The sequence below is a fragment of the Ptychodera flava genome, chromosome 16 (assembly GCF_041260155.1).
Source record: "Ptychodera flava strain L36383 chromosome 16, AS_Pfla_20210202, whole genome shotgun sequence".
Classification (NCBI taxonomy): domain Eukaryota; kingdom Metazoa; phylum Hemichordata; class Enteropneusta; family Ptychoderidae; genus Ptychodera; species Ptychodera flava.
The window spans coordinates 35,260,137-35,404,315 of record NC_091943.1 but is presented as its reverse complement, the minus strand read 5'-3'; the positions used below and the strand labels follow the sequence as shown (position 1 = coordinate 35,404,315).

The window sequence follows — 144,179 nt, the reverse complement described above, 5'->3', positions numbered from 1 at the left end:
ATTAAGTCATTGTTAGGGACCGTCTCAGATTGTCGCAGAAGTTCAAAAAGTGAAATTCATTCGTTTAGGGGGAGGGGGTTTGACCTCCATTCAATTAGTAAACTTCAATTTCGCACTTTTATTTTGTGATCACAAGTTTTCGTGTGTTTATTTTAAATTAAAGAAAAACTGCACACTCTTGCCAACAAATTTGTAACTGTTTCCATCTCGTTCGTGCCCCAAACACAATTTACCGATAGTAACATTGTATCCTAAATCTGCGTCTGCTCTAACCACTATCCCTAGATGTCTTTATTCTCACTTGTTATGCACATGGTCATAGTTGTTTTAATATGATTGAACATGCCGGGCCCCCTGGTCGAAGTTTCTCTCCGGAGTGACTCTACCAATATGTCTACCTGGTGGGGAAAAACCATCGTGTAAACAGGCTGGTTTAAACGAAGCTCAAATTCGCTGTGAGGAAGCAAGTGTCTTCGACAACGCGATCTAAACAGTCAATGCATACTGGAACGACCAGAACTGGAAAGGGTTTCCTGTAACAAGTAAGGGATATCCGTGTATCAGTAATCGCTTGAACCATATGACGATTACTCAATGTTACTGCATTTGCAAGTGCTGGCATTAGGACATTGCGGACCGAGCCTCGGTTTGAATAACGACTCGAGTATGTTAAAGGGCAGTGGTCGTCGCGCTGCGCATGCTCCTGAGGGGGTCCCCCCTTGTTGACAACATATCCGAGAATGCCGCATGAGGTTACGGGTTGATTGTTATGTTTGCGAAATTGCCGCTGTTATGGCGGCTGATTTGTCACAAGCATACCAACTTACCAAATCTACACGCAATAAAAGGTCAATTAATCTAAGTTAAATATCTGCAGAATATTGAACAGTAATTATACACGCTGGATTGAGATCACATTCGATCATGACTTTCTTGAATCAGTTGAATGAGGCTCGCTCGAGCCATGGAGCTAAACACTTACCCGTACGCATGTATATGCCGATAGACTATCAATGACCGGGCTCTGGTCTACGACATCGCTAGCAAGGACGAGAACTTTCATTTCAAGAGACCCAACAGGAGTAAAATTGACAAAAACGCAAGCTACAGAAATCTACGGCTCGCAGAGCAATGTCCTCGGCATTTTCTGCATGATGCAAGGTGTTTTCATTTTTCTTGTTCTAAATCTTTGCAAATTTCTGTCGCTCCTTCCTTGTTCCGGAATTTTGTTTTGCGTTCTCCTATTCAATGGAGAATTTTCAAGCAACTCGCATCTCGCTTTCTATCATGGACAAAATTGTGCTTGTTTAGATTTCATTGGTATCTTTCCTCATGATGCTGTGAGAGAGCTACTGTTTGCCTTTTTCACAAGTTTTCTCCGTCTCGTCTCGACTTCAGTGTCATGGCCTTTTTGAAGTTTTGTTGTTCTTTATAGTGTCCAACATTGCTTAGTTTTTGTCAGTAATTAATCATCATTTGTTATAACCTTTTTGTCGGATTTCAATTTTGCTTATTGTCTCAAAAATTGAAATGATTTGATTTTTTTTATTTTAGTAATAAAAGTTCATTTGAAAAATCATCTTACTCTTCTTCTCCTCTTCTAATTCTTCTTCTTCTTCAACTTCCTCTTCTTCTTCCGTACATTCTTTGCAAAGCTAGATCTCCAAAACCGTTGCGCACAGGCTTTTAAACCTGGCAGTGCTTAAGCATATACTAAGAACTGTTGCACTTGACCATTAACATTTCGATAGGTTACTTGACCTGGCCGCCATCTTGTATCAACATTTTGTATTCCACCTTATTCGCATAAAACTTGACTAAGAAAACTTTTAAAAACATGTTACGTAGCCGCGTCTTACCAAATTTCAAGGTCATTGATCATGTCGTTTTTGAAAAGATTTTTAAGTGATTAAATTGATATTTTTGCATTCCTCATTAATTATGCAAAATCAATATGTCTCAGCTACTATGAGGGCTGCAGGTCTCGTTTTGCTTTGATATTGGAGATATTGGAAAGTACGGGACCCAAATATTTGGGTGACCTCGATGACCTTTGGCCTCATATGTACTTATACGCCTATAAATTGGCAACCTTACTGGCTATACCCTACATGTTTTGTATGATAGTAAACCTGTTAGTGCCACATTATGTGCCTAATTAATTATGTGCATATCTAATTCTGGGCTAGCAAATAGAGCTAGAAATCAATTTTTTGGTACATAGGGATAACCATTTTAGCACATTTTTATGACAAAATGTAACGTGACCTCGATGACCTTTGACCTCAAATATACTTATTCGCCTATAACTTGGTAACAGAAGGGCTATACCCTTCATATTTGGTAGGATGGAAGACCATAGGCCTATAGTGCCACATCCTGTGCCTCATTAATTATGTGCAAATCTGAATCTCGGCTAGCCAAAGGAGCTGAAGGTCTGCTTTTTCGTACATAGGGATAGGCACGAAAGCAAAATTTTTGACAAAATATCACGTTACCAGGATGACCTTTGACCTCTATTTCACAAAATTTGACTATAAATAAGTAGACAGAGGTGCTAAATCTTTCAACTTTTAAGGATTGGGGAATTTATGGTTCCTAATTATGTACCTCATCCACATATCTACATATCAGTCACTGCTAGAAATATTCGACGATGTAAACGTACTTTATATCGACATCACTTTAAGTTCACTCTCTGCTTTAATTCAGAATATATTTATCAATATATCTTGTCGGAGAAGAAAGATAAGATAGAATTATTAAGTGGAAATTTTGCTTTCTTTGCCGACAGCAAAATGTATTCCTTGTCTTGCGCAGCCCTTACAAATCCGCTAATTAACTCATTCTTGCTTGTCTTGAAAGGGTCAAAAGTTCAAGTTTTCCAAGCATATAATTGTCGCTAAAGTATACTGATCAGCAAGAATCCGATGTAGAAGTTTTGACAATTTGTCGTATTAGACGTCCATCATTGACATGTAAAATATCTCAACTCTCATACTAAACTAGTTTTATTCACACATACCTCGCAATCCCAAAGTGTGACTCCGTTTTCATAGAGTGAAGTTTCACATCGAACACAATGATCCAACAGTTCATCTCCAGGCCCATCACCCTAGATAAAATGCAGAAGTCTGGTTAGTGACGCGTACCTTCATTATTATAACGGAACTGATTCGAGCTTTACCTTTGATAATAAACCCACCATTCTTCAACATTCTCTTATCGATATCTGATCTTCTGGTGGAATCAAATCATTAGCTTGTTTCTGGACCATTAATTTTATTGAACTCTGCCCATCGGGTCAAAATATAAGAAATGAATGTTCTGCCCTTAGGTCGATGGTTCTGCTGATGGACAGCATTTTCCCAAAGGCTATTTGAAGCCCATTTGCACCATTGTTTGTACACTGACTTTTCTACATACCATGGCTAATCCCTTGCCCAAACTGACTTCCGGTATAACAATCCAAGTAAAGTTTTCTTCGGTGTTTTTGCCAGCAACGTAAGTTGGCAATTCAGTGTTAACATCTACAAGACCATCTAGGATGCTCTGAACCATTTCGAGTAAATCTGATGGACATGATGACGTCAACGTACAGTTGTTTTCGTATTTCCTTCCGTCTACATCAAAACTAGCTATGCCTACTTCACAAATCGGATCATCGTCGCCACGAACGTGTGCCAATAGTATGATGATGATGGAGCTAATTGCGTATCGGCAGAACGAAACCTAGTAAAGCACAAAAATATATTTTGCTGTAATATTATTAACGTACACTTTAATCATTAGGGTGAAGATGCATTACGAAATCAAAAGACTCACATGGGGAGGTGTAGGTACTTGGCATTCGAAGAAGAAACTGAATTACGATTACGTTTTCAGTTGAAAAGACAAAATTGTCCACGATGTAGGCCTTCATCGATTCCGTGCACACTATCAACAATTTTCGGCGATAAAAGTCGACAAACCTTCAGTATGTTTTACGTTCGTCATATTCAAATATTTACCATGTTTAATTATAAAAGGGAGTCGAAAGATGTAGTTTGACTCGTCAAATCGTTATCTGAAGAAATTGAGAGTTTCGTCCTGACTATCCGAAGCTCTGAACGGAATATACCTAATAATTTACAGAAAATACCATTTAACGCATGATAATTACAATTATTATATACCCATGCCCACATCGCTCCATCCTGACGTTTACCATAAAATATCAGCCGTGATATGTTACGGTAAACGTCGAGATATGCACGATAAACGTCACCAACTTCGGCAAAGACCCTTCTATTGGGTCTTTGGTTTTCGAGTGTTCCCGAACTCCACTATCAATTGGATAGTAAACAAATAAAAACAAAACAAAATGGCTGCCGCTCTCAGCCTAGATGCGATGTTGCCGACATGAAAATTTGACGGGCTTTTAGAAACAAGGATATTGCCGCCCAGGGTAGCTGAAAACGGAAATAATATATTTCAACTTGTTAATAATATGTTATCTCGTGATTATTCCATTAAAATGTGTTATAACGTCAAGCTCTAGCTAGCATTCTACCATTACACACGGCACGGGCTACCTCCAAGCCGAACAGGTAGTAAGCGTGTGTCGTGACAGCGATGTTGCGCGCAAGACACCTGTCGACATGGTAACTCTCAAGTAAACAAACAACATGACCACCTCTCCCCGACGTATGACGATCGAGCATAATCGAAATCGACAGGGATTAAAAAAATTTGAAATGTTTTGATTGGTAACGATTGTTACAACATTTTGCCCCATGAAAAGTTTTTCCCAGCGACTATTTTTGAATCCAGTTAAGTTATTTCTTCTTATGGTGTTTTTATGACTTATGTGAAGGCTAAACGTCGTATAATTTATGAATACAATTTGTTTACACAAATGGTTCTATATTAATGCACAAGTTGAAATAAAGGCAAAGCCTCGAAAATTAAGATTTTTCCCATCACTTATAAAATTATGGGTATGAGTATGCGATAAATCGGGTATTATCCGATGTCGGGGTAATGTTTGCTTTTCGAGAGCATTCGTGTCATTTTTGCTGCGTCAGACACTGGACTTGGTCTCGTGTCTGACGCAGCAAAATTGATTCACACTGATATGACAGGCATAGGCGATATTTAGCAATAACGTCTAATTGTTTCTATTCATTATGTATGTATTATAACACCATGAAAACAATTCGGAGCATTGTGTCGTATTATTAATAGTCATGCCCGCGACTTACTGACTACGCATGCGCAGGTTCATAATATACTATGCGAATAACGGGAAGTGTATCCGACTAAAATCCAAAATTCTTGGGCGCCGCAATGCTTTTTTGAGTGCTCGTAAATAAACAAATACAAAACTTGAAAAGTATTATTTTAAAACCTGGTTCGGACTTTCTTTCATCCGAACACTTTATGTATGCCAGCAGTAAAGTTTCAACTTTGCTCAGTATGTGCTTTACGGCCATGATTGTTCATGTAGTTTGCCCCGAAAGACTTTCGAACACTATTCTAGTTCCTATCACCAAAGATAAAAATGGTGACATAACTGACAAGAACAACTATCGTCCTATTGCTCTTTGTACTGTTGCTTCTAAATTCTCGAGTTAGTAATATTGCGTCATATTGAAACATATCAAGGGACGACAGATTACCAGTTTGGTTTCAAATCAGGTCACTCCACCGATATGTGTGTATTTATTTTGAAGGAAATAATTTATGATTACAGAAGCTATTGCAGCAATGTATTTATTACCTTTATGGATGCCTCTAAGGCTTTTGACAGAGTTAACCATTGGACTCTTTTCAAAAAAATAATTCAACGTAATATTCCTGTTTTCATTGTTAGATTCTTTGTTTGTTGGTATAGAACTCAAGTCATTGCTATTCGTTGGGGTGCTCGCACATCGAATAGTTTTACTGTGACAAATGGTGTCAAGCAAGGTGGTATACTGTCACCTAAGCTTTTTTAATATTTATATGGACGGCTTGAGTGTACTCTTAACAAGTTCGAATGCAGGCTTCAATATCGATGGTGTTTTTGTAAATCACTTACTGTATGCAGATGATATCTGCTTAATTATTTCTTCTGCAAAAGGTACACAGAAATTGATAGATGTTTGCACTTGCTATGGTGGTATACATGACATCATTTTCAATAGCAAAAAGACTAACTGCATGTGTATTTTTCCTAATCACAGTAGGATGTGTAAAATTCCTTCTGTGTATCTCAACGGTGTTAAATTAGAAGTTGTTTATAAGACAAAATACCTTGGTTTTGTCTTATCTGATCGCTTTAGAGATGATGACATCGAGCGACAGACGAGATATCTTTACATTTCAGCAAATATGTTGATGAGAAATTTCTGTAAGTGTACGTTTGATGTTAAATGTGTTCTATTTAAAGCCAATTGTTACCAGCTATATGGAGGACCACTCTGGAGTAATTACTCTGTGGCTGTTATACGTAAATTGAAAGTTGCACACAACAATGCTGCACGACTCTTATTGGGTTATTAAAACCGGAGTAGTGCGAGTTCAATGTTTGTATCCAATAGTATTAATAACTTTGACGCTCAAATGCGTAAGCAGATTTATGGTTTGAGAAAGCGACTTTTGAACAGTAGTAATACAATTGTACGTATATGTGTCTTACTTTACTTTAAATATGATATAGTTAAGGTTTGGAATAAGCTTTTTTTTGTTTGACTGATTGTCTCTCTTTTCAACCAATATGCAAGAGAACAATTAATTCTTCAAACTGTCTGTAATAACCTTTCACATCATTTATATGGACTTTTAAGTCCAAAACTAAGTTTATAATAATAAAAAAAAAACATGCCGTCTATAAAATACATCTCTTTTATAAGCCAGTAAGTATTATTATCCACCTTTTCACTGATACAAAATATCATTACTATCACGCCTAAAATTAGAAAAAGAGAGAAAACTGTCTTGAATATGAACGAGGGCAAAGAATGCATGCTGGGATTGAATTTTAGACTGAACGCTTTAGTTTTTAGCTTGCAAGTTGAAGTTAGCCAGTGTAGTTGCTATTTCAACGATAACGATGGCACGATACATCCTTTGTTATACACAATAGGTTGTTATCATGGTAAATTGCCATTTTATGCCCAACATTGTTCACACATTAAGCAGAAAATCTATATTTGCAGGGTCTGACGCCGTGTGCGTGTGAACTTTTTTCATTAGATGGTAACTGGACATAGTGATCGTACAAACGTATAAAGCAAGAAACAGTATTAATTCTCTTTTATCCTTTACTATTACTATTCATGAATCAATATACTACGGTTTTCGATTGAGTGTAACATTTCGAGGAGACAGGAACAACGTCCTTTGGTGTCTATTTCATCGCGATAGCATAAACGTTAGATTGAAGTGCCACTAAAGTAATTAACTGGACGCTATCAGTGTCTGTTGAACGAGAAGGGGATCATTTATTACACCATCATTTCATCATTTCTAGGAGTAAACATTCAACCGTGGACAATACAGTACATTCCAATAGGACATTTTAGTTCAAGCAACAGAAATAACGCAACGTTGAAAGTGAATAAAAATCCACAAATATCATGGACATATTTTATGTTGATCAATAAAGTTGTAAAACAGCGAACAATATAGACAATATGTTGACACAAATGTACATGACATAATCCAGACAAAATGTGTTGATAACCTGGACATGCTGTAATTTCGACTTATTTAGTTATTGTTTAGAATAAAAAACAGGACAAGGGCACCAGTCTGCAAAGACTGTCACTGAAACAGTGAAAGTTGTATCACTAAAATTTGCTATAAAGACATGGCTGAGACTCTGATCTTGGCAGAGACAAAACACCAACACCAAAACACAGTAGGTGTCTGTTAATAATCCTTTACAAGCATTTACAGGCATTTGACCACTCACGCCGTAAACACTGCGGATTTGCATTTAAACACATTAATACTAAATTTACTAGCCCATATCACAAATAGTCAGAACATGAGAATTTTACTTTCATTTTTAATATTTGAAAATAAAATATCTTACAGGAGTTGACTGTGTTTTTCACCTATAAAAGATTGGCATATGGTCTCCCCTTCTAGCGTGGTTGAACTTAGGGGGTAAAATACAACCCATTCTACTTCTACAGACACTGATGGCGCTTTTTAATCACTTCAGTGGCTTCGCAATCCAATGTTTTATGTCATCAAGATCAAATTTACACCAAATGACGTTTTTGCTATCTTCCCAAAATGTTACCCTCGATCGAAATATGTAGTAAATAAAATTTCTATCTTAATCCCTGGCGCGACACCAAAGGCTGAACCCTATGTGATTATATCTTACAATTAGTCAAACAGAATCGGATCTACTGACACATTATTAGGGTCCTATGTCTCCTATAACATAATTAAGCAAAGAGTGAACTCCTCCATGTTCGTATTACCCAACCTTGACTCAAGCCCTGAACTTGTTATTGTTTCTTGGCAACGTTCTGTGAATAAAGGAAGTTCCAAATGTCCCAGATATCGAATTAAATCAAATGTTTTCAATTAAAGCCCATTTTCTGACGGAAAGATTTAGTTGTGGACGGATGCTCGCCATCTTCGATCCCAAAAATGAATTAAGGTGCAGTGTTGAAGTTCCGTTCCCCAAACAAATGTACTTCGAACCAATAATATCGTACAGTTTAGTTAATTGTCTACGTGTTATAATAATAATAATAATAACAAGGCAGTATTGCTGAAGGCAATGAGTACTTGGGCCGAGATAGAGTAATTTTGAGGACAATATATACTACTATTCAAATATGGTCTTGTATTTCCTCCTGTCAATTAGGCATTTGATTAACTGGTTATTAAACGAAGCAATCGCATGACAACGGCAAAATATGTCTAGCAACATTTGTGGAGTTTGAGGCAGGGGTTCTTTATTTATAGTGAAATTGCTTAAACTCTTTAAATATTCAAATTACAGCAAATTTCTTTTGTTCTCGATGGTAGATGTCTAATATTTAGATGGGCATATTTAGATTTCTACCCTATAGTTATCCCTATATACCAAAAATCGGACATCTAGCTCTATTGGCTTGCTCAGAATTAGATATGCAAATAATTAATGAGGTACAATATGTGGTGTCATAAGGTGTCCCATCATACCAAATATGAAGGGTGTAGCACTTGTGGTTACTGAGTTGTGGACAAATATATATATTTGAGGTCAAAGGTCATTGAGGTCACATGACATTTTGTCAAAATAATTGTATTGCTAAGTTATTCCTATATACCAAAAATCAGACCTCTAGCTCTATTGGCTCGCTCAAAATAAGATATGCGCATAATTAATGAGGTACAATATATGGTGTCATAAGGTGTCCTATCATACCAAATATGAAGGATGTAGCACTTGTGGTTACTGAGTTGTGGACAAATATGTATATTTGAGGTCAAAGGTCATTGAGGTCATGTGACGTTTTGTCAAACAAATTATATTGTTAACTTATCCCTATATACCCAAAATCAGACCTCTAGCTCTATTGGCTCGCTCAAAATTAGATATGTGCATAATTAATGAGGTACAATATATGGCGTCATAAGGTGTCCCATCATACCAAATATGAAAGGTTTAGCACTTGTGGTTACTGAGTTATGGACAATAATGTATATTTGAGGTCAAAGGTCACCAAGGTCACATGATATTTTGTCAAAATGTCTAAGATATCTGCGTGAACCGATGGACTCACTGATGGACTCACGGACGGATATGACCCAATCTATAAGCCCCCTGGACTTTATCCGTGGGGAAAAAAAACTTGTGTCACTGCATCCTTTAGGCAATATGAATACGATGAGAAACTAAATTTTTATTTTTCTTGGCCTTATACATGAAAGTCTATGGAGAACTGCCTTATACATGGGAGTCTATGGAGGTGTAAACTAAAAAGTCCTCTAACACGGCCAAAATTCGATCGCATTGTGAAACAAATCGACGTGCATCTGTATGGGGTTGGGTACTATTCTTGTGCAAAGTTTGAAAGAAATTGACCAGGGCATGTCTGAGATATCTGCGTGAACGGACGGACGGACTGACATGACCAAACCTATAACTCCCCCAGGACTTCGTCCGTGGGCACTAAAAAACAACGCAACAGTTATTACAGCTACACCGGCGGTAGGTTCATATCCAGAGCCCCGTACGGTCTGCCGCCGTCGCTTGAAAACAATCTCATAAACCTGGCCATATGGGCAACTGTGTATGGGCAGCTGGATGCTTGACTTCCAGGAGAAGGCGAGCTGTCACGTTCAAGCTCAGGATTATTTGTCGATCAAATTTCAGTAAATTTACCTTACCTAGATGAAATTTTGTCTATAGGCTGAAATTTCGCCGAAGTTTGACAAAATTGCATCGATTTTTCAGGTTCATATCCGACATTTTTGAGTTTGAGTGCAGACAGAAATAAGTTTTGAGGCAACATGGCTGCGACCCCATGTTGACCCCTAGCCCTGCGTACGATGCTATGTGCTACAGCTAACACACAGCATCGTACGCAGGGCTAGCGAGAGAGTTGCCGACATCGACGGTTATTTACGAGAAGTGAATAAAAACTGTCATTTTGGAAGCGATCGAGTAGCTGATGTAGGCTGGGATACGACTTGGGCCAAGAACGCTGAATTTCGGCAGTAATTTGGCTTTTTACGTCAAGTCCCAAAATGGATTTGAAGTCACCGACCCTACGTACGCGTACGGGTCTTTGCAGGGCTGTGGTGAGCGGGGCGATTAGCTGTAGCGGAACACACAGCATCGTACGCAGAGCTAGTTGACCCCAAGTGAAAATGTGTTCGCGATCAAATCTTCCTATATTTTTTTCAGAATTTTCGACAAAATCATTGCTTCCTACATATTTTGTAAAATATAAAATATTAAAATAAAAATGCGATGTGCCATGTCTCCAGATTTCTAAAATATCGTTCATTGACCGTTCGACGGAATACTCATTCCCAAACTTGTGACGCAGTTGAAATTCAATACTGACCGCCAAATAATCTTATTGAGACAAGATCATTCTAGACATCCTCCAAATTATCCAACCATTCGCGTTAGAGTTCAGCTCGCTTAGAGGATCATAACATTCTTCGGCCTTCGTTTAGATCGACCCTAATCTCTCCCATTTAGGAAATAAATACACAAGCTACCTTGACAAAACTTCGTGCACCATCCAGGACCAAACACACTACAAATCTGTCTTGACGTCATCATCTCCTTACATGGTAATCGGCATACCGTATTTTTTAGCAAAGGAGACACAGAATACGTCGGAGTATTCAGTTTCAAAACGTATTACATTGTGTGATGTTGTCAAAAAAAGGTAATGTTACTGCAGTGGTATAAATTACAAAACACAAAAGTTCAAATCAGTTTATTTTGGACTGGCTTTACCCAACATTTCATATTGTTTCTTATGCCAGATTTGACCACGTGCTTACTGGCGACCCCTTTGCATGCAAATTTTGTGTCAAATGGTGTGTTCTCCTGGAAAAACAAACGTACGATTTCTATATGAAGGAGGCGAAATTTGCCCTCAAAACTCGAAACCACCCCTTTATGGGTGTACCTAGCTATTTGAACGAGCTTCTCGAATCTGCAGCTCTATTTCGAAATGATGGTCTGGTTTCTCAGCTCAAGGATAAGTGTTCTCCATCGCTGTGGGCATTACTATTCTCAACTGGGGGTACAGTTTCCAGTCGTAATGTTTTTCATTGTGTCCGGGATATAAAACCTTTCTTTTCACAATTTTACTTCGATTAACACTAGTCCACATCTTGTCAGCGATTAAACATGTTTCAAGTTTAAATGTTAAATTTTGGTCTCGAGCCCTCTTGTTCGACCAAACTGAAATTACCCCTCCCACTTTGGCTCGTCCAGTGGGTGTAGCAAGGGTCGTGCCATCGCCTAGGAAACGGAGGGTGCATTAATTGTTGCATTTCGATGCACATTTTGATTATATTCAGAAGATTTTGTGGCAAAAACTCAGATAGAGAAGCATTAATATTCACATCTCACTTATTCAAGACTGGCTGAGAGCAGCACTTCCATTCAGTTAACATCATTACGCCATTTATTATGCCAAGAAAGATGAAGCCAAGACATTTTGCCCTCCCTGGTCTCAGCCAGGAATGGTTATACCTTACAGAGTTTTTTCCCACGGAATGAAAACAAATGTACTTGGGCTGAGGCCCAAGTACAATAATAATAATAATAATATTTATTACTTTAAAAAAAGCGCTTTACATGTAAAAACATTTTAAAGCGCAGTACAAAATGTTCTAAAAAGATCTAAAAATACTGTTTAAAAAGACGTGTTTTAAGATTAGCTTTAAAACAGCTAAAAGAGCAACATGAACAAAATAAAAATGGCAGCCTATTCCACAAACGTGGAGCACAAACGGAAAAAGCCCTGTCACCGTAAAAAGCTGTATTAGAAATGGGTTGATAGAGCATATATGTACCATGAACGGAAGAACGTAAGGAACGATTAGAAGAGCAAATGTTTAATAGTTCTGAAGATATACAGGGGCCATGTTATTTAAAATCTTGTATACAATACAGAGAATCTTAAATTCAATACGTTTCTGTAGGGTAACCAATGTAATCTACTCAACACAGGGTAATGTGATTGATTTCTTTGTTCTAGAAACTACACGTGCTGCCGAGTTCTGGATTAACTGAATCTTATTGAGTAGATTGCAAGGCAGACCATAAATAAGACTATTACAATAGTCAAGCCAAGATGTTACAAAGGCATGGACTAATTTTTCTGTCGAGTCTTGATCTAAAAGGTGACGGGTTTTACTTATTTTCCACAAAGCAAATGACGCTGATTTACATAAATTGGAAATGTGTGGTTTCATAGACATACATGAATCTAGTAAGACTCGAAATCCGTGTCCATGACAAGTTTGGCATTTGCAATTTGTTCAATAATCTTGAACACCAACGCGTTTGCATAGGCTCTCATCAATCATTTTTCTCAACTTCGCTTTAAGGGGCCGTTGATAATTAACACATGTACACAGTAAACGCAACTAATTGCGTTTGGCCTCAACCCACCTCCTATACGTAACTTTGGAAGTGCGAAAATCCAACGAAGCCTCATCATGTATCAGCATAGTACCTACAATCGGTAATTACATTGCTATAATATTGCAACAAGTTGTAACTGCGGTAAAACATTGAATCTTTGTAATCTGACGAATACAATCATACCTAGTCAACCATTAGAATGAAATGAATTGAAGCAGTGTATCCGAAATTGTTGTTACCTGGTACGTTATTTTGCTCTGAACCACATGAATGCTGGTGTAGCGCCGGTGCCGCACTGGCCTAGTACACGCCAACAATATAGCGCGATATTTTTTTCAATAAAAGCGTGTGGCGAGATGTTGCGATATAAAAATATGCAGAGCAATTTTTTGCACATGGTACTGGGAATCAACCAAATCCGCTCCTCCTACACGCAGGAATTGCGTTTACCGTGGACTTTTTTTAATATTCCACGGCCCCTAGGCAAGAGCATATGTTGATCATTTGCAAAATGATGTGCATGATTGTTTTCGCTCAAATATAACATCCTTTCCTCAAATTTCTCTGTTAGTCTGTAAGGGCTGTAAAACACTGTATAGAGCTTGATAAAACTGCACTTCATTTCTTTCAAATAAAATCACACAGACACGTGTTTGTCATTTAACCCGACTGTTGTTTGAAATAATCATTACATCTGTCACATAAGCTCTCCTCTGCCGCTTCGAAAACTAGAATCTTTGCAAACATTGAATAACAGAGACCATTGTCCGAACACAAGATCGCGTTCCACTACTATACTTGATATTGAGTAGAGTACTTACCATGGCGAAATCGTCAATGTTAGAACAGACCGCTAAGTACTTGTCTGTGTATGAAGACTTCCGATGTTTCTAGAGTTTATGTTTATTGGGATATATGTGACACATATTGTTGTAAATCATCATGCCATATATAACAGAGAAAATAACACGAAGATGACACAAAACCTGTATAGCAACAGGAATTGTGTCACCTACTGCAACAGAAAAAACTAAACTAACCAGATACGTTTTAATTCAAAAGAAATAAATTAAAAAACTGTATAGTAGTAATAGTAGTAGTAATTTATTATAGTGACTAGTGATAAACAAATAAAGTTAAAATAAAGTTAAATACATGTGAGGAAACCTGTTCCTAGAAAATCTAAATACAATCAGTTACATTTTCACAGTACAAATCAGGTAAGTCATTTGAAAACCAAGATCAACGGCTGAAAATTAATGCTTTATATATGTTAGCGATTGTTGTCTTTGTAAGCTTTACAAATAAATTTGATTGTACGCCCACTGGCGTTATTAATTAAAAAATGGAATTTCTGAACATCTGAGTAATCTTCAAAGTTTCTACAAATATTATAAACAGCATCAAATAAAGTTGTCCGGTAATCATTGTACAAAGAACAATGTAATAAAAATGCATTTCATCCTTAAGGGCGTTGTCGTTACAATAAATACATTTTCTATCTTGTACAATTTCTCCTCTATATCTGCCAGTTTCCACACGAAGTGGTAATATCCCAAATCTAAACTGAGCATAAAGTGAGCGGGTACTTCTCTCTAAATTATATAATATATAGTTTTCCCTTTGATAGGCCCTTTTAAAAATCTTATAGGTACGTAGTTTGGGTTGGTTGTTTACTTTGTCAGACCATTGAATTACTCTGTCTGCTTCAACTTTTTCTTTAACTTTTACCAGCTCACAACAACCTCCACTTTCCAAAACACCAATATCTAAAGATATGTATAAGAATTATAATACTTAACTAAGCATGGCCTAGAAACTCAAATCCACAATCGGAACGTGTTGAAACAGGGGCAAGAGAGACATTGAACATAATACATGGAAGCAACATCAGTCCCTCTCTTGGTTATAGTTATTGAATCTGTATTTTATACATGCATAAAAATGTTGATAAAAGTCTTCATCAAAATTATATCTTATGAAAAAATCCTCAGTACTGTCCCGAATGATACTTTTCATCACAAGTTTGTAGAAAATCAAGCATGATGGCCCAATCGTTTTTCTTTAATATTTGATTTTTCTAATATGTCAGAATTCGAAATTCTCTGAGCCATGGATGTCATACGACCCAAACTCTTCTTCAACTACACCAGAGTCAGAGCTATTTCTGTCACTGCCGGTATGCGGTGACAGTGACAGTGCCTATAGCCAGTAGCAGGGCAGTAGCTGTATTAACTTTCATAATTTTGACAGTATTTATGCCCAGTATCTACAACTGCGTTCTTGTTCTACTCCCTTCAGCATGTTGAACTGTCCAGTATTTAACTTGCCAGCACAGACTGTGAATGAGTACTGTGCATTTGTATTGTTGACGAACGACTTTCAGTCTGGACTCTGATTCAATTATCGCCAAAAGTGTTTGTTTAATTTACAGGCTTAGTCGACAGACTTAATATTTTGTGTTTCAGCATATTGTAGGAAGATAGCAAGAATCTGTATTTGATACATTGCATAACAATGTTGAAAAAGTCTTGAACATAATTATATCTTATAAAAAATCATCAGTACTCTATCGAATGATGCAGAACTATTAACACATTGTGTGACATTTGTACCACACCATAAGCGTTCATGGTTTGGTACATACTGCAGAACTGAGTGCCTACACATACAGCCAAGATTGGGTTTACTTTTATATACACATATAATATTTAGGCTGGGCAGAAAATATAGAATTCACTTTATTACAAATTGGCTCAGGTGATAGCACATGTAGGGCTACTGCTATATTAGTTGTTTAATTTTACATATCGGTGATATATATGCATAGAAGTGGTTACAAATAGCGCTTTGAAAACTAAAATCTTTGCAACAACGTTGAATAACAGAGACATATGTTCGAACTTGTAAATCATCACACAAAATCACGTTACATTGCTGATATTCACATCGTTTTGAATTCACCTGAACTTGAGTGGAATAATAGCATTAGAATTCAAGTCATGACATCAAACTCTACGTTCCACTGCTGCTGCGATAGAAAGTTGCCAGTAACCAAATGCACTGTCACTGATTCTGGGGATGACACCGTGTACTTCAATGGCAACATGTACAAGTTTGTGCAAAATGTGAAAGACCAATACCAGTCTTTGTTGAGATGGTCGACTCAAATGCTGACGAAAAATGATACAACATACCAATTTTCTACACGTGGCAAGAACGTAAATGCTCTACTTGCAGAGAGCCTGTACGCAAGTATCAAGAGAGTCTGAAAAATGTTTCCGCCAGTTTGCTATAAATGCTGGCGATAGACATATTGACGAGATAAATATTGAAAACAGTAGGATCAAGAGAAGTGTGACTGGTCCTCACTGGTCACTTTCTGTGTTGGGAAAAGTTTGAATGTAAAAAACTGAAATCATAAAATGTGACCTCATACATAGTGCAAGAAAACAATAGACGAATAAGTGGATGCGTTAGTGAATGAAATATATTTCACTGCGGGATAATTTAGAACACGGATGAAGACTACTACTTGAATGTTCTATTTGACTATCTTGAAACCAACGACTCATTAATAACCATTTCGTAAGATACATGTAACTAAAATTGTTCATCGACAAAACAAGCTAAGAGAGTGTACAAGAGATTTTGTCTTGAAAGCATTGTATCTTATGAAAATTCTTCAGTTCTCTATCGAAAGATGCAATATGATTAGTATACTGTATGCCATATGTCCCATACCACAAGCATTCATATTTTGGTATGAACTGCAGAGTTCAGTGCCCATATGTATTACATATATTTATTATATTATTGGGTGAAATTTTGCGTATACGATATTTATGCAAAGTATGAAATATAGTGTTCATTTTATCATAAACTGGGTTTAATGATTACACATGTAGGGAAGTAGTTGTATTTTTGTTTTATTTTACATATCGGGTGATATGTGGTTACAAATAGGTCGACTGACAACAAAAGAGATTATTTTCAAACAGTGCAGCAAAATGGAACATTTTGAGTAGATACATGTGCATAGTATGAAGAGGTACCTCCATCACGAAAACCACGACGTTCCACGAGTTCTTGATATTTCAAAGGCTTGCATGTTTAAGGAGTGACATTATTAAACAAATGCACAACGTTCAAACAAACAAATAAATAACAAAACAGAGTCAACAATTAAACAGCTTTGGTGCACCAATGCACCAAATTTGTTCAAACTGTCTTGAACCAGTAAAACGCCCGGGCATGATGGTATCTCGGCCGAGTTTCACAAAACCTGCTGAGTAAATGCTATATTAGTGAAAAATTGTCCCCCTCGCAACGAAGAGCCACTTTCAGACTTATAGAGAGGTTTGTAATTGGAGACCTACTAAGCCTTGTCCATACTGATCATACAATCCTAGCTGCAGCTTTATCCACAAGGTTTCAAACTGTACTCCCATATTTTAATTGGTTTTGACCAAACTGCTCACATCAAAAGGAGATACACTGCGCAAAATATTCGTCTTGTTCAAGACATTATCGACTTCATTGATGATGAAAATGTTGAAGACGCCATTCATTTTTAGGTTTTTCAAAAGCTTTTGTCACACTTCAGTTTTGTGTTTGCATTCCTCGAGAATTTAACTTCGGAATCTTTGTATTAACACAATTAAAACGATGTATAGTTACTGCGACAGCTGCGTGATTGAAAATGGCTGGTCTTCCTCTTATTTTGTGCTTAATTGAAGAATTCCACATGGTTGCCTTCCTTGGCCCTGCTTTTCCTACTTGTCCTTGACATCCACTGTACTGAAGTCAATATTAATTCATCACGTTCTCCCAATTTCACAGAAATGAATATATCTGAAATTGCTAGCGATATCTAACTGTTTCGACGCTGTTTCAATTTATAATGCCACTGACGTGTTTCAGACTTATGGATGGGTGTCCATCCTTCAAAAGAATGTGAGTAAACCAGAAGGACCGTGGCTGGGTATTTGAAAAATAGACGTGACACACCAGCTGGTTTGAAATGGAATCATCGTCCAACAAAATCATTAGGGGTTAACTTTGGTTACGACCGTTTAAAGTGTTTGCTACTAAACTTGGGAAAAATTAAAAGGCTTTATACCGTTTTGAATCTTTGATCATTGCGAAAGTTAGTCTTTATGGCAAAATCGCAATCATCAAACAATCAATTCTTCCAAAACTGTTTTACACACTTTAAATCTTTAAGCCGTCCATCAGGCAATTTTTAAGGTTTTATGGAAAAATGGGCCTGACAGAATGAAAGGACTCACACTCATTGGTCCCTATGTATGTGTAGGTATAAAGATGCTCGACATCTTTATTTGCCATTTATGATCATCCCGCCTTTCATGGATTCGCACATTGTGTGATTCAACGACCACTTGCTGGAAAGTTTTGCCGTTGCGATGGATCAGCCTTTACCGAGCTAATGATCTAATTTTCCCTTTCAACTTCAGAAACTCTTCCATTTTTCATATTTAGATAGAATTCCGCGTTTTTAATTAACAATTTACGCTTGGAACGAAGCAGGTGTTGTTTTCATATGCCAAAACCTAATCATCTAGTAATCAAATAATTTGGGACAATATCGACATTTCTAAAAAGTCTTGGGCAAATTATCTTTTATCCACACTGGATTACTTTGAATGTTATTTCTATTAATGAGATATCGATGACCATGGCGACTTTCTTTCTTTCTTTCTTTCTTTCTTTCTTTCTTTCTTTCTTTCTTTCTTTCTTTCGCCAACAGTGTTGTTAGAAAAACTAAATACTAAGAGTAATTGGATTGTGGAAAAAACTTTTAAATCTCACCCCGAAACTGTTCAAGTGGAAAGGTAATATGAAAGACATCCGTCTTTATCAGAGGCGTAGACAAAAAGAATTTGTATTATGTACATGGAAAATGTTTTGCTCTTTGGCAAGGACTGACTGTAACGCCTAATGTTTTGTATTACATTTTTGTTGCCACACGTTTCATGGACACCTATTGTGAAGACGTGTGGAATCGTCATTTTAAGACGTACACTCCGATTTAAAGGAAAGCTATTTAAGTAAATCTCTCTCTCTCTCTCTCTCTCTCTCTCTCTCTCTCTCTCTCTCTCTCTCTCTCTCTCTCTCTAGTTTCTGAATTGTCTAAAAATTGGAAATTGTTGGGACCGTCTCAAAATTCTATTTGGTGTTTTCGATATTAGCTCATTGGCCTTCTTAATTTACCCATATTTCGATTTACAAACTTAATTAACACAATAACACAATAGTGTTTTCTCTCTATTGGCAAACTTCAAAAATGATCCAAATATCCCTTGATCAATGATGTGCTTCAGTTTATTCTATAAGTATTTACTCTTCACTTATCATATTAAGAGAATTAAAAAAGACGGAATTAAAGCGAAAAAGCGGAATTAATTAGAAACGTCCAAATGTAATAAGTGGTTTAAAAATCCAGCCCAATACGGTACCAGGACTTATGTCTAACTATCAATTCAAAACGGTCGGTCAACTTCAACACTGCTTTCCTGGCACAGAGATTTGTAGGCAACTAACTTTACTAAACTTACAGACGCAGGCTGTTTCTAAAATCTTGCGGATAGGAAGTAACGGACGCGCACTTTAATGAAAACGTGACGGAAAACTCCTTTTCTTCACACAAACGTGATATAAAACTTCGCTTTTGAAATGGCAGTATATGACACATTCTGTCAAGTAGCCTTCTTTCTGTACGTCTCCGTGGCTTTGAGCTGGGAAGATATTGACTGTCAGCTAAACATATGCAATCCTTCAAAGCAGAGTGAATATTTTACACCTTCACTCAATTATTCCAGGCGTCGAGTGCGTTCGGTCCTTTGCTTAAATATCACCTGTATATGATATGCCAGCCAATGTTTTCTATTGTGCTAAAAGCAAAGTGTTCCACTTTGCATGAAATGAAAACGTTACGCGCAATTCACACTTACTAAATCAATTCATCAACAGAAGTAGACTTTTTAGATGAAAAGAGAGAACCTATTTCTCAAGTGAAACATACGTAACGCATTTATCGGATATGGAAATTTATTAAACTATCACATGTACACTACATAAGCATACTATAAGTAAGTTTTGGCGATCTGAAATGGTAAAATCCACAAGTAAAGAGACTACTATTATGACAGGTAATATACCATGGTAAAGAAACTCTTCGATATTAAAATCTACAAGCTAAATTCAAACGATGGTAACAATTAACCATATTTATGATAAGAATATTTTGGAAAACACTCACAAAACGAAAATGATCACATATCTTTGAAATTACTAAATGTTATTTTTGTCTTCACTAGATAGAATATATAACTCAGATAACAGAGACGTTTATGATATCACGATAACATACAGTTTCTCTACTAACAATGAACACTTAAATTTAAAAACACTCTGGGTACTCATAAGGAGGGAATCTAACAACGCTAAACATGCCGTCATAAGTGAATACTAAAATGATTTATGCACGCAATGCAACTAGGTGCGGCTCGAACATTTTAAAAGCATCATCTACATACATGCAAGAGGCACACAAACTATACAAACCATATCTACAACATTATCATCTAAGAATATTAAAATGTTCTTGATAGGTACACATAGTCAAAGAATGTTGCAAGGTCAAAGATTGAGTTAAGGTAAAACACAAGGTAGTCAAAACATTTCGCTATAGGTACACATAGTCAAAGAATGTTGAAAGGTAAAAGATTGAGTTAAGGTAAAACACAAGGTAGTAAATACATTTCGCTAAGACATAAAACTTAGTCTGACTTCGAATGTTTTTCTATGAAAAACTTTCATAAAGTCCTGAAAGATAGATGTTAAGTTAAGACATAAAACTGATAGGGTGCTTTTAGTAAACTGTATAGATTACAGGACATGGTCGTTTAATCGTGGTCAACGTAACAAAATACAGGTCGTTTATCCGTTTCTCGCGCCCATTCCATGTGCAAACTGGTCATTTATATAATTCCTCTTTTGATTGAAGCAGCAAACAGTGTCATTTTTATCCTTAACTGTGCTTTGTTTGTTACTTGACTACCGTAGCCACTCCAAGGACAATCCACCAATCCTAGCCTGATAAGAGGTCTTCCTAACGACCTTCAATACAGACTGTCATAACCCTAGCCAAGCCAAGCCATGGTAAAAGCCAAGCTTTACCATCCTGCTGATTCCTTCCGTTATGCCATCGTCCAAGAAGAAATCGCCACCGCCATCACAACCTTCGGCCCATCGATACACTCCGCAAGAATAAGATACAATGGACATCAGCCACACAGTCCAGCTCATCAGCACTTCCCCATGCTCCACGTCCATTGCGCATTCAGTTACCGGCATCCTGTTGGTCGTGATGCCGCAAATCATGGAGGCAATAGAGGACCTCTCCATGACAGCAGAGAATGTTTTCCGCTTCACATTGGTAAAATGGTCTGCCATCCGATACCCCTGTTGCCACGTCAAAAATTAACGTGTCTACACTTCTAGATCAAGAGGTCACCATTTCGATGGCAGTGCCTTGTGGTGCTGCCCAACCATTGATACACATATTCCAGCAGCAAAGATGGCAGCTGCAGTGGCCGCGTGACGATCAGAGCAACCAAAACAACAACCAATCTGCTCAGTGCCTATGACACTGGGTGCAGGCATGCTCAAAATGGAGGAGAATCCCTTCCATAATCATTCAGTTTGATGATATCTTGGCACGAAAGTGCCTCTTCATGGGATTCCTATTGTCATAAATTATGACCTACACTTGCCTTAGAGACACGGTTCTCACATATCATTACTCCTCGATCGAACAACTTCATATTGCCTAGCCGTAGCCATCCCACTTCTAATTGTCCCGCCGATACACAACGAGCACTGTGTACTGTCAGTTAAGGGCATGCATATCGATTAATAATTGCAAGCCTCATCACTTAGCACTTCTTGCTTTCCCTGCACATATCCCAATCAGTCGATTTCACAACATGTCTCTGCCCAGGTAATTTAAAGGAGACACATTTGTTACACTCATTTGCATAACTTTGTGCAATTCATCATGGCCTGTTTAATCTACAATTAAGGATAATACAATCATGCTGCAGCATCACGCACTTAAGCGCTCAATATCTTAATTTAGGGAACTCTTCACACGAGCTTTGAGTCCTTGAAGAATGACACACATTGACCCTTACACTGCATCATCCACATGAACTAAAACAGCTATATGCGCAGTTTTCATCTGCGGTCTCAGCTGTGGCCGTCGATCGTCCCATGTGCAGTTGAGACGACACTTTCAGTGGTCAAAGCATTGGGAAATCACACCTCGCTTCCTTTAAAGCTGGGTTGGATGTCTGGCTCAACGCATTTGCTGCTTTGGGCTGTAGGAACACTTCACCCATTTACATTTTGAAAAGCAACGGTCAACCAAGAATAAGTACCTAGGCAACATGGCACTAGAACACTCAGCATTCATCTCATTTGGAATGATCAATATGGATCAACATGCTGTTCCGTGTCTAGCCTTGTCGCTTTCCCTATTGGGCACCATTTTTATGTCATACGATCGGATGAGATCTTACCTCGAACGCTCTGCCTCACGCAGAACATTACTCCTTAGCCAATCAGCTGGACATACTTCGGCCGTTCCGATCTTAACTCACATGTCTCCATAACAGAATCGTGCCCCGCCCCTGGTCAGCCCCCTGGGCTTGCATGTATATTCCAGCCATTCAGTTTCATAGTGCAAAAAAACACAAAGGCTCAGGGTTGCTATTGTGGCTTAGGGCACTGGCCCTTGATATCTTCTGTCCGCCCGATGCCAGTGGGCTTTTTGGGGTACGCCGCAATAGCTGTCTTCACCTGTACCTCCATGCAATCCGTTAGCAGGACTGCAGTTCGTATGTGTGCCATGTTATAGTGGCGGAGCTCATCCTTCATTCTCTTTTTGTCCTAGAAACCTGTGTCTCTGTCGTGTCGTGTCTCGGCGTTAACCTATAAAATGTAGAATGGTTACTGAACAACGAATCTAGTTAAATATGTGACAAAAGACAAGGACAAAACAATATATCAGAACCAATGTTTGAGCCTTTTTGAAGCCCGAAGCAAAAAGATTAAAAATTGGCAATCTTTGATAAAATTTTATGTATCCAAGAAATGCAATCACAAATTCAAGTGCCGGTGAGTTCAACTCTAATACTAGGCTCATCTACTTTTCTTTTCTGTCTAGTAGGTTCCCAAGGTATATGTAAACTGAAAATCGCTTGATATTCAAGAATGGTGTCGATTGATTTATGTAAAAATACAAAATCAAAATACATGCAGCTTTACTGAAAGATCATCATGAAAATAATCATACATCTTATTTTTAGGACATAGCAAAAATTTGTAATTACGCTGAACAGCTTTGGCTTATCAAAATAAACACTTTCCATAGTTTTTCAAACAACAGAGGCATACTGTGGTTCAGTTCTGACCGAAACCTCTTAAATCATGGGCAAGGCATTCTCAATATTTTTTCCAAACTCTTCTCGGTCACTCAAATGATTAGCGACAGCATTCCCGGCTTTGATTTGGTACAGTGAGTCATATACTTTATCACTTTATAAATTTAAACAATTTTGGGACCAATCCTAATGGGTGTAGCATGCTAGCAGGGTACGCTTACCCCTTACGGACACCTGGTACCACTACTGTCAGTGGTTCATGGTCCTACATAACATTGTAAATCAAAAACATCCCATGGACCTGGTAATGAAGTACCTTGAATGAAAATGATTATTGGACCAGTTTAATGTCTTATTTCCAACATCTTCTAAACATACAACGATTTTTAAACTTCGGTAATAATAGAAGAAAAATGGGTTGTAAAAATTAACTTAGTGTCCAGTGTCAATAAATCATTAGAACTGTGAAGTGTCTTTAATTTGCGTGCAGTGATATTGTAAAACTGCCACTCGGTGAAACCTTCAAAGAAGAACGAAGAAGTACACACTCAGTAATTTTTTCAGGCCATTATGATATTTGATATACACCATCTTATACAGTTGAACACTTATCAATAACCAATAATGATTGTTGAAGTCAGTGGTAGCATAAGCATTATATTCCTATTGGTTTAAGCAATCACGCTCAAAAGTATATAATCTAGATACTTTCACAGGGAGAGACGATATCAAATATAAGCTAAATACATAACAATCTCGGGTTCGTATTTTATGAAAATAACTATCTACATGAACAGTATACTATAAACATTCATGTAGCTAATAAATCGACAAGCTGTGAATCAACTTTTACTGCATAGTCCTACGCATATATGTAAACAAGACGATACCGGATAGGAAGGATTCAAATTAAAAAGCATTAAGCTCATTCGTATATGTGTTATGATCAGAAAAATGTTGATTTTGTTTAAATTGTTAAATAAAAAAGTCTTCACCACTATCCGTATTCGAGAGTAATATGAGTGAATGAGGAAATGGGGTAGCTAGTTGCAATGTTAATCATTTTAATATATTTGTGCATTTGCGACCATATGTGTCCTAAGCATTATATGGTCGAATGTAAAGTATATTTCCCTTTCCAATTAGCAATCGTGTTAAATTTGAAGAGTTTGCTAGCTTTGTCTTGGAAATGATATAATTGCGATGTCTAAACATTAGCATCACCAAGTCACGCAGATGAAATATTAATTACCGAATAACCTATGATTTGTTATTCAATGAAACTATGCATAAAAAAATTGTGATGTGAAGACAAGAATGGTCACTACGTTGACTTTAGAAATCTCAAAATGATCAAAATTGCAGCAGTTATTATATATTATCATATACCCATGCCCATATTGCTACATCCTAGTGACCTTCAACGTAAAATATCAGCCGTGATATTTCACGGTAAACGTCGAGTTATGCACGATGAACGTCATCAGTTTTAGAGTTTTCCCGAACTACATTAGCAGTTTGTTGGTAAACAACGTAAACAACAAAATGGCTGCCGCTCCCCGCCTGCGAAGCGATGTCGCCGACGTAAAAACTTGAAGGGCTTCGAGATACACGGGTATTTCTGGTTGCAAAATACGGAAATATCACGTTGAGTCTTGAAATGTTTTCCCATGGTATTTTTTTGGTCAAGTTCTAGCAAACATTCTGCCGTTCGCACGGCACTGTGCACGGTCTCCACCGAACAGGTAGTGAGCGCGTGGCGTGACAGCGATGTCGCGCGCGCGACGACTGTTGACATGGCAACTCTAAAGGTAAACTAACAAAATGACGTCCCCTCTCCGCGCGAGCTCCGTGCTGTACGACGATCGAAATCAGGATAGATTTAAAGCTGAGCAGCTTTTGATCGGTTACAGTTGTAATAGCATATTGCACCTTAAATGTTCCTTCTGTATGACGATTTTTGTATCCCGGTGTCTTTCTTCTTGGGTTTCATTGAGATATGGACGACTTGCAGCGATGTCGCGCGTGATATTGACATTTTCGTCGTATGATTTATGAATGGAGCCTGTTCACATAAACATTCTGATATTTATGCACAAGGCGTAATAAAGTAAAGCCTCAAACTTAAAGCTTTTTCGTTCTATTAGTAAAAATTCCCTAAGATTATGGGCATGGGTATATGATGAATCGGTTATTACCCAATATCGCCTGTTCCTTGTGTCGTATCAGCATTCGTGTCATTTGTGCTGCGTCAGACACTCGACTTCGTCTCGTGTCTGACGCAGCACAAATGACGCTCATGCTGATACGACACAGGAACAGGCGATATTGGGTAATAACCTCTAAGTGTTGTATAAAAATAATCGCAATCATACCAATGCATAATCCAATAACACTAGGTCAAAATTTGTAAGACAATAGTTGTAAACATAGACACAAAACAGCACAGAACAGACAGTAAATAGACGGTACACAAACAAATTCAAATTCATGAAAGAAAGATATATGGACCTCTGGCCAAAAGACCAAGAAGTGATGTCAGGTGTTTCGAAAATAGTAAGCGCATCCTGCCCCACATGTGGCACCCGCCATATATCAATCTGTAAGTCAGATAGGTAGTGGTCATGTACATTGTATATGTGAGACAACAAATCTATCTCTCGTGTTGCGACACTAATTTTAGCCGTCACAAGGGACTACAAAGTTAAAATAGTCACTTTAACATTAGCAACCTCTATCTGTTTGACTACTACATACTACACTATTTGAATGTTTGCAAACATGAATGTATGTTTTTGTATATCAAGTAAGAGTCGCTTGCGGCTTTATGATGTACATATTTGTAATGCATGCATTCACGCATATATGTATACGTCAATAATTGGGACGACATTAAAGCTTTACAACAAGCAAGGCAAATGTTATGGATCAAAGGTATGGTTTTATATATTTTCTACCCTGGGTTAATAGCTCTGTTGGTGGAAAGATTTGTCCCCGAGGCTGTCTTTGGCTCAGTTTAAGCGATGTCCTCATTGCTACGATAAAGTTTGCGCGCGATGTGTGATAGTGAGTGTACGAGCGTGAGTGCTTTAGAATTCTACAACGTGTGGAGCGGTCACAGTCAGAAAAGTGTAATAACCTAGCCCGGTTATTGAGCACTCGTTTTGAGAGTGGGGATTTGGCCGGGCGGTTCTGTCTGTTGCCTCTCCGCTATGCGACTTAAAGCAGTTTGTTGTGAGAGTTCGGACCCAATTGAAGACTAGCCGTATTTTAAAGTACCTAATTTAGAATTCTATCTATCTATCTATCTATCTATCTATCTTTCTATCTATCTATCTATCTATCTATCTATCTATCTATCTATCTAGTACCTCATTTAGAATTTTATATACCTATCTATCTATCTATCTATACATACATACATACATACATACATACATACATACATACATACATACATACATACATACATACATACATACATACAGATGTCGTAAGTATGTATGTATGTATGTATGTATGTATGTATGTATGTATGTATGTATGTATGTATGTATGTATGTATGTATGTATGTAATGTATGTATGTATGTATGTATGTATGTATGTATGTATGTATGTGCACGTAACGACAAATAATGGCTTTTTATGTAGCATGTTCTCGTGCTGGTTAATATGCTAGTGAATATTAAAGAGGGACGAGAAGACAAGCGACATATATCAATGGCAACAGGCAAATAATTGCTGAAAATTAAACATATACCAGTGTGGGTAAAGTTATTGAATATTTTGTCAGAAGACTTATGAATAAAAATGATGATTGTAGAGACACTATTTTGACTCCCATGTGTATCATCATCTGAAGTGAACGCATTTTTGTAACAATGTCCTAAATTTAGTTCAGATTTTAACATCTGTGCATGTATCGAGTGCCCAGCATATTTTTGGCAGTCATTATCATTTAAAATACATGGTTGAAAATCTCGAGACTGATAAATAATACATTCATCTCTCAAGAGAGCACGAATAGCACGAAGAGCTAGTGGTACTCTACGTTTTCTGACGAAATTTAGTGCCACTTTGTGACATTTGGTTGCAGTGGGACACGTAAATATCTGTAATGATATGATACGATTTCTGTACACCTCCTTAATGAGGAAATCGTGGTCCGGGTAAGTTGAATGACATTTTTCAAACCCAAGGTACCTTAAGATAAACAATAACTCATATTGTTGCCGAAATCGTGCCTCCACATTTGCAATGTTTTTAAAAGCATTAATATTACGCGTTCTGATGATAGCTTTAGCATTTCCAGGGACAGGCCGAGAAATGATGACTTGTTGGGACATAGTGTAACAGCAGAACCATATCATGCTAAATCCGATGTATCGACGATCACTTTGAGAAACATCACGTCGTCCTTCACGTAGGCATGCTGACCGCTGTCGATCTGGCATATGGGCATGAATAAAGGGCAGCCAGAGGCGATATTCATGTCTGAGGTTGGCCGCTTGAATGAACTTGATGTAGGGTCAGGTCGAAATGCATCGATAATGTGTTCACGGTTGTTCTGATCAAGAAGCATGAAAGTCACCTGATGAGATTAAGGAAAAGACAAACAATCACCGGAGAGATCAAAACTATAGATCTATATGCCGAAGACCTTATTGTTGAGCCGATGTGTAATTGAACATCTTTGAGGATCGCAATCAAATGCGGGCTTTGAATTCCAGAACTTTAAATAGTACCGTTGTCACCTAAACTTTACAAGGTGAGTTTCTTTGTAGAGTTTTGGTCGATTGAAAGTGCCTTTGCAATGCTTATGCCATGATCTACATAGTAGAATGCCTTTCCAAAGAAAAATATTTGTTTTCCATATAAAATGTTTGCACATTAAGGCCCTACCAAAATAAGGATAATCTTAAACTTGAACTCTTTTCTAATCCTAACTGCCAAACATTTTCAAATTCAAGAGATAGGTCGAAGTTGGTTTTGTTAGAACTCTTCAAATGTAATATTTCATGTCGGTTTGGCTTCAGTGTAAAGTGCAGGTAATGTGTTTTATTGATTTCATTACCAGATAAGGAAAGTATGTAAATCCTTTGGATATTTGTGTGTTCTATGGGTCAATGCGTGAATTATAATAGACAGCATTCGAGCCTTTTGATAGATAGATAAACAAATAAATAGATAGATAAATAAATAAATAAATAAATAAATTGTACCTGAGATCCTGAATATTGATCAAAATTAATGGCTTAGGGTTTTACCTTCAGAGTTCAATGATAATTCGCATGAGCTAGAGTACATTCTGCTGCATATCTTAAACATCTAATAGTACTAGAATCTGAGACAAACAAGAGTCTGGTTTTAACTAGTTGGACAAAGGGAAACCTACTATCTCTAACAGATATGGTAACCCAAACTCAGGTGCGGAACAATAAAATTAGGTACGTGTCAATTACGTACAATGTAGACACAAAACGCATAAGAGATGGGAGAAATGATATTTAGATGCATGATCAGAGATTGTCAGCCTTATACTCGAATATCGGTTTAGTTCAGTTTATCAATGAGTGGAACCTCGGTGTCTAGACTGGTATGTTTACCATTTAGGACGAATAACAGCATCTCAAACCAGATTATGATATCGGTCATGGGATTTATTTATCAGTGGAAAAGCAGCCGCCCCTATACTGTATTACTCGAGCCAAGATATGCTTTATGACAACATGCCCCTACATGCACGAAGTGTCTGCAGCTACTGAAATGTAAAATGATATCGCTGACATGGTAACAAAGTTGCTAATTACCGATGGGTGGCAATACAGCTGGGTAATTTGCTGATTGGTTGTCCAATTACAAGTCATTACTGCTGTAATAGTAAATAAAGACGTCTATCCGTGTCAATTAAATAATTTTTAACTTGCATATTAAATGAATTTTCCTAATTAGAGTGATATGTCAAAATATAATACATCAAATTTGATGAAACGTCTTACAGTGTTGATCTCATAGTACAGTAGTACTTTGTGAATACATTAAGAAGGATCATGTCAATGATTGCTAATTTGCATATTTAATGGACTTTCATAATTAGGCTGATATTTCAAGAAAGGGTTCATCAAATTTTATGAGACTTGGTACAGATGTTGAGCTTACATTGCTATAACAGTGAATCAAGACGTTTATTAGTGTAATGTAAGTAAATTATAATTTGCATATTGAATGAACTTTCTTGTTTAAATTAAATTTACTGCTAATTTGCATACATAATTGATTTTTGTTTTTAGGGTTAGTGTCCAGAAGCACTGCATCAAATTTATGAAATGTTGTACAGGTGATAATCTGTCTGTGTTATAATTGAATGAAAAATGTTTGGCAACATCCTGTTGGTTAATTACTACTTCAGTTATTTAATGACGTTTTGCAATCAGGATGGCAGCCCAGATTGGCTTAAGTTGAAACTCATTCTCTGCATAAAGCCCCATCTGTATAGCAGTATTTTAATAGCAGACCAATTAATGTACAGGACTCTATCGTCGCTCTCCGAGGACTTGTAATCAAAGTACCAATTAACGAGTGGGGACTGTCTTAACGATGATTTTTCCTTGACTGGAATGCAATGAACAAGTCATCGTTGATGACACAGTCCCCACTTGTTAATGGGTACTTTGTAATTACAAGTCCTCAGAGAGGATAGCGTCCTCTTCATTAATTAGGTCTGTGATAAAAATACTTTGATACAGATGGCGCTCAATGGCCAAGAATGAGTTCCATGGTGATGAAAACAAAACCAATGTAGGCCACCATCCTAATTACAAAAGGTCATTATATGAGTCAACTAGGAATTAATTGACAGGATGTTGCCAAACATTTTTGCATACTATCCTAACACTAACAGATCATCACCGGTACCATATTTCATAAAGTTTGATGCAGTATTTACAACACTATGAGATCAATATCTGTATCAAGTTTCATCAAATTTGACTCAGTTTTGTGGATATATCACTCTAATTAGGAAAGTTCATAACATATGCAATTACAATTAATTAAAATGACACTAATAAATGTCTTTTTCACCGTTCAAGCAATGTGAACTTAACATCTGTACCAAGTTTCATGAAATTTTATGCAGTATTCTTGACATATCAGCCTAATTACGAAAATTCAGTGATTGACATGATACTGCTACATGCCGTGAAACAAATTGACGTGCATATGTATGAAATAGTTCAATGTCCTTGTACCAACTTTGAATGATACCAGTGGAAATTATCTAAGTTATGGCTCTGTACATGAAAAAATCGTAACAAAATCGCCGCCACGCAGCCATATTTGATCTTACTGTCTAAAAAATCAAATGCATATGTATGACATAAATCAATGTCCATGTACCAACTTTGAATAAAATCGGTTGAGATTTGCCGGAGTTATGGATCTCGACATGAAAACACAACATAACAAAATGGCCACCATGTGGCCATATTGGATTATATCGTTGAAAAAATCGATGTACATATGTATGAAATAAGTCAATGTCCTTGTACCAACTTTGAATAAATTTGCTTGATACATGTCTGAGTTGTGGTTCCGGACATGAAAAAATCGTAAGAAAATGGTCACCATGCAGCCATATTCAATCTTATCGTAAAACAAATCAACGTGCATATGCATGATATAGGTCAATGTCCTTGTAACAACTTTGAATAAATTGGTTGAGACGTGCCTGAGTTATGGCTAGGACATGAAAAAATTGTAACAAAATGGCCACCATGCGGCCATATTGGATCGTATCACAAAACAAATCAATGTGCATATGTATGACAAAGGTCAATGTCCTTGTACCAAGTTTGAATAAAATCGGTCGAGACGTGCCTGAGTTTTGGCTAAGTATATGAAACAATCGTAATAAAATGGCCGCATGGCGGCCATATTGGATCGTATCACAAAACAAATCAATGTGTATATGTGTGACATAGGTCAATGTCCTTGTACCAATTTTGAATACAATCTGTGGAAACATGTCTGAGTTACGGCTCTGTACATGAATATCGTAATAAAATGGCCGCATATTGGATTGTATCACAAATAAAATCAATGTGCATATGTATGACATAGGTCAATGTCCTTGTACCAAGTCTGAATAAAATCGGTCGAGACCTGCCTGAGTTTTGGCTAAATGGCCGCACGGCAGCCATATTGGATCGTATCACAAAACAAATTGACATGAATATCTATTACATAGGTCAATGTCCTTCTACCAATTTTGAATAAAATCGGTTGAAGCATGTCTGAGTTATGGCTCTGTACATGAAAAAATCGTAATTAAATGACCGCATGGCGGCCAATTTTGGATCATATCACAGAAAAAAAATCAATGTGCATATGTATGACATAGGTCAATGTCCTTGTACCAACTTTGAATAAAATCGGTAGAGACATGCCTGAGGTTTGGCTAAGGACATGAAAAAGGTGGAACAAAATGGCTGCCATGCGGGCATATTGGATAATATGATGAAACAATTTGACATCCATATGTATGACATAGATTAATGTCTTTGTATCAACGTTGATTAAATTGGCCTCAGTTATGGCACCATACATGAAATAATCGTAACAAAATGGCCGCACAGCAGCCATTATGGATCGTATCACAAAACAAATTGACGTGCATATGTATGACATAGGTCAATGTCCTTGTACCAGTTTTGAATAAAATAGGTTGAAACATGTCTAAGTTATGGCTCTGTTAATGAAAAAATCGTAATAAAATGGCCGCATGGCGGCTATATTGGATCGTATCACAAAACAAATCAACGTGCATATGTATGATGTATGATGTAATCCTTGTATTAAGTTTGAATGAAATCGCTCCAGGCAACTTTGAGATACCTGAGTGAACCGATGGATGGACGCACGCACGCACGCACGGACACACGGACAGACGCACTGACATGACCAAACCAATAAGCCCCCCCGGACGGTGTTCGTGGAGACTAAAACCATCTGCGCAAAGTTTCATCAAATTTGGCACAGTCGTACCAGAAACAGCAGTCTAAAACCGAATTATGCAAATTAGCACTAATTATGCATGCCACACCAATATAAACGGACTTGCATATGTATGCCATAGTATTGTATCCTTGTACCAAGTTTAAAAAGAATTATCATAGGCATAGCTCAGATCTCAGCATTCATGAGCCCCTATGCATGGACATAGCATTAATATTAATAACCATCCTGGAACCCCTGTGGATCATTCCTGGCACCCCTGTGGATGAATATCAAATACAGGAAAGAAAACGGCCGTCACACAGCCATTTTTGATCAAATCATTACAAAAATCGGCATGCATATATATGATATTGGGATTAATAAATGTACCAACTTTCAATGCCATCGCGCCCGGCAACGCTGAGAAATGTTCGGGAACGAACACAGCCATTTTAGAGACTCAAACCATTTTAGACCGGATCAAAACAAAAATCAATGTGCATATATATAGTAAATAGATTAATCTATGTACAAAGTTTGAATGGAATCGCTCCTAGCATCACTGAGACATTTGCGTGAACATACGCACCGACATCAAATACAGGAAACAAAATGGCCGCCACTCGGCTATATTGAATCGGATCACAAAACAAATCGACGTGCATATGTATGGCATAAGTAATAATCATTGTACCAAGTTTGAATGAAATCGCTTCAAGCGTCTCTGAGATATCTGCGTGAACGGACGCACGGACGGACGCACGGACGCACGGACATGACCAAACCTATAAGTCCCCCGGACGGTGTCCGTGGTGACTAAAAACAATGGGCGGTTCAGCAGTTAAGAAATACATATCCTCCAAGTTAAAATTGAATTTCATATCATTACAATACAAATTATTTACCAATGCAGCACTTCTTTAGATGTCTCGAAATTGTCTGGATGGCTGTATGTGTCTTTGATTCCACTTTCTAATGGTTAATATGCTCAGAACCCCGTAAAGTATACATTTTCTAAAAGCCTAGATATAGGGAAACATTTCGGTGACCATAGTGTCCCTATTGTTTATATAACTATCACATGACAGGTAATTTGGATAACCTTTCAAAAATCTGTTTTCCATATGTTTTGTCTCAATACTCCAAAATTTCTGACTCAAACTTGTTGGAATGCAAGCTGTCACAACGCTTTTCCAATGTGTGTCTCAGATTCTTTATATCTTACTTAGTTTTTTTGGAGCACAATTTTAACGAAATCAACTACGGTTAAATTCACCACTCTGGAAGTTTTTGCTGTCATAAAAATTGTTTAAGAGGATAAAAAAAATTCTGGGACACAATTTGGAAAATCCTTAGGACAACTTGCACTCACACAAATTTCAACCTTATATCTCAAAGCAATGAAACAAAACATAGGGAAAACCGATTTTTGAAAGGTTATGCAAATTACCTGCTACGTGATAGTTATATAAATAATGCTAATACTATGGTAATCAAAATGTTTCCCTATATCTAGGCTTTCCGAAAAAATATAATTTACGGGGGTTCTGAGCTTATAAAACTCTAAAGAATTGTTAGTTTAAAAAGTCAAATTTCTTGTCTTGTAACCTTAATTATTTACAAAAAAACACGGATAAGCCGACAACAATTATTAGTCGCGCCAGCGGCTTACTGACTAGGCTTGCGCAGATATACTATGCGAGTAGCCTGAAGTGTACCCGACTTAATTCAAGGCGCTGACATGTTTTTTTGAGTGCTCCTAAATAAACAAATACGAAGCGTGCGAACTATTATTTTAACCTGCCATTAATAAAATATATCTCTTTTATTAGCCAGTAAGTATTATTATCCACCTTGTCACTAATACAAAATATCGTTACTATCACGCCCAAAATAGGAAAAGAGAGAAAACTGTCTTGCATATGAACGAGGGCATACGCAAAGAATGCTGGGATTAAATTTTAGTAAAGCGTCCTCTGTGTCAATAACTAGATGCAAAAATTGCCAGTTTTTAGACGGAACGCTTTAATTTTCAGTTTGCAAGTTGAATTTTGGCAGTGCAGTTTACTATTGCAATGATAATGATGGCTCAATACGTCCCTTGTAAACACACAATCGGTTGTTATCATGGTAAAAATTGCAAATTTTTGTCCAACATTTTTACACATTAAAGAAAATCTATATCTGCAGGGTCTGACATCTTGTAGGCCTACAGGAACTGTTTTAATCAGAGGGTAAACTGGGCATAGTTGTCGTACAAAAGTATATAGAAAGTAACAATCAATTCTATTTTATAATGAATCAATAAAAATAAAATTTCTAATCTTAACACCTAGCGCGACATCAAGGGATGACCCAGATAATATTATATAGTTCTATTATAGTATCATATTTTATATAAATATATATATATATATATTATAGTATCATATTTTTTATATATATATATATATATATATATATATATATATATATATATTTATATTTATATTATAATATCATATATTATAGTTGCAATAGCTTTGATTTATAACGGGGTTGAAATCGGCAACAGACCGAATCGACAGCTGTAGCTGCCGATCTCATCCCGGCAAAGTGCGTGCAGGGATGAGATTAGTCTAGAAAATCTAAACAGAGTATTTTTGCCTTCGGGGGTTTTAGGCCTTTGTCCATAAGCAAGTCTATGTGATTTGGATGTTGGTCAGGAACCAGTGACATTAAAGGTTAGGATATTACATCGGTCAATTTAGGACAGATTATCGAAGATGAAAGTCATTGTTCGAGAAAGAATTAGTAAATATCGATTCATAGACGAGTGAATCGAGACTGTTTATGAGTTTGTCTATTTGGAACAAAATATTTCGATTGACTGACACAACTAGAAAGAACATTTTAATCAATAAAATGATTCATCGCCTTTCCTCGATATACCCGTTTCGTTTAAAAATAGCGTCCGAAATCAGTATGGACAACCGGGTTTGCCTCGGCCGAACTGGCTAACACATGGTTATTTTTTCAGCTTTTATTCACAGTTTCACTAAACATATCGCCAACTGTTCCTTTTATTGCACGGGGCAGGTCTATGTTTGTAAACAACCAGTAACATGTGGTTTAGCATTTCTAGGGACAGGCCGAGAAATGATGACTTGTTGTGACATAGGGTAACAGCAGAACCATATCATGCTAAATCCGATGTATCGACGATCACTTTGATAAACATCACGTCGTCCTTCACGTAGGCATGCTGACCGCTGTCGATCTGGCATATGGGCATGAATAAAGGGTAGCCAAAGGCGATATTCATGTCTGAGGTTGGCCGCTTGAATGAACTTGATGTAGGGTCAGGTCGAAATGCATCGATAATGTGTTCACGGTTGTTCTGATCAAGAAGCATGAAAGTCACCTGATGAGATTAAGGAAAAGACAAACAATCATCGGAGAGATCAAAACTATAGATCTATATGCCGAAGACCTTATTGTTGAGCCGATGTGTAATTGGACATCTTTGAGGATCGCAATCATATGCGGGCTTTGAATTCCAGAACTTTAAATAGTACCGTTGTCACCTAAACTTTACAAGGTGAGTTTCTTTGTAGAGTTTTGGTCGATTGAAAGTGCCTTTGCAATGCTTATGCCATGATCTACATAGTAGAATGCCTTTCCAAAGAAAAATATTTGTTTTCCATATAAAATGTTTGCAAATTAAGGCCCTACCAAAATAAGGATAATCTTAAACTTGAACTCTTTTCTAATCCTAACTGCCAAACATTTTCAAACTCAAGAGATAGGTCGAAGTTGGTTTGTTAGAACTCTTCAAATGTAATATTTAATGTCGGTTTGGCTTCAGTGTAAAGTGCATGTAATGTGTTTTATTGATTTCATTACCAGATAAGGAAAGTATGTAAATCCTTTGGATATTTGTGTGTTCTATGGGTCAATGCGTGAATTATAATAGACAGCATTCGAGCCTTTTGATAGATAGATAAATAAATAAATAAATAAATAAATAAATAAATAAATAAATAAATAAATAAATAAATAGATGTACCTGAGATCCTGAATATTGATCAAAATTAATGGCTTAGGGTTTTACCTTCAGAGTTCAATGATAATTCGCATGAGCTAGAGTACATTCTGCTGCATATCTTAAACATCTAATAGTACTAGAATCTGAGACAAACAAGAGTCTGGTTTTAACTAGTTGGACAAAGGGAAACCTACTATCTCTAACAGATATGGTAACCCAAACTCAGGTGCGGAACAATAAAATTAGGTACGTGTCAATTACGTACAATGTAGACACAAAACGCATAAGAGATGGGAGAAATGATATTTAGATGCATGATCAGAGATTGTCAGCCTTATACTCGAATATCGGTTTAGTTCAGTTTATCAATGAGTGGAACCTCGGTGTCTAGACTGGTATGTTTACCATTTAGGACGAATAACAGCATCTCAAACCAGATTATGATATCGGTCATGGGATTTATTTATCAGTGGAAAAAGTAGCCGCCCCTATACTGTATTACTCGAGCCAAGATATGCTTTATGACAACATGCCCCTACATGCACGAAGTGTCTGCAGCTACTGAAATGTAAAATGATATCGCTGACATGGTAACAAAGTTGCTAATTACCAATGGGTGGCAATAAAGCTGGGTAATTTGCTGATTGGTTGTCCAATTACAAGTCATTACCGCTGTAATAGTAAATAAAGACGTCTATCCGTGTCAGTTAAATAATTTTTTAACTTGCATATTAAATGAATTTTCCTAATTAGAGTGATATGTCGAAATATAATACATCAAATTTGATGAAACGTCTTACAGGTGTTGATCTCATAGTACAGTAGTACTTTGTGAATACATTAAGAAGGATCATGTCAATTAATTGCTAATTTGCATATTTAATGGACTTTCATAATTAGGCTGATATTTCAAGAAAGCGCTCATCAAATTTTATGAGACTTGGTACAGATGTTGAGCTTACATTGCTATAACAGTGAATAAAGACGTTTATTAGTGTAATGTAAGTAAATTATAATTTGCATATTGAATGAACTTTCTTGTTTAAATTAAATTTACTGCTAATTTGCATACATAATTGATTTTTGTTTTTAGGGTTAGTGTCCAGAAGCACTGCATCAAATTTTATGAAATGTTGTACAGGTGATAATCTGTCTGTGTTATAATTGAATGAAAAATGTTTGGCAACATCCTGTTGGTTAATTACTACTTCAGTTATTTAATGACGTTTTGCAATCAGGATGGCAGCCCAGATTGGCTTAAGTTGAAACTCATTCTCTGCAATAAAGCCCCATCTGTATAGCAGTATTTTTAATAGCAGACCCAATTAATGTACAGGACTCTATCGTCGCTCTCCGAGGATTTGTAATCAAAGTACCAATTAACGAGTGGGGACTGTGTCTTAACGATGATTTTTCCTTGACTGGAATGCAATGAACAAGTCATCGTTGATGACACAGTCCCCACTTGTTAATGGGTACTTTGTAATTACAAGTCCTCAGAGAGGATAGAGTCCTCTTCATTAATTAGGTCTGTGATAAAAATACTTTGATACAGATGGCGCTCAATGGCCAAGAATGAGTTCCATGGTGATGAAAACATAAAACCAATGTAGGCCACCATCCTAATTACAAAAGGTCATTATATGAGTCAACTAGGAATTAATTGACAGGATGTTGCCAAACATTTTTTCATACTATCCTAACACTAACAGATCATCACCGGTACCATATTTCATAAAGTTTGATGCAGTATTTACAACACTATGAGATCAATATCTGTATCAAGTTTCATCAAATTTGACGCAGTATTTGTGGATATATCACTCTAATTAGGAAAGTTCATTACATATGCAATTACAAATTAATTAAAATGACACTGATAAATGTCTTTTTCACCGTTCAAGCAATGTGAACTTAACATCTGTACCAAGTTTCATGAAATTTGATGCAGTATTTCTTGACATATCAGCCTAATTACGAAAATTCAGTGATTGACATGATACTGCTACATGCCGTGAAACAAATTGACGTGCATATGTATGAAATAGGTCAATGTCCTTGTACCAACTTTGAATGATACCGGTGGAAATTATCTAAGTTATGGCTCTGTACATGAAAAAATCGTAACAAAATCGCCGCCACGCAGCCATATTTGATCTTACTGTCTAAAAAATCAAATGCATATGTATGACATAAATCAATGTCCATGTACCAACTTTGAATAAAATCGGTTGAGACTTGCAAGAGTTATGGCTCTCGACATGAAAAAAAAACATAACAAAATGGCCACCATGTGGCCATATTGGATCATATCGTGAAAAAAATCGACGTACATATGTATAACATAAGTCAATGTCCTTGTACCAACTTTGAATAAATTTGCTTGATACATGTCTGACTTGTGGCTCCGGACATGAAAAAATCGTAAGAAAATGGTCACCATGCAGCCATATTCAATCTTATCGTAAAACAAATCAATGTGCATATGCATGATATAGGTCAATGTCCTTGTAACAACTTTGAATAAATTGGTTGAGACGTGCCTGAGTTATGGCTAGGACATGAAAAAATTGTAACAAAATGGCCACCATGCGGCCATATTGGATCGTATCACAAAACAAATCAATGTACATATGTATGACAAAGTTCAATGTCCTTGTACCAAGTTTGAATAAAATCGGTCGAGACTTGCCTGAGATTTGGCTAAGGATATGAAAAAATCGTAACAAAATGGCCGCATGGCAGCCATATTGGATCGTATCACAAAACAAATTGACGTGCATATATATGACATAGGTCAATGTCCTTGTACCAATTTTGAATACAATCTGTTGAAACATGTCTGATTTATGGCTCTGTACATAGAAAAATCGTAATAAAATGGCCACATATTGGATTGTATCACAAAAAAATCAATGTGCATATGTATGACATACTTCAATATCCTTGTACCAAGTTTGAATAAAATTGGTCGAGACATGCCTGAGTTTTGGCTAAATGGCCGCACGGCAGCCATATTGGATCGTATCACAAAACAAATTGACATGAATATCTATTACATAGGTCAATGTCCTTCTACCAATTTTGAATAAAATCGGTTGAAGCATGTCTGAGTTATGGCTCTGTACATGAAAAAATCGTAATTAAATGACCGCATGGCGGCCAATTTTGGATCATATCACAGAAAAAAAATCAATGTGCATATGTATGACATAGGTCAATGTCCTTGTACCAACTTTGAATAAAATCGGTAGAGACATGCCTGAGGTTTGGCTAAGGACATGAAAAAGGTGGAACAAAATGGCTGCCATGCGGGCATATTGGATAATATGATGAAACAATTTGACATCCATATGTATGACATAGATTAATGTCTTTGTATCAACGTTGATTAAATTGGCCTCAGTTATGGCACCATACATGAAATAATCGTAACAAAATGGCCGCACAGCAGCCATTATGGATCGTATCACAAAACAAATTGACGTGCATATGTATGACATAGGTCAATGTCCTTGTACCAGTTTTGAATAAAATTGGTTGAAACATGTCTAAGTTATGGCTCTGTAAATGAAAAATCGTAATAAAATGGCCGCATGGCGGCTATATTGGATCGTATCACAAAACAAATCAATGTGCATATGTATGATGTATGATGTAATCCTTGTACCAAGTTGAATGAAATCGCTCCAGGCAACTTTTAGATACCTGAGTGAACGGATGGACGCACGCACGCACGCACGGACACACAGACAGACGCACTGACAGGACAAAACAATAAGTCCCCCGGACGGTGTTCGTGGAGACTAAAAACATCTGCGCAAAGTTTCATCAAATTTGGCACAGTCGTACCAGAAACAGCAGTCTAAAACCGAATTATGCAAATTAGCACTAATTATGCATGCCACACCAATATAAACGGACTTGCATATGTATGCCATAGTATTGTATCCTTGTACCAAGTTTAAAAAGAATTATCATAGGCATAGCTCAGATCTCAGCATTCATGAGCCCCTATGCATGGACATAGCATTAATATTAATAACCATCCTGGAACCCCTGTGGATCATTCCTGGCACCCCTGTGGATGAATATCAAATACAGGAAAGAAAACGGCCGTCACACAGCCATTTTTGATCAAATCATTACAAAAATCGGCATGCATATATATGATATTGGGATTAATAAATGTACCAACTTTCAATGCCATCGCGCCCGGCAACGCTGAGAGATTTTCGGGAACGAACACAGCCATTTTAGAGACTCAACCATTTTAGACCGGATCAAAACAAAAATCAATGTGCATATATATAGTAAATAGATTAATCTATGTACAAAGTTTGAATGGAATCGCTCCTAGCATCAGTGAGACATTTGCGTGAACATACGCACCGACATCAAATACAGGAAACAAAATGGCCGCCACTCGACTATATTGAATCGGATCACAAAACAAATCGACGTGCATATGTATGGCATAAGTAATAATCATTGTACCAAGTTTGAATGAAATCGCTTTAAGCGTCTCTGAGATATCTGCGTGATAGGACGCACGGACGGACGCACGGACGCACGGACATGACCAAACCTATAAGTCCCCCCGGACGGTGTCCGTGGTGACTAAAAACCGATGAGCGGTTCAGCAGTTAAGAAATACATATCCTCCAAGTTAAAATTTAATTTCATATCATTACAATACAAATTATTTACCAATACAGCACTTCTTTAGATGTCTCGAAATTGTCTGGATGGCTGTATGTCTTTGATTCCACTTTTATGCTCAGACCCCCCGTAAAGTATACATTTTCTAAAAGCCTAGATATAGGGAAACATTTCGGTGACCATAGTGTCCCTATTGTTTATATAACTATCACATGACAGGTAATTTGGATAACCTTTCAAAAATCTGTTTTCCATATGTTTTGTCTCAATACTCCAAAATTTCTGACTCAAACTTGTTGGAATGCAAGCTGTCACAACGCTTTTCCAATGTGTGTCTCAGATTCTTTATATCTTACTTAGTTTTTTTGGAGCACAATTTTAACGAAATCAACTACGGTTAAATTCACCACTCTGGAAGTTTTTGCTGTCATAAAAATTGTTTAAGAGGATAAAACAAATTCTGGGACACAATTTGGAAAATCCTTAGGACAACTTGCACTCTTACAAATTTCAACCTTATATCTCAAAGCAATAAAACAAAACATAGGGAAAACCGATTTTGAAAGGTATGCAAATTACCTGCTACGTGATAGTTATATAAATAATGCTAATACTATGGTAATCAAAATGTTTCCCTATATCTAGGCTTTCCGAAAAAATATAATTTACGGGGGTTCTGAGCTTATAAAACTCTAAAGAATTGTTAGTTTAAAAAGTCAAATTTCTTGTCTTGTAACCTTAATTATTTACAAAAAAACACGGATAAGCCGACAACAATTATTAGTCGCGCCAGCGGCTTACTGACTAGGCTTGCGCAGATATACTATGCGAGTAGCCTGAAGTGTACCCGACTTAATTCAAGGGCGCTGCCATGTTTATTTGAGTGCTCCTAAATAAACAAATACGAAGCGTGCGAACTATTATTTTAACCTGCCATTAATAAAATATATCTCTTTTATTAGCCAGTAAGTATTATTATCCACCTTGTCACTAATACAAAATATCGTTACTATCACGCCCAAAATAGGAAAAGAGAGAAAACTGTCTTGCATATGAACGAGGGCATACGCAAAGAATGCTGGGATTAAATTTTAGTAAAGCGTCCTCTGTGTCAATAACTAGATGCAAAAATTGCCAGTTTTTAGACGGAACGCTTTAATTTTCAGCTTGCAAGTTGAATTTTGGCAGTGCATGTTTACTATTGCAATGATAATGATGGCACAATACGTCCCTTGTTAAACACACAATCGGTTGTTATCAGGGTAAAAATTGCAAATTTTTGTCCAACATTTTTACACATTAAAGAAAATCTATATCTGCAGGGTCTGACATCTTGTAGGCCTACAGGAACTGTTTTCATCAGAGGGTAAACTGGGCATAGTTGTCGTACAAAAGTATATAGAAAGTAACAATCAATTCTATTTTATAATGAATCAATAAAAATAAAATTTCTAATCTTAACACCTAGCGCGACATCAAGGGATGAGACCCAGATAATATTATATAGTTCTAGATCGTCACGCCGTCTCATCCGAATTGTACTATCCGAATCATGATCCTTTGCATGCAGATTTAATTCGCGTCGTCTTTTTCCTTTCAATTAAGCTCAGATCGGCTATAGCTGCTTCGAACAACTACTTGAGCGCAAGCAAGCAGCCTGGAACTTCGGCAATCTAACTCTAAGAGGACAGTTTTACAAGATCAGAGACCATAATGAATGTATACACTCAACTGCTACGTGCTTACACAGCTTACGCTGATTGTGTTTTTCCAAGTTTGAAAACGACGTTATAAGTTTAAAAATGAAAGGTATTGGGCATTTCTAAACCATACATATCCGATGAGTCCATAGTTACTCCCTTTCAAATATGTATAACTGCTTCAACCCTCAAAAGGTGGCATTTTTAGGTAAACAAATTCGTCATTCAGTAGCTCTAAGCAATACGTTATAAATAAAAATTCTCAAACAAACCGGACTTGGTTGTTATGTAAAAATCAAAGTGGCCGCGATTACAGGCGGAGCTATCTGTGACTCTTCGCCACCGTGCACCGGCCACTTGATGGGCAACGCGTAAGTTGACATCGTGCACGTGGCCTGCCCTTGGACATATACATGAACTCTGTGGCAGGCCGATAAGATAGTCCAAAGGTATTTTGGTGCATGAATCTGTGTTTACATAAATAATAAATAATGACATCAATCATACGAAACGTGGTACAAAGAACATATTGTTTTGAAAAGAAGATTATGGGTACCATTTCTTAAAGTATAGTCTAACTAATTAAACTTGCGAAAGCAGCATTTGAAGAGAAACTTAATCAATTTTGGTTTCGTTTTACTCTTGCTATAGGGTTAGTCAAATTTCGGGAAAGTATCTGTACATTTCTTTCGATATATGTGCAGTGCCAATGTGCAAAGCGACGCCATATCCAAGCAAGTTATTATCACCATCGAATGTCTGAAAACGGTTTGCTTCCGAACGGAAATAGGAATGCACTGGCAACATCCGGCGTAAAATTTTAAATGGCAATTATATTAAATTTACTGTTGAGAAAGTCTGTGACTTTTACACTGGGCGTACAACAAACAATAAATACGGCGGAACAATGATACCAATTTTTTTTTGAGATTCCGGGTAATTTTTTCATCGCGACCACCGGTGAGACTGAGTCGTCAAACTTTTACGCCTGGACAATTGGCTTTGAATTTGCAATTGCCCCCTGTGCTATTAGTAAAGACTAAAAACAAGTTTAAGTATCCCCGTACATCAAGAAGCTGTTATAACTAAAGATTATGACTAAAGATTCGAATATCTGAATCTTAACTTGAAAGCAGCTAACGTAACTCATGCTTCCTTGGGCCGCTGACTTTTGCCGTCTCATCTCAACATAACTTACCTTACAATCACAAGAAAGTTAAGTCACGTGTGTCCTCAAATTGATACATAATTCCATCAATCATCAACCAAAGAACTCATCAAAGACAATGGTCGAGACAACGGGTTCAAGAACGTTCACTAGGAGACAAGAGTGTCGCAGAATTGCTTTTATCTCTAGATAGTTTGAATTGACAGTCATGTCCCAATGCATGACCAGATTTTCACCCGTTTTACACCTTTTACCACTTCTCAAATTCAATATTATATATATATATATATATATATATATATATATATATATATATATATATAATAGTATCATATTTTATATATATATATATATATATATATATTTATATATTTATATTATAATATCATATATTATAGTTTCAATAGCTTTGATTTTATAACGGGGTTGAAATCGGCAACAGAACCGAATCGACAGCTGTAGCTGCCGATCTCATCCCGGCAAAGTGCGTGCAGGGATGAGATTAGTCTAGAAAATCTAAACAGAGTATTTTTGCCTTCGGGGGTTTTAGGCCTTTGTCCATAAGCAAGTCTATGTGATTTGGATGTTGGTCAGGAACCAGTGACATTAAAGGTTAGGATATTACATCGGTCAATTTAGGACAGATTATCGAAGATGAAAGTCATTGTTCGAGAAAGAATTAGTAAATATCGATTCATAGACGAGTGAATCGAGACTGTTTATGAGTTTGTCTATTTGGAACAAAATATTTCGATTGACTGACACAACTAGAAAGAACATTTTAATCAATAAAATGATTCATCGCCTTTCCTCGATATACCCGTTTTCGTTTAAAAATAGCGTCCGAAATCAGTATGGACAACCGGGTTTGCCTCTGCCGAACTGGCTAACACATGGTTATTTTTTCAGCTTTTATTCACAGTTTCACTAAACATATCGCCAACTGTTCCTTTTATTGCACGGGGCAGGTCTATGTTTGTAAACAACCAGTAGCATGTGGTTTAGGACATGATACTGGTCAAATTAGGAAGGAATATTGATGATGAAAATTAAATTCACACAGAGAAAGAGTCAGTATAGCTCAAGCGTGATGAGGGGATGGAAAGAATTCAGTTGATTTACACGATGAGAAAAAAAGTAGGTAATTTATTCAAGAAAAATACTAATTTCAAAGCCAGAGACTAAAGGGTTGTTAAATTGAATAGCTGTACTTCACGCTTGGACTTTACGCTAGGACTTCACGCATAGTTCTAAGGTGGAGACTAATATCTACATGGCAAAAAATTAGTAAGATCGTTTCCCATTCGGCAAAACTGTTTATGACCAAATGAAGACTAATCTGAAAGCTATGCTTTTCGCGGTTCCACCTTTCTGCATTTTTTGTCCTGACTGACTATGGTTCGACGTAATGGTAACGATGTTGCTTTTTTCGATGCCTTGAAATATTGTTCATTTACCGACTGAAGGGGTTTTTTTAAGGCTAGGTCAAAAAGAGATAAAATCCCAGTTTCCGTCGGTGGTCGAATTTATACAGATAAAATTACGTTTAGAGAAAAATTAGGGTAGTCGAAAGAATTGTCAACTTGATAGGGTTTTTAAGCTGCAAATATTGTAGCCCTCGGGTCGTGCACCACCATTTTCTGTCTAGTACTGGCCGGTCGTTACACATCTAACAAAGGGCGTCGCACGTCCCGTGGGCTACAATTATTGCAGCTGGGGAATAACGAAGTGGTTTATTTGGTGTCATTTTGCTAAAGGACATTGCAGTGATAAGTTCCTTCGGCTGCCGTTCTTGTACGAGTATTGCAGTAGGTTCACAGCGTTTAGCCGTCAACAGTATAAGCTGCCCCGCTGCATACGCGCGTTACCTACAGAGTGTAATTGATCCCGTTTTCATCGCAAATGTTTGAGCAGTTACATCACCGCACGTCCCGGAATGATCGACAGCTGTTTGAAACAGGCAACAACCGTTTCCAGTGTACGCTAACAGTGGTCTACCGACGATTTTCCAGTAAAATATTTTCTTTCAAAACCTGTGTACTATTATAAGGATATCCATGTGGCCGACATTTTTACAAAAACAGACGTGTTCGTTTAGACCTTTCTTGGCTTGGCTGAAGCTCGTTTAGGGCGACTTTAAAGGCATTCTTCAGGCGTCAGATTGTCTTGCCAGGAAATTTACTTATTATTAATTTCAATGGAAAACAAAATGATATGACACATTCATAATCCTCTTACAGACTAGGACAAACTCGATCCCTGCGAGCGAATCCCTTACCTTTAACGGAGCACCAGGCTGAGCTGTTAGCAGTTGCCAACCACTGTTTATGAATCTCTAATAAGTTAGGCGGCTTGTAAAACCGCGCAGAGGCCTTTAATTATGTATGCTGTCTTTTTTAGCCTCGGGTTTTCAGGTTTCAACATTTTGCTACAACTTTAGGATATTTTAACAAAGTAGGACAAGACAGACTTTCAGAAGAAATATTGATTACAACATATGCCCTGATTCAAGGAAAGGTAGTCGACACTACCGAAGATTTAAAGACCACTTTATTTCACCAAATGACGGAAATAATGAGTAACAAACGTAATCATTATGTTTGAATGGTGCCGGACGACAAAATATGATTGGCATAGATAGTAAATCTCAAAAATGCAGACTCGTAATATTTGTTGACACAATATTGTTCATTAAATATACATCCAATACATATGTCTGATCGTGGTCAACTGTTATTGCTATTAGGTTTTGAACATACCGATGACAATTCAAGTAATGGATCAAAAAACTGTTATGAAACATTATGCCATCACACTACAACACAAGAAATTGTGATTTTTTTTGCAAATTGAAAGCAAAATCTCAGGATATTCATATGGCAATAGTAAAGCAAATCATACAAAAGAAAATCAGCTTTTGAGCTTGCCAGTAGAAAAACTTTACCCATACTACGACCAAGAGAAGACTTGCATTGCTTCATTTTTCAGTGATTTCCTGGTAGACTGAGCTTGTCAATTCTCTTGACATGTAAATACCTGTGAATGGAAAATACATGGTTCTGTTTGACAACATTTCGGCCATTTTGTTATTTAATTTTACTATCTTTAGTCTCATATATGCAGATGTTTCCAATGTTTACAAAATGCTACTACAGGCAATACAAAACCTCAAATCGTCCTTTGAATGATACCGTTGAAAAAGGTTTCATCGGGATTAGTGCACTGTATAAGTGCGGTTAGGGGGTCTGCTTGAAAACTGAAACTAGCAACTCCAAGCAAATTGAAAGCTGAAATACTCCTTGAAACTTTCTAATATTGTGCATCAGTTGGATATCTTGGTGGTGCGAAATCGTCCTTTTTATCACCCAAAAATTGCTTTTTATGGAAAATGCCTTACCTCAAGACGAATTCCTACGTGTATGCATCCACGCTGGCCACTTAACCGTCCGAACAACACTGGTCAAAGCGTACGATGGAAGTGGGCGGAGCTAGATTTCTCTTGAGATTTAAATCTACATTTGAGCGACGCAGTAGCCTTGATTGTACAGATGTTGCCGCTTATTAATTGATCCCTAGCAATAGATGATCATGATACTATTTCCCCGAAATATGAGGAGAAAGTTCAATATTCATACTAAATCAACGTGGCAACCTGCATTATTTACAGATGTGACGTGTTCTGTGAATGTACAACATCAAAAGACATGGTGTATCGGATAAGATGTTTGCATACGTTTTTTAAACTTATAAGTTGGACCCAAAATAGGGAATAAACAGATGGACCAATCACAAACAGTCCCGCGAGAGCATTGCTGATAAGCTTCGATATGTTGGAAAAATATGTAAAACATGTCCTGGGACTTATATTAGTTCTAGTGAGCGTAGATGGGAATGCCTTCTCAATGGTAGACCGGTAATTTTCATCCTAAAAAACTTCATATGGATGCATAACCGACAACAAAACATAGTGTCATACGCATATGCAAGGGCGAGAAGTCGGCCTCGGGATAAGACTGGGATCTTGTCACAGAACGCTCAAACATACGCGGAATGGCCTATAAGGCAGACTGTCAAAGATTCAGTAATTTTTTATCCGATTGATACTCGCAATCTACGACACCTTCAAAATCAGTAAAGAAGTCAACAATACTTTAGGACCCATTGGAACAACCGATGGTTTCCAAGAAAAATAATTAAGGAAAGAGAAGAAAGTGATGATTATTACACCTTTTGTCTGAATGGCCACCTGAGTAGTGCATCATAAGGTCCTTTCATGACCACAAAGAATAAAGAGACGTGGTTTCCTCTACCCATTCCATCACCATTCAGATAGATCCTGACACACATCTTGTAACCATGACGACTTGTGAAAAAGGATGGGGAATAGATAGACGTTGTTCGCCCGGACAAAGCATCCTGCTGTTTCTTTGTGAAGTCAGTGATCTTCCAGACCAGGATTCCATCATATGAAGTCTGCTCTAGTGCTTTGATACGCAGATCCTGTTCAGCCAGGGCTACATCTTTCAGAGCAATGATGCGGTCTTGAGCTCTGATTTTCCTCTCAAGTGATTCAATCAGCTCTTTGTCCTGCCTTCTCTGCCTCTCCACTGTTTTCACCGATTGCGAATCTCTCTCTATTTGACCATTAAGAACTGCAACGATACCTTCATAAGTAGAAATCTTAGTTTCGATGACTACCGTTTTGTTCTTCTGGTCCTCCATGGTCTTCGACAGTCTGTTCAAAGTTGGTTCGTACTCTTTTCCAATTACCGTTGCTTCTTCAATTTCTTGTACCTTCCTTTTGACGTTCTCGATCTTGATGCCATGTTCTGCCACTTGTCTCGTTACTTCGGTGACGTCCATGTCCCTTTGCAAGGCCTCGGCATACTCAGACGTTTTTATTGTTTCATCGTAAAGCAGGTCAAGATGACGAATAGAGGCATCTCTGAGATGCACTTCCATCTTTTCCAACTCAACCTTGATGTAAACAAGAATGAAGTGCACCATGTCATGTTTAAGGGACACATACCATTAACGGCGTTTGGTCTTGCTAATGTTTGCAAGCTTTAAAGCGCGCTCTCTTGCTCATGGCATTTTGATAAGGTTTTGTAACCGTCTTCGTACTGTGAAGTTCTTAGTTATTTTCTGTTATGTATGTGAACTATGTCAATTTTATTTTTTCTGAGTGTTCAATACTGCGCCATAAGAAATACTTGCAAGCAAGGTTTTTTTAAACAGCTCCATTATTGTAAGGAACATCGAAAGCCAGTAGCCTTGTCCCTGTTCTTTATTATATTCTCCTATGAAAAACCCTATAATACTTACTGTATTAACATGGATTATTGCCTGCATTTTAGCTGTAGAGTGCATATACAGATGAATACAGTCAAGAATCCATTCTTTGTATTCAGCAAGCCTGTATTCATGTGGATTCATGTGAATTCACGTATATTATATTATAATACAGGCAACTCATTAACGTGAATTTATTTGAATTATCGGGTTTTCATGCAGTGTAAACAATTGTGAGGTCAAAAGTCGAACAGTTAAAATCAACACGGGAAGCCATACAGATACACACATCAGTGCAGGGTTAGGCTGCATTTCAAAACGCTGGGTGAGAAAGTCTGCTGCTTTTCAAGTTTTTTTCTGCAGCCAGATTAAGATGTAGATTTCTTTTTAACGCCTGGGATTGAGCTGTTTTTGTTGTGGAGAAATTGGATGCTCACAGAGGGTCACATTGATTAGGGTTTTTGCCTATTGAAATAACTTCTTTATAAGTTTCCTGCCGAAAATCTGAAAAGTCAGGCAAGTAATATTGTTCCTTTAGGAGGCAAAGTGAGAGATATATTGGATTTTAAAAAATCAATTAAATGTTTAATCTGTCAATAAGTTTACAATGATGCTAGGTAAATATAATTGTCTACAGAAACATTGAAAAGGGAAGAGGCTCCTAATTGCAGGTATTTAATTGTGCGTGTTAAATTTGTATTTTCACGTTCCGGGTCTGTGTAGAAAATCGTCAATGTTGTGGATTTGTACATAGTTTGATGGGGCACCTATGGTGAGACGTAACAGACTTTATTATAATATAACAAGTGTTCATGTTATCCTTGTTTGTCAGTGAGCAGAAAAGAATATACCAAACTTCTAATCAATGGATATGTGCAAAAGTGATGATACTTAGTTCTCTGTTGTTTGTAGACTCGATTTAAAATGTACATTTATATTTGCGTAAAAACCAAGAGCTACCTGTCAGCGTGCATAAACACAGTTGCACTGTAATAATACAAATCATTAAGTAGTTAGACTAGCCATTGAATTTAGCTTAGTTTTACATTTGAAGCGGTATCAATATGTCTAACAAAAATAGCTATCACTGTCACGAATGATAATATTGAAGAATATTGGATATTGAAGATCTAGCTTGTAAGAGACTATTTATGCACAATACTACACTGACCTACCTAAAGTGAAAAGTCACTTTGGAATCACCAAAGTAGAAAAAGCGAACTTGAACTCAGCTCCATGCCTACATTGAGGTGTGCATCTGTATGAAACCCTGTATGGTTCTTACCCTTGACCTTTTTATTTATTTAATATTGAGAATGAAACTGAAATGGAAGCATGATATTTCAAAACACGTGTTGAATTTGATATGCTAAAATCTTCGATCAGCTATATCTAACATTCTCTAACTGTTCAAATCATCAGCATCGCTTTAGCTTTGAATCAGTGTTGATATGGGAATTTTGCGCTTTAAATGTAATAATTATCGAGTACCTGTGATGGATATGATATAAGTAAATATTTGACAGGGACATATTTAGATTATCCTCACCATTTGTGCACATCCAATCATGCTGTACTTGCAAGGACCAATGTTCTTTGTACAGTCACCATTTACCGAATCAATGTGAATATGGTACTGTAATTTTAGAAGAAGAAAGCTGAGTAATATTGTAATAAAACTATGGGAACAAACTGATCGCAGATGAAGAATAAAGTTATCTGAACAAAGCCTAATTACTTTGATGAACCACAACGTTAGCATAAAGGAATATCAGCAAATTTGGAATTATGTGAAATTCATATTTCTCGTGATGTACACTTTTATTCAAAACTTACCCTGTCGTCAGTGCGCGTGTGCAGTGCCGCGCTGTGAAATCCAAAGTATTTCGAAAGTTGACTCAGTCGACACTCACAACAGAACAGAGTTTCCGTCAAATAAAAAAATTAGGATGTATCTACGGGAGAGATATGTGTCACTGCAAACATCAAAGTCCGTAATACGAAAACATTGACGACCGAGATCGGGATTTACGAGTTGACACCGACGGAGACCGGTGACGGCAGCGTTTGGGGCACAAAAATGCAATGACTGAGGTATATCCTGTGTCATCGAACGGATTCTTTCGCGCTCGCCAAGGTCGTAAACTTGTGTGATATTTCAAAAGCCATGGCATCTCTAAGAATAAGAATTACTGTTTTGATCGTGTCATTGCATTTACTTCATAAATATATTTGTAAATATTCTAAATAACTCCAAATATGACGGCTATTCGTCGCTAGCGCGGTGAAAGCTGTGTCCGCAGATGACCTACTTGCCTTGGCATCGGTACAGCGCGAGACACTGATTGACACTTTCACTTGACCGAAGCCGTATGTCTGATTGGAGGAGATACAATTCGATGTATCAGAATTTCAACTTGATGGGATTTATGAATGAAAGTATCTGCTAGGTGACGGACCGCTTCACTCATTAAATGGAAGTTATCCGCGTAAATAAAACACAGATCACGACGAAATTTATGCAATTTGTTACAATCATTTTGATCCATCTACGTCAAAAACAATAAGAAGACTGTTCATGTTATAAATATATAATCCTGTGGTATTTTTCTCTGTTTGACGTCATCGTATACGAGTGTTTATCGCGAGCCGTGCAACTTCGAGTCGAAGGCTCGAAGTTATATTATATATATATATATATATATATATATATATATATATATATATATATAATATATATATATATATATATATATATATAATATATATATGATAGTAGTCGCGCCAGCGGCTTACTGACTACGCATGCGCTTATTCATAATATACTATGCGAGTAACCGGAAGTGTACCCTTCTTTCTCATGATGGGCGCCGCCATGTTTTTTTTTTTTGAGTACTCGTAAATAAACAATACGAAACAAATTACTATGAATAAACATGCCTTTTATAAAATATACCTCTTTTATTAGCCAGTAAATGTTATTATACACCTTGTCGCTGATACAAAGTATCGTTGATATAGATAAACGGAGAAAACTGTCGCGCATATGAACGGGGGCATACGCAAAGAATGCTGGGATTGAATTATAGAAGAGCGCCCCCTGTGTCAATAATTAGATTCAAAAATTGCCAGTTTTTAGACGGAACGCTATAGTTTTTCAGCTTGCAAGTGGAAGGTGGGCAGTGCGGTTACCATTGCAATGATAATTATTGCATAATACGTCCCTTGTTTAACGCCTCAGGCTGTTATCATTGTAAAAATTGCCAATTTTTGTCCAAAATTTTTACACGCTGCAGAATCTATACCTGCCCTGCTGCAGGGTTTGACGTCGTGTAAGTACGTGAACTGCTTTCATCAGAGGGAAACTGGGCATAGTTTTCATATAAACGTTTATGAAGTAACAATTACAGTTTATCATGAATCAATACAAATAACATTGCCAATCTAACCCCTGGCGCGACACCAAGGGCTGAGCCCTATATAATATATATATATATATATGATAGTATAAATACCTAAACCATTATTCTATATTGTGTACCGATAATTTCAAATGAATCTCTGTTGTAGCACAGTTCCTTTCCCTTCGAAAAATCAATATGTAGATTGAACTGAGGTTGAAGACACTCACACCAAAACTGTATTGATTTATCTACTGTTACTAGCTGAGTATAACTGTCAATAAACGAATCTCCCGCAATATTACGGTCACGAACAGACGCTGGTAAGATATTAGTTCACTTAATCGTCCATGGCGACAGACAATATCTGTGTATCGCATGTACACTGGCACACAACAGCCGTTTTATTGTTTCTCGTCCAAGCCATGCTTCAGTTTTACCTCAGAACAGATGTTATTGAGCTGTTAATATAACAATCGTTCGATAAAATCGAAGCTTTTGCCGACAAAGGGTATGTTCCGTCAAGTGAAAACTTACGCATAAATATTTGCCCTATAAAATTGTTGTCACTTTCAAACTTCTCCCTTGTGTCCACACTTCCCATTACGTATTCAAAATGATGGTTCATGAAACGTTGTCACCCTGTTTATAAGGGGTGTCAGCCGTGATTTTGTAACTTGAAAAGTCAGTTCAAGAGACCTACACCAATACCTTTTCTGTAGACAATACACCATTTGGAAAAACAAATTTTGTCGCTGTCTTTTCAGTTAAAAGGGGTCATCTCTATGATAAACCTGGTTACGTTTCACATAAAGACGACTATACAGTAGACGGTATGATTAGTGTGAATACAGTGTAGTAGCCGTAATCTTGCATTAAAGGCACAATAGCTGTATCTTTTAGCATTATATTTGTGATTTTACTTCCAAACTAAAACAAGTTAGTGGGAATGTACTCATTCAGGGGTGTTTATACAGGCTTATGATGAACAACGAAATAGATGTTTTACGAAATCGCGAATAACGAAATGACAACATTTCCACAACTTCCAAATTTTTTCTTCAATGAAATCTAATATTTAAATAATGTCCGTGACTACAGCAGTTGGTTTACTGGGTTTAATGAACGGATTAGGTACGTAATGGAATATTTTGAAGTGACTTCAATCACGTCGAACTACAAAGTGATACATGGCGAAATCATGGGCCGCCATGAAAATATCAGTATGAAACGTACTCCCACAGTCACTACAGTACCTGTTTAGTCAGGGCAGTTGTGAAGCTCACAAATTTCTCTCGAAATAAAGCCATAACATTCTGGAATTGAGGTTTTTTATCCTCAAACACTAGCTGTCGAAACGCAGCAATCTGTTGGCGGGTAGCTTGCGTAGCTATGCAGTGGCAGGTTTGACCTTTGATCCGCAAAGCTTTGCCTGCATGGCAGAGCACAGGCGACCCAATAAGTATTACTGAGTTTTTCACACTGTTTTCTCTATCATTTTCTCTTCTTTCTTCATGCTCTGAATGTTCGGAATAAATAAAATAAATGGTTTATATAACCTACCCTAGCGTCTGTGACTCTTTATTTATTTTACACTCCATTACAAGGACGATATCTCTCATACACACATGCTGTAATTAATTAGTCAACACAACTAATTATGCTAATCCGTGGACTTATAAGGGATTTTACGGGTTGGTCAACATCGCGAAGATAGGAATGGAATACTAAAACCTATCTTTCCGATGTTGACCAACGTCTGATAAGTCCACGGATTAGCATAATTAGTTGTGTTGACTAATTAATTACAGCATGTGTGTATGAGAGATATACGTCCTTGTAATGAAGTGTAAAGTAAATAGTCACAGAGGCTAGGTTAGGTTATGTGAACCATTTATTTTATTTATTCCGATCATTCAGAGCATGAAGAAAGAAGAGAAAATGATAGAGAAAACAGTGTGAAAAACTCAGTAATACTTATTGGGTCGCCTGTGCCCTGCCATGCATGCAGAGCTTTGCGGATCAAAGGTCAAACCTGCCACCGCATAGCCACGCACGCTACCGCCAACAGACAGCTGCGTTTCGACAGCTAGTGTTTGAAGATTAAAAACCTCAATTCCAGAATGTTATGGCTTTATTTCGAGAGAGATTTGTGAAGCTTCACAACTGCCCTGACTAAACAGGTACTGTACTGACTGTGGGAGTACGTGTTCATACTGATATTTTCATGGCGGTCCATGATTTCGCCATGTATCACTTTGTAGTTCGACCTTAATTGAAGTCACTTCAAAATATTCTATTACGTACCTAATCCGTTCATTAAACCCAGTAAACCAACTGCTGTGGTCACGGACATTATTTAAATATTAGATTTCATTGAAGAAAAAATTTGGAGGTTGTGGAAATGTTGTCATTTCGTTATTTCGCGATTTCGTAAAACATCTATTTCGTTGTTCATCATAAGCCGTTTATACAAGTATAATAAACTGTCCACTGGGACTACATGTGCAATTCTGAGCAAGATAAATAATAAACGTTTGCCCAAACATATAATGGTGCCCTCATGCAAATAAAGCAAAAACACTGTACGTCGTGCATATGTGCATTGTAATCTTCACAGAAACAACAAAGAAGTCTAATATAATGCATAGTGTAGAATGTTTTCCACTGGGACATCGTATGTTTTGTTTTCTTTGTAATATTACCATTTTTTAAAAATTGCGGGAAATCAAAATAACGGTTAAAATTTAAATTTACGTGTCCAATCTTTCAGAGGTAATAGAGTATATCTTATAAATTTGAAGAACTTAAAGAAACCCAGAGAAAATTGAAAGCCTTTTTCAGGTCAAGAGTTACAGCTACATGGGCTTTCATCTGTTAAATGTCAGTGTGTCAATGAGTGTTAGCGATGTCTTGCTAAGGACTGAAATAATTTCAAATGGTACAGTGAATTGCTTTGAAGCGTTGGCATTAGAAAAACTAGACATATTGTCTCTAAAATCGAGGTGTTGCCAACACTGTCAGGTGTAATTATCAGCTAAGCAGTAATTCCAGTCGACCACAGAGAAATCAATTCTGCCAAAGTTGAAACATTGTCTTGCAGCAGGTCAGATGTAGTCAAAACAAGTACACCTGAAAGCAAGTGATAAGACTTGGACAGTGCTTGGACACATGTGGTGGTGTTGTTTAGACTATGTCTGACCGTCTGCTAGACAATGTTTCAACTTTTGATTGCTTTATGATCGACTCATGTTACCGCTTAGCTGTTAATTGCATTCGACAGTGTTGGCAACACCTCGATTTAGACAATGTGCCTGGTTCATCTAATGCCAATGCTTCAAAGCAAACCATTGTATTTTACAAGTTCAACTTACCAACTCTCTCAGTATATTTTCCTTTCCACAGAAGTCACATTTTATTGGAAATTTTGGACACTCTTTATGGTGTATCTGTGGATTTAAGCATGCGTGCGTGATTGATTCGATAAAAGTAAAGATGCTACACGCTAGCCCTGCAATATGTATTCATGTTTCACATCATTGGTTTGTGCAGTTTGCCTCTATTATATCAGTCAACTACTATACCTTCTCGAGACAGTATTATGAGGGAACACTCTCTATACGCTCTATTACAATAATGTTTACACGACATCTACAATAATTTAGTTATCATTTTCAAAAACCAAAGATCTTCCTTGCTTACCTTGCATCGTTATATTGATATTGTTTGATGAAAAGTTCAGATTACACACTGTTACAGTAATGATTTAATAAATGTCACGAAAATTGCTTGCGTTTTTGAAATGTAGTATGTTGTACTGAAATGAAGACCGTATTTGCATTTTGGTGTAACCGTTATCAAAATGTTGTTTTAACGTTCAACATCATTGTTGCTACAAGTGTCGATGAAAAATAGACTGTCAGTCAAATGTTGTCTGGTTTCCTAAATGAGTAATACAGCATCAAGTTCATCGCGGTCTGTATCTTCATTTCTTCTCATGAAATTTCTTTTTTTGTGGTACTCATCAATCCTTTTAGATTATATCCATATCATATTCGCTATCCGAATGCATACGCAGTATTGGAAATTTGCGGTCATTACCGTTGTGTAATCAACTCTGAAGAAAAGCTACAGCGTCAAGTTCTTGGAGGCCTTTACCTTAAGCTCTTTCCAAGTTATTGCGTCTGCGCAGTAGTCACAGATGACAATCCTCATATCACATTCGCTTTCCAGATGTTTGGTAAGATGTCCTCTTCGAAACCGTTTACCGCAACCTGCCTTGATGCATATTATAATTTCAAATATGCATTCTTGATTATGCACCTTTGAGGTTAACACACAAAACAACGCAATTAAATAGAGACATGGAAATTCCATCGTCTAATCGAGAACACTTTTTCCACCAGGGATATTAATTGGTAGTCGATCACGGGCATTTTTTTACGATTAGTGATTGGCGGCTCGATGTCGACGTCGCCATACAAATACGCAATTGACAAGTCTTCATTTATTTTACAAATCGGCGGTCACGTGAGTGACGGACTTCTTCTCGAATGTTTGATAATCACTCGGCCTGTGCATCACTCACGCGATGTTGCACACGATCTCAAAAGATAGAATAGGCCCAAAATCTACCTCTCACAAAGATATGGTGTTTTTCAAATCACCAAAATTGTTTGAACCTCATTAATACATCACGTACACTGTAAGCTGCCGCATCGACACTCATTGCAAAGCGCTTACAATCCATTGTAACGCGACTAACTGTAAGGGAGTTGTAACCTAACATTATTCACATATTTCATTGAGAAATACGAGGATTATATCATCGTTTTTTATTGCTTGCATTATTTTGTTATTCGTACTTCATGAAATTGTTGCTTCAACGACTTCGGTGGCAAGTGACTGTGGTGAGGCCCTGTAGTAATACTGTACTTTATCAATCTTCGGGAGATATTGTACAAGACATGTACATTTGAAGATGCTGATAGAAACCTCCACATTGACGACAAAACTTGAACACAAGGTCTTTGCTTATTTTTGCTTCCTAAAGTAAGTGAACTAGTTTCGTAGAAAGGTACGATAAGAACGGAATCTTGAAAATACCATAATTATACAGCAAATGCGTATATTTTAAAGGAAAGCTATGCTGACCTCGTAATCTTTGAATACTCCAACCCAAAGGCAGTCTGTATTCAGACATTTAACTTTGATGAGCAGCAGTTCACGTTTAATAGCATTGTCCGGGAAGATCTGTAACAATAATGTGTAAATAGGCTTTGATCATCTCGACACTATAGTGATGACAATTTACTTTAAGGAAAAAAGCATGCTAACTATTCCACATAAAAATAATATGACAAGCGACCTAACAGCCGATATAGCTCCGCTGTGTTTATGTAGAGAATAACTATTTTTGACACATGTTGAAGAAGAAGGTGGAAACCTTGCATAGCTCATTTCAGTGGCCAGAAAAAAGTGGCTAAAATAGCTGCAAAAATACACAATTGAAGATTTCATCATAATTTGAATATATCACATTGGATCATCCCTAAGAACATGTCAACCAAAGCTATATGACGAGTAGATTTTTGAGAATGAAATTTTCTGAACAGAAGTGGCAAAAATTGCCCCCAAAATAAAAAATGCAGATTTCACCATAATTTCAATATATCATATATCAAATAATCCCTCGGAACCTGTATACCAATTATCAAAGCTATTTTTCAAGTTTTTGAGAAACAAATTTTGTGACAAAAATGGCAAAAATTGCCCCAAAATACAAAATTGAAGATTTCATCAGAAATTCAATATATATTACTTAGTTAATCTGTAGAAACCTGTATACCAAATGTCAAAGCTATCAGACCTGTACTTTTTGAGAAAGACTCTTTTTGACCAAAAAATGGCAAAAATTGCCAAACAAATTCAAAACTGCAGATTTCATCATAATTTCAATAAATATCATTTAGTTTCTCCATATGAACCTGTATACAAAATTTCAAAGCTATCATATGGGTAGTTTTGGAAATACACATTTTTGAGCAAAAATGGCTAAAATTGCCCGAAAAATACAAAAATGCAGATTTCATCATAATTTCCATACATATCATTTAGTTCATCTGTAGAAATCTGTATATTAAATTTCAAAGCCACCAGATGAGTAATTTCGGAAATACACATTTTTTACCAAAAATGGCAAAAATTGCCCCAAAATACAGAATTACAGATTTCATCAAAAATTTAATATATATTACTTAGTTCATCTATAGAAACCTGCAAACAAAATCTCAAAGCTATCAGACCAGAATTTTTTTAGAAACACTTTTTTTAAGCAAAATTGGCAAAAATTGCCTTTTAAATACAAATTTGCATATTTCTGCACAATTTGAACAAATCTGAAATATATCATCCCTATAGACCTATGTACCAAATGTCAAAGCTTTTTGACCGGTAGTTTTGAAGAAGAAGATTTTTTAAGATTTTATTACCAAAAACGACAAAAATTGCCTTAAAAATACAAATATGCAAATTTCACCATGATTTGAACGAATCTAACTGAAGTCACCCTAAGTAAACTGCATATCAAATTTCAAAGCAATCAGACAAGCGGTTTTAGAGATTTTTTTTACCAAAAACAGCAAAAAATGCCCCAAAAATACAAATATGCAAATTTCACCACGATTTGAACAAACTTAAGTGAGGTCACCCCAAGTGAACTGCATATAAAATTTCAAAGCAATCAGACTTGCGGTTTCAGAGGAGAAGGTACTGTTGACGGACGATGGACAACGGACGACGGATGATGATGGACGACAGTGGAAAATCAATATATTTGATAAGCTCTGCGTCGCTGAAAAGGAGCTAAAAACTGAATGCAAAAAAGTCTATTGGTGCATGTTAAAGATCATCAGAAATATAATACGGAAGTAAAATGAATAATTTACAAGCAGATTTTGGCAAAGCTAGCCCTGCTGCCATTATGTTTAGTAAAAATGGTATTGACTGGTTTTCCTGAAACAAATGTCCTTCACTATATCCTCAGTACAGAATGTTTGCCATATCCTAGATTATACATGCACATGTGTACAGAAGCCAAAAGAGCAAAACCAACCATAAGACAATTGCAAAGTCCATTGTGAAGCATGATACCGAATGCGTATTAGTATATCAGTGCTTATGATAAAAAAACTTGAACGCCACATAATTTTACCTTGTTTACAGTTATCTCACTGTCTGGGTCATCTTTGTTGTCACTTCCACACCTCAGACAGAAATGACGTCCAGCGTTACTGTCATGGAATAAAATACAAAGTGTTCAGAAACCGATTGAAAGTAGATGCGAGGGGTATGGGGATAAAACGCTATTTTCACATTTCTCGCAAACTCCTTGAACACCTGTCTGATATTAAGCTGTTGACAAAAAATGAAGACCCTTCTTGCAAAAAGAAAAAAATTCTGTGACACTTTGCTCACATTTGTTTAGATGTGGCAGGCTCGTGTGAGAGTATGTGTGACATTTAATAGCTTTCATATAGCACATATTTTGAAGCATGGTCCATCAAATACCTGGGCGAAGTATGTAAAATTTGACAAATTTTGCAATATACACAGATATATACAATACAGTGCAACCTGGTACATCAAAATCAGTGGTACAATCTACCATACGGAATTAAGGAGAGGTGTCCTCTTGTTATATTGTGGAATTAATTTAACAATATTTGGTAATTCATCAAGCAGTAATATTTAAGAAACTAACTTCCAATAGGCTTGAAGGTCTTTGGTTGTTTTTCTGTACATATCATCACCAACCTGTAAAATTCTGACTTGCAGTTATGGAAATTTCCACCAAGTTTACACTTTTGCTGCTCATTAGAATAAATTTGGTAAATGATATCTTCACCAGAACAAATTCTCATTCACAGCTGAACATGCATCTACACATAGAAGACAAACCGTGCAACGGTGCAGTAGCTCTCAATCGGGGAATTCAAGAATAAGATATTGGCATTTTGTTTCGGACTAAAACCAGCAACAATCGTCCAAAAATAAAAAATTGCAGGTTTTGTCAGAATTTGAACAAAACTGATGAAGATCATCCCTAAGAACATCCACATCATATTTCGAAGCAATCGGTTAAGCGATTTCAGAGACTGTGATTTTGGACAAAATATGGTGAAAATTGCCCCGAAAATACCAATATGAAAATTACACCAGAATTTGAAGACGCTCAACTAAGATTGCCCCTGAAAACACGCATATCAATTTTAAAATCAATCGCACAAGTGGTTTTAGAGGATACGATTTTGGGCCTAAAATAGGAATAGTTGCCTAAAATCCAAATATATAAGTTCACTTCAATTTGAAGATTCTCAACTTAGATTGTCCCTAGGAACATTCATACTAAGTTTCAAAGCAATCAGACAATATGATTCAGAGAAGATGACAACAAATTTTAATAATTGCCTCTAAAATACAAATATGAAATTGTCACCACAATTTGAAGACGTTTGACTAATATTGCCCAGGGTTCAATGCAATCAGACAACAGGTTTAAGAGAATCGAAGATGATTTTTCGAAAACAAAATGCCCTAAATAAAAATATGAAAATATCGCCACATAAAATAACATAATTACATTTTATAGCGCCTAATTTCCATCATGGATACTCACTTGCGCTGAACAATCTAAATCACAAAAAGCTATCTGAAAGATATATGCTTTTAGTTTAGACTTGAAGCTTTCCAACGTTTGAGCAGAGCAAATCTCGTTGGGTAGTTGGTTCCATAGGATTGGGGCAGAGTATGCGAGTGGCTGGTCTCCGTATTATGTGAGCTTTGTCCTTGGGATTTTCAATTTGAGTTTATAACTGGAGCGAGGCGATCTGCTTGGCTTATATTGTCTAATGTAAGGCGAAGCTAACCCGTTGATGGCTTTATATGTCAAATCAAATTTCTTGAAGCGGGTAACCAGAATAGGGCTTTGTAAAAGTCTGAGTTGTGCATTTGGTACGAACAGAAAAGCATTGCAGTAGGCCAACTTTGCCGATAAAACAGCGTATATGTCCAGTTTTTTTTGTTCTGCATGAATATACTCTGACAAGTGAATATTGATATTATTTGTTGTTTAAACTGAAATGTGTTGTCAAATATGGCTCCGATGTTTTGGAATACTTCTGATTTGACTCGGAGGAGAATAATCAGGTCTAGGCTGTATCACTAGTACTTATGTCGTTCCGTCATTCAATTGCAACTGTTTTTTGTCATCCACGCCTTAGAGACAATCAATCAATTTTCAATTGGAGATATTGCATTTAAGGTTTCACTCAGGGTAAAAAGCAATATTAATAAAACTGTTGCCTGTGTTGACATCTTAATTGACCGAGCGGTGCTATATATAACGAAAACAGTAGTGGCCCAAGAACAGATCCTTCGGGTACCCTGAAGTGCATCATCTTGTTTGTTGACATTTTCCCATCGACGATAACTGATTTGAATCGGTTGGGGAGCTAAGAACGAAACCACTGCAAGGCTACGTCCAATATGTCTTTAACGCCAAGATCAGCTAGCATTTCCAGAATATTATGATCAATATTGCCGAACGTAGCAGACAAGTCGAGTAAAACAAGTATGAAATGTTGGTGTGAATCAGGTGACATCAGAATATCGTCGTGAACTTTGAGGAGTGCAGTTTCTATACTGTGGTACTTGGTGTATGTTGACTGAAGGGGCTCAAATAATTAAATGCTGTTGAGATACTCATTGAGTCGATTTACAGCAATTTGTTTCTGTCACTTTGGATATGAATGGTAAATTAGAGATTGGTCTGTGGTTCTTGAGTATATCAGATTCAAGTGAAAGTTTTTTAGAAGTGGTGTTTTTATTCAGCCGATTTTAATGAGTCCAGTTCTATGAAGCGCTGTGAAAATTCCGCCACAATTTTAAGACGCTCAGCTAAACTTGCCGTCGGACCACGCTTACCGACTTTCAAAGCAATCAAACGAGCGATTTAAGAGAAGATATTTTTTGACAAAAAATTTGCAAAGTTACCCAAAGAATATAAATATGAGTATTTCACCACACTCAGAAAACCCTCAAATAAGATATCCCCTTGGAACAAGCATACCAAGTTTCAAAACAGTAAGACAATGGGTTTAAGAGAAGATGATTTTTCGATCAACAATTGGTAAGTGCCCAAAAATAGAACTATGAAATTTCATCACAATTTGAAGACGCTCAACTAAGATTTCTCCTAGAAACGCACATATCAAGTTTCGTAGTAATAAGACAAGCGGTTTAAAGAAGATGATTTTTGACCACAAAATAGAATAATTGGCTCAAAAACACAAATACAATTTGTAGATTCTCAACTAAGGTTATCTCAAGGAACACGGAAGTTTCAAAGCAATCAGGCAGTGGTTTCAGAGAAGACGTTTTGACAAAAAACTGAGAAAAATTGCCCCGAAAATGCATGTATGAAAACTTCAGGACAATTTTAACAAAGCTGACAGAGGTCAACTTTGGGATAATGCGTATCAAGTTTCAAAGCAATCCAACCATAATCATGAAAACCAAGTTTAACAAAATGGAAGAGGCGGTTTCAGGAAAATGATTTTTGATCTAAGACGGCAAAACTACCCAAAAATACGAATATGAAATTTCAATACAATTTGGACAAATCTAACTAAGGTCACCTTAGGAACCTGCATACAGTGTTTCACACAAACGTGGCTTGTGGTTACAGAACTTAAGCAATTTGTATATTTTGGACACTTATATGGTCATTTAAACAAATTCGCACTGGTGCACCTGTACATAATACTACTATGGTAGCTGCCATAGACTTTGAGTTTTATTGTTGTGTACACACATACGTAAGTACATATGTACGTACTTACGTCTATACATACATACATACATACATACATACATACATACATACATACTTACATACATACATACATACATACATACATACATACATACATACTGATGGACAGACGGGCGGACGGGTTGACAGAGAGACAGACAAATAGGTATAGGTAGGTATGTAGGTAGGTAGGTAGGTGGGTGGCTAGCTAGCGATAGATAGATAGATAGATAGATAGATAGATAGATAGATAGATAGATAGATAGATAGATAGATAGATAGATAGATGTGAAAGAAATTGGATTTTGAAATTTCACCGAAATGTTGATTCATTTTACATGTGAGAGAACTATGAACATTTTTTTTTCTAATATAAAACACAAAACTAACAATATCTGTGTATTTATAAACGCTGATGTCTTATATGTTTTACTCTCTTGTCTTTCGTCAGTTTTAACTGCTCAGTGTATCATACAACTGCATCTTTTTTGCTTGTGGAGCTTGTCAATAATGTGTAAGTAATTAAAAGAATCATTGTATTTCGTCAGTTATTTCCTATTCAGGAAATATCACATGGACAATCAAAGTTCGGCAGTAAAATAAGGTTCTGTTAAAGTGACCCTCCTACCCCCAAGATAGGGTTATAAAAAACTGACTCTCCCTTAGACAGTTTTCTAAAATTGACTCTCCCCGAAATTCCTCCAGCCCACCCATCCCCTGTAATTACTTAGGGCCACCTTATACAAAGGAACGTGAACGTGATATAGTGTGACGTCTCGTTTCAAACATGGTGTCACTTGTACTTGTAGTGAGAAACCAGCTCTTGGCACTCAAAAAGACCGACAAATAAAGAAAAGTAATTTGAACACGATTGGAACTAATTTGGGATAATTGGATGGTTAAGTAAGTCGATTTTATCTACAAATGTAATCTCAACTGCTTTTCTTTGTACATTACGTACTTGTTTTATGAGTAATTTGCAATATTGCGACATTCAGCTATAAGGCAGCTAACAATTGTGAGAAATTTGAAAAATATGAAAATCCAGTTATCCCAAATTAGTTCAAATCGTATTTTTGGCTAAATAGCAAAACATCAGGTAGATGCCAAATGGGTAAACCGGCAAGGAAATTCAAAGGAAGGTTAGATTCACCGAATAACCTTCTCAGACGCCCGAACGGAATCCCGTTCGGCCACCATGTGCATGTTCTGTACGGCTTATCTGTAGCTCTGGTTTTGCTCTTCCACCCAATTACCGGGGCAAACCTCGAGCTACAGTACTGCAGTACGTGTAAGTCTCGGGCTACTCTCATTCGACGCAATTTTGGCAAATTCACCGGGTCATTGCAGATATAAGGTGACTCCCTAGTTTGATACAAAAAGGTAGCTTAATTCAAGGCTGCGATTCATCATGTCGGCATTCTGCATGGCATAATGGCATGTCCGCATGTTGTATCGCGCGTCTTCATTGCGCATGATCAAATGTAATTTCGCATTTGATATTCTATGGTCAAATTCTCGCATTCTTCATGTTCGAATGTAAAGTCTTCATATCCAATTAATCACACTTTGCACCTCATCATGTCATGTCGCGTACGAATGTCAAGTCTTCATGTCCAAATGATCGCATTTTGCATCCCATCATGTCATATTGTGATTGCGAAAGGCATGTTGTAATTAAATGGCATAGCTTAATTTTGGCAGGGATTCAACGCCATGGTGTTTCCCCATTGTGGTGAAGAATCACGCAGTGAACGGAACATGTACACAGCTCCACACAGCATCGTACCTAGCTATGGCGTACCAGATACGTTGACAATAGCCCAAGATTTAAATACTGGAAAACACCGAGAGTAGCTTAACCTGACCTTTCCTTCATAAACGCTTTATTTTTCAGAAGTACAGGGCAATGTTGCTTTGTACTACCATACCGTAGGGGTGATCAAGAGGGCCAGAAGCCAATTTGACCAATGAGTTTCAATAAACTTGGGAAAGGTGCTAAAAGCGTGAGATAGATATATGGACGAGATTAACATTGAGAACTGTGTGACAGGTCCAACCTGTTCAGGTTCCAATCGTGTTCATAGAACACTATGGTATGTTACATCCTGACCTACATATTCGTCGTCGATGAACAAAAATGCACGAGACGTTTGTGGGGTATTGCAAACTTGTGTAATTCTTGTATAACAAACCGTTGTACAACGAAAAATCAGTATGCTTTTGTTCACGGTTGTTTTGAGTGTTATAAGGTGTTTGATACAGCCACAGAAATTTAATATTGGATATTCGGGAAAAGATCCACCGTCATGTTGACTATTTGTACTGAGTATGGACCGGTCAGAATCTACGGGCAGTGTTTGTCATGCATATACCACTCCTCTTATGATGCCCATGCCAATTTGACAACTTTATCTAGACTTCGAATGTAACTCAAAAATGCTTTGGAGGTTTCCATACTGGAGCCAAGGTCACACATTTGAAATCCAGTGATTTTAAACGCTTATGAGATAAATGTATATACTGAAACAATAAATGCCTTTACTGCGGAGTATACAGTACACTTCGCTACAAAGATTGCAAGAGAAAGCAATTACAAAAATATCTGAGACGCTTGTCTAATCTTTAGATTCTTAGTTGATTAAGGTTGTAAATTATGAAATTCAGCGTCCAGTTTATCAAGTTCAACTTTAGTTTATTGCGTTTCAAGGCCTCCGGTCAAAATGCATACAGTGAAATGCGACAAACTAGTACAAAAGTGGTTCAGAGAATAAAGAACAATAATACATACCTTGGGAACAGAAACAAAGAAACATGTACGTGCACAAATTAAGTAATTGTGCAATTTCAGTTGTTATGTGCTTTAAAGCTTTGTATACGATAATGGGCTGAACACGAACTAGAATTTGTGGCAGGTGATAGCTTTGGTTGAATGTTAGCTTTACAGAATGCAACAAACAGCTGATCGGAAAATGATCAGATTCGATCCTTCGAGGACGTCGAAATAATTTACAGGTCCGAATAGCTCTGAAGGCAAAATTATGAAGTCATCAACACTGCTTCCATTTGAGGAAACGCAAGTGATATTTGCGAATCTCTCATTGACCGTTCGACCATTGACAATAAGTGAAAACGAAATTTCAACAGATGTTCATCAGAGATTTGTCCGGTTGATTCAAAATCTGATCTTTGGTCATTATTGACATGTTACACTGTGCTGATTTACACAAAGACTTGTCTCAGTGGCGGGCTGTCTATCGAATCACCCAAATAGAATCATACTGGGAAACCGTCTCAGTGTTAAAATCACCATCAAGGACAAAATAATGATCAGAATTTTCACTAGCAAAACTGACAACTTCTATTTTCTATAGCTTCGATGTTATGTTTCTGGAATAGAATATCGTCGCAGGCAGTAATCAACGAATAACATTTTATCTTATTGATGAAAATACATTTATTTACGCTGAATTCGACTCTTTGCACTTTGCCAGCTATGTTTTTCTCACAATGCTCTGTTGTGCAGTAGCGTCGGGAGGCAGGAAAAGTGAAAACAAGGTGATTTTTAGAAGTGTATACAGTATGAGGCAGTAAAGCAGTTTTACTTAAACCTACAATATCTTTTTGAACAACAAGAAACAAAATCATAATTATTTATGTTGGTTTACAAAACCCCTGCCATGTTACGATCAAAGATACAACATCATAGTTCAGAACATAGTTTCCAAAATCAAAACATAATTTATTTTTAGATCTTGTATGTTCCATATTATGAATGTTACTGTGTCTATGTTTGGGCCGCTTGCGTCTGGTCTGTAGTCTTGTTTTTGGACCTTGCATTTTACTGTTGTAGTAGCCATACTTGTCTTGCTTTCTGAAGTCTGCCAAAATGTTTCGTTGTCGCTCCATTAGCTTCTTTCCTATGCCAACTCCAACATCTATCAGTTTCTGCCTTGCTCTCAGTGTCATTACCTTCTTGACAAAATACTGGAACTTCACGATCCTTTGTTACATAATGTATGAAATCATGAACTTCCTTCAAGTATACTAGTTGATAGTTTCTTGAGTTGTTTCTTCCACGGTGACATTGAAATCAATTTTATAGATTTGATTCTCGACAACTGTTTTTTTTTCCTTTTGCTCTAATTATACCTTTAAAATGAGTGTCATCAACAATAATTTATTCGGAAGAAAGGAAGCAGATTAGTTTGTCTAATATCTGAGATTACTGGCTTAATCAACTAAAATAAAAAACGTTACTCGAAGAAGTCAGTGATTCAAGTTTTCTTTTAAGCGTAACCATGTTTACCTTAATCTCGGTTGACTTTAAGAGGAATTGCAGTGTGCAACGTAGGTGCAATTTGAGCGAGAAGATGTGACACGTGATTTATTTGCAAGGGATGAATATTGTAAACGTCTGCGCTTCTGTTATATGAAGATTATGTCTGCCCTAAGACAGAGGAAGGCTCGTGTTTTAGGTACAATGATGTCCAAGTACATTGGGTAATTTAAAGAGTAATCGTCACTGGAAATTCCTGCAATGATGTCTTACAATTCTTGAATCCTGCTTTTCATAATTTACATTATTGACAGCTTGACGTCACAGAAATATGAGTAAATTCGTCTGACTTCGGAAGATAACACTCTTTCCATACCAATGATCCCTCGATCACTTCTACTGCGAGACACAACAGCTTGAGATCATTGTTACTGTCTTCATCTTGTAACCGGCAGAATATACGTGATCTCTTTCCGAGCTACAATAAAGGATGTCAGGTGAGTAGTTCCTAAAAGAAAAGCTGTTGCTATCATAGCATGCCCTGAACAGAGCTGTTCTAAATTGCGTAAAATGGGATTTTGAATTTCAAGAGTCGAAAAAACTATAACACAATATGTTAAAACAAGGATTCGTATTAGGAACTGGTCAGTTTCTTCGGCCTGGGGGCGGTGGATTATTTTTTGCTGACGTCAAAAAGTGGCTGACCACCCAATTCCAACTTTCGAAAACAGGGTGACCCCTATTCCAACTTTCGAAAACAGGGTGACCCTCCCCCTGCGTTTAGCGCTTGGAGGGGGTTCTGAAAAATATATCTTGTTATTATTTTAAGTTACGCGCCCCAAGGGCGCGCAGGAAAATGCAACTGAATGATGAAATTTGTGGCTGGCACGATGCATTTTAGGCAAGTATGAGCCCTTGTCGAAATTTAAGAACACGCTGACCCCCCCCCCCCTTTGGTATTCCAAAAACATGGTGACTCCCCTATCACCAAAGTCAAAACCAGGGTGACCCCATGAATCCAGTGGTCCCCCAGGCTAAAGAAACTGACCAGTCCCTTAAGTTGCCTTTCGCTTTCCTTTTAAATGAAGATTTATGGTGAAAGTTAAAAGTTTCACTACATGTCACTTCTAGGAAGACAAAGTTTATAGACAAATCAAATGATATAGTAATGAATTGTTATTGACTTCAATTGTCACTGTTTTTCAGTTTTAACTTTGATATATATGTGTGTTTATAATGCAAAATTATCAATTTTTTCTTAGCATTTTACCAAAATGATTTCTTTTAGTTTTATTACTCTGCTTTATCATAACATAATTGATGCAAAGGCACCATTGATATCTTATATTGAGATTCAGCGTGACTAGATATTGCTATTTAGGGGTTATTACCAAATATCGCCTGCTTCAGTGTCGTATCAACACGAGTGCCATTGGTTCTGTGTCGTCTAACGCAGCAACTATGATACGGGAGCTGATACGACAACAGGAACTGGCGATATTCGGTACTAACCAAGTTATCATATACTCATGTCCAAATGGTAGGAAAAACCTTACATTGGCTACATAGGCTTTACTTTTATGTCGCCTTGCCAATAAACATAGAAATATTTGTGTAAACAAGCTTCATCAATGAACACCATAGGAAAAGATATCACAACTCAACACTAGTCGCATGGAAAGAACGTGTTATGGTGATATATATTATTGCAATCGTTATCGACCAAAATCTTCATGCATCACCCTTTTAAAAATCTCTCCCGATTTCGAACGCCCCAGATCGTCGTATGGCGCGGGGAGGGGCGATCATTTGTTTGTTTACACCTGGAGTTGCCATGTCAAAAGGTGTCGCACGCGCCACATCGCTATCAGGTCAGGTGCTCTTTATCTGTTCACGTTCGGAGGTAGGCCGTGCGATCGGCAGAATGTTTGCTTGACCTAGTCTACAAAATTACAAAAAGTAGAATAACACAGCATATCATCATACGATTCAGATTCATTTTCCTTTATTGGCTATTCTTGTTCCTCACAGCCCTTCTATTTTATATCGGCCACATCGCACAGTTGGTGGAGAGTGGCAGTCATTTTATAGGTTTACTTTGTTAACCATAAAATTGCAAACGAAGTTCGACGCAAACTTCAAACTGAGGACGTTTATCGTTCATATCTCGACGTTTACCGTAAACTATGGTAAAAGTCACCAGAACGGAGCCATATAGGCATGGGCGTATGATGTAAGTAAAAAATCTGAGAAATAATTTTCGCTGGCATTTTTATCGTTCTGCAAGTCAAATGAGTTATCTCGTTTTGAATTAAAACCCTGCTCTTCTCTATTTGGCAGTTATTAGTTTTGAACACCCGTTTAAAGACATGCTATCTATATTGTGATATCGCCATCAATGGTGAATTAATTCATAATAGAACATAAAAATGAAAGCAAATAAATGTTTATTTCGGAAGGCTTTTTAAATAGAATACGTATATTCATCTCACATCCGCAATCATTGCCTTACTAGACCGCTCAGTTACTTTGCTTAGGGGAGGTAAATTAAATCATCGTTAATGGCGTAGTTCTCACCTGTTATGTAGGTGATTTGATTATTGTATTGAAATTAAGTCAAAATAATATAGCACTTAGAATATGTAACTTGTAAGCATAGGTCTATATTGTCACAGCTGTATGACAGCACCTAGCGTTCGTGCGAAGGTTAAAGGAAATGGTCCTTGGCTTTTTGAGTAATGGCTCCATCCTGACATTAGTTAAGAGAAATGGTTGCTAGAAGGCCATATCGGATTATGTCACAGAAACTTATTAATGTACATCAGTACTTCTTGATACTTTTGTCCTTGTGCCAAATTTGTTGCCAATGAGCTAATAATCAGAATTGAATATCCAATTTATTTGTACTTAAACATCACGAAAACAAAATAAACTAGAAAGCATTTGCAAGCAAAAGCGAAGTTCCAGAGACCAGAGCAGCGGAAGAAACAAGAGAATGTGTGACAAAGATAGGTGCAGAATGAAAGAGTGCTTTGGATTTTAATATTCAGGGCTGATAGCAGTAAACACCATAATACAACTAAAAGCAAGGCAGTCCGGGGAATTACAGTACACAGATTACAAATGCCTACATGTACGGTAAAAACGCAACAGATACATACGGGGGCGACAACGCACGGAAATGTTTATCAGACGACATTCTCGCGAGCCAGAGCTGCAATAATTTTCGCTCCGCTGACCTACGCAAAAATCAATCGCTTGACGGGTAGCGCTGAGTTGTTGCCGTAAAGAGGCGTGTCATTTACGACGATGATCAGACGAGAGGAAACATCGGACCAAGGCCGTTGAAATTGAGCCACATGCATTTTCATTTGATTAAAAGCACAGACTAAAACAATTTTCATTGCTATGTCGCTGTTTTCACAAGATACTGACCATTTGATCTTGGAAAGTTGAGTTGCTTTTACGTGCAGCCAACGCATGCCGGTGCATGACAGACAGTACGTTCACTATGAATGCCTAGCTCTGCATGGCAGGGCTGTGTGGCCTCCCACCACAGCCCCGCAGACTGATATAGGAAAAACCGCTGATGGCTCCTCAGAAATACGGCGGGCAGTTTCTCCGCCAAAACAGCCGATTTTGAGTCCAAATTTTGCATTGATCACCGTTTTCGAGCACACCCACCTCGCCTAGGTACACGATGTGCCCAGCCGCGCTTGTAAACTTAGGGAAAGGCTACTTTTCTCTCTGTGTGCGAGCGAGGCGATCGATACGCCGCCATGTTGTCTCATGAGCATTCGGGCGAAACAGTATAGCGCCACGTACGGCGAGTATTTAGAGAAAAATAAAATCAAAAAGCAACAAAAAACAAAGCGAAAGAAAGCTAGAATTATTAATAACTGAACGCAATATGATAGTTGAGCAATGCCAAATAAAAATAAATAAATAAACAAACAAGAAATGCCCGTAAAACCCGTCCGAGCTAAGCGATGACGTCATAAGCGTGTCGCAATGCATTCTGGGTAATGAAGGTAAAATTTGTGTATAGCATGTTCTATGGTAGTAATACCGGAAATAGAGAAAGAAAGAAAGAAAGAAAGAAAGAAAGAAGAAAGAAAGAAAGTGAGCAAAAACTAACAGTTCCAGAGCTGGTCTCTGGAACTAATAATCATTGACAAAGACGCGAGAAGACCATCATACATACTCAAGAAGTGGAATGGTTTCGATTTATGCCTATCTCGGTTGTATTTTTGATGATAAACTAAAATGGAATTCCAACATTTATGCCATAGTGAAAAAGGGTCAGCAGCGCTTATACTTTCTGAGAAAACTTGATTCATTTGAAGTTGATGGAATTTTTTTATCTCTCTTCAATAAAACATTCATTGAAAGTGTTTTAACGTTTTCTTTTCTCTAGCGGATGCAAAAATTTGTCCGTTAAATACAAACGCTCAGTAAACAAGATCATTAAAACTTTCGATATGCCCCGACATAATCTGTACCCCTGAAAGAAATACGTCACCAACAGGTGCTCCAAAATGCTCACTCTATTGTATCATGTACAACCCATGTTCTATCCTCAGAGTTTGTTTTACTTCCTTCCGGTCGGCATTTTCAGTCCCCGACTTGCTTATCAAATCGGCGCAAACTTTCTCTTATTCAAATCACAGTGCGGCTTTAAATGAAAAGAAATTATGTCAGGCTTTTATCCAGTGTCGTTTATTTGTTGTTTGTTTGTTTGTTTTTTGTTTTTTTGTTTGTTTGTTTGTTTGGGCATTCTCTTTCTTCAGTCATCGTTTAAATGTCCTGTGTTTTGGACGAATAAAGTAAGTTGATTGATTGATTGATTGGTTTATTGATTGATTGATTGATTGATTGATTGATTGATTGATTGATTGATTGATTGATATTTCCCTCAAACTTACCGCATGGGTAGACCTAAATATAATCAATGAATAGCAGGTATTAAGTCTTAAAATTAATGCGCTCATTGTTAATATTTACCCAAATTGATCCAATATGAAAGTGAGCAAATAATGAAAATGTCATATTCATCAAAGTTACAGTATAGCCGGACCTAACGTATGTTATCAATATATAGCAGAACATTTGTCAAAGTCAATGCCCTCAGTATTAAACACCTATTGCCTGGTCATGACGGCTATAGCGCCCGTCTATTACCCCGAGGGGCCGTGTGTTACCAGAAACACATCGCTATTCCCCAAGGCCGTAGACCGAGGGGTATAGCGATGTGTTTCTGGTTACACACGGCCACGAGGGGTAATAGACGAGCGCTGTAGACCGAATGAAGACCAGGCTATAGGTGTTTATAACACACCGCATGCTCATGTTGTATTGTTATATATTTTTGTAATGTGTTTTGATATTTTGCACCGCAACAATATCCATTGTGACAAGTTTACTGAGCGATGTACAGCGGTTTCAGTTGTACGTGGTACTACTTCTTTCAAAAAATATTCGAAGCATACCTAGCGACATCCTCAATTGCACTTTAATTTTTTTCGTCGATGAGCTGTTCAAGTTCCTACGCTGTTGGAATGTTGGAAAATGTTGGAAAATGTGTTTTAGAGAATGTGTCGTCACCTATCCGGACGCACCCGCCAGTCACCCGCCATTGTTGTAAAGCTGCAGACGACACTCCGCCCGTGACGGTCACGTGACCGGGCACTTTTCCAAATTTGGTCAGAACTATTTCCCTAGGGAAATAGCTTTTCAAAAATACCCTCTGACGTCACTTTTTTCGATCCGGTGGGGACTAGACGTATCTATTTTCTCATCACGTGACGTATTCTGGCGAATCGCGACGGAATGAGCATGTGGCGTGTTATAAATATTGCTATATGACCAAGTTACAGAAATCAATTAACCATACAAATTTCGTGATCATAAATCTCACAACATAACTATACCTAATTATGATAAGTAAATAGCGGAGGTTTGGCTGAAAGGCCAATACCTTTTGCGCTGTTACCTTTTGTTTATTATTACAAGAGTGGACAGGCTGGCGCCCTCTTTACCAAAAAACCTGCTTACCCACCTCGTTACGCTGTTGGCTCGTTTTTATGTTTACAAGAGCAGACAGCCCGGCACTCCTTTGCCCGTATTACAAAAGTACAGAAGCGAAAAATGTAACATTACCGACTTATCCATTATTTCATGATCAAAGTATCCAAACCGATACCCCCTCGGCCAACCAACGCTCACGAGTGTATACACGCTTAAGGATGACGTCTAGGGGATGTCACATTTTAAATATTCTTGGGACAAGTTACAGAGTAACAAAATTATATCATTTTTTCTTATCACCTTTTCAAATTCAAGATATGCCAGATTTACTTCCCACTGATTAGGAACACATTTCTTTTGCCAGCTGAGATTGTGTTCATTTTCTTTCCAACGACCAAACATGAATTATTTTCAGGATACTGAGGGATGTCATCAAATGCCTGTCATATAGTATTAGTATGTAGCTATTTTTTTAATATTACTTATTGGTGAATAGTAAATACTATTACTGTATATTGCTTATGTCACTGTTATAACAACGTAGAAATTGTCATAAGTATTGATACTGTAAAGATTTTATGCAACAACTGTAAAATGTTATATAGCCTGGATGAAATTGGTCATTCTTAAATTGCAAATAGAATTAAAACCGTAGATGTTGATACTTTGATTATCAAATAATAGCAAAGTGAGTACATTACACTACTGTTCTTTTTTATCGGAGGATAGAGGGCGCTCGCCAATGTACACTTGTGATCTTTCAAACTCACAAAGCTAAAGGGTTAAAGGTATTTTTGGCTGATGGTTTTTGTATAGCAGATAGTTTGGATGCAAGTTGTCATCGATATATTAATCTTTATTATAATCTTTATTTATTACCCTCGATAACTCCTCTTTTCATGGAGGATAGTTGAGACACATAAAACAACATTTCCACATGGAAAAAAAACTAGTAAACAAAATATAACAAGAAAAAAAACAATGAAGCGTTTTGGGAAAATAGTAAGGACAGAGACAAAGGCAAAAAACTTTAAAAAGCAAACTAGAATTACAAAGATCTGTCTTCTAGAAACTGAGTAAACAAATAATTATGACAGGCTTTTTGAATACTTTCTACACTATCTAGTTCTCTTAAATGAAGAGGTAAATTGTTAAAATCTCAGTTAGCACCTGTGACTTGGAATGACTTTCTAAAAAATTCAGTTCTCGCTCTCAGAATCTGTAAAAGATACTGGCTAGCAGATCGTAAGCTTCTCGTGGGGTAATACTCATTACAAAGTGAATAAGTGTAGTCTTGTGCGAGCTTTTTTGTGGCTTCCAAAATAAAGGATAAACCATTCAATTTCAATTTAAAGCTTAACTGTAACCATTGTAATCAGGAATAAAGATCCTTGATTGGCAGATTAGAATCAGTTCCCAAAATTAAACGGATGGCAAGTTTTTGAATACGCTTTGGAACCTCTGTATTGGCAGCCGATGTAGAACCCCAAATATTAGAATAATAATAAAGATACAGTAATATGAAACAACTGGAAAATATTTTTCTAGAACGTGGAGTCTCGATAGTAGGTACAGCTTGGGCTTAACTTTAGATTCAATATAACATATGTGATCAGACCAATCCAGATTATGATGTATCATGACAACGAGTAGTTTTTCAATCTTAACACAATCAAAGTCAATGTTATTCAGAGAGACAGCAAGTGACTGCATACTGAGGTGGCACCGCTTTGTGAAGATGTAATTAACATTGATTTTGATTTGTCTCCATTGATACACAATCTGTTTTCGTCACCAATTACTAATGATCGTAAGATCTTTGTTCGATGCAGTCGCGATTTCAGGAACATCATTACCAGAAGTATCGAGTGTGGTATCATCAGCAAATATTGTGGATTGCGAACGATTCAAATGAAGTGGTAAATCACTGACATACGTAATAAATAATAGCGGGCCGAGAACAGATCCCTACGGGACTGCGGTCTAGACATTTGTTATATTAGAACAATGGTCTTGATATAAGATAAATTGTTTTCTAGAACTCAGATAAGACTTTACAAATGTCACTGTATGATATGCACAACCGTACACCTTAAGCTTGATAGAAGGACAATATGGTTTACAAGGTCAAATGCTTTACTCAAATCTAAGAGAACAGCGCTAATTATATTAATAAGAATATGCTAATAATAATATTACCCTTATCAATCTCTCGTGTCCAGTCATTTATAAGAGCAGTCAGAACTGTTTCACGGGAGTGACCTGCTCGGAAATCTGATTAATTACAAAGAAATAAATTATTGTACTCTATACATGAGGTGAAATTATTATGAACATGACGTTCAAAATTTCGGATAAAACTGGCAGAATACTTATGGGTCTGTAGTTACTCAATAGCTCCTTTGACCCCTTCTTATAAACTAGTGTAACTCTGGCTACTTTCCATGCTGAAGGGAACTGTGCTTTTCAAATACAGTGATTGAGAACACTGGTGAAAGAAGGTGCAATAACATATGCTTATTAACGCAGAAACTTTAAAGGAATACAATCAGTACCTGTCGATTTTTAGTGCTCAGCGATAATAAGTATGACGTGACGAAATCAGTTGTCAACGGTGGAATATCAAAAAATGAAACGAGGCTTTTGCGTAATTCGACAAATTCATTGTCTACCAGTTATCAACGGTATTAGAGTTCCCATAACTGTTTTTCTGTAACACACCATTTACAAAAGATTTGAAAAAATCATTAAATGAATTAGCAATAACAGCAGGAACCTTTATGTAGTTCTCATCATAAGAATTGATCTGAGCAGACAGTTCTTTTTGGACTGAGCAATACCCCTAAAACACTCCAAACTTTATGAATTTCCTTCTGATCGTCAGAAAGAAGGTTATTGTAATGATAAAGCTTTGCACGGACAATCAGCTTTTTCACTTTAGAACGCCCAAATTTGAAGCGTTTAGCACAATAACTGTAGGTTTCGTTATTTATTTGAATAGTTATACCAAGAACTTAAAATATATAAACAAGCTAGTTTGTCATTACATTTACAAGATATACATTGACCTATGCTTTAAACAAACATAGAAAATCGATGTGGCACAGCCAAATCAGTAATACTGGTTTTGTCATAAATCAAGACAAAAAAAACATTTTTCTGTCCCCATATTATTTTTCATTAAAGCGGTGACCCCTACCAAATGCATGCATAACCATACTTGAACAGAAAGTGCTCCCGTGTTTCAGTAAATATTGCAGTTGTCTGTGAATTAAACCTTTTGCCACAAGTTTGATACTGATTGAAATTGAAATTATGATCAAATCATGACTCGCTGTAGATTAATTATCAAAAATTTAGAAAACAAATATGTTATCAGCTGAAATGAAAAAAGTAAATCAGTTTGACTGCTGTATGGCCACTTTACGGATAACACTGGGCAAAGCGCTTGGTATACAACAATATATACGCATAAAGTGATTCTGTACATGTGTCAAATGCGTTAAGTATACACGTACGTACACTTATAAAATGTACAGTGTACACTTGGTGTGCAAAGATCTGCATTAGGTCCTTCAGGCTTTATATGGCAAACTGTAAAAGCTCATTAAATATGCAAATTGTAAGTGAGCTGAGACAAAAATGCAAAATGTCTTTCACTACTATAAATATATATAGCATTTTTTATGAACTTTGGTCAAATAGACGTCAATATGATTTTAAAATACCTGCCTTATAGCTGCCTTAACAGAAAATAAATGGCATTAGCTCGTAATACATGACAATAACCTACCTGTGAACTGCAAACAGGACAGCTATTAATACGACGCGTCATCTGGAAGTACTGTAGTAACATATTTCGCACGCGTCGTATTTTTCAACACTGGACTTCCCCAGCCAGCTTACCGCCAAAAGTAACATTCCATTTAGTCCAACGAGAATGAATTTCATTTAGCGAGCATGACAACAGAATAACATACAACTCATTTGTACAGCGTGGAAACAGACTCGCGACTGTTCAAAATGCACCAGCCGATATATTTTCGTAGAGAACGCACGTGAGCATGCAGTGTATATTTTATAACATGATTGCAAAGATGTTAACACATTCTCTGTTGCACAGATAGAGATTTAGTTCGCTCGATCATTTGCTAACAGGAATTTAACATTTCTATTATTGACCGCTCATCCAGAGGGTCCAAGGAGAACATGATCATTGTATACTAATGCATGTCAATTGCCTTGCAATGCTCCAATATGGCCGTTTAAAATTCTCTTTTTTATTTTATTTTTACAAGGTTGCTTAAAGCAACGTTTGTGTTTTCCTATTGTGGTTATAATAACGACAAACGTCTTCGGTTTACGTAAATGTTCAAAGGGATTATATACTATCAGTGGCAACATGTGTTGTGTATTGTATTGACTCAAGGATCATATCTCATTACATGTGTGCACTCCAACGATCACCTAAATTACTTATTGAAATTTTTCTAGTGAAAAGCCGTATACTAATAAGCGCACAATAACGTTTAGGTATCGTGTAAAGCTCAATGTATTTTGTCATCAGAGTAAATCGTTGAATATGACCTTGCAAGCCCAGATGACCTTTATTATAATCTGTATAGTGGAGATGTGGTATACCTGAGCATTATAACAGATCACAATCTTGATCTGTGATGAGTGACCATGGTGTAATTAACTAGTTTGTACTTTGAAGATTACAAATGTATGTGAGCACGGTATCTATGCAGGTTCATCAACAACATGTAAATATTTAATACATGTTCACCTTCCACATTACAGAGAAAGAACATTTCTCTCACTCGCACACATTAACAACTATAGATTCACAATAACGTCGTACTTTCAATCTATGACCACGCCTTGACCGATTCACTTTAAACAAAGTAGCATATTATATCCGTAATCCACCTAACCACATTATCTTATCAACCATGAGAAAGAAACGAAAACGACTCACAATTATTCAAATAGCTGACAGACCTGAAATAGGCAATTTCCGGGATTTGACGAAATAACATTTCATAATCATATCGGGTATGATTCAGCTACACGTTTGGTATAGCTAACCAAAGCAAGAAGACGTTACATCAGTGATTTCTCCTCGTTTGGGAGCAAAGATCTCCCAACTGAAGGGATAACGCCAACATTGTTCAATGCATTGACAATCGAGTGGCAGATGTCGCGAAGGGTAGCCACACTAATCAGTCTGAGAAAGCACAAGCCTAGAGCTCTACATTCTATGCCAAATGTAGGGTGTATTTTGTCAATGGTGGGTTTGTTGACATGTATTGTACGAGGACATTTCTCATCATAGATGGAATGTTCTGTATGCATACCATTAAACCGCCGTTACCATATGATTGCCACAAAGCCAGTCGGCGTAGGGTATAAAGAGGTGAGCATTGCCTCCAGGATAATAAAGGATAATTGCAATGCATGTTTGAGAAGGGAATAAGTGGACTGGAACGTGATGGTTGTGTCGGTCATACAAGGTCAGAAAAGATTGCTTTTTATATGGTTCTTCATTCGCCTGTCTTTTTATTTGTTTGTTTGGTTGGTTGGTTGGTTGGTTGGTTGGTTGGTTCCTTGAAATATAACAGATGGAATACTCTGTGAGCATATCAATAAACTGCAGTCACCACATGGTCCTCTTATAGCAAGTCGACGTTGGATAAAAAAGTCAGCAGTGCCTCCGGGATAGTTGCAGTTGATTTAAGTATCTTTTGAATAGACAATGGGTGTGCCACGGTATTGTGAGTCATTCGAGATCAGCAAACATCGCTTTGGATATGGTTCATCCTTTGCGTAATGTATTTGTTTGAGAGCGAAACAAAGTGGGTGCAATGTATGTGGTAGACATGGCTTCATCCTTCAATACTCGACCATTCACTATGAGTTTAAATCAAAAGTGCTTTACTCAAGGTATATCTCTTTCGCGACCATGAGATAGAACGAACTTTGCACCTCTTCTCATTTCCAGGTTTTCCACGAATCTTTCATCATCGTTCTGGCTACAAATACTTGTTTTTAATGTCTTTCGTATATATCACTTGGTTGGTGACAGTTTCGGAGCGTTGAGGCACCTGGTTGTACCATTTGAAGTTGTTTGCGCAAACCATTGGCGTCATTTTTACTTGCAAGAATGTGTCAACTAAATCCCTATCATGGAAATGCAGTAATCTTCCAACAGTAGATTTCATCGCAATTTACGATTTTACAGGGGGCAGCAGCGGAATATGAAATGTCTGCAGGTGAAGAGTTAACAATGATTACGCATAATACTGGATTTGAACATTAGTAGCGAGCTTATTTCCTGAAGACGTTGCCCTCCGCCGCCACTTGTTGACACCTTATGTGTTTTTTTTACATATTTGAACGATAGGATTAAGCGGCAGCGAATGCCTTCAAGCGATGGAATTCTCCTTGTGATGTGTTCCAACTTCTCTCTATATAAACTGGCTGGACTAATAAAGATTAAGTTTTGTGAGAAACGAAATAATTGAAATTTATCTGGACAGAAGAAAACTATAGTTCAGACCGAGAGGGAAAGATTACATAATCAACATGCTTACATGGTTAACTGTTTTTCTTGAATATAGAACTTTAACGTTAAAACAGACGCTAAAATATAACAAAATAAGAAATCGTTTAATTAAGCGATATGACGTTAGACTAAATCAATAAATTGAGGGTTCCACGCTTTGGAGCATAATCTTACGGAAGATAAATGTAGACATGCGGTGGAATACTATTTGCTAGATAACATGTGGTAATGAAAAGGTATGTGGTTAGGATGCTGCACACGGAAGATTCAAGCAGTTTTTTCTTCTAGAGGCTTTGTCTTTCCTACAACAAAAATGCTTATAATTATTACTAAAGGAAGCAAACCAGTAGTCTTCAAAATATGTTACGACACTAAGCAGATGAAAAGTACCTGTTAGAAATAAAACGAATTCAAATTAGGATGTTTTGTCGACATTGTCACTGAAATATTTTTTGCAATATTGGCAAATATTAATTAAATTGTGTTCAACCTGCAAAGAGAAGTAAATAATGAGTTACGAGGTACATAGTTTTAGATTTCGTACTATAATTTTTGTCCAAATGGAAAAAAATCAAGAGGCAAAAAAATGCATGGCATAAACATATGTCATGCACACGTGCATGTAAACATAAATAAATACGTAGCTAGTTTCTTAATACATTAATAGATACACAGATAAATTCAATGCAAACGTTATTAACGCATAGATAGATAGATAGATAGATAGATAGATAGATAGATAGATAGATAGATAGATAGATAGATAGATAGATAGATAGATAGACAGACAGACAGACAGACAGAAAGACAGATAGATAGACAGACAGACAGACAGATAGATAGATAGATAGATGGATAGATACAGAGAGAGAGAGATAGATAGATAGATAGATAGATAGATAGATAGATAGATAGATAGATAGATAGATAGAGAGAGAGAGAGATAGAGAGAGAGAGAGAGAGAGAGAGATAGATAGATAGATAGATAGATAGATAGATAGATAGATAGATAGATAGATTGTTACGGTAGAAATTACCACACATAGGCAGTGAATACGAGAAGCGCACTATGGAGTCTAATAGTAACCAAAATTATTTAATAGAAACTAAAATACTCACAAATTATTAAAAGTTATGCAAAAATTACCCTGCTTGGTCGAGAGCTTTAAGTGATAACCAGTCCTTTCCACAAAAAGTCCGCGGAGTGTGTTTCAATCAAACCGTCCGGTCTTTAGTATGACGTGGCATTCAGTACACAGTCCACAACTTAGATAGATAGATAGATAGATAGATAGATAGATAGATAGATAGATAGATAGATAGATAGATAGATAGATAGATAGATAGATAGATAGATAGATAGATAGATAGATAGGTAGACAGACAGGCAGACAGACAGACAGACAGACAGACAGACAGACAGACAGACAGATAGATAGATAGATAGATAGATAGATAGATAGAAGATGGATGGATGGATGGATGGATGGATGGATGGATGGATGGACGGACGGACGGATAGGTAGGTAGGTAGGTGGGTGGGTGGATGGGTGGGTGGGTGGGTTGATGGATGGATGGATGGATAGATAGATAGATAGATAGATAGATACACAGACAGACAACGTTGTATACACAAATATTTATGACATAGTATACCTCATCCAATATGACATTTTCCGTTCAAAATCTAAGAGAAACGTTCCATTTGAGATCGTTCATAATAGTTGAACAGATTCCGGCAAAGAACACATGTCTATAAAAGAATGAAAAATAGACATACATGTCGACCTTGTAGCTTAGACTTATCATCGAAATTTTATTATGTAATAATTTAATGATCCAATGTCACATATGAAACAGCATCTGGTACATATCTTGATTGGTGTAACTATAGAAAAATAGAAGGGAGACATTTATCTCATGTAATTGTTGATACCATTCTTAATGTTATATGGTCGCCACTACATTACATACTTCAAGATTCACGGTACTCTTCAAATTCATTGGATTGAAATGTATGGCAAAATTTAATCTAGTATATTTATGAAAGACTGAGCCATACCCTTTACTATCCATCAAATTCGTATCGCCGATGACTTCGCCAGGACAAAATACATTATTTCGATAACTGCATCGGTTTGACGAAATAAATCGATGAATTATGCTTCGAAAACTTCTCCACCCGCAGCTCTTGTCCACGATGTTCGTCTTTACAGAGGAATCTGTAAGATTCATGTAGAAAATAAGTCGTGTACGTCTGAAGTGAGCATAATTGTAAAAAATTCGAATGGCGTGGCAACCTAACTTTCAAATGTTTCTGTTTTAGTAGATTACGAGAAATAATAATCAAACACAAACGATCATAGGTCATACTAAAATACGTGAAACATTTTGGTATCTGCAGAAGTTGAATAGAATGCTCAAAATGTCCTCAGGATGGTGTCTTACCTGCCTGGTAAAAAAGTAAAATGGTGAACCATTATCAAGTGTATGTACATACCTTTCTCTATTTTACACAGAAAATAATTGTGTTCTGTAGAACGTTGCAGCTTGAAAAGGTAAACAGTATCTGGCGCATTGTTAGGGTTCGTGTTACAAAAATGATCTTCAATGTCAGGTTTTAAACTAACGGCAATAGTCTTGTAAATATATTGCAAAGATAAAGATACAATAAAATTTGAACGAATCCGATGAAGTTAACCAGCGTCTTTGCACAGTACTAAAAAGATCACCTATCAACATCTGGCACAGTAACTGAGTGGCTAGGCAAGTGGCTACAGCAGTGGACGCACGATCATAGGATGGTTAGTTCGAGTCCAGGCATGGCTATGGTGTTGTGTCCTTGAGCAAGGCACTTTATTCTTCATTGCTTCTCCCCACCCAGGAGCGAAGGGTACCTGATAGGACAGTGGTTGTAATATGTGCGTTAAGCTCTGCTGCGCTGATTGGTTGCACGTGTTAGCTGTTGTTTGCTCCCAAGGGAGTTGAGTGGTATCATATTATGTCAGTCGCCAGGGGTAATAATAAATATAAAGCACCTTGATCACATGTTCTTCTGGACATGTGCGCTGTATAAGAACTTATTATTATTATTATTATTATTATTATTATAATTATTATTATTCACTGTTAAAGTAACGTAAACCAAACATTTGTACCACAATTCATGAAATTTGATCAATTGGTTCTTGACATAGCCTGATTATGAACATTCATTAAGTATGTAAATCGGCAGTTGATTTACATGATACTGCCACATATCCTTGCAAGCCATTAAATTAATTGAAATTCAATATCTGTACCACGTTTCATAAAATTTTACACATCATTTTTAGACATATCACACTAATTGTGAAAGTTAATCAAATATGCAAATTAGCAATAGATTGACATAATACTTCATAATGTCTTCAAATAGTATTACAGTACCGACAGATCAACATCTGCGCCAAGTTTCGTAAAATGTAATAGCCCACTAATAGGAAAATTCATTAAATATGCAAATTAGCAATTAATTAACGTGATACTGCTAAGTATCTTTATTCTATAGTAGAACTGTATGCTGAAGATTTGTACAGTGTTTCATTAAACTTGTTGCAGTATTTCGACACATATCACCCTAATTACAAATTCATCAAAATCTGCAAATTAGCAATTAATTGACACCATACAGACACATGTCATTGTGTGCTATTAGAACTTTTGTGACCAACATCTTTACAAAGCTTCATGAAATGTGGCGCAGACGCACCACAAACAGAGCTCTAATCACTAATTATACAATTAGCACTTATTATGTATGCAAAACCAAATTAAATGGAAGTGCATATATGCTATAGTGTACTTTCATTGTACCAAGTATGAAAAGAATAGCCTCAGACATGTCTGCGATATCTGTATGAATTGACCAGGAGCCCCTAGGGATGGACATCAAATGCAGGAAACAAAACTGCCATCACGCGGCCATTTTGTATCCGATCACAAAACAGAATGACGTTCATAAGTATGACATAGGGAGTAATCCATGTGCCACGTTTAAATGTAATCGCTCCCAGCATTGCTAAGAATTTGCATGAACAGACGCACTGACACCAACTGCATGAAACAAAACGGCCGTTAGCCAGCCCTTTTGGATCCGATCACAGAACAAATCGACGTGCGTATGATGACATAGAGAGTAATCCTTGTACCAAGTTTGGATGAAATCGCCGCGGCAACTCTGAGATATCTACGTGAGCGGACCGCCGCACGCTCACAACACAGAAGCGCGGACATGACCAAACCTATAAGTTCCCCGTTCGGTGTCCGTGGGCACTAATAATAAATCATGGAAACTAACAAAAGCACATTTCACACAACTGTTTACAATATGTCTTAACAAAGAATTTTTTTACCTGTTATGAGGACAGTAAGCAAATTTCAGTTTCGGATTTAGACTAATTTCGTTGCAAACTTCAAGTCATGACTTCATTCTTGCAGTCAACTTTCATTCGATACAACTATATCAATATGCACACGATCACGCATTTACTTACCACATTTAACCTGGTAAAAATGAGAAGATCTGTCATATTGCAGCTATTTTTTTATTCATTAAAACGCCATTAAAAACACGGCTGTCCGGCAGCCATATTGGATCATATTGCATATTACAATACGTTATATCCAAATGTAACTTACAGTGCGTTGTCCTGATACCTAGTCTGAAAGAAATTGGCCAAAAACTGTGTGATGATTGGCTGAAGACAGAAAACAAATTGGCCGCCATACCGCCATATTGGATCGTATCAAAACAAATTTACGTGTATATGTACGACATAAGGTGTAAACCTTATACAAGTTGAAATGTAATCGCTCCAAGCATCTCTGAGATATCTGCCTGAACGTACGACTCTCTTCGTCAAATTCATGAGGTCAACCATTTATTCCTGGAGTACAGTCCGATGAAATTGTTTCACACCAAAAGTTATTTCATAAGTATTTTTTCACATCAAAATAATATCGATCTTCCTCATTTAATTGCACTATAATATCGAGTATTACTGATTACCATCAATGCATGTATTTTCAAGAGAATAAAGATCCCTGAAGAAACTGTAAAACACAACATTAATTTCATCAGGAGTTTTTCGTTATTGAGCCATAAGCACGCATCATATCAATAATGGACTTTGTCCTTCCCTTCTCTCAATCGGGAAAAGAAGAAACTTTTAGAAACATCACTGTGAGTAAGTAATTGATGATAAGATCGTACAGCTGCGCCTCTTTTTTCCAGGTCTACTAATTGAGCCAGAGTCTGAATACTTTTCGTTTGCTGGTTATCATCAACATGAAGTTCACGTAAACTTTTCTCAAGTTCTCGGATTTCATTTTCTTATCCCATTTCAGGTTGTACTGGTCAGAAGCACAATACTGCCAAGTCAAAAATTTGATTTTACATTTACCAATCTCCAACAAATCAGAGTTTTGATCCTGTCACTGTCTCCAATATTCCAGATACGTGCAATGATTTCTAGTCCTTGTTTTAAGATGCTTGTATTGAGACACCACATCGAGTTGCGACTTCTTTCTATGTTACTCTCAACTTTACCAATGAATGATCAGAGCGATCGACCGAGCGGCCGATATAGCTCCCGCTGTGTTATGTAAAGGACAACTATTTGTGACACGTGTAGATGAAGAAGATGGAAATCTTTGATAGCTCATTTGAGTGGCCGGACAATTGAAGATTTCATCATAAGTTTAACATATAACATTAGGAGCAATGGAGCATCTCTTAGAACATGTCAACCAAAGCTGTCTGACATGTATTTTATTTGAGAATCAAATTTTCTGACCAAAAAGGGCAAAAATTGCCCCTAAAAATTAAACTGCAGATGTCATCCTAATTTTAATTGATCAATTTTGATTCATCTGAAGGAGCCTGTATATCAAATTCCAAAGCTATCAGACGAGAAGTTTTGGAGAAACAAATTTTGACCAAAACGGCAAAATTGCCTTAAAAATACAAAATTGCAGATTTTATCATAATTTCAATATATCGCATTTGGTTCATCTGTAGAAACCTGTATACTATATTTCGAAGCTATCAGACGAGTAGTTTTTGAGAAACTAATTTTTTGACAAAAAATGGCAAACATTGCCTTAAAAATACAAATTTTTGAATTTCATCATAATTTCAATATACCACATTAAGTTCATCTTTAAGAATATGTTTAACCAATTTCAAAGCTCCCAGACCAATTCTTTTTTGAGAAACAAATTTTTGAACAAAATTGGCAAAAATCGCCCAAAAATTCAAAATTGCAGATTTCATCATAATTTCAAATTGAATATAACACATTCAGTTTATCTTGAGGAGCCTGTATTTCAAATTTCAAAGCTATAAGACCAGTATATTTTTTGAGAAATAAATGTTTTGACCCAAAATGGCAACAATTACCCCAAATCAAAAATTGTAGATTTCATCATAATTTTAATATGTCACATTTTGCTCATACGTATAAATTTCTAACCAAATGTCAAGGCTGCAGGACAAGCGGTTTTGATTAAACAAATTTTTTAGACCAAAATGACAAAAATTCCCTTAAAAATACAAATTTGTATATTTTTGCACATTTGAACAAATCTGCAAGAGATCATCCTTAGGGACCTATGTATTAAATATCAAAGCTATTTGACCTGTAGTTTTGAAGAAGAAGATTTTTAAAGATTTTTTGACCAAAAATGAAAAAAACATTGCCTTAAAAATACAAATATGCAAATTTCAGCACGATGTGAAGAACGTTAAGTTAGGTTATGCAAAGTGACCTGAACAACAAATTTCAAAGCAATCGGACTTGCGATTTAGAGAAGGCGGCAATTAGTTGCGCATTGCTGACAGCGGAGCTAAAGAGTGAATGCAGAATGATTAATCGAAGCCACTGTGATGCGTGGTTTATCGACTTGTTGATATAAATCTCGTCAAAACGAGTTTTTTTTTGCCATGTGCCAGCTGTGATTATGCTTGATCCCCATGATAATGACGGCAACTGTCAACCAGCCTGTTTTGTAAATTAAATTATTGAGATAGAGAACTGCACACATGTCTGACTCATTACAATTGATTCTGCCTAATTCTTCATCCAGAGTTAAAGTTTCCGTGAATCTTCACACTTCCAACCTCTTAAACTTGACAGCAGATCATTAAGCTTCATTGGCAGTAGTATATCGGTACACATTAGTAATGTTGACAACAATTAACTTTTGCTAGCACGTAAAGTAAATGTCCAGGAATTGGTTCTGATGTTTGTGTGATATCAATTGCTGCGGAGGGTGAAAACATTATTGCAACACCTGCAGCGCGCATTTGATGACCCGTAGACAAAATACAATGTCTAAACTGAAGACCATACTTTTTAATCACTAGGTATGCTGTGGGTTTCTTGAAGAAGGTAGCAAGAAGTCAGGAGTCAGCAATGCTTCAGAAAATCAAATGTTTGATAGCGTTTCGTCGAGTCACAACACCCACCAACATTAAACGTTACTTAGGACAGACAGACACATACCTATAGGATGATGAAAGAGAAGATGCCTCCTCATGACGAAAGGATATTAAAGCGAAGATTCAATTACAGTTGATATACCAGTAGTTCTGACATAGTTCTTGATTTTAGGAACAACTTTATAGATGCCAGCTTCCGTTGCGCTGTTCACATGCTGTGAGGAACGAAATCCCAGTTAATTTTTTGCAAGTTCTTTCAATTTCGGATGAAAGTCAAAACAGTCCTGAATAAAGTATAACATTTGTGAATGTTTTGAGTATAGCTTTTGAAGTATTTGGACGTGTATATGGCAGACAAACTTTGGCAAAGCTCAAAATCTACAGTTGAAGACGACATAGAACTACAAATTTATTGCTATTGCAATCTCTGTTGGAAGATTGTTTGGAAAAATCTTGATATAACGTAATAAATAACGTGTCCGTAAGCCACGATATGAGCAGTAGAGTGAAACAGTAAGCAAAGTGCCTTTACTTAAAGTAAACCAACGATAAATTTCGCAGCATTCTAGCGCTCGTGAAGAAGAAGAAAAGAAGGAAGAAGAAGAAAAGGAAGAAGATGATGAAGAAGAAGAAGACGAAAACGCCTTACTTTAAATGATCTATCTGGCGATACTAGAATATTGTCATTTCACATGTCCTTGAAGATGACCACTATATCCACGATTTCCTAAAAGAATAACTTACACAGAAAGCTTTGCTGAAATGCAATCCTGAAGGGAGCAGAAGAAGTAGAAGAAGAAGAAGAAGAAGAAGAAGTAGTAGAAGATGAAGAAGACGCTTTACATTATATGATGTAGCTGAGGATACTAAAATATTGTCATTTCAACTATCCTTGAAGATGACCACTTATCCACGATTTCCTAAAAGAATAAATAACACAGAAAGCTCTGCTGCAATGTCATTCTAAAGGGAGTATGCATTCATTACCAGAATCAAAAAAAAAAAATATATATATATATATATATATATATATATATATATATATATAAATGATTTATAAATGATTTATATATAATTTATATATAATTTATAAATATATTATATATAGTTAGTTATATATAATTCATAAATTATATATATAACTATATAATATAATAATATATCAATTATATATATATATATATATATATATATATATATATATATATTTTTTTTTTTTTTTTTTTTTTTTTTTTTTTTTAAGTATACAGATGTCCTATTGGGAAATTACAGTGCTCGATGCTAAAGTAGAGCGTTATAAATAAATAATAACACCAAATTACTTCAAGTACAAAGTATGATATTTTTAACTTAAGTTTCATGCATCCTGCAATCATCAGAAGAATCTACATGTCCCTTGAAGGGTAACTGTCAAGTCAAAGGTGTGGTTTACAGGTTAAGTTATCAACAGGGACAACACGGAGAAGGTCTACATCGGACGCACTGGTAACATCTTCAAGACGCGCTCGCTAATCACATATCGACAGTCTACGGAGTTGTCCAAGTACTTCTGGTCCTTGAGGCAAAAGAGCCAGGTCTTTGACATTTTGTGGTCAATCATTGGCAAAGCACCAAGTTACTGTAACATAAGCAAGCGATGCAATCATTGAATGTCGAAAAACTGCACATTATCAATGCTGACAAATTTACGCTGTTAAACACCAAAATAATATTATTTATCAAATTAAACACCAGCTACAAATAGAATTGTACGTCCCGATCATACACATATAAGAGTGTTAAGCTAAGAATATTTTGACTTCTTCTGTATGACGATTGCAGGATCCATGAAACTTAAAGTAACACATATGTCTTTGTTTTATCTTCCGAGATGACTTTCATTTAATGAGTAAACTAGCTCATCTCCAAGGAGACATTCACATGATTTATACAGCATTCACAGACACCTCTGGAGCGGGATGGGAACATTGATGGGGATTCTTGAAAATATGAAGGGTATGTTGTGGACACATGATGGAATTTTGGGACTTAAACGGCGGGCTCGAAACAAAACTGTCTCTGATTGATATGAAATATATGCGGGGGTTGTCAATTTTATGCTATAACATTTTACTTAATTTTGGTGGTTTGTTTCTTTATCCACTGCAGTTTCTTGGCTTACTCCCTGAAGTGTAATGAAAAGTACAGCAAACCATATATGTGCAGTCAGCATTTTTATAATTTATAATGCACGTTCGGACTGGAATTCATTTGTCATCAATAACAATGATTACGCTTGTTACACATGCATACACAGAACAAAACATACATGATTGGCCGAATTGTACAGCTAATGTCCCTTTTACACAATTACGTTAATTATTTTCAGTTTTCTAGAAAGGTGAAGGAAGTCATCTTATCTCCAAACCTTTTTAATGTGTTGACAAAAGGGGAAACAGCTGTAATGTTTGCCTTCATTTATACTTTTGCTTGTAATTTTACAGAGAGCACTATTATTGTTTATCAAGAAACTTACTACAGCCTTAATGTATAATAGATCAACCCTGTATGATGGTCATTGAAATTCCAAAATCAAATGTCTTGCACACATACGAGTTGTAACCACCCTATTCTAATCAAGTAAATTGATCTCAATTATAAAATGTCTATAAATGCTCAGATATTGCTAGTTTTATATTGGAAAAACCAATTCATAGAGTTCTCATAGACTACCATGTATAGTTGATCCACAGTTGAGGTGAAATTCCAAAATCGAATTCGGTTGAACACATATGCATTTGTAACCATCTTATTTAAGCAAATAAATTTGTATCAATAAACAAACATATAAATACACAGATATTGATCGTATATATTGAAAAAATATTGTTCATAATTTTCTCATAGACTACCATGTATAGTTAATCAACATTATCGATTAAATCCTAAATCATTTTTGTACACTCATGCACTTTTAACCTGCTACTTCAAGCAAAGTACGTTTGCATGAATTGTCAAACATATATAAATGTACAGATATAGCTAGTTTTTTCCAGGGAAAATGTTAACAGAATGCCCAATAGACTCCCACGTTTTATGATTTGATATATTTAGATGAAAAACTATATCAGCCACATTTTGCCTTCTAATGGTTGTGCAATAATGGTTACCCTCCCAAAAGGCATGTGTGAAATTGATAGCGCTTCAAAGATGCTTGCCAAAAATGCGACAAACCTGTAATTTACCCTTGAGGGAGATTTCAAAATTATAGAATGTCAGAAGGGGGATTTGAACGCAATGTAAGTATGTTAGGGGCATTTGAAAAATATGAGAACATTTTTGGATTCTCCTGCCCCTCCTCCACAAGTGTTTGTAAATGGAACCTTACGGCGTATTTTCATTCATAAATCAGATCAAGTTGGGATTTTAATAAAGCCGAATACCATTTTTACCTATGAGACTTTGAGATTTGGTCACAGCCACGTGAACTTGTCAACCATTGTCTCGCACTTTCCGGACGTGGAAGCAAGTTCGCCATCGGCAGACAGGGAGGTTACACCGTGCTAGTGGCGGACAGCCACAGCATATATAGTTATTTAGAATATTTTGAAATATACTAAAGGCCGTAGTCTAGTAGACGGGGGCAGCTTCCCCCTGGTACTGTTCACACTCTCAATATTTAAATTTATGTAAAGCTACATATAGGTCAATTTGGTCATGCTGCTACACTGATATTTAGGAAGGCAATACTACGATAAGATTGAAACAGTTCTTCTTATTCTTGGAGGCGTCGTATGTTTTAAAAGTATCACAGCCTTTAAGTCACGATCCCGGCCAGCTCGAAAAATTCAGTTCGATGACACCCAGATTACTTCATTGAATGCTGGCACAGTATGGGGGGAATGCATTTCTAGCTCCATGATGCTTGTGACCACAACGCTGCCGTCACTGGTCCCCGGTGGTGTCGACTCGTTGATCCCAAACACGGTCGATAGTGGCTTATTGGCTTTGATGTTTGCAGTGACACATATCTCGCTGGTAGACACCTCTAAATATTGTCACTTGACGGACACCCTGTTTTGTTGTCTACTTTCGATAACAAATCCACAGCGCTGCAGAGTTCAGGCTACAGCTAACCGTTGATGTCTTCGCTACCCCTACGATGCAGGTTCGATTCCGATTGAGAATCAACAGAATACGACACCGCTTGAAAATGTCCTTCATGCCTAAATAATTCCTGGTTGATGACCGGCCAAAACTTGGACGACAGAATTCTCATTCTGGATTGTAATAGCAAACCTAAGCTTACTGTTCATCGAAGACACGCGAAAGACATGTACAAACAACAGGTAAGCCATTGCACATGTCTCTGCTAGGTCTTCTTATATGTTGCTTTGTGTGTTGTATAGTTAAAAATGTCGTGTAATGACTCTCACATCCATTACCATTCAGCGGCAGCAAACATGACACCGGTTCCATGCGTCATGAGGAAGGTCATATAAGGGAGTGTCCAGGTATTATGGGCAAAGATGGGCCGGCAAAATCCGGGGGGTTTACCTTTAATTTGAAAACTGTGAATGAAGGTCATGTATTTTCAAACAGCTCAGAGGGGGAGTCGCTTAAGGCCCGCTGCACCCAACACAGTGTATTTGCGAAAAAATCACATTTTAGCAAATATTCATTAAACTTTTTAATTTGTGAACAAAGATTAAAATATTGGTTGTTTTCACCTTTTACTTTGTCTAGCAGCCGTATGTCGATGAAGAAGTGTCAATATATGTAAATGTATGCAAATCACCCGATTTCTGGCTTCTCTTTTCTCACAATTTCAAGAATTCCAAAAACATTTTTTAGACTCTGGCTTTGTCAAATTTTCTGAAATTTTCACATTATGTTCTTTAAATGCTTATAAAAAACTACTATTTTGTTTGGCAATAAAGTTCTTACATTTTGAATAAGAGGCACTGTAATTTTGCTTATCATGATTTTAATCAGATTTTAGTTTAAGTCTCTCAACCTATGCCATTTTAGAATGAGAATACATAATGCAAAACAAAATATCGGTCCCTTGGCAACTCCGAGGCTTGTCTTCTTATAAATCGAGCTTGCTGAGGGTAATGTACTATTCGTATTACTTACAATATTAGAGAGATATAGCAAGTTTTGTCTGGGAAAATATTTAACAGTTACCTGTCGATTACCATGAAAAGTTAAACAATAATTTTTGGTGAAATTCCAATATCATAATTGTTGTTCACATCTTAACTTTCAAATACCCTATTTGAATCAAGTTTATTTGTATCAATTGCCAAAAGCACAGATTTAATAGTTTAGTGTTGTAAAAAAAATTATTCATAGTTTTCTCAGACTCCAATGTTTAGTGAATCAACATTTCAATGAAATTCTGGAATCAAATTTCTGCACATCGACTTGTAACCACTCTTGTCTAATTAGCTACCTTATAACGAATTATCAATTGTCTATAAACACATAAATTTAGTAGTTTTGTATTGGAAAAAAATTATTCATAGTTTCCTCATAGACTCCAATGTATAGTGAATCAACATTTCGGTGAAATTCCAAAATCCAATTTCTTGCACACATATCCAATTGTTACCTCCCTAGTCTAATCTAGTACTTTAACATGCATATCAAACGTCTACAAATACACTGATTAAGCTAGTTTTGTATTGAAAAAGAATATTCATAGTTCCTCATAGACTACCATGTAAAGTGAATCAACATTTTGGTGAAATTCCCCAATTGAATGTCTTGCACACACATCCAATTGTTATCTTCCTAGTCTAAACAAGTACATTAAACTGAATTATCAACGCCTATAAATACACAGATTTAGCTAGTTTTGTATTGGGAAAAATTATTCACAGTTTCCTCATAGATTACCATGTATAATGAACTACATTTTGGTGAAATTTCAAAATGAAATTTCTTGCACACACATCCACTTGTAACCAACCTAGTCTAATCAAGTACATGTATATCAATTATTTAACATTTATAAATGCACAGATGTTGTTAGTTTTATATTTGAAAAAAATTGTTCATAGTTCTCTCATAGACTACAATGTATAGTGAATCAACATTTTTGGTGAAATTCCAAAATCAAATGTTTTGTACACATACGAGTTGTAACCACCCTATTCCAATCAAGTACATTTATGTCAATTATCAAACGTCTATAAATGCATAGATATTGGTAGTTTCGAATTGAAAAAGTATTACATAGTTTTCTCATAGACTACCATGTATAGTGAATCAAAATTATCAATGAAATCCGAATATCAATTTTTTGTACACACATGCACTTTTTATCTGCCACTGCAAGCAAAGTACATTTACATAAAATATAAAAAAAAAACGTGCAAATGTACAGATATAGATTGTTTTTTATGGGAAATTGTTAATAGTTTGCACAATAGACTTCCATGTATAATGATTTGATATCTTAGGACAAAGCACTATATTAGCTAGATTTTGCCTTTTAATAGTTGTGCAAAAATGGTAAGCCTCCCTCAAAAGGCATGCGTAAAATTTCATGACCCTTCAAAAATGCCTGCGCAAAAAAATGCAACCCAGCTGTAATTTCTGTCAAATCACTTTGAGGGGGATTTCATAATTATAACAAGTAGAACGGGGATTTGAACGCATGGAGAGTTTGTTTAATAGGGGGGTATTAGAAAAATCGGAGAATCTTTTTGGATTCTGTCGCCACCCTCTAGAGGTGCTTGTGTGTGCAGCTTTACTCAAAGGGGGGTCATGAAATTTTTGTCATCTTAATAGGGAGTCATCAATTACTTTGTTGCAATGGGTAGGGGGTCATTTATTTTGACTGATGTACAGGAAGAATTTTCCGGCCTTCCCCGGCCATAATAACTGAACGCTCCCTAAGGATTGCTGAATTGAGTCCACGTTGTATGTGATTTTCCGACATTAGTTGGTTTTCAAGTCAGCGGTATTTCAAAGCTCCACATCATTTCTCGCATAATTCAGATTGAGGCCTTATGACAATCGTAGATGAATCATTTTTGTCAATAAAAGGCATTGCTCTCTTCAGTATCTGCAGAGCATCGATCTATTGCTCTTCTTGATGATAGGATTGGAAGTTGTTTAATGTGGACTGGCTGTTCGAGTTGATTCCCCATCAAATCGACTTATACGTTCACTCTTCAATATACCTTCTTTCATATCCAGTAAATGATTGGGCACCATGGGGTGACATATAGATTACAATACACAATACGCGTAACACGGACAGGACTGTTGATGATAACAATTGTTGACCAAATCATTTAATGTAAATTTCTGACGACAAACTTTGTGGCAACAAAACTCAGTGTGATGACATACTATGTTGTGAGAGTTACTGACAAGCGACTCAAAGTCACTGAATCACTGTCAAGTGATAACAATGTTGGTGACAGGCTTTTGTGGATAATTCTTAACTACTCGGTAGGAACTACACATTGCAGATATATTGTTTGTGAGGAAAGATAGCTGATGATTACCGACAAACACTTATTAGAAAGGGGTAAAACGGGCTAAGTTCTCGAGAGCGTTTATTATAAGCTTTAGTTAGCCATTCCGTCATATCAAAAGCATGTAAACTTTAAGTGTTAGATATCTATAAGATCAATATCTGTAGCAGGTATTATTAAAAATGGGTGTAGCAATTTCCGAGTTATATCACTAATTACAACAGTTCATTAAATATGCAAATGAGCAGATAATTTAAATGACAATCAAAATGTTCTGAGATTGTCATCAGTGAAAAGTTTCATGAAATTTCGGGTAGTATTTCTTGATATATGTCGGTACTGTCACTGTCTCCATAGGAAACCAATTTATGAAAAAATGATATTTCATAACTTCATTAGTATGCAAGCCACACTAACAAATATCTAATCAGTTCTTGTAATTTGCAAATGGTACAGTTTGCACAGGTTGTAAAATAACATTGCCATATTGGAACATCTCGATAAAATGTTACCTTGATAAAAGGAATCGACATGCATCAGTCCTCATGATCCTTTTGACTGCGTCTCAGCCGCATGACTTGACTCGGTCGGCGTTATCTTGTCTTCATATCCAAACGGTACCCAAAAGCTTGTAGCTTCAAGTGCAGCAGTTCGCAATCAGCATCGCAATTATGCGGACCAATCAGGGTTGACAACAGAACTAAACCTTACTTGGTGGGTTCGGCAATGAAATTTACTTCCGGGGAACTATCAATTTACACAAGGAGAAATTCGGGTTTGGGTCACAAAACACCACTCATATGATTGATTGTTCACCGTAGTTTCAAAATGGACATTTGGCTTCCAAACTTTTGTTGTTTACTTATACTCAGCATTGCGAGCAACGATGGATCATAGCTGGAAGATCCTTCCTTCCCTTGAAGTAAAATGCTGACACTCCTCAATGCCTTCCTTGATCAAACTCTTGAGGGAAATAATTTAGCAATAGGTTACTTGGGGTCGCACGTGGGCCTTATAGACGTTGTCATCACTAAAGAAGATGTGTGATTTAGCGCTCGAAGCCCACAATACAATTGAGTATTAAATGACGCAAATTATGACGCAAATAATGTCTGCTTTGAAGAAGGCTTCTACCCGCAGACTGATATAGCTTTTGAAGGATTCTTCATGGAAAATAAAGAGAAGAAATCTCACACCACGAAAGGAGAGGGGTCTAATACAAAATGATCAGTTTCTCATTCATTAAACACAACACAGTATAACAACCATGAACGCAAATAAACATATGCAATTGTTTATCGATACTATGGGATAATGTAATTTACTTTTGCCGTTTGTGCTAAAATAAGCATTGTTGTCTTCGCCGATGAATAAATAAGGTAACCGCATTGTTGGTAAAATGTGCATATGACTTTAAAAATCACATTTGTTTCACATACTGTACACTTCCATTATTATCACTTCCGCTCACGCCATGTTCTTAAGTTTATAGTGAGCACCTCGATACTGAAAAACTGAAACTTTCTTCAGTGAAACTTTAAACCATTCTCATATCAAATAAAAAGCTGCTATCAGCGGTCTTCTGCCGTTGAGCAAATTATTTGAAATTCTATTCTTGTGTTAACGCTATTGGGCAATTTAAAGAAAATTCTTTATTTGCCGTCCTTTGATTTCTGAAAAACCTATCATCCAGCCAGCAAAACAACAAACACAGACTAACACAACATAGATCAATCCCACAAACTAACTTTCAATCATTTAACTGGTCACAAGTATAAAACCCAACTTTTACATTTACAATGCGGTGTTCTTGTGCTCTTCATTGAACAGGTTGAAAGCAATGCTTGGAACGTAAGTTATATTTGTATAATTACAACAGACATAGTTACAGTTAGGTGACTGTGGGTCAAAGCAAAAACTCCATTATAGACAATGGCAATAACCATCCTAGCAGTACATAATGTACCACACTCTTTAGTGTGACAGTAATCACCTGGTTGCGTTAAGAAGATGTCTGTCTCTGACGAAAGTTTTGTGCACTAGGTGGTCATAGGCACCGGCAAAATTAATTATTAAAATAACAAGATCTTGATCATGAATAAAAACCATATTTGCGACAAATGCACAAATTGGTTTCATGACGATGTTTTCGAAGTTTGCACGAAAACAACAATATATTCGAATTATATTAACGATGAAGGTAGTAAACACTAAATAAAGGAACATGCAGAATTTCACGCTACAGTTTCCAACATGTCACAGTGACGTTTGAATATTAATTGCGACATGTACATTTATAATCAAGACCTGTGTTGATGTTTATGATTGGATGTATCATTTTATCTTAAATTCGTGTCCATCGTATGATCAAAGCTACGCCTCAAAGAATACGTTTAAATCCCATTTTCAAGTTACAAATAATACGAGAAAGGGAATACAACTGACAAGAGAAAATGAACCAGACTGGGCAGGAGGACAGAACGACTAAAATTAGTCCACGGTATTTAGGCAATTGGAGAAGCAAATCTTGGAAGATGGCACCTGTAGAGCTTGTCTGCCGAGAAATAGTCTATTTAGTACCAGGGACCTCTGAACAACTCGTGTTGTCAATACTTTGACCTCTCCGAAAGCTACGACGAGCCCACGAGTAAAAGCAGGCCGAGACGAGATGACGAGATAAACAACACGAGAAAAAATGAAAAGTAATAGTTGCTTTGACAACCTGTACTCCTTAATTTCAAAATGCTGAGCCAGAACAAAAGCGTTTCTTTCAAAACCAGAAAATTTCAAATTTTAACTACAAACGTTACTGAGTATAAAAAAGTATGTAGTTGTCACTCAGAAAACAAATGCTAAATATCTTGGTAAAAGTTTAACTACTGTCTCCTTCACAATTGCGATTGCTGTAGTAAGAAGAGTGGGTAGCTGAACAAATCATAACAGCCTTGACTACAAATCCTCCCAAGTGTCAAATAAAACTAGTCCTAAGCACAGTGCCAGTTGAGTTAAATGCTATAGAAGCTGTAACTTTTGGTTTTTTATTCTGAATGCTGTACATCAACTAGTTTATAATCCTACTTCAAATAGCGCTGATCGCGATTTCAGGCGTGTTACTAATATAGCTGCACGTGAGCAACATCGGACACCGCTGCCCGAAATTTTGACAAATTTTGTTGTTGCATGTGCGGCTTTTGTTTTAGCTTGTTGTCTGAGCCATAAATTCAAATGAATTAGTGTGACTTTAGTATGCATTGTAACACTAGCAATTTGTATTTTCATCGTTCTTGCGGAAAATGCAGACAAACATTTATTTTTGCATATGAATGAAAGAATCAGATGTGAACTGAATGTGCTCACATGGTTTATATCAGGTTAATTACATAGCAGTACGTTGCACAGAACAATCAGATATCCGTCAGATCATTATATGTAGCAGGTTTCATTAACTTTAGCACAGTACTTTCGGAGTTTAATCACTAATTACAAAACTTCATGCAATGTGCAAATGAGCTGTTCAATAACTTGACACTGTTCAATCTTCATTAACAATTTGATGTCTATCAGATTAACATCTGACTCACGTTTCATTACGTTTAATGTTGATATTTTAGAAAATATCACTAATTACAAAGTTCATTAAATATGAAAATGAACCCTTAACTTGAAACCGCTCAGGGCTTCACGCAACAACCAGATATTTATATGATCAATTTATGTAGCAGATTTTACCAGATTCGGTCAAGTAGTTCAAATTGATATACATAATTACAAAGATCATTAAGTAGGCAAATGAATCCTTAATTAACTTCACACTACTAAATGCTTCACAACACACTCAGATACCTGTCGGATCAGTATCTGCAGCAGATTTCATCAAGTTTGGTGCAATCATTTCGGAATTATATGACTAATTCCAAAACTTCATTCAATATGCTAATGAGCTATTTATCAACTTGACACCGCGCAATTGCCAGTATAATTATATAATATATATATATATATATATATATATATTATATATATATATATATATATATATATATATATTTATATATATTATATATTATACTTAATCATCAATTTAGTGTAGGAATTTCCGAGTTATATCACTAGTTACAAGAGTTCATTAATATGCAAGTGAGCAGATAATTGACATGACAATCACAGTATCATCAAAATGTTCTGAGATTGTCAACGGTGAAAAGTTTCATGAAATTTTGTGCAGTATTTCTTGATGTATGTCGACACTGTCATTACTGTCTCCATAGAAAACCATTATATGAAAAAATGATATTTCATAACTTCATCAATATGCAAGCCACACAAACCAATATCTAATCAGTTCTTGAAGTGAGCATACGATACTAAATCTGACTTGAATCCATTTTTGATTTATCGTGTAAGCTGACAGACAGACAGACAGACAGACAGACAGACAGACAGACAGACAGACAGACAGACAGACACAAACACACACTAACACACACGACGGACAGACAGACAGATATCGCTATGACATAAGCTCACGTGTGTGAACACGTGAGGTAAAAATGACATTTAGCGATCAGCGCTATTGCATACTAAAATGGCAAATATTCTGCTTGTCAAGATAGCCAATGCCCAATGACCATTATGTTTTTTGAAAATTGAATTCTATCCGGACTTATAGAATGACCCAATCGTTTGATGGCAGAAAGGTGTTCAGAGAATGAGTAGCTTCAATAGCGTATGAACTATTTGGAACATTCAACAACGAACATTTCACTTAACTTTCCTGCCCCCGGGGCACATCCAATATCGTGATCAATCGCGGAAAGCTTATGGTTCTGTTCCAAATTCGAAACCAAACCAGTCAAGAATTGTTTTCGATCCTTCTTTTGTGGAGACCAAAACATATTTCACGCCCTTCCGCCGACATGAAATCTTTGCGGGAGAAAATCAACTTGTCGTGAAACGGTTGATCGTTTGGTACTGGGTATAGGAGATGCACGTGTACACTTTACGCACAGCGGCGAACATACCCTTTTACGATCGGCAGTTTGATTTGTATTGAAACGACCGTGCGACATTTGCATTTTTGCGACTTTTGCTGCGTAATGGCACTCTGAATGTATCATGTTCAGAAAGGGCACAACAAGCGGTATTATCGAGCAATATCTGTGTGTTTTTTTTCAGATTTCGTCCAACTATCCTCACGCGGACGGCAAACAAAGTATTTTCTTTAAGGAGCATCATCACTCTCTTTTCCTTGGCCATCTTAGGTTATATACAATGTAAGTTTCCAAATAAATATAAGGGACCGTGTCAGATTATCGCATAAGTTCAAGAAACGAAATTTCTTCGTTTACATCAAAACCCCCTCCCCTAAACGAAAGTTCAAAAGTGCGAAATGTTGATGTCTGCCCGAGAGTACAATGTAGCATTTTGCTGTAGCTACTGAAGAATATGTATCTACTGAGCACATTACATCATCAAGTAGTCGATCAAATTTTAGTACTAACCATAGTATGACACGAACGAGTTGGAAACAGTTACAGCACAATTTGTTGGCACAAGTGTGCAGTTTTTGTTCATTTTTACACACAATGTAAAGAGTACTTGTAATGACAAAATAAAAGTGCGAAGTAAACTTCACTAGTTCAATGGAGGTCAACCCCCCTAAACGAATGAATTTCGCTTTTTGAACTCATGCGACAATCTGAGACGGTCCCTAAGTTCCACGTAGTGTTTTAAAATCTATTAGGGCTACAGAATCGAGATATTTACACGAACTCTAATGAAAAGCTAGTTTATTACGATTTCCTTCCATCTATAAAGATTACTTTGTCTAGGACGGACACCATGTTACATGTCAATAGCCATACAATATGCAGAGTAAATTTGACAATAGTTATCGATTTATTCACTTGCTTCTCTTCATTGCCTTCCCGATTAACATTGAGATATGTGCTAGATTCCCTTTACTACAGATTATTTTGTTGCTACATCGGTCTTTTTGTGTATCATATATCTTTTTTTTTCTGATATTTAGATTTCCGTGAATTAGTCAGAATCCTTAATAATTCGATTCGATGTCGTGATACATCCGATGCGAGGCAATCATCAAGGAAGTCATTCGATTATACAGGATTCCTAAGAGCAGTACAATGCAAAGACCAGGATGACGCCATGATAAAACACTCAACTAGTACTTTTTACTTTCATTTCAATAACTACATTGACATGTCTTAGCAGACTGTTTAAACATACATGCAGTGATCGTGTAAAAGAGACTCTAACTTGTTCCTCTATGTCTGGGTAAGGTTATGCATATCCTTGGTTAGGTTTCGTTTTCGTAGGAAATATATCTATGAACTGTCACCGTGCGATCATAATCTCTACACATGTATTTAAAGGGTACATGATTCAGTTACAGCAATACGAGTTGAGTGTTACAGACTCTGTTTGTTTTTCCTTTTATAAATTGCCACCGGTTCAACTCTAAAATATATTAGTGTCAGTTGTCATGTCATCTTCATCAGTTTTGCCATTTTTAGATCTTCTCAAATGGTGACATCCTCGCCGTTGCCTCGTGAACTTTTCTTCAGACCAGGCTGATCTTTCGCCATGAACGCATTCACGCTTGCATGCATAAATATTGCGTATAGGGAGAGCTCAACCTATAGGTGAATTCATGCAATACATATTGCGCAACCTGCCATATGAATGGAATTTGCTGGATTTATACGTCCACGCATGATAATTCGCACCTTTACAGAAGACAAACAATATTGAGTGTTTGTGAGCACAAGTGTTATGTCGAAAGAAAAGTCGAAATCGAAACACTTGTTCTACACACAATATGTATGTTTCCCTAATTTAAAGCGAAAATTTATTTCCATCGTGAACTACTATTTTGTATTAGCGAATGTAAACCTAAGGGAGGCTCTAATACATGCAATTACAGGGGTGGTCCCGGGAAATTCGGGTCTAATCTGTTCTGTGACCCCTTCCCACTCTCTAAAATGTATATTCCGCTCTATGTCATTGTCTAAAACTTGACCCTTCCCAGCTGCTATGTGGTGAGACATCACAAGTATACTTATAAAAGTTGCAATGGTTTACAGTGGGATTGACTGACAGAGAGCGAAAGATTATGATACGCTATACTTCAAATTTACCGTTTAATACTGAAACGGTGATTTCCTTGTGCAATTCTACCTGACTGCGTTACTTGAAACGCATCGGTAATGTTATAGTGATTTTTTATAAAAACGGCCCTACCTTCGATTCCTCTGGTCCACCCCCTTAAATTACTGAAGGTTCCCTAAATCGTAAACGTCGTGAAGGAGTGCTTCCCCTGGCATGAAACTTATATTAATTTGGTGCATCAGTGATGCTAAAGAAGACAAAAGTAAATTCGTTCCATAGTATCGACAAAAATGTTCCAAACGCACACACTTTCAACACGATTCGTTCTAGAGAATGCGACAAGTACGATTCACCTTGTTCAATTGTGTTGGAAAAGTTGTTTGGAGTAAAGATTCTTCCAAATCATTTAACGGATTTAAGAAATTATTGAAACTCAAAATAATGCCCTTTCTTAAAGAATATAAAGTCGCAATCTTTTTTGTAATATTGTATTACATTACAAAATGTTTTGTCATGACGTGAATGATTGAAGATTAGAAAACAGGTTGGTTTTACGCTGCCATATCAAGTTTACACTGTTTTAGCAAGTCCTAAATTGTGTTATCGCACTTAACAAAACTACATTAGGGGATCCATACGAGGTAAGGGGCTAACTCTGTCGCTGCAGAGTGTCATGCCTCAGAGTTTGAGAACGACTCGACGCCCTTAAATTAAACATTAAGCTATTTTCACAAACAACAATTAAATAATCGTATGAACTTTGAAAGCTATCAGACTAGCAGTGTTATTGACTATAATTACTCAAAAAGTTAAAAACATCTCTCCAAATTCATATAGGCTAATTTTCATAATTTGGACTAATATACATAATGCCATCTTCTATAAAGAATCTTAACGCCAAATTTTAGACAAATAATAAAACATCATTACAAATACAGATGTACAAGTTTGTCGTGTTCAAAATAAGTTAACTTGGTCAGCCGCGTTAAGATGTAACAAAATCTTTCAGTAAAAGCTCTCGCATCAAGGGACTTTTGAAATCTATGAAAAATACATTATACAAAATCTTTACTCATTTTACTTCATAGAAGGCTGATTATTATTTTTCATTCACAATAAATAAGCTCTTCAAATTCAAATTTTAATGAACATTTATCACGTGCACAAGCTGATTTTGCCATCTCTTGACTAAAAGCACGAAATTTATGATCTGGTTAGTCCTGACAACGCACTTCCATGTCATCTTTTAGTGTTAACAAGCAACATGAAGGCTGACATTTTTCCTGTGATCGGAATTCATCTTACCTGAAAATTTCGGAAAATCAGTTAAAGTCTGATAAAACACATCCAAATGGCAAATCTTTTTTTCATGCGTTTAAGTTTTGTCGCCAGTATGGTGTTTGTATTCGTATATCTAGACCCAAACAAACTCTGAAACTTTCGACACACGAAAGTATTTAGTTGTACAATTTTCACTACAACCTAATAGGGTCAAGTTCTCTAGGTCACATGCTAAACTTCTTCAAAAGTCGTGTCATGAAAATCAATATCGTCATAGCCTGCGACAATAATAACTTACATGATGGAAATGCAACTATGTAACACAGATATTTTGCAAAGGAATAACAGGAATAATTTTCGGATGAAACAAACTCTAAGCTGGTCGCATTACCGTATGTTCTGGACCGACATGAGAGAATTCGCGCTGATGCTATTCTCGAAACTTAGCGAAATTTGTCTGAGGTAATTACTATCTTTGAAAGCGTGTTTAACTTCGCGGAAGGCACGTATAGAAAAAGCAATCGTCTGGAATTTACCCTTACACAGACTACAGTTTTTTTTTATACTCTTACCTACAGACTGACCGTTACTATCCCTAGCCGCAACGTGAACACAATAAGAGTGCGCTGAGCCGTCAACCTCTTTTTGCTAAATGCCTACTCATCATTCTTTCTTCAAGCAATATTTTCTTGAAATAAGGTTGTGTTCATAGCAATACATCGTACGCTTTGGCGTTGTCCCCGACGATTCGAGTCTCGGACAATACCCCCGCTGTATTCGGACATAAATCTCGTTTTATTAACGTACAGCATTCTCCGGCATTTTCATGAAAAATAAGAAGTGTGCGTTATGTTGTTAGACTGATCAGTATCTGTTTGTTCCGACAGATCATATTGGATCCCTTTCTATACATCCATACTGGATTGTAGATTAACGATATGGACATATTGGCTGGGCGGCTGAAATGACCCCCTTGTCTAATCCCTAAAGTCACGATTTTCTGATATGGTCAATCAGATGATTCACTACAAAACTTCCCTTGAACCTTCCTTACTCCAAGTATGCCCTTTTCTTTCGCCGTACTCTTTAAGACTCATCTCTGTATAAAATAGTCTCCACCTTTGTCATTTGTCTTCAGTGTCTGTGTTTCAACATTTCTAGATTAAGTGTAATTTGTCATGTTTGTATCTCGAGCTCTGTTGTCAGAGATATATTAGACTGATTAACAAGTGTACTGTATTATTACTATCATTATTATTATTATTATTATTATTATTATTATTATTGTTATCATTATTATTACAAGTTTAGGGGCTATACTTATTATATAGAAATCTAATAGTTCATTGAAGCTGTGGGAATTCTGAAAAAGAGGTGTTCGAATGCAGGCCCATCGTGGCAGTCGTGGGCGCGCACAAAACAAGGCACAGCGACTGTGGAGAGTCTATGCCAGTGTATTTGCTGCAAATATACCTTCACACATGCGCAATCGTTTGCCAGTCTTGTCTGCCAATATGAGCATGCGCAATTGAGTTCACCTGCCTGTGAATGTGTAGTCTGTACACTACGTCTCGTGCTAGAATCTTGTTGAGCTTTGCATGTTGACAGAAACTGGAATTACTGCAGAGAATACTTTTCAGGACATCACAAGTGAGTCCCTAAGGTAACAAGTAGGACGTTTAGGAAATCATTCTAGAAATTTCACGCCGCCTGTGGCCATTTTTTGGAGTACCTGGAGCGACAGTATACAGTATTTCTACTGTACATATTGCCAGATAATATGCGATGGAATTTTGCGTTTCACGTCGTTCAATTATTCAGATGGAAATGCCGGCCTTCTCCAAACTTTGAAAAATTCAGGGTGACAGACTTTGGAATGCTAACTCTTGTATAACAATGACGTAATTTAATGAGAAGACATTTGTATTCGAGCTCGGCAACAGTTTTTGATTTGAAAACTCTCATCATGGCGGATTCACTGAAACAGTGAGTATTCAACAACTTTTTCCTATGTCCATGTAGCACTTGTGCAAAAATAAGCGAGTCCACAGGCCTTTGGCGAATCAATAAATGCGTTTTTCACCAAGCTGAAAGGTTGAAAGATGCGTCCGTCACTTTGGGACGAGCTAGATAAATGCAGTCAAACCCAGCTGGGCATAGAAATTTGCCATAGTATGACTTTGTTCTGGAGACGACCGGCCGTGCGGTGGAACTTTGCAACAAAGTTTCCATATCTGAATGACAGGCACAGGAAACGATGGCCAATGAAAACGCATTCTCGTAGCATTTTGATAATAATGTATCAATCACAATGACACGGAAATTATGCCTCCTCCCAACAGAAGGCCATGGTCTATTTTTAGCCCTGCTATAGTCTGGCAGAGACCCTGCGATTCGCGTTCTTCCCTGTTGGAACACGCGCACGCGCGCGCCCTTCAGAGACGCGACGCGAATCCCAGGGTCTGGACGTTCTTGCAAGCGACCGGTCGGATTTCTGCCTGATCCGGGTACTTTATAGAACTCCGCACATCCGTTAATCAAAACAAAAATGACAGGTAGCATAGCCAAATAAAATTAAAATGAAAAATAAAAACATACCGCGTGTATAGGTCTACCAGCTACTAGTATATATTCTCTCCACCCAGTTAGATGGGTTTTCTTTTGACGTCACTACCCTTATGAATATTCATATACTTGCAAAACCGACAGTCGCTGTGTCTGGCAGCGCGTGCTCACAGCTGCACAGCCTTCGAATGTGGGCCCATCGCGGCGCGCACAAAACAAGGCACAGCGACTGTGAGAGTCTAGCCCTGCTACAGTATGGCTCATTGCTGAAAGGCCATATTGTTGTCAGTTGTCATGGCGACTTTCAAAATTTGCATACAACCGTGAAAGTGAAACGGGTTGTTTACAGGTCACAAAACTTTTTGAGTCTCACTGTCGTCCATTACACCAGTTTCCTTGGGCATTAAAGGTGTGCATGTATACACATCGAAAAGACTAGAAAATTCACTTCATGTGCAGAACCTTGTAAAATAGCCCTTTCTTGTCTGGTTAACGAAAAAAGATACCCCTGATCTAAAATATGCATGGGCTACCAGCCAGTGTCACCGGGCTACCAACTTCAGAATATGGTTGCCCAAGTGGACTACCAGGGAAGAAAAGTTAATATCGAGCCCTGGGCAATATTAAACATGAAACATTAACTTGTAATATTTCCCATTGTTTTAGCCTGCTGGGTTTTAAAAAAACGTTTACAGGTATACAGGGACCATGTTCAAATTTAGCCATTGCTGCCATGGAAAGGGGAGATCTAGCTAATCATCAGAATCATAGTTTATGGGGTCACGCCAGGTCACACAAAAAAAATGCACCACTACATGGCCATAATTTTACTGCAGTTAAACAATCAGAAATAATTTGTTTTCATTATTCTTCTTGGAATGAGGCAAAGAAATCAAATAAAATGAACATTATTATACGTCGTTAATTATAAATCCATAAAATAAATAAGTACCAGTGAATTATGTTTTAGATAAAACAAAAAAACTGTGCGCTACTGTTACTGCTTGTGATAAATATAATGGTACATTGGGTGATAAGGAAGATTGGGTTCGGATACCAGTAGAATTAATTTCAGCACATAAAATTAATTTGAAGGCATAAACTTAATTCGATAAATGCATAATAAGTTAGTAATATACTATATAACACTTATTTGGGATGACTGCATGAAACACAATTAAAAATGCTTGAAAAATTATTTCTGGTCTATGTAAAATTAATTCTAACACACTAAAATTAACGGAAAACATAATTTTGACCAAAATGGCCCAAATATACATTATCTTTATTATTCTTTCTAGAATGAAGGCAAAGAAATCACAATTATTATTATTATTATTATTATTATATTATTATTATTATTATTATTATTATTATTATAGAACAAATGTTAAAAGTTGTTACTTAGAAATCCATAAATAAATAAAAAACAGTGAATTATGTTTTAACATAGACCCTCTAGAGGGCAGTGATATCATATTTTGTCTTTCTAACCCGAATAACCCTTTGGTATAATATTTCTGTTGATAACTGGATTTTTACACTGGATATTTGGTCTTTCTAACCCAAAATAGCCCTTTGATATAACACATTCTGTTGATTTCTGGATTTCAGATGGAATCTTTGAAAAACTGGTAATTTTTACTCCTGAATGGTTGCCATGGAAACATCTCACATTAAAATGAGTGTGATTTGTTTGGTTTGCTAATTGTATTGTTGTAACGCGATACTGCCCCTGCGGGCCGCAGGCATAAATTTATTTTAAATCAGACTCTAAAATTATTACGATTCAGATGGGTTAATTTTATTGTGTGTCGACAGGTGCTAGCATAGGTGTTTTATTACAACGTCTCTATCTGTTTTTGCCAAAGTTTCTTATGAATGTACAACTGTTGTAACTTTTAATGTCACCTCTGATATCTTGGAGTTCATTAACCTTCGAACAATAATTGTGAAAGTTGTGAAGAACTGAGTTTACTCCGTAACACATGCGTTACTGAATTTGATTAAAGTTTGAACAATCGCAGTGAGCTCTGTAAACGGCAAACGTATTCATCTAATTTTTGCCACACTGGTTACTTGCTCTGACAAAGTAAATCCCGTTTGATATTGAGACGATCTATGTCAACTCAACTTCTTACTTAACTTGGCTTTTCATTTTTTGCACGCAACGGCCTTTTATTGTAGATGCAGGTCTTAATATGATTTCATTTAAATGCACACGAATACAATGAACGGACTTCTTCGCTTCAATTATGAATTACATGGAATGATATCCAAAAACAATAGTCAACATTCGTCTATTAAATTTCCTGTAACTTAAACCGTTTCCTTCATCCGCTATTATTGTATTCAAATATATTATGTTTATACCTCCAACTCGCCCATATGTATGCCCTAGTTTACAGTGCATTGTTCGCGGTTTAAACCGAATAAGTAGAGGTACGTCCGAGTAAGCTTTTAAGCTTCAAGACCTGACCAGCAAATCCCAAAAAATCGGTCGGTACGGCTATGGCATGTTACATTGGAATAAGAAATAAACTGACGGCAACGTTTGTGCCACTGTGCAATGAGTTGTGCCTAGTTTTGATAAGTCAGTGCAGACATGAGTGAATCACAGAATCGATTAGGTGTAAATAGCTGTAAACATGTTTAGGTGATAAAAAGGAGAAGGCTATCGAAAATATCGAAACACTCGGCTTGCATACGAAGACAAGTCAACAAAGCCCTTGTTTCATTTTTTTACCAAATCATTTCAGAAAAGAAGGAGCACGGGCGGTCGCCGGAAGTGAGTGTAGCATTGAATTAGAGCCTGAGACAATCTATGAGGTACTGCTTTGCACTTAGAAAAAAAAACTCTATGAGGTACTGCTTTGCACTTAGAAAAAAAACTATCTTATCAAACTATGCCATTATACTATCGTATAGGTTTATGGTGGTGTTTTGCTTCAGTTGTTCCCTTTCAATAGATTAATTGATGCCGCAGGGACGAGTCTGAATCCGTTGATTGGTGTAAATTATCTAATTATGTATTTGAATTTGCTAATTCATCAATTAACTCCAAGAAATGCACTTGAATCTACATATCCGAAAGTGTTAATATCCCTTTTCTATTTCTTATCTGAGATTGTTAGAATATATGTGAGCAAAGATTAACTTTCAAAGTGAGTTACCTCATTATAACAGTTATGTTTTTTGAGCAGGCGATGTCATATCTATGCATTAATCAAATAAGCATCGTTTGATTCTCATCAGTTGAGAAAGAACGTAGTTGAATTTTCTCACAGACAGTAAAATATTTGAAGGCCACGTTCCTTGTCGCATCCTCAAACACTCTGGCTATGCAAGAGATATAATCTATTTATTTTACCTTAATATCTCTTCGATACATGCTCTGCAATATCTGTGGCCACAGTACGTTTGAACCGGATCTCTCAATACCAGGGTACATTTTCCGCAGATATACTTGTCTTCTAAAGGCTTTCTGAACAGATGTTTTGAATAGCCGGGCATTGTTGCTACATACAGAATGTAAGCTTATCACTTGTTTCACAAATCTTGCCTGGTGGAAGAAAATGATAACATATTCAGAAGTTATCGTTTACGACAGGAATGTCACAGTATATGCAAGTATATGAACAGAGAACCACATTCCTGTTTATGACATAAGAGTGATAAAAAGAAAACATTAGCTCAACGGAAGCAGGTAGCTGATCAGAAAAGATGACTCCCCCTCTTTCTTTAGAGAACAAAATATATTATCTGATCCTTTGTTTTTTAGTGATTCATAGGGCGCACTTCATGGTACCGTTTTGAAGTCACAAGTATCAGTAGTTTTATGACTAACGTGTCTTAGGAAATTAAAATATATCACGTAAACTTAAAAATTAAAACATCTGAAAAATTGCTGTATAGTTTTTACTCAAGAATATGCAAATGTAATGTTGAACAAGCATACGACAGCAAGGAAAGGGGATCTTAGTGATGACATCGTAACAAATCTACGAAGTTCATCGACGTCGAATGCAACCGTACATCTGTTACAAAGGTCATTCACTCCGAAGTCAATTCTGCATGAAGGTCGATGATCCGGTTCAGAATTATATAGCGATACGGACTGAGAGAAATCAAACAAATAAATGATTGTTCTGGTGTTTATTGTGTTGGCCATTGATATAAACCTTGGCCATAAATACGTCATTACTAGGATACTAATGATGAGATGGTAATTGTACGTAATAACCACTGTACAGATTGTATATAGGAAATGTCTTTACCGATACACGCACTGGGAAAGGAGAAGGGACAACACCTTAAGAGAAGAGACTCGACTTAGGAGAAGGGACAACACCTGGCAGTATGTAACATCTTTATGTAAGAAATAATTAAATAATAACACATGAGAGCGAGCAAACATGCAAAGAAACAAAAACACAAAGACTTCTTCGAGTACAGTTCGCCTTCCGAGTCCGGACCTCAGCGTAAAATGTTGTCAGTGCCGAGTCTAGGGTTGCTGCTAAAGCTTGCCGATCTCCTCGGTGGCGTATCCAAATTTGTTGCTTGCATAGTCGCTGAACAAAAAAAATTGCATTCCTTGTTGCCATTTTCGTTCGTTTGCTGTTTATTTGCATCAAATTACCGTCTAACTGTGCCGGTGACTGCTCTGCATGACGTTTCGCAGCCATAAGTTGCCAACTGCAAAGTACAACAAGCGAACGACAATTTGTTTTGCGCAGAAAGGATGCGCAGTAAGTAAAATGACGTCATCCTGTAATATCAAATGCAGAGGGCATCATCAAGTTCGCAGAGGGCATCATCACATTCGCAGAGGGCATCATCACGTTCTTTACATGTCACGTGAGTCGTGTTTAACCAATGGCAGTGCACGCTGAATGAGTGAGGTGTAATAAACGGTGCTAGTGACCGGACGTAAATAAGTAGGGGCGGGGGATTTGGTGGAGGGTCACAGATTTTTGAGCCTCTGTTTGGGGGAGGGTCACAATTTTTGAGCTCCTCTAAGGGGGAGGGTCACAAATTTTTGGGCATGTTGTCGGTGCACTGAAAGTAGAAAAAAATTGTTTGTAAAGACAATTATGCTCACATGACATCACTCGCTCACTGCCTCTTACTTTCTATTAAGTGCTCATTCCAAACTCTTTGTGTATCTCTTCTCTTTGGAATGGATAGTGTTCATTTGTGTTGTGATGGTAGAATATATGACATTTGTTGAAATTTAATGTGGGTAATTTATACAGTGAATTAGCCATGTTGATCACGTATTCAGATTGAACTTTGTTAAATATGGTGAAATCAAAATGTCATTTCAGAATATGAAGACTTGATTGATCATAAAATAGTGTTTGCCACTTCTGTGTCAAATCAGGATCAGTCTGTCCTCTATTATCTAGGCTGTTTTCTGTTATATGTTTATAATGCAAAGAAACGGGCACAAAAGATGACACAGTATTGTCAATGTTAAAACACCATAATTTCACACTATAGCATTCAATCTGTGGCCATACTTTGAATTGTTTGCTTAAATTATTGCTTGAATAGGCATAGCCTTTCTGTTGACATTTCCTTACAAACAGGGCAACGTGACTAAAACTTCTTATTGTCTACTGGAACACATAGTACATTTTGTAAAACTGGATTTGATATAAGTGCAATGAGCACAGGTACAATGAGCACAGGTATTTTCAGTTCTCTGACTACACAGATCTATCGGAAATAAAATAAATTCAGTGAATAATGGGGTCATGCACACACATGTAGTTCTATATCTGTACCAGGAACACATTTTAAATATGCTTTCCCATATTTCCTCCGAATGTAGAGATTGAACTGCTCAATACGTTGTACAATGACACTATAACATTGTTGTGGAGATCAGTGTCACATTGTGTTTCCAGTATTCCCTCATTTGTCAATGTGATACACTCCAAAATTATGAATTTCACTGATATTTTGATAAATGTTAAATTATAATTCCTAAGAAAAAATAGCAGACACATGTGCATTAATATAAAAGAAAACATTTGAAGAGCATATTAACAATCACTCTTAATGTAGTATATAAGTGTGCTCTATTCCATTATGAGCCAATTTGGGCATTCATTATGTGAATTATTGGACAGCCTGTTGAATCATAACATTCCACATCTGCAGTTCAAAGCCAAAGTGAAGGGGTACATATTTACTGCCTACTTTACATGATATATGCCATTGACTTGGTGTAGCTGTCTAAGCCCTACGAGAATGGTACGAGTATTCAGCTATTGGCTGCTTTGATTGCCTCCAACAACGGCATACTCATCACACAGGTGCAACCACAGTCGCAACGCGAAGGCCTATGCAACCGGTAGAGAGAACTCTTCTGGGTAAAGTAGCCTTCGCGTAGCGACAGTGGTATACATAATCCTCCTAGCGTACGGCAATATTGCCGTTGTACCTCAATATTTGGACTTGTGATTAGGTAGGACGTCAACTTAAAGTTAAAGTTATGTCATTTTCAGAATACAATGTTCGTACCAAGCTTGCAGGTCAAGTCCAGGGGGTCAAGTATGATATGAAATAGGCCCAGAAGAATTTTTTACATAGCTTTGATTGATTGATACAGGGGTTCATATTACAGTAGCTCCTATACGTGATTGTTAGATTTTTTTGTAATTCCTGGTATACGGAAATGTCTGATTTTGACATCAAGAAATAGTTGTGTACAAACAGCGTGGAAGGGAAAATCGAATATTGCTGGGTTTTCGAAGACACCTGCTTATGTAAACGTGTACGTTCTGTATGTTGACTAGTTGATACTCTCGCTAATGATTTGATTATGGGGCTTGATGTTTTGAAGCGCTATAGAGTTGTCATTGATCTTACTGCAAATAGTGTAAAGTTACAATCGTTGACAATTGGTTCACTTCTAAACCTGTAGGTGGTCACCTTTTGCCATTTCATTTAAGCAAATCTCCATTTAACGTAATGCTACATTATTTCTATCACTTGAAATTAAAGTAAAGATGCTCAATTTTTATTTTCTTCATCAACTGATATTTCAAGAAAAGGGTTGCCTTAGGCATACCAGGACATACTTATTACCGTAGTAACGGTAGCTATCACATAATTCACAATGTAACATGTACCGCTAAAGAATGTCGAAAGTAACCATTAAACATCCAACACTACTCCGTGTTATTTCACGGAAAGAGTGTGAGCATATCTAAAGTCAGGGTCATCACGTTGAGACTGCCTTAAGCTGTTACAGGGGCGCCCTCCTTGCTCGTTATTTCATACCCTTTCTTTTGATCCAGGGCAGCTGTTGTAACTATGGTGACCCCACGTATGACTGTTGAAAACTTAAAACTGGAACAGCGAGCTCGCTTTTGTAAGTTCATTTGCCCTAAAACTTAACCTTTATCATACTGTCAAAGACAATATTGAAACACTCTCGCCAAAATTTGTCAACAATTCCTACATGTGTAACATACAGGAGAACCAAGTTAATCATTCATGAATCCCCTATTTGAGTTTTGTAAGTTATAACCATGTCTGTAGTTCATCTTCACAAACAAAAGCAGAGTGAACAAAACCGGCAGTGTACGATATCTTAGTAGATACAAATATCAATTATTTGGAAAAAGGTCAAAAAGTAAAAGATATACTGTTTGTTTTGGTCGTTTTCGCTACATATGGAGAGAGAAAGTTAGTAAGTGTACTTTTCAGCTATACAGTGCTCTTGTTCTGCTTGTAAATAATTGTTTTCTACTCCATAAAGTTTGATGAAATTCTACGTACCTAAGATCTTTATTGTGTAGTACGTATAGAGGATGATTCCACGTTTTACAATTCAATTAGCTTTTCAAAACAAGAAGTATCAGCGTACACTTATTGGCCGTATTGATTAGCTAATTACGAACATACAATTAACTGAACAGCAAAGAAGCTGATCACCCTGCAAGTTCAGACATATGATATTGACACTTTGATAAATTGGTAGGTAATTATGAAGCAAGTTGTGTAATTCAGCTCAGCCTTTCCGTATGATCTGGCTGCAGTAGCTCGATTGGTGGCATTGTGTAAACACAGCCACTGACAGGTAAAGCTATAGCATAAACCAATTTGTGACGCACTTCAAGGTATTCAACAATATATTGTAGTGATAAAAATTAGTCACGTGACAAAACAGCATGCAGTGCCGAAAACCTGTTGATTTTACCAAGAAGTTTCTCGGTAAACTCAGTGGGCATTATCTGACTGTACTGTCCCACTCTCAATCAGGTTTGCTTAAAGAGGTTTGTTGTGAATTACTGCGAAGTACCAAATTATTCTGCCATCTCTATCATGGCGTCGATTTTGTGAACACCAGACATTCCTATATAGTGAAAGCGATGTTCATTTTGAGTTTAATATCCATCTGACCTTGTGTGGCATGAAGTGTACACTATCAATAAATATTGGATGAACAAAGGAGTGCACTCGCAATGTCCTATGATCACGGGAACGATGGAGACACTTTTATAAATTGTCCCACTTTCCGGTATCAATTTCGATAGGGAATATCCGATGACCTCTCATGCTTGACCTCAAAAAATTGTGAATTTTTACATGCCTCTTAAATCGAACGTCACGCGCTCCAAAGGATTCAATGGTAACTCGTTGATGACGTAACGGGCTGCATAGTCATCACTTGACTGAAAGTGAGCGGGAACTATTTTCAACTTGACAAATTCAGGATTTCAAAGTGATAAAATTACATGTTTTACATAGGAAACACTGTTTTTACAAAATTATGCGAAAACAATGCGATAACTAAATAATAACACATGAGAGCGAGGGCAATATCACGATTTATTGCCTGCCCAAGGGATGGTGGTCATGATCGAAATACTGATGATGCCCGAGGGGTTCATTTGGCGCCATCTTGGCCGCCATCTTGGCCGCCATCTTGGATTTCAACAATGGGGTAGGGGTCACGTATTCACCGCTCGACGGAAACAGAAACAATAAAATACTATAAACGTTACATTTTTAGAAAGCCAAGATCATGGCCTTTTCATTGATATATAACTTAATAGGGATAAATTAATATTTGAACGTCGATTAGACTTTATATCGGCCATTGACCGTAAATCGTAAATTTGCTAAATTTCACACCTAATAATTAAGTTCCCGTTCCTCCAAACAATTTTTCATAAGGTATTTATATATTTTTTGGAAGAACTCAGTACAATAAACAAGAAAAACAACATTAAAAGTATGTGTCTTGAGATGCAGTGGATGCATGAGCTTGTTTTCTTATTACGCGGTATGCCATATATCCGTGTGTAACATAAGGGGTAGGGGTAATGTTTCCCTTTCTGTTTCGAATCATGAATAATGAACCATATAAATGTTAGTATTGTTTTTTGTACTGAGTTCTTCCAAAAAATATATAAATACCTAATGAAAAATTGTTTGGAGGAACCGTTTGTCAATCCGATGGGGACTACGTATCTATTTTCTCGTCACGTGACGTATTCTGGCGAATCGCCACACGGAATGAACATGTGGTGTGTTATAATAAAAATTATAACTGTTACATAATACAACATGAGCGGGTGGTGTGTTATAAAACACCCATAACCTGGTCTTTATTCGGGCTATAGTGCCCGTATATTACCCCGAGGGTAGTGTCGTCGCTTTAATCCCGGACGCACACCACTTTCTATAGTCACCCGCCATTGTTGCAAAGCCGCAGACGACACTACGGTCACAGGACCGCGGGCACTTTTCCAACTTTGGTCAGAACTTTTTCCCTAGGGAAATGCTTTCCAAAAATACACTCTGGCGTCACTTTTGTCGATCCGGTGGGGACCAGACGTATCTATTTTATCGTCACGTGACGTATTCTGGCGAATCGCGACACGGAATGAGCATGTGGTGTGTAATAATAAGTTTTATCAAACATGAGACACTAGACTATTTCATGTAAAATATCTTTAAAATACAAAGTATATGTAATAAATCCATGATTATATATTTTCCCCATGTTGTCTTTCAAACCGATATCTTCCAGACATTGCGTTGCAATTCCTTCAACCTCAAGTATCATGGGAAATGTATAAACGAGGAAACCTCCCCTACAGTATAGATTGTGCAACTATGGACAGACAGTAGAGAGAACAACATTAAATTTGAATGCAATACAATATTAGAAGAGGAAGCTTTTACTTTGGTATGGTATATTGTATCACTATAAGGGAGCCTTCAGTAATTACAATGGGGGTGGGCCAGGGGAATTTCGCACAGACCTGTACCGTAAAATGTGACCCTCCCCTCTATCCTCCTGTCTAAAATGTGACCCTCCCCCCTTGTCCGACATTCTAAAACTTGACCCTACCCCCGCCCAAACCACTGCGGTATTCTCCCCAGGAATAACTGAAACACTATCAGCTAATTTACATAACAATTGGTTCAATGTTATGTTAGGGACAAATTACATAGGGGGAGCTGGTGTTTTTGGAGGGACAGTCGCAATTTATCACGTAAGAATTTTGAAGAGATATGGTTTTTCATACATTTGAGGGAGTTTCACCATATTTGTGCAACTATAAGAAGGCAAGATAACTGATTTAGTGCTTCATCCAAAAATATCAAATCATAATATATGGAGTCTATCAGGCAAATTATTGACAATTTTCCCCCACAAAACATGCTGTATCTGTATATTATATATGTTTGATAATGTATTTAAATGTACCATGCTTGAATTGGGAAGTAAATATGCATTTGTGTGCAAGTAATTGATTTCTAAATTTCATCTAAAAAGTTGGTTCACTATCAATGGTGTCTCTGATGAAATTATGAATAGTTTTTTCCAATACAAAAATAGGTAAATCTTTGCATTTGTGTACTCTTGATTATTGATATTAATGTTCTAGATTAGAATAGAGTGGTTACAAGTCCACGGTTGTGCAAGAAATTTGATTTTGGAATGCCACCGAAATGTCGATTCACCATGCAGGACGGTCTACGATGAAACTATGAATAATTATTTTTCAGTACAAAATCAGACAAGCGACCTAGTGGCCGATATGGCTCTGCTGTGTTTTATAGAGAATAACTATTTTTGACACATGTTGATGAAGGAGGTCAAAATCTTTGATAGCTTAATGCAGTGGCCAGAAAAAAGTGGCAAAAATAGCTGCAAAAATGCACAATTGAAGATTTCATCATACTTTGAATTTATCACAGCGGATCATCCCTAAGAACATGTCAACCAAAGCTATCTGATGAGTAGTTTTTTGAGAACAAAATTTTCTGACCAAAAATGGCAATAATTGCCCCCAAAAATAAAAATTGCAGATTTCATCATAATTTCAAAAGATCAAATTTAGTTCATCTATAGAAACCTGTATACCAAATTTCAAAGCTGTTAGACCAGTACTTTTTGAGAAACACATTTTTTGACCAAAATGGGAAAAAATGCCCCAAAAATTCAAAATTCCAGATTTCATCATAATTTCAATAAATATCATTTAGTTCATCTAGAGAGCCTGTATACCAAATTTCAAAGCTATCAGATGAGTAGTTTTGGAAATACACTTTTTTGACCAAAATGGCTAAAATTGCCCCAAAAATACAAAATTACAGATTTCATCAGAAATATCAATATATATTACTCTAAGCTCATCTGTAAAAACCAGTATACCAAATTTCAAAGCTAACAGACCAGAACTTTTTGAGAACACATATTTTGACCAAAAATGGCAAAAATGGCCCAAAAATACAAAATTGCAAATTTCATTATAATTTCAATAAATATCATTGAGTTCGTCTGTAGGAACCTGTATACCAAATTTCAAAGCTATCAGACCAGTACTTTTTGAGAAACACATTTTTGACCAAAAATTGGAAAAATTGCCCTAAAAATTCAAAATTGCAGATTTCATCATAATTTCAATAAATATTATTAAGGTGTTCTGTAGGAACCTGTATAAAAGCTATCAGATGAGCAGTTTTGGAAATACCCATTTTTGACCAAAAATGGCAAAAATTGCCCCAAAAATACAAAATTGCAAATTTCATCATAATTTCAATAAATATCATTTAGTTCATGTGTAGGAACCTCTATACCAAATTTCAAAGCTATCAGATAAGTAGTTTTGGAAATACACATTTTTTGACCAAAAATGGCAAAAATTGCCCCAAAATACAAAATTACAGATTTCATCAGAAATATTCAATATATATTACTAAGTACATCTATAGAAACCTGTATACCAAATTTCAAAACTATCAGACCAGTACTTTTTGAGAAATACATTTTTTGACTAAAAATGGCAAAAATTGCCTTAAAAATGCAAATTAGCATATTTCTGCACAATTTGAACAAATCTGAAATAGATCATCCCTAGGGACATATGTACCAAATATCAAAGCTATTTGACTGGCAGTTTTGAAGAAGAAGTTTTTTAAAGATATTTTTACCAAAAATGACAAAAATTGCCTTAAAAATACAAACATGCAAATTTCACACCCGATTTGAACAATCTGACTGAAGTCACCCTAAGTAAACTGCACATTAAATTTCAAAGAAATCGAACAAGCGGTTTCAGAGAAGAATATTTTTTTACCGAAAACACCAAAAATGCCCCAAAAATACAAATATGAAAATTTTACCACGATTTGAACAAACTTAGTGAGGTCACCAAGTGAACTGCATTTAAAATTTCAAAGCAATTGGACTTGCGGTTTCAGAGGAGAAGGCAATGTTGACGGACGACGACAACGGACGACGACGGATGACGGACGACGACGGAAAATCAACCTATTTGATAAGCTCCGCGTCGCTGACAGCAGAGCTAATAAATCTGTGCATTTATGTACGCTTGATTATTCACATTATTTTTCTTGATTAGACTAGAGTGGTTACAAGTCAAATGTTGTGCAAGAAATTTGATTTTGAAATTTTACCGAAATGTTGATTCACTATGCATGGTGGTCTATGATGAAACTATGAATATTTTTTTTCCAATACAAAACTAGGTAAATCTGTGCAGTTATATGCGCTTGATTATTTATATTTATGCTTTTATTAACTAGAGTGGTTATAATTCCATGGTTGTGCAAGAAATTTGATTTTGGAATTTCACTGATAAGTTGATTTACTGTACATGGTGTTTTATGAGAGAACTATGCACAATTTGTTCCAATATAAAACTGACAGTATGTTTGCATTTATGTACATTTGATAATTGATGTACACTTTTCCACCTGTTGCATATTTTTGTCTCTTGTCTTTTATAAGTTTTAACTTTCAAAGGTGTTTAATGTAGGATACCACTGCATCTTCTTTGGTTGTGGAACTTATGGATAATGTGTACGTATTTTGTTGGTGATTTCCTATTCAGGAAATATCACACGGACAATCAAAGTTTTGGGCCATAAAATCATGATCAGCTTCTGTCAAAAATGACCCTGCCCCAAGATAGGTAATTGAAAAGTGACCATCCCCTTGAACTGTTTTCTAAAAAGTTACCCTCCCAAATTCCCCCGGCCCACCCCCCTGCAATTTCTGAAGGCTCCCTTAAGATGCACTAGGTTGCATGGTGTTGTGTAAGTGCGTGTTATCAACGGTTGCAACAGTTGCCAAGCATTTAGTACTTCTATAGAAGTGCCTTAAAATTTGTTCAAATGCACGAGACTACAAATATCGCAAGGTCGTGTATACACTCACTCTGGCTTGCCACATGTAACCAAATGTGTTATTGACGCTATTTTTATATGAAGTCACATATGTTAACTAACATTCCCGCTTTCACTTTGTTGTTTGAACACATGGTCACACTTGTATTTCAGAAATCTTTATTTTGTCATATTTCATTTCAAATTTAGTATGACGTTCAGTATGCTAGTGTCATTTGCATTAGTATCAATACTTAAATGGGTCAAGTGGACCTCAATTCAGTTGATTCAAAGAAACATGTTTGAGTTTACAATTTTTTTGTGAATACTTAACTTCAATTAAATTTATGTACTATACAGATATGAGTATGATACATCATTTTTCTCAGAACATTTCAGATTACATACAATGATCATTCTATGGCTTTATGTGCTCATTGGTACACCTATACGCAGCCGATTATTAAAGTTCGGTATTGTGAGATTATCTTGTCACACATGTTTACGGTATACAAAAGTAATGTATTCGAACCTTTCAATAGCGAACAAGTGTTAATTAGAATGGGGGTCATGAGGTTTGAACCACTGTTTGGGAAGGGATTACTGTTTTGAGCTACGGGGCTTTAGGGTCAAAGCGAATTTTGTGGACACAAAAAGAAGAAATTAAAACATATTGTTTGCAAAGACAGCTTCTCATATGAAATTAGCACTACAGAGAAGATACTTCTTATTTTAGAATTTCAACCATTATTTTACCACTATGATGTTAGTTCATTTGCCTATGTCATCAACTTGGTTTCAGCAAACTAAAATCTGCAACATCACAAAAGAAATATTAACAAAATTTCAAAGTCATAGAGCGATCACTCCCTAAGTTTATTTTTTACCATTATTTACAAGTTTTGCAAATTTGTCAGTCATTCAGTAGATCAACTTGGAGTTTCCTAAAACAAAACTAAGATGCGCGACCAAGAAGGAATATTTTGGCAAAATCAAAAAATTCTTTCTTCTGTAGATTCGGCGTTTATTTTTCTATAATTCCTTTATTGATTGAGCTCACTTTCATGTTTTGGAGCCATAACATTAATATCTCAGAAAAAAATGATCATTGACCTAAAGTACATGTACACTTTAGGCTGATGAGTGCTGCCGTTTCCGATAAATGGGCAGAGAGATGACGACCACTGGGCAGGTATTAGCAACCCCTGTAAGCTTGCAGCCATATTTTTATAAAGCAACTTGACGCGACAAATCAAGTATTTCATTTTCGATGTCATTTTAGATAATATCAGTAGCTGATGTAAATTAAAACCTGCAAATGTATGAATACTTGTTAAATGTTTTGACATTTGCATAAATATAATCACAAATTAATTTAAGACAAACTACGCCGAGTCACGTGTAACATCCCTGCAATTATCATATTCAAAAAATGAAAATGCAAGCATTTGATTGACTAACACTAAGAATTTAATAGACGTTTGTACGACTGTAAACGTGATTACGCCTTTAGAGTAAGATTGATTATCATTTTGTTTGTAAAGATGTATAAACATACGAAAATATTTGATGCATGAATATGTGAAAAAATATGAGTAAGCAGGGTTTTCTCCCGACTGCGCGATTGCGAAAATTGCGCATTTCGAGCCATTGTCTGCCCTGAAAAAGTTACTGACAGCGCGGAAATCGCACATAAAACACATGAAGCAAAGACGTCCACGGGGTCCACATATACCGATATATGAGGGTGACCCCAGCGAACTGTGGATTTGCTGTAGTTTCTACTCATAATATGCGGAAAAGACAAAATATAAAATATCGCCTGTTATTCAGCTTTTGTGAGGTGTGCATGACGTGGATCGAGCGTACGGATCAAATAAACAGTCAGTGACCTAGTTGTGGTTCCATCTCCATGGATACTAGCGCAATTTTATGTTCATGTTATGATAGCGGTAAAGTTGAACTTGAAACACTATATCAATGATGGAATTATGGAAAATTCTAGCTCTGTTTAGGCACGCATACGCTGTAGTGACGATCGATCTTGATCACGATGCAACACAATCCTTTGATCGGCGCAAGGTGACCGGCACATATTTTCATGGATTTACACCCCCAATTCGGATTAAATCGTGTCCGTGGGAACAAATAAGTCAAATTCTGAGTCGGGGAAACTTGTGGGAAACAAATCGATAGAAGATGGAGGGCAACTGAACACATCACAAGCTGGCAAACATCATGATGTCGATGATAGTAGGTGTGCTTCATGAGACATAGACGACGCATCTGAACTTGGTAACTATCGTAATGATATCGGGGAGGTGCTTCTTCCTGACGGCAAAATCAACATCAAAAGTGACTGCCCCTAAAATGTCAAGTCTGTCCCCTTAATTGTGATGAATGGGGGAGAAACTGCCCCTTTCAATCAAAATCGGAGGAAAACACTGGAGTACGTATAATCTTATAGAGAAGTTTCAAGTGTTTGTACATGGCACTCTGAGGATGCTTGAAGTTTTCATTGTTTTACTGCAAAGCAGCTGTATATTTATTTTCCTAATTTGTTTAATGTTTGCCTGTCCATCGTCGTTGTATGCTCATTGTCCATGTATGAGTAAACTGAAGAGCCCATTTTTGATTCGTGAGTTGTATTTGATAAGCTAAACTTGTACTGACCACCTGTGCCGGTCACCATCTCGACCGTAATGAACCACGTGCGTAACGTTTACATCTAAAAACACCGAGTGCTAATAATAAAGGGTGAAATCTAACCGAAATGTTTCGGAACAGTTGCAATCTATAAGCCTAGGTTTACACGGTTAATTATTCATGAGGTTGGCGACTGGGGTTCGTTGATTGGTCAATTGTACAATGCTCTATTGAGACATAACCGGACTGATGTAAAATATATATTTAATTTATCGCTGTCACAATAACGATAACGGCAATACATATGTCCAAGCAACTCCATTGTAAGTTGAAAGTCTTTTTGTTTTCGAAAATATCTCTACAAAGTTCGGGTTCTTCATTCTCTTAGAAATTTCTACTTTGTCAGATCCAGTAACATCGTGCGCGCAGCATATTGCAACTACCCCAAATAGAGTGAAATACATGGCTAGCTGAGGAAGCAAATCTGCTCTATTGAGGCCAATAAGGTCTAATTCGGTTCTTTCTGCACGTGGAATAGCGTACACCCAAATTAGTTGTAGACGATGATATTATTTTTATCATTCCACCGTCTTCAAAAAATCATACCTCTTGGCATGTCATCAACATGCCAAAAACTTTTAAACGCTAAATGTATTACTCGCGATAAACCTATTTTGGTAGAAAGTTCTGCTAATCAACACTTTTAAACTGTAGATTACGGATCATTTCGCTTAAATTTCGACACTTTCTGTAATTTCCCTTTGAAAGACAATTTTTTTGGCAAACAACTAATTATATTTACTTTCAAACACGACTAAATTGATACTGTCTTCCCAAAACAACAATAGAAGAAGATTTCATTATTGTTATAATTGAATTTACTTCTTTGCTACTCAGGAGTGATTGTGCCCTAGCATTTACTTCTTTCGTGGAGTGAGGTCACTCCATTAGCTGAGGTCAATCTGACTATGGATAGGGGCTGTGGGCAAGTCAAAATTCCAGCTAGAAACTCTAATTCACACACGCGCGCGCGCGCGCGCAAACACACACACACACACACACACACACACACACACACACATATACATACAACATTTCTCCATGTTAGTGATAAACGAAGCTGCAGCCACACCCACACCAATTAAGTATTCATAGAATATGGCTGACGAAAACGTACGTGTATAAACAATGGGAGAGAATAAGGATAAAAGTTGAGAGAATGAGAAAGGAGGAGGAATCGATTGGGATGTCTGAAATCTTCTGACGACCCAAAGACCACACAAGACCATACAGCTGCTCGGAATTATCCTCCTCCACGTCATAGACATGTTGACTCCCACTCGTCCCGCACTGTTTGTTGACTAGGCCATTTCCATCCTGGCAGTAGCTAGCGATTGAAACGTGCTCGAGCTGGCTTATTTTACTTAATTTTCGCATTTTCAGTTTACACTATAAATTCCCAATGTTCTTGTTGAGCTATGCGAACGTCAGCACGATTCCATGCATGTAGGTACCTCTCAGACTTAGCAATGCGAGATAGCGCCAGATGAGTGATTTCCCCCCCCCCTTGTATTCCCCATTCGAATCCCCTCCCGCTTGATAGCTGGAAGTTAACTGTACACGTATATAAACCCTACTGCAGAGGAAATACTTTGCTGAAGGAGTAACTTTTTTCGAAAATCCTTTAGCTGCACGCACAATGTTAACCAGCTCACCTCGAATTGCTAAAACAGTACATAGATATTAAATTTTATATGTAGAGGAAGTTGCATATCTATTGCATATAAAAAGAAATATCGAGATTTTGACGCTCTCAGATATCTGCAAGACTTTCATTGTTTCACGATATTAAGTTTTGAATATGCCTTGTAGCTGCATAGCAAAGATTTACGAGAAAGGTATATAGGATTTAGTTCAACGTCCCTTCAATGTTTGATTAGATAATGCATACAAATTATGTCACTTTGCATGAATAATGCATACAAATTATGTCACTTTGCATGAATAGAAAGGGCGATGATATTTTTCAGAGATTGCAGCTTACTATAATAGCTTACGATACGATCCATAAAGATACTTTTGGTTTTAAGACGCTGTTGTTTTATTCACATGGTCTCTCTTCCAAGACCTTAATCAACCATGGAAAGTAATTGACTCGTGGACCAAATGATGTCTAAGTATACGACGAATGTTAAATTGTAACCTGATTCTAATAATCCATAACCTGTATAGTCAAGAGTTTGCTAAGCAACGATCATCCGGTCTCATTGGCAAATACCAGACATTATGTCGTGTCCTCCTTTATCCCTTTGACACATAAGCATGGTTAGCGTCATAGCTTTCCACTCTTTCATTAATTTCAGTTCAAGAGAAGGACAAAATGCGCGGGCAGACACTATCAAAGAACAGTGTCATTGTCCTTTCAAATTTCTCTCTACTGTACGCAACGATGATTAGACTGATTTTGCCATGAACAGAGTTGGAATGTAGGCAATCTATGATTTGCCAAAGACATAACACTCCAAACAAAGTAGCAGAAAATAAAAATGACAAGTTTCTTGTCATATCTAATCACTAACTTTTATCCATGAAGATATATTATTGACATTGCATCTCGTTCATTAGAGTACTGATTGCGTAAAGCTCCATTTTTGATCTGTCCGCGGAAGTTTCTTTTTTAAACGACAAAATCATAACGGATTGCCTAGTGTTCAGTTTGTCACCAGGACCTGTCTCATTTCTCAATTTCATTGTTGAAAAATGAATTTTTGTCGGAACTAGAATCAGTTGGTCAACATTGAACACTGCATATTCTACATAATCGCTGATTTAAGCAAAGCTTGAGCTTGCTAATTTAGTAATTAGAGACTTGAGGTATGTGCATATTGTTTGTTGGAAAGAAAATTATGAGATAATGCAAAAAGTTGCAGCTCTTCAATGAATGTTGATACGTTTCTGAGAAGAAAATAGAATGTGGTGGTTAAAAATAGGCTTACACGTGATTTATGATTTTGTTGTCCCGCCAAATCTAGCCGTGCTCACAAAAACATGATGTTACGTGTGGTGATACGTGGCCTGTGTCGTCTAAGATTTCATCAAAACGCTTTGACTTACCTTATGATGGTACCAGCGACGATACTACGAAACACTGTTAGACTTAAATTTCTCAGTAAGACTTGCCGCAGAAAATACAAACCAGGCCCAGTAGCCTAGCGCAAGGATATCTTAAGCTTATATTCCAACTTAGAATTCATAGTACCGGCATGCACACCACTGAGTTAGGGAGATCATGACGTGTTTTAGACCGGCAAAAACGAGAGCTTACTATGGCATAGAAAAGATAAATGTAGATATAGATTTTTCCCCGATTTCGAAAACAAATACAGATACAAAAGACACTCACTTTGGCATGTACTGTGCTTTATTACAAATCCTGAGCTTGTCATGAACAAGAGCTTGTGAACTCGAGAACAAATGTTGTTCTGAGATTTAAATAACTGACAATTTAAAAGTAGCTGAATTTTGTGATATGTGGTAGAGTCAATCTCTTACTGATGAGAAAGATGACTGGCATTACCTGTCTTTCAACCATGAATGTTGTGTTTTCGCTGTACTCCATAACCTCGTTCATTACCATGGTTCTCGTACAAAGGAATGCGACTGCAGAGTCGCTGTTATGAGTTACGCGTTGTACTAGAATTTTATACATGCAGTGTCCAGAGACTAAAAGTAAAGAGAAATAGTGCTGGCGTACGATCACTTTTTGAACGATGCATTGATAGACAATTGATGCATCCTACCACGCTTTTCCGACAAGGCTGTTTCAACCGGCATGACTCTCTTGGAGACAACAGACACACGCTTCTCGCCAACTAACATGTCCATGAACAAATTTAAAAATGAGCTAGGACCACGTAGCGCGTAGTTAAATGTTCGTGACGCGGATAGATACGATTTTGTTCGGCGCTGTGATAGGCCTATTAGTAGACCTTTCAGTTTGTGTAAAGCTAGGCTGCATTCACAATTACTTCAGGGGGGAGAATACAACAGGGGAATTTGAAAATATCAAGTGTATGTCGAGGGATTCGAACATATTTGGGGACGTATAGGGCACTTGAAAAGAAACTGTCTCTGATTGATATGAAATATGTGTTGGGTTATCTCTTCACAAATTAGTAAAAAAATGATAAGTTATGAAAAAATTCTCTGTGTGTATCATCGTTAATCACAATGGAACTGCTCCATCCTCTTTCTTCTGTGTGTCAACAGAAACATTAATTTCGTTTTCATAGAGCAGTATACAAAGATTACAGAGAGCCACTTGTTTAATGCACAGTATTTAGGATTTATGCAACAACAAATCCAAAACTTGCAGTATTCTCTAGCAGAGAAGATGTGTGATGAAAAGTCCAGTTTTAGCTTATCGAAACAGTCATATGTATACGGTCAGTATTGTTATTGTTTAAATGAATTTAGGTATGGACTAAAATTCATTTGTCATCAATAACAATGAATACGGTCTTTACACATTTGCAGAATATTTTAATAAACATAATTTTCTTATTCTAGTATGCTGTGGGGAGTAGAACAAAAAACTGCAATTGATACACTGAACAAATTGTACCGAAAATTGGCCAAAAGGTACAGCTAATGCCCCTTTCATACAATTATGTTAAATATTTCATTTTTTCTGACGGGTGAGGGAAGTCATCCCTTTTCCAAACCTTTTATGCGCTTGTTGTTTCTCTGTTTTACAAGATGAAGTTTTCCTGTCAGAGAAATATGTCAAAATAGAATCCTCCTTCCCTGCAACGACAAAAAACACGCCGAAAAATTTCTGTAATTTCAATGTCAGACCAGTTTTACATTGAGGGGGATTTCAAAATTATAGCAAGTCAGAAAGGGGGTAATGAATACTTTTTATGTTTGTCATAGGGCATTTGAAAACATCAGAGAACTTTTTGTCAAATAGCTCCCTTCAGAGGTATTTGTGAATGCAGCCTAATTCAGCAATGCGTTGTCATGACTGTATCAACCCTGGGGTTATCACAAATCACACACAAAATTAAGGAAGCTTTCATTTATTATGAAGGGGTGGGTCGGGGGAAATCGTAGCAAGTCCATAGTTTGAAATGTTGCCCTTCCAATTTTTTTCTCAAATTTGAACCTCCCCGTTAGCAATTTGTGAACGTTACCCTCCCCTATCTTCAACTTTACTGTGACTTTGGGAAAATCTTTCGATTTTGATACAGATATATCATGCATGCAATTACCAGACACTAATTTATTCCGGACATTTAGTTATTTAAATGGACTTTTGTGTGCACGAGACATCAAATAATCAAATTCACACTATTTAGATTCTATGATAAGACAGACTAAGGAAAAGAGTGAACCAGGTTGACGAAATAATTATAATTCCTTGAAAAGACGAAGATACTAATGTGCCAGCACTGGCAACAATGGTCCTTCCAAAATCAATAGAGACAATATCGTTGTCAAAAGCAGTCACTCTCTTTCCAATGTACCAGCTGAAGCTGCTTTCGAAGTGTCCTCAAAAATTGCTTTGTGAACTGAGAGATCATGTCGCTAAACTAATTAATGCACAGTTTTTTGGAGGGTCTATGATTTATGGAAGCCAATGATGACACATTATTAAAGATAAGTACCTGGGTACTATCTTTGAGGTAGTCCAGTCAAGCTTAAAAGATGATTCCTCAGACTGATATTGTCACGTAAAGAGGCAACTCTTTCCTCGGTGTTAAGTTGTTGTTGATATTGAACTTTACTAGTATTCAGGTATTCTCAACCGATCAAGAGATTATCTCAAAAGTTTACTAGATTATATATATATATATATATATATATATATATATATATATATATATATATATATATATAATATATATATATATATATATAATATATATATATATATATATATGTGTGTGTGTATATATGTATATATATATATATATATATATTATATATAATATATATATATATATATATATATTATGTATGCATGCATGTATGTATGTATGTATGTACGCAAGCAACATTGTTTTAGACATAATTCAGGTATTTATATATACAGTTTTTAGTTTTATTTTTTAGAAATACAGATGCTGTTTCGATGTTTTATTTCTTAGTATCGGCTACAGCTTTTTGTAAAAGCAAAATATTCTTTGTTTACCAGCCTGTTATTAAAACTTTAATTTGTATGCATAGCTAGTGTTTATTGCTTACATTTACACTGTGGAGATAATTTAACAATAGTTTACACATTGCGGGCTATAATAAGAAGTGGAATTTTGAGTTGTAGTCGATAGAAAAGAACGAAAATGCAAAATGCCACTTTGCACTAAATGTTTGCGCGTTGTTCTTGATGGCTTATTACCGATGCGTCTCGAGTACTGTCACAAGCTCCAATGGTGTAGCCCAGTTCCATGGGACGCCGCCTTTAAGCGTGATGGGCATGGCCCCCTGATTTAATCTATTATAGGCACTAGTTCAACGTCCTCTGTATCACACTTGAAAAGTAGTCCGTGCTATTAATATAGCTACTGGTCTGTTGTGGCAGGTGACGGCTTGACACACTTTGTAGTCACGTGACCGTGACTAGCCTGAGATGGCAGGTTCGCTCAGAGGTGAACTATTTGCATATACATGAATCTGTGACGTCAAGCACGTTTCCTACACACACACACACATACATACATACATACATACATACATACATACATACATACATACATACAGAGGCTGTAATAACTTGAGTTGTAGTTTAAGGTTTTAGGGGATACAAACTGACAGAATCTGAACTTATTGAAAAGCAGGGAGTGTTGAGACAGTTGTCGACTCTGCAAATTTAAAATTTTTTGCTTTGTCAATCCATTGCAGGCTATGTGCAACGTCCAGTATATCGCCAATCGCTTTAGTTTCGATTAAGAAAAGTTGATGCAGAGAGAAAGGAGTAGGCCATTTTGTATTCAGAGGGTATGAAAGATTTTCAACTCTGCCAATTCTGGCAACTTTTTTCTTTTTCCTTTCAGAGGATGTTTCGCGCGAGCATGTGCGCGCTTAAAAGACAAGATCCCTTTTCTCTTTGTTGAGATTGTTAACTTTTCTTTACATGACATGACAAATGGGAACTGGGAAAGAAAGGTAGAGCGGCACAAAACTTCTGCTGCATTCACAAATAATGGTGAGTGGAAGGGCTGGAGGAATTCAGGGGATTCGAAAATTTTAGGGGTAGTAGAGGGGGAACTTGAAAGTTTTGCTCTACCTATAAGGGGAACGTTGAATTGTTTGGTTCCCTTTAACTTTTTAAATTTTCTGATTCCAAGGTTTGGTAGGTAATTCAATGAAACATGACTAATAACATTAATGTCATCCAATTGTTCTAATGTTAGTAATAATAAACAAAGTGTAGAACCATTTCGTCGCATTTCATGACTTTCATCTCGACAAATTACAAAAAGGTATGAATGCTATTGAATTTTTCTTTAAAACAAACAAGTAGTAATGGGGCAGAAGCAGCTGTTACAGTAACTGTTGGTAATTTTTTTCAATATTTCTATGCAATGTATTAAATACAGTTTCGTTCTGTCTCCCTACAGCATGCTGAAACACACAATATTCAGTTTGTCGACAAAACCTGTATATGAAACAGCATTGGTGATATTTGAATTAGAGTCCAGGCTTAAAGTCATTTGTCAATGATACACAGGCTGTGTTGGCAAGGTGAATACTGGACATTTCAATATGCTGTAGGGAGTCGAACAAGAACGCAGTTGTATAAAGTGAACAAAATATTGTCAAAATCATCAAAGTTAATACAGCTACTGCCCTGATACTGCCTATAGGCAGTGTCACTGCCACTACTTACCTGTAGTGACAGAGATAGCTCAGAATCTGATCACAGAGAAACATAGACAGTCTATGTTCCTCTGTGATCTGATGAAGTTGAAGAAGAGTTTGGGTCAAATGACGCCCAAGACAGACCAGAGAGCAACACATGGAAGACCAGAAGACAGTTGTCAGGGTTTTTGAATTCTAGCATATCTGCCCAAGAAGCTGAAAATTTTGAAAAAGCATAGAAGCAACCTGTACTGCAGCAATGTTAATGATGGAGGACAAATAAGAAGATATTGCGAAGTCAGTCTGTGAAAACCCACTGCCACAGTGCAGCGATTAATTCTTTTCTAAGTAAAATTACAGCATAGAAATTTTATAAAATTAATGACACATTAATTGGTGGTTACCAACTTCAATTTTGTTGTGCACATATCATCAGTTCAATCAACCATTCACCACCGGAACCTCTAACGGGGTACCCGACGACTGATGGAATATTTAAACTTTCATCTCTCTCGCGAGACTGAAACGGGAGTTTAAAGAATCGCAATTTTAGTCAAATTTCGGGATTTTTATCACATAATTTGTATACCACCATATTCCTGAAATCGTAGAGAACCTGGAGCCCAAAAATCACGCCGTTCTTCGACCTATAGCGCGAGAACGGGGAAAAATAAGAAACGAGATTACAATCGTGCAAGTCGAAAAGATTTTACTATATAGGAGTAACTAGGCTAAAGGATTCGGCTTTGAAACACTGCACAATGCCTATGGGTAGAAGAATTGAAGTGACACAAACAATCTGATTTCATGGGGGAAGTGGGGAGGGGGTGCATGTCCCTCTTGACACTTACATTTTAAATATTTCACATTGAAATGGTGTCATCCGATCGCCAGTTTGGAGTGTGTAATTTCCCATTCTGAAGGAGACAAGTGAACATCCCAATTTGAAAATTTGCCGAAGTCGCAACATAAATTTTTCGTTACCCTTTTGTTAATGTCAAGAAATCAATACGCTAGTTCTGTATATCCATTTGCTATAAAAGTAATTGGAATTAAAAAGGGGAAGTTGTGTGAAACACGAGCAGGGCTTCACATTTTGAATACAGTTTCTATTTGGAAAATAATAGATGTATCCCATAGTTTAATAATTAAATCATTGTATAATCATAAGACATTCGAGTGAGTTCATTTGAAGGCAACTAATGCTGATCATGAATTTAAAACATGATAAAAGTGTAAGCATTTATCGAAAAGGACTCGAACAACAGTGAGATCAGTACTGAGGACGTTATTAAGTTCAACAACTTCTTGCCAAGATATGAGTGAAAACCCTTTATACTGCGTTGAAATTCAAGTTCAACTAAAAACCACGGGACCTGTATGAGGTCAGGGACACTTTTGAGGTCCTAAAACATCACAGGACTCGTAGTGAAACAGCTGATCAGACTAAATTATTTAGCATCATAGACGATTTAATTGGTGGAAGGAGATCCTCTGCCTTACCTATTCATGACGATATATACACACACTTTATCATATTTTTAATTAACTCTCTCTCTCTCTCTCTCTCTCTCTCTCTCCTCTCTCTCTCTCTCTCTCTCTCTCTGACGTCTCTTCAAATACAATCTTAAGATTCGGAACCAATTTCCAAGTTATTTAGCCGAAGAAAAAGTAAACGAATCACTACTGTATCTTTTACGGAGTTCACTGCCACCATCAAAGCCAGCCTTACTGAAATTACTGATTCCATGAACTCAAAATCATAAACACTGGACCCTTTTCCGACAAAACTTTTGATTGTATCTTCCCAATGTAAAACATGATCTAGTAAAATAGTGAGTACCTCATTCCATTCGAGTGCAGTTCCTAAAATGTACAAACAAGCTATATTTCGATCTCTATTGACAAAGTTCACTCTCGACTCTACACCTTACTTACATGTGGCATTTTACTAATTTATAATTCCTACTTTTATTCATCTCACGTAAAAAATTATGTTGCCGATAAAGATTTCGCGCTGAACGCGTTATTCTTAATTCGGAAGTACAGTGCTAAAAAACATTCCAGACCGAAATTCGGTCTAATTTTTACGTAATGTAAACCGATGAAATAATGAACTTTGCTGATAATTTCAACAGCCATTCTCTTATTTAAGTATGAAAAGCTGGTTGGCGGAATATGTCACGGATTACAATCTGAAGAGTGCAGGTCAAATCTGAAGAAGGACATGTTAATTTTGTATCATTTGCCACCAGGAAGGTTTGTACACAATTATTGAAACTAACTCCTAACATGAAAGTGATAGTCTCATTATCTAGTTACTCGTGTCGCCAAGAACATATGCACGCTGAAAACAAAAACAATCAAGTGTTATATTTATATGTGTTCTTTAATGGAGCCATGGAATACAGATTACAAAACAAATCGCAGCCATCGAGCAAAGTTACATGAGCGGAAAAACACAGAAAGAAGCAATGTTCATACTTGATCGGATTACTAAAATATTCTGAACTTATAATTGTAATCAACATGCAATATTTAGAAGTAATCGAGTACATTTTAATTTCATGGCTGTGTCCAGCTGTGGCGGTCTTCAAGTCGCTCTTCCATATAGCCAGAATCGCAACAGAAGCTGTACGTCTGTGGAGGGATTTCGTGCTTCAACCAACACTGGCCGTAACTGTCTGTGCGTTTGTCAAAGGTCCAAGCCAAACAGCGAGAATCCTCTTTGCAGGACTGACAGCAAGCTTCGGGACTATCGACGACGTTGTAACGCCCGTTGTTCAAGTCACTGCCTTTGCGATCGATGTTGGATTCGACGAGACATGTTGATTTCGACGGGTTGTCTGGAAGTATAAGAAATAAGCAGTCAGCATGATAGCTTATCAGTTACGAGAGTTAACAAATTGGGAATATTCATGTAGCCTGCAATAGCAAATGTACACTGAGAATATTTGTGTTTTATCATATTTTCTACTCAGGCGTATCATTTCTTAGTAATTGTAAATTTCGTCGTAGATTGCTTCACATTACAAGTTGGAATCTTTATGTACAAAATATTATACGTACTTTCTACCTTAACATGTTAGAGAAAAGCCTTTTGTAAAGTCTAATCGTCAATTTTATTTCTAAAAGTTTGGTTGAAGTTAAACTCACACTTATTTAACACAATGTATAATATACGTAGAACTTACCATATTCGCAAATGGAACTGAAGAGTTCTACGTCGTCACATTTGTGGTCACTCCATCTATAATTATGCCACCTATTGAATGATAATCAACAAAATTTTGGAATCGTGAATTCTGGAGCGTTCATGCTGACTCTATTTTGTTAGAATTCTATTGGTTTCGATACGATATTAAATGTACGAACTCCTCAGCTGCTCACGCAATGTACAGTGTTATTGTAACTCATTCGGCCTATTAGGCAATTTTATTATCAAAGTATACACAATCTCAAACACCTCCTAAGAAATCAATGTATTATGCAGGTACGTTGTATAGGGCGCCCCCTTGCGGTGCTTTCATCCAAGTGTCGTGTAGCCGTCCCTTGTGGAGGGATTGGGTATAGCAAGGAAGATACAGGCGCAACAGTTTCAGGAACCAAACTGTTTTTGTAATGAAATCGTAATACACACCAGAGCATCATCAGGCAGTCCTCGTCGATTTTCTTCTCGGCGCCATTGTTGGGTTCATCAGCGCCCCATGCAGTAAATTCCAGTGGTGTTTTGTCCTCATGAACCCACGTGCCCTCGGAAAACCTGTCGTTACCGTCAATCCAATATCCTGCCAACAAAAGTTTCACAATTTACAAACCATCGGATCTTCAGTTCATTAGATGCGGCAACGCATGTCTTAACAAGAAGCGTACACACATCGATCATTTCACACACCAAATTGTTAGGATTCACTTGTGCAGAATTTATTCTTCACTTGTTATTGCAATAAAATTATTAAACTAAAAGAAATCTAAAATTGTTGTGAGATGGAAAGAAACTCAGACGTGAGTGGAAGTTCTCCAGGGTAAAGGCTATTAAACTAACGTTATCAAGACGGAGGACAAGATAAACCAAGAAGAATAAACAATGACAATTACCGTTTCCAGGTGTATCCATGCTATTTATTGCGTTCACTAAGGCATCTTGTATCCGACTACTAGTAACACGTGCCAGTCTTCCGCCATTGGCATAACAGTTTTTGCTAGCTTGCTTCCAAGCGAAGCCCTCCCTTACAAACTCGTACAGGATACCATCGAGTGCTAATGGTGAAAAAATAACGACAAGATTATCCTAAATGTCCGGTGTGCCGAGATCGACGAACCGAAGTAATTATAATCGTTAACAATTGACCGCATTCACTAAATACGGCGACCAATTAAAAAATACATGTTCTGACAGTGAAAGAAATTACACCCATGATGTCGACATCTTTCGATCAGTAGAAATTTGAACAATTTGATGATTCGAGTGAAATATTAGAATTCGGAAATTAAAGTAATTTCGTGTAATAAGCAATGTTGGAGCAATTGAAACATGCAGCTTTTATCAGACCAATTAAACATAAACTCATTTTCATGATTGAACTCTATGTGACTTAAATCGACCAATCTGTGTGTATGTCGTGAAGGAAAAGGCTCTCGGTTAAAAAACACTATACATCGTCGTTAGCTATAACTGTCAAAGGTATAATGTCACCTGTTCCAATTTCGCCACAGTTACCATGGAAAGAGAATATTTAACTAATCACAGATTTTAAGCGGGTGGCCGCTTTTTAAAAACAGCGCCCTAACATGGGCATTTTGAATCCCAAGGAACGCCACTTTGACCATATATGGGCATATTTAGATTACAGGTGACTGTATACCTTTAAAGTATTTGCCATTATATTAGTTCTTTTTTTCGAACTGTGGTTCTTGTTCTAATTGAAATATATGGCAGTTTAGTGTCTAACTAGTCAACAGTCCGTGTATATGTGTTTAGTGTACAATTCAAATTCGACGACTGAATTTTAACTAAACTCATCTGAATTAATTTGACGATAAAGAACAATAAACCGTGAGACAGCGCGGTGTGTTGCTAGGCTACTCCATTGTATTTCAATGTAAACATACTTCATGAAGAATAATTAGAATGTACTCGTTTTATATAGCCAAAAATAAAAATAAATCATATCACACACTTCAGCTACTGTCCCTTTCGCATGCAAGAAATTCATTTACATTAAGTTTGCAAACAACTCATATGAACAATTTATGAATAATATCTTATTACTCAAAGTCAACCGATCAACCAAGCAGGGAGTCCAAGAAGCAAAGGCTGTGTTTCTGTGTTACAGCAAGGTGTCTCTAGCTCAGTATCGATTTCAAAATGGACATTACAAGTGACCAAGCAATATCATTATATTGAGTAAAAGGGTACAAGAGGCTAAGTAAAATATCCAGCTAAGGCATCTCATGTCATTGCGATTTTATTGCAATGCGTTCCGTCCAAATTTTAGGCATCGTTATGACAATGACAGGCTAAGAACTATACCCATGCATTTTCCTTGCTTAATGATAGTAAACAACACGGACATTTTTGTAAACAAACGTGGTTCCGACAATATGGCGAAGCACCACCTCTGGCAGGCAAGAGAATTTCGTAGGCCACTGACTAAACGGTAAATGACCGCCTAATTTCTTTTGTGTGCTGTGGATATGACAGTGACGTTACGGACAATACTTACATAGATAGGAATCCTCTTCTTCCTGGCCGCTGGACGAACTTTCCAACCAGCTATTGTCAGCTGTAACAAGAACGAACGTGGTAAATATCAGCAGCGTTGTCGATGATGCTATCATATTGGTAGGACTTGGTATCAAGCAGAATTAGTTTATCCATATTTATATAATACCCGCACGGACAAATTGATGATTGGAACAATTAATTTCCGTGCCTTTCTTGACTTTTTACTCCTGGCCCGTTTCCGTTTTGATTACGCTGATTATTGGTTTTATAATGAATCATTGTAGACAAAGCGTGTGATCGGGATGTACATGTGTGATTCCTGTCATCTGATCGTTATGACAAGGAAATGCCTCCTTCTAAACACATTAAACATCATTACACATCAGACTGCTCTTACTTTCGATTTGTTCTTCAATCAAAAATGAATGTCATAACTGTAAAATGACAATACATACTTGTGGATCATTTGATTACGCATTAAGAACCGTATTCGGACATCAAAAAATTTAAAAATACTTGGCTGAACTTTTAGCCGTTGAAAAGATCATTTTGATGCATCTGGAACAAGTGAAGATTTCACCGTCATGTGTTTGAGAAATCCGAAATTGAATTCTCCACCCGAAAATTAACATGGAGACCAGCGGCAATTTCGAATGTCAGCTGTCGGCAAATTCTGCCGAGTTGTTTCCCTACTCCCAGAATTTAAGTTTAAGAAAAAAGTTCCAGCGACGTTCAAAACTTTCTATCCGTAGGCGTGCATCAACGTAAACTGTGCATAGGTAGATATTTTGGCATGACTTGGAATTGTGAAGTGTACCATTCTACATTGTAGATCGAGGTGAGATTCTTACCAAATTGGCATATTGAATTGAATCGTTCTTCGCCCTCACATTGTCGGTCACTCCAACGATAGTCATGCCACCTGAAAACAAAAGGGAATTTATACGTCATACAATCTTCTTAGGAGCCCATCTTTTACCAGTGTCACAAATCCAGCCACACCACTGGTAATCACAGGACTGGACTTTTCTGTTTTCTGTCGATGAATATGGTTTCCCTTTGCGGCAATGTGTAGAACTTGTGACCGTTTTACTACCTAATCAAAAGAACTCTCGTTCGGTATACTTTAACAGAATGTACCTATACATCTGCTAAAACGTGGATTTTGTTACATGTTGTGATGGGGAAGAAGAAGTTGTGTTCTAGAAAACAACGAGCAACAATCCCTTTTTGTTTCTAAAAATACTATGGGTCTAATTCTCCAAATTGGATTTAGTTAAGTAATACCTCTTGTCTACTTCACTTTCCTAGTCATATCCTAAAGGGATACTCATGGTTAATTGTTCTTCCACTTTATACGGTACTTGTCTCAGGCCTTATTCCGCCCATTTCTAAAGGACTTTGCATACACTATAGAGACTTCTTGACAAAACAACAGACCACAACTGGAAAACAAACTGAAGGACGATTCCGATGCTGTGTATTGAGCTCCCGGCAGAAACGTTACTACCGAAGCAAACGTTTCTGGTTTCCGGTCATTTGTGAAGCTATAACACTGTATAGATTCATAATCATTTACCAAGACATCATCAGGCAGTCTTCTTCGAGTTTATTTTCAGCGCCATTGCTAGGCTCATTTTGACCCCATGCAGTGAAGTCCAGGGGAGTATTGTCATTGTGTACCCAGGATCCTTCAGTAAAGCGGTCGTTACCATCGATCCAATATCCTATAGAGCACAAATATCACAAATATTAAAAGAGCTGGAATTTCGAAAGAAGAGATGATATGCCTGAAACACGATCAGTTGCTAGCATCTGTCGAGAAGTACATGGCAAGGACAGTCGTTCTATCGAATGTCTCCTCTTCTTCATGGCCGTATCTAAGTGTGTAGCATTGTGTTTTTCCGATGGAATACCAAATGAATTTATTCCAGGTGTAAAATGCGCCCGGAGACAGATATTAGGACTCTAAAACTTTTACAGGACTATTTTCGTCTGCCGGTTTGGAGGGCGCTCATTTTGAAGCTCAAGGAGTAATGAAGTTTTTCACATGCATATTTTTGTGAAAGAGTTAACACAGGAATGGCGGCCATTTTTAATTTAAAGATTCGAAAAATTTTTGGTAATTTGTTTTTCTAGTAAAAAAATTGTGCATGGTAACCCTTGATTTTTATTTTTATTTTTCAAGTGAACTAACTTTTCTTAAGGAAAGTTTGAGCGAAATTTAAGTCTTTCTATTTCCAGATCGGTGCTACCTTTACGACATCCTCCCCTTCATCATCATCATCATCATCATCGTCATCGTCATCGTCGTCGTCGTCGTTATCGTCACTACCGTCATCGCGAAACAGTAACTAACAGTTGAATACATACCCCTACCAGGTGTATCCATGCTCGCTATGAACTCAACAAGGGCGTCTTGTGTTCGGCTATCATCAACTCTGGCCAATTTCCCGCCCTTTTCGTAACAGTTTGTGTATGCCTGCTTCCATGTGTAAAATTCGCCAACAAACTCATAGAGAACACCATTGTGGGCTATTGTGAGGCAAAAAGATTGAAGTTAGATAATTGGCAATCGATACTGAACAAGTCGCGCTGATCTCGAGAGTATAGGCTTACTGAACGCAGCATGCTCTGAGTGACACTGGCTAATGTTTCGTCGCAGCTATTCGCGCAATTTGGCCTATGTTTACCCAGCAAACACTCCGGTGAGACAAACTTGAGTTTGAGGCATGTCCGGTTATTCTGTTATTGCATCATAAGATTTCCACCATAACGTTTCTTATAACCAGAAATATCTCCTTGTGCGCGTACTAGTAATTATTAAATTTTGTTTAACAATTTCGAACAACTACCCTTTTTATATTGATTGTAATTATCTCCCCGTCATTTTTCTGACATAAGCTTTTCAGTCGAAGTTTATGTATACTTTGGTAAATTATAGTGTATTTCATATAAACAGAATGTATATGTTTCATTGTCTTGTAATTTCGTAGAAACAAAACAAATTTTAAAGGCTTCACTTGAAAGTATAAGGAGACCCCATTCTGTGAGAGAAATTATCATGGTATTATTGGACTTGTGACATATGCACTGTAGAAACAATATTTGTATTTCCATCGAAAAGCTGATTATACGCAAGAGTCGGTGTGTGTGATTCTACTGGATTCTCCAATGCTTTCCTTTATCTTCACTTTGTACATTTCTGTGGTCGATTGATTCCTTGCTCATCAGTTTCAATATTTATGTATGGGAGAGAACTATCGCAATGATTGACAAAGCAGCATATTCCAAAAGTCACCTTAGTTCTCATACATATATCGATCGAAGATCGAAGTCTGCAGAAGAAAAGTGTGTGGGAAAGTGAATTTACTAGTAGCGTAATATTGAGTTTGGCATTTCAATAGAATGAAGCCATAAATTTCATCCTTGGAATCATTTTTACTACAAATCGAACGTTCTGGTATATTTTGGATAAATTGCAAATATTTAAATGAGTTCACTATACAAATTAGCGAACAACTTGTTGTAAACATATCATATACATATCATACTTTTGCTCTAAAATTTTACCCATCAAAATTCATGGTATAGATTTCCACATTTTCACTGTTTCACGTGTGTTTATTTCAATAATTTGAAGATATTCATATATTTATTATTCTCCTGATCGTACCAATTTTAATTGTACTAGCAGCTCTTAGTCTCATATAAAGCTCGTCCTGAATATGCAATATCTTCAAACCTCCATAGACGCAATATACCTTTTACCAATATTGGTGCACTTCCAAACATTTTATAAAATATGTAAATAGCTAAATCGACAAAGAAAAATATCAAATATCCATATCATAAAGTTAAATGGCCTCGGTTTTGCCTATAAACTCTTCAAACTTCAGTCGATCCTTATTAAGATATCATATTCTAAAATCTCGGATTAATAATGCAAGTCAACACTGATTATGCAATTTCCCGTTGAACAAAAATTCAGATACATTTCTGAACATACCATGAAACAAATTTTCTGGAATTATCACAATGACAAATTTGTTTACGCATACCGGACGGACGGTGGACATTGGACACACAGAGACTGGGAGACGACATAGGATACTATTTGTGCCTCGGGCAAAATCTGTCTGACAACGCTTTCTGTACAGTTCCCTAATCCTTAGATCAACATTGTAAGAATAACATACATTACGTTTTCACATCTATGAAATGGAACATACAGCTTAAAATCAAGTTAACATTCTCGTAAAAAGTCAACGCTTATAAGAAGTATAACAACACCCTGTACCTATTCATAGTGTGGGACGTTGTCGTGTTTTGAGACAACGTCGGCGTTGAGACAGTGTAATATGTAAATTGACCCAAGTCAGCGTGTACGACCATGTAACGCACAGTTGCGCGACTCGCTGGTATGCCAAGGCCCTGTGATGCAACATGCAAATACTCATGATATCCATTCAAAGAAATCAACATCCTCCCGTTTTCCTAAGGGTTGGACCATTTCAATGTTCGGGGGCGGGGTGGAAGATTGACTCTTGAGTATTAGTTGTTTTTCTCCTTGCTTCACCAGGAATTATTCTTTTTCAATTGTATAATGAATTCCTTTCAGAGGAATCTTTTTTGCTCGCACCCACGCTCACTGAAATGCCAATATTTACATTATTTGTGATAAGACAATTTTCTTCACATGACATGAAAAACTGAGTAAGGAAAGAAATGCAAAGCAGCACAAAGTTTACATGGAACTATAGGAAAATAGCGTCTACTTCAGAATGCAATAAAGTTGGAAAGAAAAGAGAAGCATCCTTTACTGCAGCAACTTTACTGATGGAGACAAATCAGAAGTCATTGAGGTCTCATTCTATAAGAAAACCACCACTACCCCTGTTCAAGTGATTAAGTTTGCTCCACATAGTCGGCTAAAAGCATTTGACTCAAACAAACTAAGGATCTGAAAGCCTGAAAACGCATAGAAGTAGCTGAAGACTGAAATGACACAATTAATTCAATGACTTTATAGTGGTTAGGAATGGATTTTCTCTCCTGATACAGACAATTTTTAATCTTAAATATTAAAATGGGGCTATTTGGTGGCCATTTTGACTATTTGAAAAAGAGTTTTCATGAAGACTCAAAACAATAAGACACAAAATGATTTCTCTATATTACTATTGTCAAGAGAGATATTGAATGACATTCAATGATGTTGTATAAATGGTATGTCCGAAGGGCACGCCGAAAATTCCCGAAGGCGCACTGAAAATGAAAAGTAAGGACTGAAAGTCACTGTCTGTACATTATTTCCTACTTAATATCTGCTGGCATTACTTTTATTTCTTCTGCCATCCTATGTTGGACATTTGTTTTCAAAGGCGACATCTTGCAATTTTTCAACAATACCCCACCTCGATATTAAATGGTCCACCCCTAAAGGAGTGCAGCTGGTTTCCCATAGAGAATCCTTGAAGATATTGACTATTGGTTGTCTTCCCGGGATGTTTGTCTTACAAAGCAATCGAAACGAATGAAAAGACAAACCCTGACACAAACTTCTTCACTTCATGTTCAAAACTGATCATTGTATTCTATATGCTGGTGATGTTTGTTTGGGAACAATCATCGCCGAGTATAAAACTTGAGTAAACTTCTGGAGCTCTCACAGATTGTGCGCTTAACCTTTGACCTAGTCACTCACGCTGCAAAGCGACACGAAACTTGAACCTTCCGATGATTCTTTGTTTTCTGAATCTTACCAAAGGCATGTTCATACATGCGGTTTTATTTTCTCGTTTTATGCTTATCGCATCTTATCTAACAAAAATGAATCTTATTATCAGAAAAATGATTCAGTCTGCGGGGTAAGCCTGACTTTACATCGTAGGGCATACAAGTTGTTAATTTGGAAGTTTTTTGGAGGGTGACAGCGTAGGAAGAATGTCTAATGCTGGTGATATCATACAGTTTTTCTATGCCTTGATATCATATAGCTCGCCAAAATGCAATATCTATTAAGGGAAATGAACGAATTTTCTTACAGAACTCATAAGGACATTTAGAAACAAAAAATCCAGAACCTCATGGTCGGACATTTGTCAATGACGTCCAATGAGAGAGATTTGAAAATCATCAACCGCTCATTAGTTATATATTAAGCTTCGTGTTTTCCCGTTTATGATTAAGTTCTATACGCAATCCGAGACGATACACAATCAGCAACAACATTCAACAACTCTGGGATAAGTGAGGCTCGTTATTACCTACAGAGTGCGAAAACCACCGTAAAATGATAGTTGTGTCTCCTGTAAGATGACATGGTACCGATAGTGCGAAATATCAACTCTTTCAAATGCGTGACACCATGTCGTAAATCTGCAGTCAATGTCATATGTACCTATCTGTGAAGAATGCTTTAGTTGTGACAAATGTAAATGGGAAACTAGGTAAACTGGCAATTACAACCTTTGAAATTCATGCCATTATACTTTTAGTATCTGTAATTTAAGCGTACGATGTTGTTTAAAGCAAGACAGTTACAGAACCGTATGTCAAATCCATGTAAATAGTTACGCCATAAAGATACACACTACTTGGAGTTGTCGATATTTTTCAGTATAAAAGTACTTACATAATACGTTGTCTTCTTCAGTATCGCTACTGCTTGACCACCAACTGTTCCAGCTGTGGTCTGCTGACACAAGTAATGTTGCTGAAAAGAGGAGTAGGGCAGTAAAAGTTGACATGTCGGCGGAGACTGCGGTTTGCACGACGGCCTTGTAAACTTCTGGAGTCCAACTGCAGAGTCCTCGATCAAGCAAACTACGTGGAAGTCAAGATTACTGGTGGGCGGAGCGAAGCAAGACTTGCATTCTCCACTGGGGCATTCCTACCACCTTTATAATTATTCAGTAGTTTCCGTTCGGACCCTTAATGAAGTACAGCCCCCAATCTGCCGAGATTTGTCCAGTTCGTTAACTTTGAATACTGGGGCGTCTTCATTGGCTCCTCATTGTCCCTATTGCATGTAGACACTGTTCTGGATTGCTTACGTCTGGTTTAAAACCCTGCAATTTTAACAGTCCAAGCGCACTTGTTTAACGACATCGTTGATGACGTTTCAGAGCCATTAACACAGCATATATGTCTTTCATCTCTTTCCTATTTTCATATCGGCATTGCGTCTTAAGACAGCCCTATCTTTGAATCTTAATGTAACACGTGATGCGCTGATAACAAGAAATGAAGTACAGAGCGTTGTCACTCAAATTATAGGTATTTGCTTATGTCGTTTGTTTTGTTCGTCCTTTGAGTTACGACGAGGTCCTCTTATCAGTGTAAGGTGTGATTTTCAGGACAATGATAAAGAGAAGATTTATGAACTGTACATCTCATTTCTGGGGAAATTTCAACTATTAAAAGTCTATTAACTGTATTAATCAATTTACACACACTGTCGTCTCAATGGTTTTGCTCAGTGCCTGTATGAGGTAGTATTCTTGACCCACACTACCATACGTTCCAATCTTACGATAAAGTGATTGTTCTAGCCGACAATCAACTGAAATTGAGCGCAGAAGTCTAGGGTAGTGGTTACAACTTTTTGTTAAAGGGGTAGGGTTTTTATTAGCTGTATATCTTAATTTAACCGACTAACCGACTGTGCAAAACTTTCGAAGGAACAAAGCAGTAAAATCGCACAAGCAGTCAATGCCAACAATCGCTGATGTGAGAACCAGGTATTGAGCATCGCCACTTTAAACGGAAATCCAGTA

General features: G+C 36.8%; 2 protein-coding genes and 1 long non-coding RNA gene across 3 annotated transcripts; all 3 read right to left on the bottom strand.

The window, feature by feature from the left end:
• Positions 1–3,024: 3,024 nt before the first annotated feature.
• Positions 3,025–13,958, bottom strand: LOC139115032 (uncharacterized). Its single transcript, XR_011548017.1, has 3 exons — positions 13,918–13,958; positions 3,427–3,732; positions 3,025–3,115 (listed from the first exon to the last, which is right to left on the bottom strand). It is a non-coding gene; the product is annotated as an uncharacterized lncRNA (long non-coding RNA).
• A 21,684-nt stretch (positions 13,959–35,642) lies between these two features.
• LOC139114690 (TNF receptor-associated factor 2-like) lies at positions 35,643–126,036 on the bottom strand. The gene is made up of 9 exons (XM_070676560.1): positions 125,922–126,036; positions 109,867–110,058; positions 60,028–60,106; positions 57,969–58,067; positions 56,973–57,137; positions 56,189–56,263; positions 50,963–51,049; positions 48,349–49,098; positions 35,643–35,967 (listed from the first exon to the last, which is right to left on the bottom strand). Exons 2-9 carry the CDS (start codon positions 110,007–110,009, stop codon positions 35,743–35,745), a joined length of 1,623 nt encoding a protein of 540 aa, XP_070532661.1. The 5' UTR covers positions 110,010–110,058; positions 125,922–126,036; the 3' UTR covers positions 35,643–35,742.
• Positions 126,037–133,040: 7,004 nt separating this feature from the next.
• On the bottom strand, positions 133,041–143,608 carry LOC139114688 (C-type mannose receptor 2-like). Its single transcript, XM_070676559.1, has 9 exons — positions 143,036–143,608; positions 138,772–138,933; positions 137,978–138,125; positions 137,250–137,320; positions 136,397–136,456; positions 134,769–134,930; positions 134,311–134,458; positions 133,865–133,935; positions 133,041–133,516 (listed from the first exon to the last, which is right to left on the bottom strand). The coding sequence occupies exons 1-9, from the start codon at positions 143,148–143,150 to the stop codon at positions 133,236–133,238; spliced, it is 1,218 nt and encodes a 405-aa protein (XP_070532660.1). The 5' UTR covers positions 143,151–143,608; the 3' UTR covers positions 133,041–133,235.
• Between the last annotated feature and the right edge of the window lie 571 nt (positions 143,609–144,179).

What these genes read in the sequence shown, in the direction of transcription:
- LOC139114690 (XM_070676560.1), bottom strand. Translation starts at nt 110,009, where the DNA reads ATGCCCGGCTATTCAAAACATCTGTTCAGAAAGCCTTTAGAAGACAAG. An exon ending in TGTATCGAAGAGATATTAAG is followed by an intron (nt 60,107 to 109,866) that starts GTAAAATAAATA and finishes ATTCCATGACAG; the next exon opens with TAACGCTGGACGTCATTTCT. An exon ending in TAACTTGGAAAGAGCTTAAG is followed by an intron (nt 56,264 to 56,972) that starts GTAAAGGCCTCC and finishes TTAAATCCACAG; the next exon opens with ATACACCATAAAGAGTGTCC.
- LOC139114688 (XM_070676559.1), bottom strand. Translation starts at nt 143,150, where the DNA reads ATGTCAACTTTTACTGCCCTACTCCTCTTTTCAGCAACATTACTTGTG. An exon ending in CATGGATACACCTGGTAGGG is followed by an intron (nt 138,126 to 138,771) that starts GTATGTATTCAA and finishes TGTGCTCTATAG; the next exon opens with GATATTGGATCGATGGTAAC. An exon ending in CAATTCAATATGCCAATTTG is followed by an intron (nt 136,457 to 137,249) that starts GTAAGAATCTCA and finishes TTCTTGTTACAG; the next exon opens with CTGACAATAGCTGGTTGGAA.